This window comes from Littorina saxatilis, linkage group LG12 (assembly GCF_037325665.1).
Source record: "Littorina saxatilis isolate snail1 linkage group LG12, US_GU_Lsax_2.0, whole genome shotgun sequence".
NCBI lineage: Eukaryota > Metazoa > Mollusca > Gastropoda > Littorinimorpha > Littorinidae > Littorina > Littorina saxatilis.
In genome coordinates this window covers 83545667-83646807 of record NC_090256.1, presented here as the reverse complement: position 1 = coordinate 83646807, position 101141 = coordinate 83545667, and the positions used below count along the sequence as shown (strand labels likewise).

At 43.3% G+C, this 101141-nt stretch overlaps 6 protein-coding genes across 7 annotated transcripts; 4 read left to right on the top strand and 2 right to left on the bottom strand.

Moving 5' to 3' along the window:
• Window positions 1-5305: 5305 nt before the first annotated feature.
• On the top strand, window positions 5306-9862 carry LOC138982982 (zygote arrest protein 2.S-like). The gene is made up of 3 exons (XM_070356372.1): window positions 5306-5410; window positions 6910-7074; window positions 8810-9862. Exons 2-3 carry the CDS (start codon window positions 6985-6987, stop codon window positions 9020-9022), a joined length of 303 nt encoding a protein of 100 aa, XP_070212473.1. The 5' UTR covers window positions 5306-5410; window positions 6910-6984; the 3' UTR covers window positions 9023-9862.
• Window positions 9863-10623: 761 nt separating this feature from the next.
• Window positions 10624-21149, top strand: LOC138982981 (zygote arrest protein 2.S-like). Its single transcript, XM_070356371.1, has 3 exons — window positions 10624-10860; window positions 13462-13817; window positions 20639-21149. The coding sequence occupies exons 2-3, from the start codon at window positions 13470-13472 to the stop codon at window positions 20843-20845; spliced, it is 555 nt and encodes a 184-aa protein (XP_070212472.1). The 5' UTR covers window positions 10624-10860; window positions 13462-13469; the 3' UTR covers window positions 20846-21149.
• A 2632-nt stretch (window positions 21150-23781) lies between these two features.
• LOC138982979 (zygote arrest protein 2.S-like) lies at window positions 23782-29558 on the top strand. Of its 2 annotated transcripts, none has more exons than XM_070356369.1 (3): window positions 23782-23871; window positions 25061-25322; window positions 26578-29558. In XM_070356369.1, exons 2-3 carry the CDS (start codon window positions 25233-25235, stop codon window positions 26812-26814), a joined length of 327 nt encoding a protein of 108 aa, XP_070212470.1. In that variant the 5' UTR covers window positions 23782-23871; window positions 25061-25232; the 3' UTR covers window positions 26815-29558. The 2 variants fall into 2 exon arrangements, with proteins under 2 accessions (XP_070212470.1, XP_070212471.1); XM_070356370.1 differs by lacking the exon at window positions 23782-23871 and adding an exon at window positions 24705-24800.
• Window positions 29559-35453: 5895 nt separating this feature from the next.
• LOC138983220 (uncharacterized) lies at window positions 35454-37343 on the bottom strand. The gene is made up of 2 exons (XM_070356632.1): window positions 36135-37343; window positions 35454-35831 (listed from the first exon to the last, which is right to left on the bottom strand). Exons 1-2 carry the CDS (start codon window positions 37341-37343, stop codon window positions 35454-35456), a joined length of 1587 nt encoding a protein of 528 aa, XP_070212733.1.
• Window positions 37344-40008: 2665 nt separating this feature from the next.
• Window positions 40009-63354, bottom strand: LOC138982978 (ATP-dependent RNA helicase SUPV3L1, mitochondrial-like). The gene is made up of 15 exons (XM_070356368.1): window positions 62994-63354; window positions 61865-61942; window positions 59500-59607; window positions 58857-58971; window positions 57210-57378; window positions 56335-56446; window positions 54941-55110; window positions 54551-54602; window positions 54016-54144; window positions 52731-52824; window positions 52143-52362; window positions 51760-51840; window positions 51194-51373; window positions 44147-44295; window positions 40009-40864 (listed from the first exon to the last, which is right to left on the bottom strand). Exons 1-15 carry the CDS (start codon window positions 63253-63255, stop codon window positions 40309-40311), a joined length of 2475 nt encoding a protein of 824 aa, XP_070212469.1. The 5' UTR covers window positions 63256-63354; the 3' UTR covers window positions 40009-40308.
• A 199-nt stretch (window positions 63355-63553) lies between these two features.
• LOC138982977 (microtubule-associated protein futsch-like) lies at window positions 63554-96796 on the top strand. Its single transcript, XM_070356367.1, has 19 exons — window positions 63554-63634; window positions 64819-65089; window positions 65711-67608; window positions 68084-68652; window positions 68869-68939; window positions 69760-69853; window positions 70701-70789; window positions 71721-71887; window positions 72932-73123; window positions 73661-73906; window positions 74564-74601; window positions 74944-78258; window positions 82916-83086; window positions 84082-84239; window positions 86922-87226; window positions 88719-88893; window positions 90159-90222; window positions 92160-92259; window positions 93575-96796. Exons 1-19 carry the CDS (start codon window positions 63623-63625, stop codon window positions 93626-93628), a joined length of 7989 nt encoding a protein of 2662 aa, XP_070212468.1. The 5' UTR covers window positions 63554-63622; the 3' UTR covers window positions 93629-96796.
• The last annotated feature ends 4345 nt before the right edge of the window (window positions 96797-101141 follow it).

Below are 101141 nucleotides of genomic sequence, written 5' to 3'. Positions count from 1 at the left end.
TCAGTACGGGAGAACATTACTGCTGATAACGACTTATTCTTTATTTACAAAAGGGTTAACCAAGTCATGTTATTTTTGTTTCCAAACTGATCCACAAGCAAGTGTTGCAGATGGATACTAATGCCAAAATCAGACAACATAGGGAAGAAAACGCTCCAAGTAACAGTAGATGAGAGTTATGCGGAACCAGTCTCCTGGCAGCTGAGAGAATAAGGGGCACTGATATGAACACGAGACTTCATTCCTCAAGGGAGAGTTATTTTACGCGACTCTTATTAAACTGTTGTATATCTTAAGAGATCTTACTTCGTGTTATTATTCGATTTGTTTGTTTGTTTGTTTGCTTAACGCCCAGCCGACCACGAAGGGCCATATCGGGGCGGTGCTGCTTTGACATATAACGTGCGCCACACACAAGACAGAAGTCGCAGCACAGGCTTCATGTCTCACCCAGTCACATTATTCTGACACCGGACCAACCAGTCCTAGCACTAACCCCATAATGCCAGACGCCAGGCGGAGCAGCCACTAGATTGCCAATTAAGTTATTATTCGATCAAACATTTGCTATACTCTGTGTATAAGAAGAAACAATAACAATATGCTGGTTTCTTCATGTTTTCACGAAGGAAATACAAAATACAACAACAATTATTGCAGACCTATGTCAACAGAAAAATCATCGTGTTATTGTTCAAGCCACTGGTTATATACCTTTTTAGCAAGTCTCACAGATTTTCGACTCCAAAGATTACGGCTTTAAACATAAATTACTTGTTTTCTGCCATGAAAATACATTGAAAGATTATCATTGGCTAGAATAACATGGGTACCTGCGATGTGACGCCCCTCTGATCACAGGCCACCTCCCAAATAAAGTACACCTTCTGCAGTCCCCTTGTCTATTATTTCAAACGACAAACCTGCCATGAGAGGCCACCTCTAATGTGCGGAACGTTTGGGCTGGTCCCAAAGGTGTCCTTAAAGGCACAGTAAGCCTCCCGTAAACCATCACAGAGCTCCCCGAGCGTCTACATACAGTACAAGCATGCTTCCATTTGAACGCTCACCGAACGGGAACATCCTGGCTGCTTTCTGTCGAGCGTGAGAAATTTTCAAAGAATTTATTTTCGTGGACTTGGCCTGCTACAACAATGGCGCCTCGGTTTGGTGCTGGACGGCTGTTATGATACCGGAAATCACGCCCGGGCAGTAAGCCTCCCGTAAACCATCACATATACTGTCAGGCTTTTACACACAGTACAAACACGCTTCCATTTGAACACTCACCGAACGGGAACATCCTACGTGCCCTACGTAAAGAGCGAGCAATTTTCAAAGAAATAATTTTTCGGATTGTCTCCATCTCAATCGGACCCATCCTGAACTCAGGTCAAAAATGAGTTACTTCCCTTCAACTGGCGATAGCCGTGGAGCGATGTTTATCAGAATGATTCGGACCGTGGTGCGTTTTGGCGCTAGACCTAACTTTTAAAATCTAAATAATAAATTCTCAGCTTGTTACACAAACATTCTTAAATAATAAAAGAATTCTTTTTTCATCAAGACAAGATCAGTACAATTCGAAGTTTTGAAAGTTTGAAAAGCCCGAAAGCAGGGTCACGCAAGGTCGTGATTTTCATAGCAGACGACGGTTTATAGGCAGTCAAAAGCCATCGCTAGAGTTCTTATGAATCACATTCGTTTTTTTCGTGAAAAGTCAGAGGTACATAACGTGCTATTGCAGATAAGCTCACAGCGAGCCCCATTCAAATTACAAACTGACGACTGCATTGTGAAAAAGGGAAACTGGATCACACGGGTTCACGATGGCTCAGGGGTAAGATAAACCACGCAAAAATAAATTCTTTGAAAATTGCTCGCTCTTTACGTAGGGCATCTAGGATGTTCCCGTTTGGTGAGCGTTCAAATGGAAGGGTGTTTGTACTGTGTGTACAAGCCTGACAGTATCTGTGATGGTTTACGGGAGGCGTACTGTGCCTTTAAGTCCCAAGTACCACCGTACAAAAATTGGTGCGTTTTGCCAAAGAGTGTTAAAAAAACACAAAAACCAATTATTCCTGGTTAGTAAGTTACGCAGTATAAGTTTGTTTACAAGCACATGATCTTACTTGCAGATAATATACCTGCGCTTTGCTAGAAAAGATATTTGTTCGATTTTGATTTTCTTTCTGCAGTCTCGTCTCAATGTCGAAGCCATGCACTCTTCCATTATGTACTCCGCAGCATGACGCTATGTGCGTCTTAATGGGAAGAGCCTATTGCGCAGGCCATAGAAGCAGTGCATTGAAAGGCTGCTCATTGAAAAGTGAGTGCGTAAAAGGCACAGCTGCCCGTTTCTCAGGCAAGAAAGATTAGCGCTAAAAGACGGTAATCAGGAAGCAAAGCTAATAGATGAAGTGCTATTTTTTTTTACAATAAAACTTGTTCAAACGTTCCACTTCTTTCTCTCTCGCTCGAGTGGTATTCCAGTCTCGGCAAGCGAGACTTGCATAGACACGGCGAGCCTGGCTTGTTTGATTACCCGGTCGGTGTCATAATGGGAGGACAATCAGAAATGGATGCCACGAAAGGACAGGAGGTCATTCCGCCTTGCAACGTATATACTCATAATGTTGCGATTATCGTTGTCATTATTGCTTCCGTCATTACCGTTTGGAGGTATTTTCTACGGCTTATTACATTGAAAACATCCCCCCTGGTCTTCAAACACACGGCCATAGTTTCGCTTTGCAGGATCAAGAAAAACAAGTTCATCTTCTTGACATTGCGTGAAACTGCTCGACAAATCGATCGTCGTGGAGTTTGATGTGATGACTCAAAGACTTAATTGTTACAGACCCTCAAGCTTCCTTCATAAGGATTTTGTGGGACATGATCTGTTAATTCTGCAGAATTTGTTCCTGACATTTGGTTTGCATCATAGCTTTTCCTTGCCCGAGAAATACTGTTTTACTCTGATGCACCTAGGGATATCCTTAGTTCGAGAGTGTTCTTTTAAAGGCCGAGGCCTTGACGGAAAAAGATGAATCATACGACAACAAAACAGCTTATTTTACAACAACGCCAATGTGTTCAGCTATTATACATTGTTTATTGGCTTTAGCTTAAAGTCCACGTCAAGTCTTGGATAGACGATTTTCGAAAATAAATCCGTTGGGTTTGTATTGGTTGTGAAAGAGTGACTGCCCTTGCTTTTCCTCAGACAAATAACTTCTCGCGTGCTCCTGTCCACCCCTCACTAATGATTGGCCCCTCCAATGTTTGTCCGAGTAAAAAGCAAGGGCATTCACTCTTTCACAACACATACAAACCCGACAGAGTTATTTGTGGAATTCGTTTTTTTTTTTATTTATGTGGCACGCAATGGGACTTAAGTAGGTTAGGACACGCTGAGGTATAGGCCCTGGGGTACAGATCAAAGGCCCCAGTCAATCTATGCCGAAATGCTGTCTCTGGTGTATGACAGAACGGCAAGCAGATACTTTCAATGGACAGCTCAAAAAGTGTCTGTATCTTTGAAACTATTAGGAGTTTTCACTTGAGACTTCGTAAAATCCTCAAACACCATGAGACCTTCCTATACCAACCTCTTTTCAAATGATTATGTTGGTAAACAAACAAATAAACTATGACATAATTTGAACCACGCAGTCCGAATGATGTGGATCCATATGGAATTTAAAAAGAATTTTTTACGGTGTTTATCCCAAGTCGGACGATGTGGGTCGTGTACGATCCATACTCTGCAAAGAGACGATTACACTACATTGGGGTGTGCACGTTAAAGATCCCACGATTGACAAAAGGGTCTTTCCTGGCAAAAATGTATAGGCATAGATAAAAAATGTCCACCAAATACCCGTGTGACTTGGAATAATAGGCCGTGAAAAGTATATTTTCGCCGTAATAGCTTGAGATTTACTAGCCGATGTGAATGCGTGATATATTGTGTAAAATATTCCATCTCACACGGCAGAAATTAATATGTAAAGCGCTTAGAGAACGTCAAGCGCTATATAAATGTCCCATATAAATAAATCAATAAATCTGTAAACCTATTCGGATGGCGTGCGTCGTGAACGACCCATACTTTTCAATTTTCTTTTTACATTTAGTCAAGTTTTGACTAAATGTTTTAACGTAGAGGGGGGAATCGAGACGAGGGTCGTGGTGTATGTGCGTGCGTGTGTGTGTGTGTGTGTGTGTATGTGTGTGTCTGTCTGTCTGTCTGTGTGTGTGTGTAGAGCGATTCAGACTAAGCTACTGGACCGATCTTTATGAAATTTGACATGAGAGTTCCTGGGTATGAAATCCCCGAACATTTTTTTCATTTTTTTGATAAATGTCTTTGATGACGTCATATCCGGCTTTTCGTGAAAGTTGAGGCGGCACTGTCACGCCCTCATTTTTCAACCAAATTGGTTGAAATTTTGGTCAAGTAATCTTCGACGAAGCCCGGACTTCGGTATTGCATTTCAGCTTGGTGGCTTAAAAATTAATTAATGACTTTGGTCATTAAAAATCTGAAAATTGTAAAAAAAATTAAAAATTTATAAAACGATCCAAATTTACGTTCATCTTATTCTCCATCATTTTCTGATTCCAAAAACATATAAATATGTTATATTTGGATTAAAAACAAGCTCTGAAAATTAAATATATAAAAATTATTATCAAAATTAAATTGTCCAAATCAATTTAAAAACACTTTCATCTTATTCCTTGTCGGTTCCTGATTCCAAAAACATATACATATGATATGTTTGGATTAAAAACACGCTCAGAAAGTTAAAACAAAGAGAGGTACAGAAAAGCGTGCTATCCTTCTTAGCGCAAGTACTACCCCGCTCTTCTTGTCAATTTCACTGCCTTTGCCATGAGCGGTGGACTGACGATGCTACGAGTATACGGTCTTGCTGAAAAATGGCATTGCGTTCAGTTTCATTCTGTGAGTTCGACAGCTACTTGACTAAATGTTGTATTTTCGCCTTACGCGACTTGTTTTTTCTTTAGAAAGTATGGGTAATACACATCCAACATCAGCCGGACTGAGTAGTCCAAAGCGTGATTCGGTGAAGGTTAAAAGCTTATTACGTAAACATTTTTACTGAGAGTGCAAACAATCAGCCACACAATCATTTTATTTATGAAAGCACTTTGCTGATCAAAAAACAAGTGTTATCTTGTTGTTATGATTTGGCTTTGTTTCGCAGAAACCAACTTTCATTTTACTTTGTGGGTGGCTCCGCGAAGCTGCGTAGCACGCTGACGTCACTAATACAAGCAATCCCGTGAGTCTCTGTCCTTCAGTTGGTTTGTCATTCACTTGGTTGCCATCTACGAAGTGTACACTCTGAATTATTGGCCGTGTTTTTCTCTCGCCAAGGTGAGTAAAATACTCTTCGTCATGAAAAGGAGAAAAATGGATTCTTTCAATGTGATTTATCTAAGGCAACAGTAACAGTTTATGTTGTGAATGGGGAAAAAAACGAATTTACCTTCGTTGGATCGCCCTGCAGTAAAAACATATATGTACAAGTCAGTCTCAAAATGGAAACGATCGACTTATTGAAACTTAGCTTTGTCATCAAAGGGAGTAAAGTGGATTCTTTCAATGTTATCAACCTAAGACAACAGTAAGAGTTGTTGTTATGAATGAAGAAAAAGCTAATAAGTTTCAAAATGGCGACGATCGACTTATTGAAACATAGTGTCGTCAAGTATGAATGCACCTATTTAAACTTGATACATGCAAAAGAGTTATATTTAGCATGACTAGAATCTGGCTACTGTAAATCGAAGTGAAACTTGACGCTTCTTGAACTTCTAAAGCCTCGGCAAACAATGCCAGCTACGAACCGAAAGTTGTATCAAGCTTATGTAAATAGAAACTACCGAAAGTCGTTTGTTCCGAATAATGGAGACAAAAAAATGAAAGTAGAGGCCTGTGTTATTCAATATTTCGACTCGATGCTTGAAAAAATATTTTATGGCCTGCGTTTCCAAAGGAGTATACCTAAAATAGTCTACCCCTTGAAAAGCATTCACATTCATTTTCTGTTGTTGTTGTTGCTGTTAGTTGTTGTTGTTGTTGTTGTTGTTGTTGTTGTTGTTGTTACTTGGCTTTTGTTGTTATATGACTTTTGTTGTTATTATTGTTGTTGTTGGTGTTGCTGCTGTTGTTGCTGCAAGTGTTGCAATTGTTGTTTTTGAATCCAAGACCGACGCTGTAAACACAAGTGTATGCAAAGAGGGTGAAAACAATCTCCAGCTCATGGGCTTGAATATTAGCATCACAACTACTTGTCCAACATCTTGTTTTGTTCTGTTCTTGCTTCTATTTTGTTAAAACTTACCGAAAATAAGAACAAGTTATAATATGATAAACAAAAGAATAAAACTGTAAGCTTTAAAAAACGAATGTTTGCAAACTGGTTTCACCATGCAGTAAAACTATTAGAACGACAATTCGAGACTCAAGACGCTGAAACCAATTACTCCACATGAAATGCTGTCAAAGATGTCATTGATTACTATACCTAGTGAACATGTTTGAAGTGTTCAAAGACGGTTTCTAAATGCACATGTAAACCTAAATAGCAAAAGGATCATACAATATAATTATGTTCTGGATAAATATTTTAATTAGCCTAGTGAGCTAATGAGCGTGCTGTCATCAAATTTGCTTTACAAGTTGAACAACCTATATCTTACAAATCGAAAGGTCAAAATTAATATCTTGACATCTGATTTACAAGGGAGAGGGGCGGGTGTTTGGGGATGGGTTGGGGGAGGGATGAAAAGAGTGTGTTAGTTATAGACAATACATTTGTACACTGGGATATTTTGGTTTTTCGTTGACATAGCCTTGATATCTTACTGCAGGTACATTTCTCAGGAAACTTGCCGCACAGACAGGAACGAAGTTGGTTTCTCCCAAACGACAAAGGTTAAAAGAGAATGGATCGACGTTACGGTTACTTTCGCTGCTCTAGCTGCCGGAAGACCTGGGAGAGTTCTCATGTCTACTGTGACGAAGGAACCGACACTGTGAGTATAGAGAGAAAGTGGTAACATTCCAATTTAATTTTCGAAATGAACTTTCTCTCTCACATAACAGTCCGCATGTAGTTACGTATATGTTCCTTGAACTTGAAAATAAGTTTTACGAAATGAATCCAAATTCGTAGTTAAAATGATTGCTTTTCACCAAGATTTTGTTTTAATTTAAACACACCACCACGGTTCTTCCGGCGTCTGCAAAGTGTGGTATCTTGCAAAAAGCTTCCTTAAATCTTAGACACTTTTCTGGAACATTACCCTGAAAGTTTGCATTCAAGTGTTGGTGTTTCAACATGCGCACCACAAATGATAACTCCAAAGAACAGACTCATATTGACAATTATCATAAAAACTATGATTAGAATGTCAAATCACCGCTATTTGGCCAATATAAACTTGGCCAAAAAAAATTATTGCAACAATTTTCGCACGCTAAGAAAAGCATTAAAACGCAATTCATTTTAGGTAAACTTTATATGCCCCAAAAGGTAATTATGTCAGCTGTACATATCATTTGTCTGATTGATGGTACTTCGTATAGGCATCCCGTGAAAGCCTGTCAAACAAGGTCACCCTTAAAATCGACCTGACAAAAACCATAGCCCCATATTTTAAAATTTGCAAAATTTCAGAATATGCACAAACCAAACACTTGAGACAACCACAGGAAAGGCCATTCAATTTCCTGTTCAGAACATTTTGTTTTATGCACCTGACTTCTCTAGTCTTTATGTAGCCTTTTGTCAAAGGCGGTAGGTGTCAACCGTTTCAGAGGCCCAAAAAGGCACGTTTTGTGGCCATTTTTGAGGGGGTCCTCCACCCAAAGAGCCATATCAGATATCTGCTCAAGTTCTCAATGATTTGCTTTGGAAATTTCAGAAGTTATGACCAATAGGCTGACCTAAATCGGTGTTTACTGTCAATTGTGTTTTAATGCTTTTGTTGTTGCACTAATTTTTGGGCCAAGCTTATTTAACACAGTTGACAGTTGTGATGCAACGGCGCTGTCATAGTCTTAGAAAAAAAAGGGAAGGAAGCGCTCTCAATTAACAAAGACAACAACAGTTGGTGAGAGTTCCGCCGGGGAACAGGTCTCGTGGCACCCGAGAGAGTAAGAATTATTTAAATGAACAACAAACTTTCATCCTCATGTCATAGTTCTGATAGTTTCGATCGAACCAAAGGAGTAAACAACAAAGAAAACAGAATTACCAGAGAGAATAAAATCGACGACTTTTCATTTCGAATGTGTTGTCGTGGTAATAACAAGTGCCGTTGGTGAGTCACAACATACCGATGAGATAAGAAAAAAATGTCACAACATTTTATCACAGATACAGATACAAAAACGCTGTTCATTACGAATGTGTTGTAGTGGTAACAACAACAAAATGAGAGATAAAAAAAATTATCACGAACTTTGATCACAGACACAAGAAAAAAACACCTTCAGCACTGCGAGTCTCGTACTCATGAATAGTAACAGGGCAATCGACGAATCCATTTATCCCATCCATCCGTCCATCCATCCATCCATCCATCCGTCCATCCACCCACCCATCCGTCCATCCATCCATCCGTCCGTCCATCCATCCATCCACCCATCCGTCCATCCATCCACCCATCCATCTACCCATCCAACCCACATACCCACCCATCCAACTAACCACCCCACCCCGCCAACCAACCCATCCATAATCTCTTCCCCAATCTCTTGACGCAGGCGTTGTACGAGCAAGACTGCAAGGACTGCAAGACGCCGTGCACGCCGTACCGGGTGGAGAAGATCCAGTGTTCACAGTGCGGCAATACCGAATGCACGTGCACCAAGAAAGAGCTGGAAGACAAGAAGCGACACGTGGACCCCAGCAAGCCCCACCTGGCTCACCTCTGTCACAAGTGTCGCGCTGGTATGCCGTGTCACCAAAGCTACTGAAAGACCCCCAGTATAAAGTCCTGGCTGAAGTTAAAAGGTGTCAGAGACATAGATTGAAGTCCTATGCACAGTATGCGAGGTCAAAATAGCCCTTACTTAAAATAGTGATTGAACAAGAGACACCTAGAATCCTAGAACTGTGGCTGTCTCTTTCAGGTTCACTAAGCATGGAATGATAATATATGATCACACGCACGCATGCACGATCGCACTCACGCACGCACGCATGCATGCACATACACTACACCACATCGCACCATATGAACATCAAAGTTATACATGGATAGATTGATTTGCACTATTTCAAGATTTTCCATTAGTTTTTTTTTCTCCCTTTGTGTTGAAGTAACAATTATTGCCAACTTCAGCCAGCTTTGGACTTTCTACTACGGTCAGACATCAAAAGATCTTCCAAAATTGACAATATCAAAACCTTTGTAACCTCCAAACTTTTTTGTCAGTAACAAAAGTTTTGAAAGTAAAATCAAGATGTCAAATTTTTCTCGCATGCCTCGATAGAAAAATGATGATGAATGTTCAACTGACTCAACCATGACGCCATGTCTTTCTAAATTACAACAACAAAATCACAAAACAACAAAATACACATCTCTGTCAATGTCATATTTTGACATAGCTCTTACTTCTGTTACATGAATTGAGTCTTATTTTCCCTTATCTTACACTATTAACTAACGCACAACTCCCAATTAATGTAGTTTTCTGTTGTGTCAGTTATGCCTGCAGACCCACTGAAGTGATGCTTACAACCATTTGATGTTGTTTCTGTGATAATGTAAAGTTGTGTCTGAGTATACATTAAACCTTTTCAAGACTTGACATTTTGTTTGATTTTTGGGGTGTTGATGTGAGAATTCCTGACGAACCTTTAGTCGCAACTCTTGTAAAGAGGTCTGAATGCTTCCATCGCGTTGTTACTGCGATCAGCATAAATCTAAATTTATGTCACCGGAGTAATATTTCTTGCGCTCGAAATGTTCACACGGCAGACAGAAAAAGGTAAACATACAACAGTAATGTGTGAAAACAAAAACAAAACATACAACAGTTAATAATAAAACGAACAAATCCAAAATATACATAAACTAGTACACACACACACACACACACACACACACACACAGAGACACACACACACATTGACGGGGCCCGGTCAAATCTTCATTGCCTTTAAGGAAGAAGGGGAAAGATGAGGCCGGGTGGGGGGCGGTGAAGTTGACTGGATAGCCTAGTGTGTGGTGAGATTGGGTGTGAGGGGAGGGGAGGGGTGTGTGTGTGTGTGAATAACCAGCCTCCATGTGTATGGTCCCTAACAAAACAGCACATATGTGCAGGGCGCATGCTGTGGGTGTTACTAGAAATAAAACCTGTCGGCAGACCAGCTCAGCTGTTGCCACTATTACTTACTCACAGGACTCTTACTTCACACAGTCCCCAGTCACACACACACACACACACACACACACAAAAATACGACGCACACACACACACACACGCGCAAACACGACGCCGCGCACACACACACACACACACACACGTAAACACGACGCGCACACACACACACACACTGTCCCCGTACTACTTCACTTGTTAAGACTGTGCTTTTCCCCTGTGCTTGGTACACAGCAGTAAAGATTGTGTGTGTCATTCCTAATCAGTTTCGACAGGTGTGCCTTGAAGTAGTTTAAATGTTCGGAGTAGTCTTTACGTCATAAAGGCGGACCTATATTTCTCTTTTTGCTGCGAACATTCCTCATGTGACTTGTGAAACATACGGTTTATTAGGACACACGCTCATAAAGCTAAGCTGCTTAACGGTGAGTAGATTCTTTTCTGGTAGAATTGACATACACGCATATGCATTTGTTAACCCGTGATTTGTAAAAATGTAAAAACATTTTACAAATCACGTCGAACCTAAAACCGCGATTTGTAAAAATGTAAAAATGTAAAAATATTGCATTCCACAAAGTAATGCATGCCTTTTATTATTATTAATATTTGTTGTTTAGAGCCTCTACGCTGAGTGGTGGGGGTGGTTTTAGATCCACATCTCATTTTGGTGCAATTCCATTTTGCCGCCTTCCCATTTTTTGCCCCATCCATTTTCGCGACATTTCAGAAGCCAAGCGTCATTTTACTAATATGTCATAACAATAGCGCGACATCCCATATTGACACCATCCCATTTGGCCGCCATCCCAATTTTGCTTTATTCTTCTTGCCAAGCCTCACTATACTACTATACTACTAAACTGCGTCATTCAACTAGGGAGACATTCCGTTTACGCAAAATCCCATTTTGCCACAATCCAAAATGTCGCGAAATAGGGATGGCTGCGAAATGGGATGACGGCAAAACGGCATGGCGACAAAATGGAATGTGGCGCTAGTGGTATGACACGGTGGTAAAATGACACTAGGCCCGTGAAATGTTGTGAAAATGGGATGGGGGCGAAATGGGATAACGGCGAAACGGGATTGCGCTAAAATGGGAAGTAGAGCTAATGGAACACGACATGGTGGTAAAATTACACTTGGCCTGTGAAATATCGCAAAAATGGAATGGGGGCGAAATGGGATAACGGCGAAACGGGATTGCGCCAAAATGGGACGTGGAGCTAATGGTACATGACACGGAAGTAAAATGACGCTTGGCTTGTGAAATGTCGCGAAATGGGATGGGGGCGAAATGGGATAACGGCGAAACAGGATTAATAGATCCCTTGACTTTGGGGTAGCGCGACTCTGTTACTGCTAGCTTTGCACTGGGAGCAAGCGACCCGAATTTCCAAGCGATGGGACCAAAAAGTAATGATTTTTTTTCTTCAATAGATCCCTTCACTTTGGACAAGTTAAATATCGGGCGCATTTACGTGATTTGTAAAACATTTTTACAAATCACGGGTTAACAGCATTCTGTACCAATGTAGAACATGAGAGCTTTCCCAGCCAACTTCACTTGTGTGTGAGTGTGTGTGTGTGTGTGTGTGTGTTGAATAATTCAAAGAGATCATTTCAGACTAAAATATATTGGTCCGAATTGTTGTCATCCAAAATAACTTAATCAGTCTTTTTATGATTGCGCTTGAAATATGATACGGTATGTGCAGATCAAATTCATACTAATTATAATAATAATGCATAATATTTATAAAGCGCATGTATCCAGGGTTTAACCCTGCTCAAAGCGCTGTACAATCATTGGAAAAATACAACATAACATTATTTCAAGTGCAATCACACACATATCAGTGAACAAAACAATGCACTATAAAACATTATCACACGCGCGGACACACATACACGCACTATAAAATACACATTGCACAATAATACATGATCACAAACATACGCATTCACGCGCGCGCGCGTGCGCAAAACACATACGTGAACAACTATGTACAGTACTACGACCCATATTACCCGCATAGTGACCCAGATAACATTACATGCTGTCGTAATTGTTTGTGCGAACCTGTCGAACATACCTGGTTCTTCCTATGTTGAACCATAGACCAAATAGCCTGGACCGCCAACTCGTCACGTGACCCTTCGAGGTTACGACTCTCGACTTTCAGGGGCGCGTGACGTCCGGTTTGAAAGGCCAGCGATTCGAAGACAGTGAAAAGAAAGCACGCTCCAGTTATTTGTGACAATGGGAGGTGACAATGAACTGGATTTTCCAAAATTCCAAACTAAACTTAACAAAACTCATCGAAAAACATGTTCCATATGCACTTTTGCTGAGTTTATTTTAGCATTTTCAGAACTTACCTCGGCAACTTCGTCCATGTGTCCGGATATGACATCCCCCTGATTTCTGAAAGGCCATGTAAGCGTAGGTTCCTAAATGCGAGAGGCGCTACCTCGTAATAGAGAGAAAGAGCGGAGAGAGAGCTAGTTGGCGGTCCAGGATAAATGGTCTATGGTTGAACATATCATTGAATTATTCCTCGAACCTACAGAAGAAGACAAAATACTTATCTTTTATTTTATTTACGAGGATTTATATCGCGCACGTATCTCACCACACAAGGCGACTCAAGGCGACTCAAGACTCTGCCAAAAAGTGCAGTGTATGTATGATTTGAAAAACCAGGTTCGAGGAATAATTCAATGATAATTATGTTCAACAGATGATTTTGAACGAGCAATGCTTTTATAACCACACACACACACACACACACACACACACACTCTCTCTCTCTCTCTTTCTCTCTCCCTCTCTCTCTCTCTCTTTCTCTCTCCCTCTCTCTCTCTCTCTTTCTCGCGCTTTTGACGGAGATGGAAGAAACGACGCCTTACTGAGCAAAGTTAACTTTGTGTTCACTTATCAGTTTCTTTATGTTCACTACACACACAAACACGCACACACATCAACACACTTATACTCCCAAACGATAATCTCTTTTCAGCAACTATCATGTCAGCAAAAAACCCAGCTAAATCACCAAAGAGTGCAGACCAAAACAAATCACAAAAGATCGCGGAACATAACAAAACTCCAAAAAAAGACAACCCTGGAAGCAAAACTCCAAAGAAAGACAACCCTGAAAGCAAAACTCCAAAGAAAGACAACCCTGGAAGCAAAACTCCAAAGAAAGACAACCCTGAAAGCAAAACTCCAAAGAAAGACAACCCTGGAAGCTCTCCGAGACGGAAGAACCGAACACCACCCGAACTGGACCGTCGCTATGGCTTCTACCGTTGCAAGGGCTGTGGAAAGCAGTGGGAAAGCTCTCATGTCTACTGCATATCGGGTACTCTGAAGGTAGGTATGCAGTACATGCACATGCAGGGATGCCGTCTACAAGGGAATCATTGTTTAAATACTTACCTTCTTATACTAGGCCTGCAATAGGCGAATTTTTGTGGAAATAACTGTCGGGTGTGTATGAATTGTGAAAGAGTGGATACTCTTGCTTTTAGTGAGGCAAGCTTTCCACACGTGCTCCTTGTCCACGTGTTTTAGACACAACACCTCGCCAGTGACTGGCCTGTAATGTCACGTGAAAAAGTTTTACTCGCTCACTAAAAGCAAAAATATTCACTCTTTCACAACCTATGTTGCCTTTTCACATTTTCTGTTGACACCACATGTACCTCCATTTTAAGACTCCCTCCTTTTCACGACCTACATGACTCAGAGTTTTGATGGCCTTTAAAAGTGTGGTTCTGGTAGTCTTCCGGCTTCAATCTGAAAATACCAGAGAGAACAAATCAGCAAGAGGTAAGACCTACTGCTTGATATTTTGTTTGAAAGGTTGTCCTCTTCCCAGCCAGCAAGACATTAGCGGCCGATAATCGGCCGAACACCCTTCAAAAAGTCGGGCCGGTGACGTCAAAACATACGACGTGGGTGTTGGCCCGACTAACTTTTGCAAAGAGGCAACGAGGCGGCCGACAGGCGGCCGAACACCTGTACTATGGCGGCACGCATCCGGTCCGATGTTAATCGGCCCGATGACTTGTTGGACCTGCGGCCCGACACCTTATGCCGACATCGGGAAGATATCGATTTCAGCGGGAAGACATCAGGACGATGTCGGCCCGCAGGTCCAACAAGCCATCGGGCCGATTAACATCGGACCGGATGCGTGCCGCCATAGTACAGGTGTTCGGCCGCCTGTCGGCCGCCTCTTTGCCTCTTTGCAAAAGTTAGTCGGGCCAACACCCGCGTCGTATCTTTTGACATCACCGGCCCGACTTTTTGAAGGGTGTTCGGCCGATTATCGGCCGCTAATGTCTTGCTGGCTGGGTGCAGCTACAGCAGTATGTATCCCCCCCCCCCCCGCCCCCAAGTGTAACAGTGCAAAATTCACTTAAAGCTACAGCTACAGCAGTACAACCCCCCTCCCCCCAGTGTTACAGTGGAAAACAAACCTACAGATGCAGATAAAGCAGTATGTACAACCCCCCCCCCCCCCCCCAGTGTAACAGTGCAAAACACAACACCAGCTACAGATACAGCAGTATGTAGACCCCCCCCCCCCCCCCACCCGCCCTCACTGTAACAGTACAAAACACACCTGTAGCTACAGATACAGCCGTATGTACACCCCCCCCCCCTCGGTATTACAGTATAAGACACACCTACAGCAACAGATTCAGCAGTATGTACAACCCCCCCCCCCCCCCCCCAATGTAACAGTGCAAAACACACTTACAGCTACAGATTCAGCAGTATGTAAAACCCCCCCCTCCCCCAACCCAAGTGTAACAGTGCAAAAAACACCTACAGCTACAGCAGTATGTACCCCCCCCCCCCCCAACTGTAACAGCACAAATCGCACCTACTGCTACAGACACAGCAGTGTGTACAACCCCCCCCCCCCCCAGTGTAACAGTGCAAAACACACCTACAGCTACAGCATTAATATGTGCAACCCCCAGCCCCCCCCCCCCCGCCCCCACTGTAACAGTACAAAACTCATTTACAGCTACAGATTCAGAATTATGTACACCCCCCTCCCCCCGCTGCCACCACTGTAACAGTACAAAACATACAACACTCCACCCCCTTCCCTCGTGTAGAGTGCAAAACACAGCTAGAGCTACAGATACAGCAGTATATACAACCCCAATCCCCCCCCCCCCCCCCCCCCTGTGTGCAAAACACACCTACAGCTACAAAAACAGCAGTATGTTCAACCCCCCCCCCCCTACTGTAACAGTACATAACACACCTACAGCTACAGCTACAGTTACATCTATGCTTGGCGCTGGTGGACAATATTCACTTTTTTGGCCAAAACCGCCAGTTTTGGCCAAAAAAGACAAAGATTTGGCCAAAAAACCCACACATTTGGCCAAATAAAATAGATTTGGCTATAACTTTTTTTGGGCCAAAACTTTCTATGTAAAAGTTTTATGTTAGCTAAAACGGGAGATTTGGCCAAACTTCTGCCACAAAAAGATTTGGCCAAAAAAAGATTTGGCCAAAAAAAAAGATCTGGCCTAATCTTCACGTTTTTGGCCAAATCTTTTTTGTTTGGCCAAATCTGTTTTTGGCCAAATCTTTTGTATTTGCTGGCGCTGGTGGACAATATTCACTTTTTTGGCCAAATCTCTTTTTGGCCAAAACTTTGCTTTTTTGGCCAAAACTTTGCTTTTTTGGCCAATACCGCCAGTTTTGGCCAAAAAAGTGTGTTTTTGGCAAAATAAGTGAATATTGTCCACCAGCGCTAAGCAGCTTGGCGCTGGTGAACAATATTCACTTTTTTGGCCAAAAACGCACTTTTTTGGCCAAAACTGGCGGTTTTGGCCAAAACTGGCGTTTTTGGCCAAAACTATACTTTTTGGCCCAAACTTTGCTTTTTTGGCCAAAAATGTACGTTTTTGGCCAAAAAAGTGTGTTTTTGGCCAAAAAAGTGAATATTGTCCACCAGCGCCAAGCTGCTTGGCGCTGGTGGACAATATTCACTATTTTGGCCAAAAACACACTTTTTTGGCCAAAACTGGTGGTTTTGGCCAAAACTGGCGGTTTTGGCCAAAACTGGCGTTTTTGGCCAAAACTATACTTTTTTGGCCAAAACTTTGCATTTTTGGCCAAAACCGCCAGTTTTGGCTAAAAAAGTGTGTTTTGGGCCAAAAAAGTGAATATTGTCCACAAGCGCCAAGCAGCTTGGCGCTGGTGGACAATTTTCACTTTTTTGGCCAAAACTATAATTTTTTGGCCAAAACTGGCGGTTTTGGCCAAAACTGGCGTTTTTGGCCAAAACTGGCGTTTTTGGCCAAAACTGGCGTTTTTGGCCAAAACTATACTTTTTTTGCCAAAACTGGCGTTTTTGGCCAAAAAAATGAATATTGTCCATCAGCGCCAAGGGGTACTCAAAGTTTTGGCCAAAACTATTTTTTTGGCCAAAACTTTCAATGCAAAAGTTTTGGCCCAAAAAATATTTGGCCAAATCTAAAACATTTGGCCAAAAAAGTGAAGATTTGGCCAAATGTTTTAGATTTGGCCAAATATTTTTTTGGCCAAAACTTTGCACTTAAAAGTTTTGGCCAAAACATGTTTTTGGCCAAAAACACACTTTTTGGCCAATAATGTACGTTTTTGGCCAAAAAAAGTGTGTTTTTGGCCAAAAAAGTGAATATTGTCCACCAGCGCCAAGCATATACGTCAGTATGCACACCCCCCCTCCCCCCCCCAAGTGTAACAGTACAAAACACACCTACAGCTACAGATTCAGCAGTATGTACAACCCCCTCCCCCCCCCCCCCCCCAGGGTCACTGTGCAGAACACACATACAGCTACAGATTCAGCAGTTAGTATGTACACCCCCCCATCCCCAAGTGTGTAACAGTGCAAAACACACCACCAGCTACAGATAGATCAGTATGTACACCCCCCCCCCCCCAAGTGTTACAATGCAATACACGTCACACCTACAGCTACAGATACATCAGTATGTACACCCCCCCCCCCCCCCAAGTGTAACAGTGCAAACCACACTTACAGCTACAGATTCAGCAGTATGTACTCCACCCCCCCCCCCCCCCCCAGTGTAACAGTGCAAAAATCACTAACAGCTACAGCAGTATGTACCCCCCTCCCCCTACAGCTACAGAAGTATGTTACTACCCCCCCCCCCCTGTAACAGGACAATACACACCTACATCTACAGCAGTATGTACACACCCCCCCCCCCCCACTGTAACAAGACAAAACACACCTACATCTATATTTACAGCAGTATGTACAACACCCCCCTCCCCCACTGTAACAGGACAAAACACACCTACATCTACATATACAGAATAAGATACAGCAGTATGTACTCCCCCCCCCCCTCCCTCACTGTAACAGCAAAACTAACATTGAGAGCCAAAAAAACCGAAATCACTTACTCGCTCCATCCGTCGTTTGTCCTCGAGTTGACGTCTGAATCTGATTGTCATTGCCAAGAGCCTGACTCACTGGCTACACAACTATTCTCACCGCCACCACGTGGCACTGGGACCAGCACTCAGATTGAGATCCCGAGGCGACATTCGTCTCGGATAACATATCATCAATGTGCTGTCCAACATTCCCAAGAATGTCTCTTCTTTCGATATTAACTTGAACTAAGAAAACAAATAAAATTCGCTCACGCGGGAAAGCAGCAGCCATTTTCACACTCAATCTTGTTTACCGTAAGGAAAGCTATTTGAATATTTCAAGTAAATGATGGCGTATTTTTAAAATGTAAAACTCATGATTTGAGCTCATGCTGTATTTGATTGCAAATATGCAAATAAAACTTACAATTAATTATCCTACTCCTATGTGAAAATGTCAACAAATATGAATAATTTAGTTTCGCATTTGCATGGTCAGTCTCATAATGTCACGCCGTTGCTGGACCGACGCTTGAACAGGGGACGTAACAAATGTTAAAATAATGATCATCAATTTGTTATCTCCCGTAACTCTGCATATTTTTATCGACAGCAACATTGCGTCGGGCCGATGTCGGGGTTTATTATGTACATTTGCTGAGTTTTACACACAGTCAAAACGGTATCGGCGCGACAACGGACGACGACACACGACATATGACGACGTCACCCGACTGAAATCGTCAGTCGGCCGACGAAAGCTTGCTAGCTGGGTTGTAGAGGCTCTACGAATGTCGCGCAAATAACTGCTTGGCGTTGACTAGTTTCGTACATGGATTCGTAAATGTTAAAGGTACTTTTAGAACCCTCCCCCTCGCGCAGCCCATCAACGTTTACAACCAATCTGGCCGGGGTTTTACTTGGGATTAGCCCATCCTCCCAACGGGGCATATTCCGAAACTCTTCATCCTGGCTGTATCAATTGTTGATGAATTCCGCAGATGGGCACAAGTAGCCTTTCAGAAATTAATTCACACAAAACGACTCTGCGCAGAAAGCGCCCAGGTTGTTGATTTTTTTGGTATGTGGCAAAGTGAATAGATGGCCTTATCCCATGAATAGATGGCCTTATCCCATGAATAGATGGCCTTATCCCATGAATAGATGGCCTTATCACATGAATAGATGGCCTTATCCCATGCATGGATGGCCTTATCCCATGAATAGATGGCCTTATCCCATGAATAGATGGCCTTATCCCATGAATAGATGGCCTTATCCCATGAATAGATGGCCTTATCCCATGCATGGATGGCCTTATCCCATGAATAGATGGCCTTATCACATGAATAGATGGCCTTATCCCATGCATGGATGGCCTTATCCCATGCATGGATGGCCTTATCCCATGAATAGATGGCCTTATCCCATGAATGGATGGCCTTATCCCATGAATGGATGGCCTTATCCCTTGACTGGATGGCCTTATCCCATGAATGGATGGCCTTATCCCATGAATAGATGGCCTTATCCCATGAATGGATGGCCTTATCCCATGAATGGGTGGCCTTATCCCATGAATGGATGACCTTATCCCATGAATGGATGGCCTTATCCCATGAATGGGTGGCCTTATCCCATGAATGGATGGCCTTATCCCATAAATGGATGGCCTTATCCCATGAATGGATGGCCTTATCCCATGAATGGATGGCCTTATCCCATGAATGGATGGCCTTATCCCATGAATGGATGGCCTTATCCCATGAATGGATGGCCTTATCCCATAAATGGATGGCCTTATCCCATGAATGGATGGCCTTATCCCATAAATGGATGGGAAGAATTTACCCGATGCTCCCCAGCATGTCGTAAGAGGCGACTAACGGATTCTGTTTCTCCTTTTACACTTGTTAAGTGTTTCTTGTATGGAATATAGTCAATTTTTGTAAAGATTTTAGTCAAGCAGTGTGTAAGAAATGTTAAGTCCTTTGTACTGGAAACTTGCATTCTCCCAGTAAGGTCATATATTATACTACGTTGCAGGCCCCTGGAGCCAATTTTTGATTAGTGCTTTTGTGAACAAGAAACAATTGACAAGTGGCTCTATCCTATCTACCCCCTTTCCCCGTCGCGATATAACCTTCGTGGTTGAAAACGACGTTAAACACCAAATAAAGAAAGAAAGAAAGATAAATGGATGGCCTTATAGGCCAGCCAGTCTAAAATAGTGAGCCAAATCGTCCATACCAGAAGGAAATCCATGATACCACCACTGACATTTGGGGGGGGGGGGGGGGGGTGGAGGGTTCAGAGTGTATTTTCTTTTGAAACGTGTGAAATTGCATGGCTACCAATATCCGTACCACCGTTCTACCAATAATCCCTGACCAAATTATTGAGTCATCTGTTTCTGAAATCCAAAACCAGATGAACTGCTAACGTTCCAAAATTCAGAATAAAAAACAAAAATTGTAGGTTATTGGAACGTTTCACATTGTTTGGCCATACCCTTATTGTTTGGCCATACCCTTATTGTTTGGCCATACCCTTATTTCATTGTTTTCAGCATGAAATACCGTGAACTGGTAAGAGTTAATTCTTGACAAAACAAAACGTTAAATTTACAGTAAGCTTACGTCGACCCAGTGGCCATTTAAGCAGACAGACAGACACACACTTATGGTAACATTATTACCCAAACACTGTGTCGACGTACTGTACAGGTAACGTTTTGTTTCATCTATTTCTAATTTCTCTCGACGCAGGTGATGTACAGACAAGACTGCAAGAAGTGCGCCACGCCGTGCTTCCCGTACGAGACAGAAAAAATCGAGTGCAGCATATGCCACAAAACGGACTGCACGTGCACGGAAGATGACCTCAAGAAACGTCACGTGAACGCAAACAAGGAGCACCTGAAGGATCTGTGTCACAAGTGTCGCGCAGGGATACCATGCCAGCAATCGCGTTAACCCGTTATTTTCGGTATTTTATCGGTTGAAATCTGAAAATATAATCAAATCAAAACGTACTCCACAACCGATTTAATCGAAACGCTGGTAAGATCTGATGACTCAAGGGAAGTAAGTCTGAAATATAGTCAACGGTGAGGGAGAGTTATGCAGAACCAGTCTCCTGGCACCTGAGAGAATGATATGAATTAAAATGAACAAGCGATTTTCATGTTCATGAATCGTTTAAAGACTTGTATGATTCTATCGGCCGATGGTTTTAGGCCAAGCTTTCGCCGACAAATTACAACTTTATCATTCCATGCTTTGGTTTGTTCTGACTGTTTGTTGTGACTGACTGACTATTAGGGTTTAACGTCCTCTTAGACCAACTGGTCTATATTGGGACAGGTATTGGTAATACGTTGAAGATATGGTGTGATACTTTGATTCGAACAAGCCCGCTGTGGCTGTCTTCTTCGACACACCAGCATTGGGTTTGTCTCGTCAAAGTATCGAAATACGATCATGATAATTGGAGACGAGAGATGATGCATGCGTATCTTCGTGTTTTCCAAGCCCTGAGACTTTCGCTGTGAACGTGGGATCTTTTTCGTGCGCATGTGTGCACACGGGGGTGTTCGGACACCGAAGAGAGTCTGCACAAAGTTGACTCCGAGAAATAAATCTCTCGCCGAACGTGGGGATCGAACCCACGCTGATAGCGACCAACTGGCTACAAAGCCAGCGCGCTACCAACTGAGCTACGTACCCGCCCCTGTTTGTTGTGATGAGATGAGAGCAAATACTGGGTTGGAAACGTGTTTGCGCGATCATCCAAGTAACACGCATTATGATACATAATGAACGTTAAAATGGTATAAGCCAATCAGAAATAGAACGCACAAGTCATACATGCATAGACAACAGACGATAAATGATTCCCCTACATTAAGCCATGCAAATACAAAGATCACCACTGTAAGGCAATAGTTTATTGTTGATTCTTAAATCACACACACACACACACACAGACACACGCACACACACACACACGCACACACACACAGACACACACACACACACACACACACACACACACGCACGCACACACACACACACGCACGCACGCACACACGCACGCCTCCGAGTCTGCACTGCTACACTTGATAAATATTTATCAGTCTTTCTCTGTGATGTGCACGTATGCCACATTACACGACATAATGGCATAGCTTTCATTACCCAATTTATTTGTGCACATTTTCCTTTTGAATTCCTGGAAGATCAGAGATGTCAGTTTCGAGTATAGCTTGAACGTAAACCAGATGGTCTCGTGTTTTCCGTTTGGTCGCTCATATTCAGTGACACCATTAACAGCACACAATCATTCAATCAATTGTCCTTGATCAATAATCTATTCATTTCAAGTAGGCTACACGTGTATAAACTCGGCCGGGTTCAACTAATAACCACAAGCTGCCATAATCAGGGGTGGGACTCTCTTGTGATGAAAAACGAGAAAATCCCTTTTTTCCAGGGGGGTTCGGGGGCATGCTCCCCCGAAAATTGTTTAAATGGTACAATAAAATCTGTGCAATCTGGTGCATTCTGAGACTAAAATTCAACTCGTTTGGATCAGGTAAAAACGACATTCTCCTCACTCCCCCCACCCCCCCACCCCAAAAAAAAAAATCAAAAAACAAACCAAACAAACAAACAAGTCGCGTAAGGCGAAAATACAATATTTAGTCAAGTAGCTGCCCTTTTTCAGCAAGACCGTATACTCGTAGCATCGTCAGTCCACCGCTCATGGCAAAGGCAGTGAAATTGACAAGAAGAGCGGGGTAGTAGTTGCGCTAAGAAGGATAGCACGCTTTTCTATACCTCTCTTTGTTTTAACTTTCTGAGCGTGTTTTTAATCCAAACATATCATATCTATATGTTTTTGGAATCAGGAACCGACAAGGAATAAGATGAAAGTGTTTTTAAATTGATTTCGAAAAAAAAATTTTGAGAATAATTTTTATATATTTAATTTTCAGAGCTTGTTTTTAATCCGAATATAACATATTTATATGTTTTTGGAATCAGCAAATGATGGAGAATAAGATAAACGTAAATTTGGATCGTTTTATAAATTTTTATTTTTTTTTACAATTTTCCGATTTTTAATGACCAAAGTCATAAATTAATTTTTAAGCCACCAAGCTGAAATGCAATACCGAACCCCGGGCTTCGTCGAAGATTACTTGACCAAAATTTCAACCAATTTGGTTGAAAAATGAGGGCGTGACAGTGCCGCCTCAACTTTCACGAAAAGCCGGATATGACGTCATCAAAGACATTTATCAAAAAAATGAAAAAAACGTTCGGGGATTTCATACCCAGGAACTCTCATGTCAAATTTCATAAAGATCGGTCCAGTAGTTTAGTCTGAATCGCTCTACACACACACACAGACACACACACAGACACACACACAGACACACGCACATACACCATACCCTCGTTTCGATTCCCCCTCGATGTTAAAATATTTAGTCAAAACTTGACTAAATATAAAAACACACTTTCACACAACAATGGTAACATTGTAATGGTGCATATTTACGTAATGACCATATGTATTCATAATCCAATACTGGCAATAGTATGATCCAAGTGACGCCCCAATGCATTGAAGCTCAAAATGACTATTAGTTATCAGGAGTTTTCAGTCAGCACAATTTAACTATCAAGCCTCCAGTGTTCTGTTCCATCTTCACTTCTCTCCATATCATTCAGTCAACAAGTTATAGATACTGTGATGAAATGGGACGCGGAAAAATAGATTACCCCAGCGGAATTTGTAAGTTGTGTCCTCGGAAATCCGCGGATTCGCGGAAAAGTCCCACCCCTGATAGTGTGAATGATGTGTGCATATTTTTAGCAACCAAAACATAGGCCTACTTACGTCATCCAATCAGTCCCAGAATTCTCCGCTCGGTGGTGATTCCCCTCATGTTCAGTCTTCTGGATACATTTCTTTTCAGCGGAACATCACGGTGAGTACATTTAAAAAACATTCTAACAAAAAGCATTCACACTACATGTTATTCAGAACTTTAGCACAACAGTTAAGTTTATGAGCTTTAAGAGGGATTTGTTAGAGTGTCGGCACGATCCTCATTTGTGCCTTTCGTGCTGGATTGGTGTCGGTTGTCGTCGGCAGATAAAACACACGCAGGAAAGAGGGCGGACATTAAACACAAACAAACAGAAATACAGCACTTAGTTGCAGTATACGGATACATACGTACAGTACAAATGTCTGAGCAGATGATAAACCAGTAGAACGAATACCGATACAATTGCACTTGACGATAAAGAATAGAGCAAAAACAAAGGGAAGAAAATAAATATGTATAAAGAAATCAGGATGGCTTGCCGTGAAATCTTGTTGAAATAAACGTTCCAATACCATGCTTTTTGTGTGTTTTGATTGTGAAATCTTGTTTACAAAGTCAGTGCACGTTCACGCGCACACCAATCAGTCAAATGATAAAACTGGCATTCCTTCGCCAAGTTCTGTTTTGAATGACGACAACGACGACGAAGAAGTGGATGATAGAAACGAAGGGTCGCGATGATTATTCATATCGCGCTATACAATGAAACTCCAAAGACAGTTCACACTAGACTTTACAAGTCACCAAACTCTTGTCAAAAACGAAACTAGCTTTCTATATATAGACATCTGAGAAATTCAGTCAGCTCAGACTTTTTACACATACGCTGTCGAAAACAAAAGTAGCTTTCAAAGAAACTCGGTCAGCATAGGATTTAAATATACTGTATATATATATACACATAAATGTGGTCCCACCTACCTAACCTGCTACTACAGATTTGCATTGGTTTCTGGTGTATAACACCAACCACTGAGTTTCAAAGATCCAAATCATGTTTCGTTCGTCATTGTTTCAGGAGCTAGGTAAGGTAACTTCACTAAATGTGTTAACACATTTCAGGTCGTGTGTGTGTGTGTGTGTGTGTGTGTGTGTGTGTGTGTGTGTGTGTGTGTGTGTGTGTGTGTGTGTGTGTGTGTGTGTGTGTGTGTGTGTGTGTGTGTGTGTGTGTGTGTGTGTGTGTGTGTGTGTGTGTGTGTGTGTGTGCGTAACGCTTTTTAAGAAAATCCAACAGGTCCTTTTTTCGGTCTTCACTTTTGTTTGTATATACCTCTTTTTGTTTCAGTCTAACCGGCTTAGAACTTTGATTTCTGGATTCCCAAAACACAGAATACTTGTACACAGCGAAGGAAGACCAAAGATCTGAACCAGAATACCACACAAAGAGCGCAGCAGGATCAAAACTTCCTGGGCCGTGAAAAAAACAACCAACAAACGTACAACAAAAATCTTCCAGCATGGAGCGACGTTACGGGTATTTTCGCTGCAAGGATTGCAAGAAATCGTGGGAGAGTTCCCAAGTCTACTGTAAAAGGGGCACCTTAGTCGTAAGTACGAGTACATGTACATATCATACTTCTGATAACTATGAGGCTTTCTTTTTGGACATGTTTACATTGCTACATGATCATTCACACCTCACTGGGTTTTTTTTTGTTTTTTTTTGGTCGACTATTTCACGTCCGGAGCTGGGGGAACTCCGGATAGGAAAAAGTCGACAAAAAAGTCGAAACTTAAACTGTTCACAAGGCGAAAACTTCCTAGCGATTTTGTACTGACAAAAATCGTTCAAGAGTCTGCCGAATCATGTGTCGTTTGTAAATCGGCTATGTGAACAGCACTTTGCCGATTACGTATATAAATATACTCGTAAAGTGTGTTTTCTTAGTGTTGTTAGTTTTATTGTTTCTTTCTGTATTATTGTTGTTGTTGCTTTGATCGAATTTAAGACTGGTTTATTTTCGCTGGATGAACCAGAACATTTCAATAGAAATAAAACATATTTTTGGTAATGTTCAAGAATAGCGTCCAAAAGTCAGGAACTGAAGCCGTTGCAATGTACCAAACGTTGCAAAGGGAGAGAACCGTGACAGTGTTTTAAAAAAGAGGTAAAATCGTGACAAAAAGGGGAAATTGAAAAGAAAAATCAATTATTTACGCGGTAAACCTAATTTCATGTTCAAGGGACATAACTATAAAATCGGAATATTGACGGAGAGTTCAACATTGTTTTTGAATAATAGCCCCATTTTACATTCTACAACATAATTAATACACCGTGCTACTAACTGACCAGTAACCGTTCTGTCAGGGTAGTTACCTCGGACAAGATTTGTAACTTTTTAAAAGAGTTTAAGATTTAAAAAAAAAATCAAAGTATGGACTGTAAAAGAATCTGAGTTTTTCTAACTTGTACTGTTATACACGGCCTTATATTATGTGAATAGGATTTTAAAGAGTAGGAAAAGAAACAAAACAGGAAATAAGATCGATGCTGAATCGGTCATGCACGACCACCTGGTTTTTCGAGACAAATCAACAAAACAAAACGACAACAACAAAAAACACACAAAAAAGAGATCTAAGTGCGGACAAACAAAGACACAAACAGACAAACAGACAAACAGACAGACAGACAGACAGACATACAGAGAGACAGACAGACAGACAGACAGACAGACAGACAGACAGACAGACAGACAGAGAGACAGACAGACAGACAGACAGACAGACAGACAGACAGACAGACGGACAGAGTGAAACCTGACCCCAAATAAAAACAAAACAACCGTTGTCACACAGGTGCGATACCAGCAAGACTGCAAGGACTGCAAGACGCCGTGCTTCCCGTACAAGACTGAAAAGATGCGGTGCTCGGTGTGCGGCAACACGGACTGCACGTGCACGAAGGATGACCTAGATGAAAAGCGGCGTCACGTGGACCCCAACAAGCCGCACCGGGCCGACCTCTGTCACAAGTGTCGCGACGGCAAACCCTGCAAGAAGACCGTCTGCGAACCGTGCGATCAGACCTACTGATTTCATTACATAGCAGAATGATTGACTGTTTCATTATTGAAATTCATTACTTGATAACAGAATGATTGACTGATTCATTATTGAAATTCATTACTTGATAACAGAATGATTGACTGATTCATTATTGAAATTCATTACTAAATAACAGAATGATCGATTCATTATTGACATTCTTTACTAAATAACAGAATGATTTACTGAATCGTTGTTGACATTCATTTTACTTAATAACAGAATGATTGACTAATTCGTTATTGAAATTCATTACTAAATAACAGAATGATTGACTGATTCAGCATTGAAGATCAAAACAACACAAGAAAGATTAAATTATTTTAACGTTTAATTCAGGACAAACCCAAACATTCACAAGTACTTTGACCTATCGGCCTTTAGAGTGGTCAACGAAGAGACACAAAAAGACACAAATAAATTATGCACACTCTATAGTCTTAGAATGTGACTAGATGATTCCAAGCCGGATGGTCAAAGCAGTAGCTTCTTCGTGTCAACCCAGTCACATCGAATCAGGGAAAATGTGAGGATATTCACGAAATAAGATGAGTAAGCATACGAAAATAGACAACGCTGTTTCCATACGAAAATAGACAACGCTGTTTCAAACGAAAACCCATGGAGACCGTCTTGCTTACCTGTACTTCAGTGGAGTATCTTCTGTTGTGCTGCACCACCACTCTGGAACTCTCTTCCTTTCTCTGTCAGACACTGCACCTCTCTCAGCTCTTTCAAACAACAGTTGAAAACTTTCTTTTTCACACAATATTACACCAACCCGGCCTAATGTCTGTTCTATTCCATTCTATTCTACACGTACTCCTCTCCCTTAAAGTTGGTATGATTGTTGAAAGTGTTCGCTGGGTATGTGTGTATATATATAGTGTGTATAACATATATGAATATTGGGTGAACAGTACATGTGGTGATTTTCGTCAGTATGGTTAATTGTTTTTTGTAGGTTGTACATTTAATTGTTCTATTCTGTGTTCTTTTGTAAAGGGCCTAGAGCCATAGGTTAGGCACTTAATAATGTCCAGTTATTATTATTATTATTATTATTATTATTATTATTATTATTATTATTATTATTATTATTATTACATTCGTAATATTACAGGGAGAGATTATAGGCAACAAAGTGCAGTAGCGGATTTTGTGACATGTTCCTTTTTGCTTTCACAACTAGCTCACTGCAAGTGAATAATGCCCAGCCCTACCATGTTCCCCATCTCACCAGGATGACCCTCCCCCCCTTCCCTCCCCCCACTAACTCTGTCACCTTACACTTGCCATGCAGGCTGGAACCCATCTTTCCACACAATTGCAGCTCATTCAGAAGAAATAAATGGCTCCTAATCGAAGGACCCAATAACAATTTATTTCTGCAAACTATCCTGCGTGGACACCTCACCAGAGACGGTAGAGACCTCACTACGCAATATCAAGCACGACACGGGCCCTTGCTACTTGGTCCAAATAACAAAATAACAATAATGTCGCCGCCAACTCGGGGGCAATTAATTGTGGTTCTCCTGCAAGAAATGGAACAGGCTGCACACAAACCCTGAACCCTGCAATAGGCCGGCCACACTCCTTCTCGTGGAAATAGTTCAGCTCACAATCTCCGATCTGGCCAGACTTGTCCATGGGATAAGACCATTCCTCCACTTGGTCAACTACCAACAATCAACAGGATGGAAGCTCTCTGTGCATAGTTGGATGTTTTAAATAAATTCAGTGGCTTTTTAAGAAATTAATTCATTTTAAGAAATGCAACTCACAACAACCGCAAGTAGTCAGGGTGTTGACTGATCAGAATGTTTTGGTATGTGAATAATTGGAGGATGGTCTTTTCTCATGTTGTTTGTTCGTTCATGGGCTCAAACTCCCACGGCTTTTACGTGTATAACCGTTTTTACCCCGCCATTTAGGCAGCCATACGCCGCTTTCGGAGGAAGCATGCTGGGTATGTTCGTGTTTCTATAACCCACCGAACTCTGACATGTATTACAGGATCTTTTTCGTGCGCACTTGGTCTTGTGCTTGCGTGAACACACGGGGGTGTTCGGGCACCGAGGAGAGTCTGCACATAAAGTTGACTCTGAGAAATAAATCTCTCGCCGAACGTGGGGACGAACTCACGCTGACAGCGGCCAACTGGATACAAATCCAGCGCGCTACCGACTGAGCTACATCCCCGCCCTCTTTTCTCAAGTAAAAAAACACTGGCCAGATCTGAGATGGTGAGCCGACCTGTATTCAGATAACTGTTTTCACGAAGCCTTGCACATTATATTTGTTTGTCAGGGCAGCAGACGGAGTGGGGTAGGGGGTTTTGCTACAGTGACTCTTTGAAATTGTGTGAAATATATTTCAATGTTGCTATTTCATATGTTACGTGGATTTCCATTGGTCAATTGGGCAAAATTGAGCTCAGTGCAAAAGTGATATCGACGACAAAAAGAAATAATAATCAGAGGGAGGGATATGGAACAGCCAAAACTGAGACAAATACTTTTGTAATTTCTTTACAGTAAATACAAAATGTCCAGAGAATTAGCAATATATCTAACATTGACTGACTGTGTGATGATATCTTCTGCTATTGGTTTGTTTCGACAGTGATATCAAAATCGAGACCGGAATATCACTGTCTCAACAGACCATAGCAGAAGATATCATCACACAGTCCGTCAATATTGGGTAATAAAATCACTGGATATTGAGTTTTGAATTTTTAATCATGTTAAAGATTACATCTTAAATAATTAAAGCCCGGATCGAAACACGCTGAAAATCCTGAACTTCATCCCAAGTGCAACGATGTGTGTGTGTGTGGTGTGTTTGTAGGCCTTGGGATGTGCTTTTCAGACAATGTTCGTATTGCTGTGCGTTCGCGCGTCTTGTTATGATCAATCCACAAGTTATAAGCTTAATAGAGAACTTCTCATTGGACTGTTTGTGTAAATCTTTGCCTTGTCGGCTGTACAATATTGCCTTTTTTTTAAGATACATAAATAAAAACAATGAAATGAATAAAAAAAAGTGCCCTTTTGTTTGTTTTATTCACCTTCGGTAGACCGAAAGGCTGTCGGATTGCCATGCCACGCTTTCCCTCATGTCGGATTGCACTTGCAAAATCATTCTAATTTTAAAAACTTGACTAAATGTAAAAAGACTTCCTTCAATCTCAGTTCCTTTCAGTCAGTCTAATAAAACAAAAATTAAACAACTTGAGAGAGAGAGAGAGAGAGAGAGAGAGAGAGAGAGAGAGAGAGAGAGAGAGAGGGGGGGGGAATGCAAATCGAACCAATACCAAGAAGTCAGCAAGCATGTCACCAAAATGACATTCCGACCTTCCCGCATCCCGGGCAAGCAATCCCAATTTCTTTCAGCCATTTCGCGCTGCTGCGAGCATGCGCGTCAAGCGCCACGCGCCCGAAAGCAGACATTTCTTGTTTCCGGTCGGCGGCGCCTGGCTCCTTTGTGAGGTTAATTAGCGAAAACGACATTATTAGATTATCAATCAGCGGGTATTAGACGGCGAAGCGGGGAAATATTGCTTTACTTGCCGCCTCACTTACAAACAGCTTGGCACCGCCCGCCCTAAAATGCGAATCAGACACAGGCGTTTGGGATTGAAATCCGCTGCATTGATAAAAATCATTAATCAAGTGTATCGATTGAACACTGAATGTCCCTTCTTTGAGCCATATGACGTCAGAGGCCGACAAAACTTCATATCTAGGCGGCCAGCCGAGACTAAAAAATAGTGCATGTTTGTGTGCGTTCAATCATCATAATACTAATAGGGATTCTAACCAGAATCAGTCGATCGATACACACATATTTGTATTTTTGACCAAACTATGACGTTTTACAAATATCTATCTCGATCTGTGTAACTTGAAATGTCATATTTTGGTCAAAAATACAAATAACGTATAATAACTTCATGGAGAGTATAATTATAGTAGGCCTATATCATTTATCAAACAAAACAACAGCAATGAAAAGAATGTCGACAAAATTACTATGCAATCCACCAAATAGCATAGACAAGTGATGAGATAAGTATGCATTTTGCTTTGGTCTACAAAATTGTTTTTTTTATGCTCTACAGCGGGATGCAAAAAAAGTAATAGACAAGCGATAGAGAAATGCCTTTTATCTTTTGACGTCATAACATGACTTTTTGTCTCGGGTGGGATGCCAGTTCAGGGGCGGATCAGTTGCTTTGTAAGGGGGGGGGGGGCACTTTGAATCGAAAGTGAATGTGATGGGCGCGAAGCGCCCGAATTTGCTAGGGGGGTCCGGGGGCATGCCCCCCCGGAAAATTTTTTTGCCCAAAGAAGCAAAATGGTGCCATCTGGTGCCATTTGAACTTAGAAATGGTCATAGAATCAGCATAGAAAAATCTTTTTTTTTTCTTCTTCTTTTTTTTTCTTCTTCTTTTTTTTTCTTTTTTTTTCGGGGGGGGGGGGGGGCACGTGCCCCCTGTGCCCCCCCCCCCTCGTCCGCCCCTGCAGTTGAACCGCTGAACCTATGAAACTAAACCCATCTTTCAAAAATGTAAAGACACATTACTTTTAAAGATGTCATCTGCAGTCCTTACGATACAGTCATGGCTGTTCTCCCCTTTCACCACTCATTATCTGCCGCTGGAAACCTAATTCTGCATTTTCCTTCCTGCCTGCAGAGCTTTCTACGTATTTCTTTTTATAAAGTTTAAGTTCCGTGTTCCTGTGGTTTCACAGCCTCGAAGAGGATGGAATAATTTGCTGCCCTGTCCAGGCTGTTTGGCGATGCCGGTCGCTCTCTGGGAAATGCGGTGGAAGGGTGGGAAAGAGATTAACCTAACCTAGCATGAATAATGGTGTAGGGAGTTTAATTCGCTGAACACAACTTGTCCCTTTTATTTCTCTCCTGTCCTGCTCCTCGCCAATAAACCAACAACACTTCACAGGAAAATTCACTCTTTTTATTAGCTCTCTTTCAGACTGGTGCACGAAATTTGGTCTTTTGCTCAATATGGACGGAGGCATGAACTGGTTGTGGATTAAATAAACATGGTTCATGTGTGTCTTGGGTATGAATTGGTGAATGCGAGGATCGTTGGGACCATTCTCTTCTCATACACTAATATAGGACTGGGTGGCCGAGTGGTAACGCGCTTGCGCTCAGAAGCGAGAGGTTGCGAGTTCGACCCTGGGTCAGGGCGTTTGCAATTTTCTCCCCCCTTTCCTAACCTAGGAGGTGGATTCAAGTGCTAGTCTTTCGGATGAGACGAAAAACCGAGGTCCCTTCGTGAACACTACATTGGGGTGTGCACGTTAAAGATCCCACGATTGACAAAAGGGTCTTTCCTGGCAAAATTGTATAGGCATAGATACAAAATGTCCACCAAAATACCCGTGTGACTTGGAATAATAGGCCGTGAAAAGTAGGATATGCGCCGAAATGGCTGCGATCTGCTGGTCGATGTGAATGCGTGATGTATTGTGTAAAAAATTCCATCTCACACGGCATAAATAGATCCCTGCGCCTTGAGTCCGAGTCTGGAGATACGCGCGCGATATTAGACTTCATATAACAATAAAGTTGGTTATTATTGTTTATCGTCTCTGCTGGAGTTAATGCTATTCCAGACCGATGCAATCATACACAAATAAAGTGGAATCCCTCTCACAAGAAACAAAACCAGGTCTTAAAAGGGAGGGGGTTCTCTTAGATTAAGAGTTAAATTTACAGACCATTTACAGACGTTGTGAACAGAAAATCTGAAAACGAAAGGTCTTCCACTGTTTTAATCTTTCTTTATTTGGTGTTTAACGTCGTTTTCAACCGTTCAAGGTTATATCGCGACGGGGAGGGGGGGGGGGGGGAGGGGGGGGGGAGGGGGGGGGGGGATGGGATAGACCCACTTGTTTCTTGTTCACAAAAGCACTAATAAAAAAATTTCTCCAGGGGCTTGCAACGTAGTACAATATATTACCTCACTGGGTTAAAAAGGGATTCCACTGCTTTGATATCAAGCCATCATCACATTCACACGCACACAGTCTTGCCTTGATTCAGATCAACACTGTCGTTTACAAATTATCAGTATTTAAATCAACGTTTACACATACCAAATACAACTAGCATTCACGTTCTCAAGATTGATTCAGTCAAAAATGATATCCCCATAAATCATAAATGAATTCTGGAAATAACTCTGTCAGGTTTGTGTGGGTTGTGAAAGAGTTGTTTCTCTTGGAAACATTGAGGCAAGCTTTTCCGTGTGACAATCCCCGTCCACGAGTGGAGAAATTAATGATGCTGGCTAGTGATTGGCCTAAAATGTCACGAGGGAAAGCTTGCCTCAATGTTTCCAGGAGAAACAACTCTTTCACAGCACATACAAAACCGACATTGTTATTTCCGAACATCGTCTATTTTATTTTTTCCATAGGATTTCCTCAATCTGCTTTTCTACAAGTGCATGTAGATCAGACTCCTTTCTACAATAATTTCACATTTTCAAACCTCTGTTTCCGATTGCCTTCGATATAAAAATAGCACAGTGCACATATTTACTAGATCTTTCTGCACTGGGACTCTTCTAGATCACCCAAGGTATTTATTAGAAAGAATAGTTTATTCGGTTTAGATCACAAACAGTTGATCACTCTGATCGTTACACGATGAAAGATTACATGAAAAAAAGACTGATTAAAATAAATATCACAGGTGAAAACCATCTTTGTCAAAGGCTACCACTGTTGAGACAAACATGACACCGATATAGTTAATGCAGTTTTTGAATTCTAAATAAATCATACAATGTCTTGCCAATGCTTTCTCTCCCACTAAAAGGTCTGAAGATTACACAACTGTGACAAATCAATGTACACCAAAATGAAGACCATTTCTGAACTCTTTCATGGTCAAACTTAGTACAGGTATTTTTCATTCACTCTGTGACAGTCAAAATGCCCTTCGTTTTCAAACTAAAACTCTTTCATGCTGCTTGTAATAGTTGTTTCATGTGGAGTTCAGTGAAAAATACACCTTCTTTATTGATATACAATTCTATGCAGAAAGTCTTTAAAAAAAAAATGTGACGTTCAAATTACTGGTAAAGACAAACAAATATAAAATTTTATTGTAAATTTTGATTTAATAAATATACCTACCCGAATCACATGTAGCATTGACGCAGTCTAAAGTGCTAAGGTCTGAAAAGGCTACCCGTCTTAAAGGGGAGCAACCCCAACTAAAAAAGTGTAAACGTAGCCATAGTAATGACCACGCACCCAGGGAGTTACCTCCCATCCTGCGTGCCACGTCACTACTGCTACTGACCACGTGACCCCTATCATTCGACTCTCAGAATAAATTCTCAAAATCATAAGCGGGGTAGGCGGGAGGGACTACAATATGTGATTCGGGTAGGTATATTTATTAAATCAAAATTTACAATAAAATTTTATATTAAATTACATATTCCTACTCCGAATCACATGTAGCAGATTAACACAACAAGGCGGTGGGCAAGAAAGATCCAACTCACCCTCAAACCCTTGCCAAGAGCTGACCACCTGCCACCATGGCAGGCAAAGCTCTAGAACCATCCTGGCGAACCGCTGAGATGTCCCGCAGATAAAAATTCAAGAAGACATCCTCAGAACGCCAGTATGCGGTGTGCAACACCTCCTCCAATCTTCTTGATCGTAACACGGCCAAGGAGGAAGCCCAGGCTCGCGTTTCATGAGCCCGAGCTGATTCCATAGGAAGGACAGGCTGTGTCCCCCCTTCATTGCGGCGGCTCCACTCGTAAGCGTGTTTAATGAGCGCCGACACCCACCGGGCCAAAGTCGTCTTAGTTATATCCTTATGTCTCTCCGTATTGAGAGAAATAAACAAAAGCTTCTGTGCTGTGGATCTAAGTGACTGTGAACGGGCAAGGTAGATGTGAAGAGCTCTAACTGGGCAATTTACTAAGTCTGGGTCATTTGGAGCCAGAATAGTGGACAACGGCCTGACATGAACCACAGGTGACGCTCGCTCAGGAGCCTGGTTTTTCGCAAGAAAATCCGGCCGAAACCGTAAAGTAACGGACCCATCTGATTCAAAGGAAATGTCATCTGAATTACCGGAAAGAGCGTGAATCTCACTGCCCCTACGAGCTGATGCAAGAAGCAAAAGGAAAAGGGCCTTACGGGTAAGATTCGCAAAACTGGCATCTCTTAGGGGTTCAAAGTCTGCCGAACGCAGAAACTCCATGACCAATAAGAGATCCCACTTAGGAACAGGCGTACGAGATTTGACGTCAGAAAGGGAAGCGCCCTTGATGACCCCAGAAATCACGCCACTGACATCTAAAGAGCGACCCAACTGCCGTAGGGTCGCCGAGATGGCTGATCTTCTTACTTTCAACGAGGCAGCTGAAGCTCCCTGAGAAGACATGAAAGCAAGATGGTTAGCCACGTGCATCGTACGGGGCGCCGAAGCGTCCAGCCGATGTTCGTGACACCAGGAAGCCCAGGCCCTCCAATGAGACTCATATACGGACGAGGTAGATGCTCTGTGTGAGCGTCCTACCAAGTCCATGGTCAGATCTGATGCTCCAGCACGCTTCAGAGAAGACCGAACAACCTCCACGCGTGAAGATTTAGCAACTGAGGCTCTGCGTGGAGGCTGCCGGTGTGAGGCTGTATCAGTTCTCCTCGCGTGAGCGCGAGAGGAATGGGAGGGCCCTGGGCGAGTCTCAGAAGGTCCGGAAACCACGGCTGAGACGGCCAAAGAGGAGCGATCAGCAGGAGGGACGGGCCCTCCTGTTCCGCCTTTCTGATTACTCGAGTGAGTAACTGGAAGGGCGGGAACGCGTAAGCCTCCAGGCCTGACCAGGAAATGTCCATCGCGTTCGTCTCCCATGCCTCGGGATCCGGGAATGGTGAGACGAACACTGGTAGTCTCTTCGAGAACCTGGTGGCAAAAAGGTCCACCTGAGGTTTCTGCACAAGAGACCAGAGACGATCCAGCGCTCCGTGAGTGATGGTCCACTCTGTTTGAAGCACTCTGTCGGAGCGGCTGAGCGCGTCCGCCAGAGTGTTCAAGCTCCCGGGCAGGTACCTGGCCGAGAGGCTGATTCGGTGTTGTGAGCACCAAATCAGGATCTCGCAGGCCCTGGTCGAGAGCGACGGAGACCGCGACCCTCCCTGCTTGTTGATGTAAGCTGCCACTGTCGTGTTGTCTGTAAACAGACGAACATGCTTGGCCTGAAGGGAGGGCCGGAACTTGTCCAGAGCTAGAGCCACGGCTTCTAGCTCCAGCAAGTTGATGTGCTGCATCCTCTGATCTGCCGACCACAGACCTGACGCAGTCAGCCGATCTGTGTGAGCCCCCCACCCCACCAAGGACGCGTCCGTGAACAGGTCCAAGTCTGGGGCAGGAAGGGCTATCGGCACACCCCTGCACACCCACTCCGTGTCCAGCCACGGAAGGGTAGTGGATTGGAACCATCCCTGGAGAGGAATGAGAGCGTTCCAATCCACCGTAGGGGAGTCCACAAACGGCTTCAGCGCTAGCTGAAAAGGACGCTTGTGGACCCTCCCAAGGGGGACCAGGAGAGCCATGGACTCCATCTGCCCTAAGATGGAGGCCAAAGTCCGCAGGGAAGCCCGTTGGAGAAGCAAAGTGGAGCGTATGAGTGCTTGGAGCTTGTCCACCCGCTTCTGAGAGGGATGGACAGTCCAAGCCACCGTGTCGAAAGACATTCCCAAGTAGGTGAATGTCTGACACGGTGTGAGCTCCGACTTCACTCGGTTGATCGAGAAGCCAAGCCTGTTGGCCTCCCGAAGAACCGCTTGAGTATCCTGCTCGCACCCCGCCTGGCTCTGATTGGTGATAAGCCAATCGTCCAGGTAGGCACGTAGCCGGACACCCCGCGACCTGACCAACGCGCAGAACTGTCTCACGACCATGGTGAAGACCCAAGGGGCGAGAGACAGTCCAAAGGGAAGGGCGCGAAACTGGTAAACCTGACTTGCCCACCGGAAACGAAGCCATTTCCGGTCGGCTGGATGCACAAGAACGTGAAAATATGCATCCGTCAGGTCGATGGAGGTCGCCCAGTCTCCCGGGCGGAGCGAGTCTCTGACCGACGCTGGCGTCTCCATCTTGAACCCTATCTCCCTCAAGAAAGTATTGAGGAAAGACAGGTCCAAAACGGGACGCCATGCTCCCGAGGCCTTGGGGACAGCAAAAAGCCTCCCGTAAAACCCGGGGGAGCTGTGGTTCAGGACCTCCTCCACCGCCCCCTTCTGAACCAGGGAGGCTATTTCCGCCCGAAGGACGGAAATGGCTTCCTGAGAGGAGGGAGGTTTGAACGCCGGCGGACGCCTGGCCAGAGGTGCCTTGCCATCTTTCCAGAGAAGACGGAAGCCCGACCCCACGACTCCCACAATCCATTGGCTTTGTATGGAAACCTGCCAATGCGAAAGTGCCCGCGAGGGGCCCCCCGCCATCACCACAGTGGAGGGCGGGGGGGGGGGGGGGGGTGAGATCGGGAGCACATCATTGGGGGTGAGGCTTGCTTCCTGAGCCGCCTCTCCCCCTGCCGGAAGCCGTTCGTCTTTTCGAGCCACGAGAAGACGAGCGGCCCTGGCCCTTGTCTGCCGATTTGGGAGGGCCAGCGATCTTAGCCTGCTTCGGCTGAGAAGGCTGAGACTGCTTGGACTGCTTAAGACCCTGCAGGGAGAAGTCAGAAAACTGCCGATCCCTGTTGGCCTGAATTTCCTGCCTCCGGGCATCGAAAAGAAGATGCCCGAAGAGGGAACCCTCCAAGACCGGTGAGGCACGCAAAGTGTCCTTGGTTGCCTGATCCGTAAACTGCGAGTGTGCCAGGAAGAGATCCCGGCGACACATGACGGAGTGAGCATAGTGCACCGAGGAGAGTCTCATTTGTTCTTCGTTGACCCTCGCAAGAGCGGCCAGCAAAGTGGAGACGTCATCCGGATCCTGATCCTCGCTGAGAGTAAAAGGAGTCAGCGAATCAGTGAGAGAGCGGGAGAGAGCCCGAATAAGGGTCTCGGCAATGGAGGCAAGCTCCAACTGCTGACGACCTGCCTCTTCCGAAGCGATAAGAGTGTTCTCCGAAAAGAGCACGCCATCATCCTTCTTGATAGGCTTGGCCAACAAGGCGAGCATCTCCTGCGGAACCGGCAAAGAGGCCTGCGGGAGAGCGAAAGAGGCCAACAAATTTCGGGTAGACTTCTGCAGAACCAAGTGCTTGTGGGAAGACAGCGCGAACACAGAAGCCTGAGCGGGAGAAGCCATCCACTGCTGAGCCAGCTCCGGAACTGAGCCATGAGGCACCAGTAACGGAACCGGAAGTGAAGGAATTCCGCTTCCCGAAGGCGAAGGTTTGGCCAACACCTGAGACAGCTGAAACGCTACGGATGGAGACTCCATGAACCGGAAGTATGAGTCATCATCCTTCCCAGAGCGGAAGTCAGCCATCGCGGACGGGGCCGCCGAAGCGGCAGCCGAAGAGACCGAAGCCCCTTCCGCAAAATATCTGGACGTGACCTCAGCGGCAGCCTCAAGGGCCGCTTTGAGTCTCTCCGGATAACCAGCACGTACAGAATCACTGATGACGGACTGAACGTCCGAAACATCCGGCGAAGGACCGAAGTCCACGTTGCTGGTAGAGGGGCGGTGAACGACGTAACCGGAAACCGGAAACCCATCCAATCCAACACCATCCGAACTCATGCCCTGTCCAGGGTAAGAGAAAGAGGACGGCACGCCCGCAGCCGCCGGAACCGGAACTGCAGCCGAAGCGACAACCGAAGGAGGAAGTGCTGACTGCGGCGGCCAGGGCTGAGACAATGCCTGCCCGAAGGGCTGGCGATGCTCACTGGCAACCGCCATCCGGGAGGAAGCGGAAGCCGAAGGAGCATTAAATCCGGGCGGAGCCGGAAAGGCATCAGACGCAACCGCGAAGAGCGGAAGAGCAGACGCCGAGGACGGAGGCCGGAAGGCCGAATGCCCGGAGGGCAACGTCCGGTCAACCCCGGAAACCACCACAGTGGGTGCGTACATTGGGGGACCTATGCTTCCGGCGAGTGCCGGAAGCGCAGCAGCCGGAAACGGCTGCCGCCATTGCTCAGCAACACAGTGGTCTTCAACGAAGCCAAGGTGAGACTGAACAGAGCTTTGCGGGTCGTGAACCCGCCGAAAAGGGCTGTGTCCCAGCAGGGAGCGTCCGACGGCCTCACGAGGACCTGTGGACCAGCCCGACTTACTTGAGTCGCCAACCACGGCGGTAGAAGACGACGCAACCAACACATCCGTCCTAGGCAAAGTCACGGCCGGAAGTGGAAAGGAAGCCAACGACGGAACAACGGAAGTCGCAGGCTTGGCACGTAACATCTCCTCTCGCACCAACGTACGAAGCTCCGGAACCAGCGAAGAAAGTAACGAAGAAACCAGAGACGCCGAATCTGCAAGAGGCAGAGAAGGCGAGCGAGACGAAACAGTACGTGCAGGTTGATTTGACTGCCCCACAACCGAATGGTCATTCGGGGCAGAGATAGGAACCGACAAAACCGCATTATTAGCCGCGTCGGAAACAACAACCAAAATAGGCTTAGTAGAGGAAGATTTAGGTTTAACTTTACCCTTCACATCGCCCTTGCCGCGCTCTTTATCCCTGTCAGACATGCTGACAAAACCAAAATGGCGACAGTAAACAAAATGGCTACAAAAAATACGTGACCAACACGTGGCCGAAAATTTCCAGTAGCAACAGCAAAATACGTTCAACAAGTAAAATAGGAACGAGCTCACCAACTATCAGTGCAGCAGGCGAGCAGACGGGTAAGTGGGTGCCGGTGGGTGTCTAAGCAAACACCAAACAGCGCAAATCCACGAGAGCCAAAAATCAACAACCTGCTCCTTAGAAAGCTGAAGTGTCGAATGATAGGGGTCACGTGGTCAGTAGCAGTAGTGACGTGGCACGCAGGATGGGAGGTAACTCCCTGGGTGCGTGGTCATTACTATGGCTACGTTTACACTTTTTTAGTTGGGGTTGCTCCCCTTTAAGACGGGTAGCCTTTTCAGACCTTAGCACTTTAGACTGCGTCAATGCTACATGTGATTCGGAGTAGGAATATGTAATTTAATCGCCATTTTCCAAACATCCTCCTGCGTCCCGCATGTTACAGACACCACTTTCACACAGACACCGGTAGCAATTCTATTCAGATACAACATTTTGTTTGCACACTTTGTTTTAATTCCGGTCAACTTTTCACACCCTTTCCAAATAAATGTTTTTGCATAAAGTAATACAATACAACAGAACATTTTCCTTATTTTCACCTGGCAGTGGTACTCCCATAACGTTAACCGCTTCACTACTGGCCAGTATCACACAGACATTTCTACATCTAGACTACCAACACAGAACACACACAAACATCTTCCTCATCTTCTCCTCCCTCTCCTGTTCAAAGGTCGGCGAGGTTGGCTATTATCATCATCACTGCCATCTTGGCTCATGTCCTCTGACCTGCCCTTGCCGTTCTCTGCCGATGTCTGCCATTCCGACTGTAACTTCTTCAGCACTTCCGGAGTTATCAGTCCTTTTTTGATAAGCTGGGTCGCTAGACGACCTTGGCCTACATTGACCTCGTTGGCACCCATCTGACCTTTCCGTGCAGCATTCTTGGCTTCCAGGAAAGAGGAAGAGAGGCGGGGAGACTCGGAACGGACACCGCCTTTACCGTTTCTCCCTGGAGATCTTTTCACAGGAATGTCATCCTCACCATCAACTATCTCTGAAGCGAATCCTGTGGTCTTCTGGCGGCGATGCTTGATCTCAAAGTCGTCTTCGTCATCAATGACGGCACCGGGAGTCCTGGCCTCGGCATTGCGAACAAGGCGCGTGATGTTGACCACTCCCAGCTGAATGACCTGGTCAAGCTCTCGCTGCATGTCGCGCACGTGGTCCGAGTCAGGAAACATGTCCGGGAAACGATACCTGCCCAAAGTGAAAGACGGTCTTGGTGGCAGTGCTTCGATCACAAGGAAAGCATCATCCTTACTATAACATCTCTCACTGAAGTGCACAAAACGGAAAGTTCAGTACAGTGGAACCCCTCTTTTAAAACTTCAAAAAAAATCTGAGAAAACCGGGTCTTAAAAAGGAGGTAGTCTTAAAATGGGGGTAACTTTACAGAGGTTATGAACAGAAAATCTCAACCTTATTGCGATTAGTTGATGATGTTTTAGAACATGCAGATTTACATAATAAGCCTGGATTGATGGTGTCAATTGACTTTTTTCATGCATTTGATTGCATTTCCAAAGAGTTTATGTTGAAGATGTTTGAAAAATTTGGTTTTGGAACTGATTTTGTGAAATGGGTTGATGTTTTGATGAAAAACACAAGAAGTTGTGTAAATTATTGTGGTTGGTTATCTGAATTTTTTAATATTGATTCCGGAATAAGGCAAGGTTGTCCTTTTTCCGCACTAGCCTTCGTATTAGCAGTTGAATTGTTAGCAATCAAAATTCGAGAGGCCAAAAATATAAAGGGTATGTCATTATGGAACAACGGAGATATGGATAAAGTTTTGAAAGTATTGTTGTACGCTGATGATGTTACATTGTTTTTGCAAGATGAACATGACATGTTCCAAGCCCTGGCTTTGATTGATAAATTTTCGGAAATATCAGGTTTGAACATAAATCACCAAAAATCCAAGCGAATGTGGTTTGGGTCATGGAAGAACTGTAGGAATGAGTGTTGCGGTTTTGCATGTACAGACAAAATGAAAATTCTGGGTGTATATTTCTGTAATTACATGCGTGCGTCAAAAGTGAGAGAGAATTGGGAAGAGAGAGTGAATGTTGCGAAAAGACTCATCTGCGTGTGGGAGAAAAGGAATTTGAGCATTATGGGTAAAGTCTGTGTATTTAAAACGTTTATTCTGCCACATTTTGTCTATATAATGCAGGCGCTGATTGTACCAGACGATGTTCTAACTGAAATTAATAGGTTAATGTTTCGCTTCGTGTGGCGCAAAAAAGACTGCAACAGGAAGGCATTTGAAAAGGTGAAAAGAACTGTTTTATGTAACGAAGTTAAGCAAGGTGGATTGAATATGATTGATTTGCGACAGATGCAGTGTTCCTTTTTGTTAAGCTGGGTTGTGAACCTAACTCTGTCTAATGAAGACCAGAAATGGTCATGGCTCCCAAAAGCACTGTTTTTCCGTTTTGGGAGTCGCTTTGAATGTTTTTTTGCGAACATTAATAGCAAACCATTTAAAGGATTGGACAGTATTAAATCGGAATTTTGGTCCGCTGTGTTGAAGACATGGCTTGATAATAATCAAGTCGATAATGGTAATTCTGTATCGGGTTTGTTGTGGAACAACAAAGATATAATTTGTCAAGGTAACCCACTCTTTTTTGCGGATTGGATTAAAAGTGGTATAATGTATGTGAGCGATGTGTGTGAGAATGGACGTTTTGCTACCTATGAAGAAGTGTGTGAAAGAACTGGCTACACTGCAAATAGATTGCTTGAGTACAATGTTGTTCGTACAGCTGTACATCTCCTTTTAAGAAATGTAGCTATAGACGATGTAAATTGTTCAGTCTGTGACATTCCGACCTTTTGTGGAAAAAAAGTGAGATCAGTAAAAGAAATTCGAAAGATTCTCGTAGGAAAAAAATACAGCCCACCCTGTTCAGAAGGATTTTGGAGAAGAAAGTTAGGATTTGAAATTGACGAAAAGAATTGGAACTTAGCAGCCACTGTCACTAGTGAAGTTCGATTACGTGTACTGCATTGGAAAATATTGCAAAACATTTATCCAACTAATATTTTATTGTATAAAATGAAAGTGAAGGCTGATAAAAACTGTACATATTGTGAGGATAAACTTGATGTATTGGAGCATTTTTTCTTTGAATGCCCAACCGTGCTCAGGTTTTGGAAATATATTGAAATGTACATATTAGTAAACATTGGCGAAAGAATTAGGTTGAATGTTACAGATGTGCTTTTTGGTATTAAAAGTAACAGCAAAAATATGAAGAAGATTAATTATATTATTTTAATCGCAAAGATGTGCGGAAGCATTTTTAAAAAAACCGATTCACGATCAACACTGGAAATTATTTTTGGAAATCATGTTGTTTTGAGATTTCGTTAGTCTGACGTTTTATTAATTAGAAACAAATTGTTGATTGTCTCTGATTTAAGATAAAGCATGTAAATGAGAAATTATGTGTACAAACAGAAAACATACAGTTACCATGTTTGTTATCACGTGTTTATTGATTGATTAAAATTTTGAAAAAAAAAAAATTAAAAAAAAAAAAAAAAACCAGAAAATCTGAGAAAACATGGTCTTAAAAAGGAGGTAGTCTTAACATGGGGGTAACTTTACAGAGGTTATGAACAGAAAATCTGAGAAAACATGGTCTTAAAAAGGAGGGAGTCTTAAAATGGGGGTAACTTTACAGAGGTTATGAACAGAAAATCTGAGAAAACATGGTCTTAAAAAGGAGGGAGTCTTAAATTGGGGGTCTTAAAAAAAGGTGGGTTCCACTGAACCTCTAAGTCTTTTAATTGCCTCTACATACGAGCTTTTCTTCAAACACCTACATGAGGCATCTGCTTTGCCTTCAAACACCTACATGAGGCATCTGCTTTGCCTTCAAACACCTACATCAGGCATCTGCTTTGCCTTCAAACACCTACATCAGGCATCTGCTTTGCCTTCAAACACCTACATCAGGCATCTGCTTTGCCTTCAAACACCTACATCAAGCATCTGCTTTGCCTTCAAACACCTACATCAGGCATCTGCTTTGCCTTCAAACACCTACATCAGGCATCTGCTTTGCCTTCAAACACCTACAGGAGGCATCTGCTTTGCCTTCAAACACCTACATCAGGCATCTGCTTTGCCTTCAAACACCTACATCAGGCATCTGCTTTGCCTTCAAACACCTACATCAGGCATCTGCTTTGCCTTCAAACAACCACTTGCAACAAGAGGAGTGCACTTAAACATACATGATGTGACAAACAAAAAGAAGACAAGAGTTCAAGTGTGCTTAGCTTCACAACTTTTACATGCATTAAAACAGATCTAAACATGGCTCAAGCAACTGTTTCTCATTCATATTAAAATAAAGCTATAGCCCTTTAACAGAGTGAACAATATCAATCTTCATGCAACCTTAACCAAACTTATAGATTCAAAGTTGCCAGTGAACAAACAAAAGTATGATGATGCCTTACCCTAGCCAGAGATAAAGGTCAAGGACATCAAAGACGCCCTCTAGATGCACAAGGTCAGCGATGACAGAAGGCGTGGTGAAGGGCCAGCCGATCTGACGGCACAACCAGTCCAGTGTGAGTGGTTCATTGCGACTGAACTGACGTGCAAACTGCACAACAAGAAAACAGAGGAATTCATGTGTGTAATTCAGGAACCGCACATCATGTTTGGGTGTGCGATAAAAATCAAGGTAAATATGGCTATATCTCGGTAAGTGTATCCATATCCAACTTCAATCAAATGTCATGAGAAAAAGGGCAGAGCAATAAAGTCTGCCAAACTCTTACTCGCACACACAAAACATGCTGTAGCTTGGAACATTATCTGCTCTCTTTATTCTAGCTTTGACCCTTGGTAGAAAAAAGCTGTACCTTTGTCATGAATTATTATTATGAGGCGCGAACCTGTCAAGAATAGAATAGGCAACCGAGACTACTCGCGCATTACACGACGTAGCCAAGTGACGTATTCATATGACGTATCCAAGTGTACTGACGTAAACTAAAATCGTTTCACGAGAGGGTCGTTTTCCGCAAGTCCATGGAGCGAAGAACGCTTGGAGGAAAAGCCGTTCCCCTGTCTTTGAAGGTAAGTGACTGTGATTATTACATCGACAATCGTTCCACGGGATCTGGGCGGAGATGAGTGTATCGTGTCAGTCATTTACATTGTGTTGTTGTCAAGTTGTGTACGTTTTGAATGTGCGCTGTTGCCAAATCCCCATTTTTCGAAACGCAGTAATAGAATGAGAACGATAATAAAACATGAACAAACCAAGTCTTTTAGACAGGCTGTGTAGGTAACACATATGGCCCTTTGATCTGTTTCAGGAACCCACGGTCCAATGATTCATTCATCTTCCTCTTCCTCATGTTGCCGTAATTGTGGAGAGAGATGTAACCAGACTACTACTGCTATTAACTTGATGATGGTGTCTTGAGAAGAAGAGTGATGACCAAAACCAGGAACGCGGTCTTCAAGACCAGTCAAGTGCTACACGTCATCTCGAGTACCTTTTCAATGACATCGAGCTAAGTCAAAACTTCATAAACATTATGTGTATTCCTTTTGTTTTGATGTCCTTCAAGGGAACCTTCTGAAGAACGTTTGCAGCGGCGGAGTCACGTTAGATTACCGCGACAGAATTGAAATCCAGCAGCAATAGACATTTGATCAGAGTGTGCTGTGATGCAAGTAACATGACCTAGCTTGAACAGTGTGTGATACATTTAGTACGATACTGATATTTAGCAAAAATATAGACTAACCTGATTAATGTGTGCTGCATTGCAAGAATTTTATTAACACTATCCATGTATTAAATTATATAAACCTGTGTTGATCTTTCTCTGCTACTTCGAGAGCATGGGAAAGAGTGAAAGAAAGTAAAGTCCAGGCAGTACCTGTTTCTTTAGCTAATACGAAAAGGCGGCGTGTTTTCCTTCCATAAACTTCCTTTGGAAGGCGCAGGCAGAAAGAAACAGGCTGACGAAAACTGACTTGTGACATATGGGGGCTCGTCCGGGATTTTGTAACTCGTAATTTCAATTTGGCTTCCCCAAACAAATTTTCTTCAAACAAATTCCCTATTCGTTTTTCGTTTGTGTGTTAGTCCGTTCATGTTTATCATCGTATAAATCAACTTTTGTATTTATTCATGTTTATAGTTAGTTCATCATTTAACGATAACAGAGTCTGACGTGTGTGCTTCAGCACACGGGAATAATCCAAATGAAGAGTGACGCAAGGCTTTGACGTCACTATAATAATTCACGTAAAGCACTAATGTTATAGTAGTTTAGTTCCCCCTATTTGGCTGTGCTAAACAAAAGGCTATAACAGAAGACAGTGGACTAACACCCTGTCAGGCCATCCTGTGTCCCTTAGTCGACAAAATTATAATATTGTTGGTCGCCGTGGGAGGTTGGTGGGCGAATTGGGTTATATACGAGGGATAGCACTCATCTTCGTCCAGAAGGACCGTGGAAGTGAAGTTGATTCTGCAGACAGTCACACTTCACAACGCCAAGAGTAAGGGTTAGGAAAATTAGATTATTGTCTATACAGCAGTAGATAATTGAAGAATCTTATTTCGACTTACTGTGCGATAGAATCGAGTTGATATTAATATAGGCGAAAGGTCCACGTTGATGGAGCGCCGATGAGATATTAAAATGAAGTTCACTCGATAGAACGGTATATTGTTTGACATATACCAGAAGAACCATAAATTCTAGTGTTAGGTATCCGTGGTTGTAAAAGGATATTAGAATGGTTCAGAGAAATCGTGTCATTGGGACACGTAACGTTTACTGAGGTAACGTTGAACGTTCATGAATTCAAGTAGCAAAGTGAGCTTCACTAAAGTAACACTTCATTCTATAGTGGGGGAGTTTTCTCTCTCTAGTAAATAGTGTGTGAAAAGCAGTTTAGTCAAATCGGTTTTTCAACCGAGCATCACGTATTTGCAGTTTGATTCAGTGAATATCTGTGTGTGAGTTAACGTAAAGGATATGCAAACATCCAAACACCCGAGTACTAGGGCGCATATAGCAAGAATGAACGCTGACCCGCAGAACCAGAATACGGCCGAGGCCGTAGTTTCAGATGTTGAAGGGGGTGACACATATGTCAACACCCAAGGAGAATCGAGCGATAATGATTCTCAGACGTTAGGCGCGCGTGTAACGACTTATGTATCCGCTGCAAGTAATGAACGTGCAGGTCCGATCCACCCTGTGAAATCCGGATTGGAGTGGACTCGCGAACTTTTGGCGATAGGACGAGAGTTAGGACTCGAAGGCAAAGACTTGCGGGAGTTTGTAGCTGAAGAACGCGCACGAGAGGAACGTGAACGTGAACGTGAAGTTCTCGAACGTGAACGTGAACGTGAACGTGAAGTTCTCGAACGTGAACGTGAACGTGAAGTTCTCGAACGTGAACGTGAACGTGAAGTTCTCGAACGCGCACGTGAACGAGAAGCCGATCGCGCGTTTCAGCTAGAACAGTTGAGGATACAAACGGAAGCACACCGAGACAACGCCAACAATAACGCGTCGAGGCGTCGTGGGGATGACGACTTTATCCCAAAAATCCCTTTTCTTGACGACAAAGACGACATCGAGAGTTGGTTTGCACAATTTGAACATTATGCAACCGACTGTCATCTCGATGACGAACGCAAAGCTACAAGAATGGTGTATTTCCTGAAAGGAAAGGCGAGAACCATTTATGCAAAACTCAGTTTCGAAGACGCGCGCAACTACAACACTTTGAAGAATGCGTTGTATGATGGATTTCAACTGACAGCAGATCAATATCGGAAGAAATTCCGTCAGCTGAAGCGAAACCCATCTGACACGTACAAAGAACATGTCACCAAACTTGAGCGCATCCTCGATAAATGGATCGAGTTAGCCAAGTGCGATGAACATGTGGCAGATCTGAAGGATCTAGTTCTCAGAGAACAATTAGAGAACACCTTCCCTACCGAAGTGATGTTGCACGTACTTGATCGGAAACCGAAGTCTGCGAAAGAAATGGGCGAAATTGCCACGGAGTACGAACAATCACGTTCGAACATCAAGCCACGGCAATCTCACCAAAACCATTCTAGCAGCAGCGCGTTTTCGAACACGAAAGGTTCGAACGTCGTCGAAAGTGACGCGAAAGAGAAATCGTCACAGAAAGAACATAAATACGTGAGCGATGATGAAAAACAAAGACTGAAAGCCACAGGCTGTTGTTTTTTTTGCAAGGGCAAAGGGCACCTGTCGCGATTTTGTCCCAATAAGGGAGAAAGCGTTCACGCAGTTCATGTTCGAAATGAATTTGATGGACAAGAAATCCCCGTACATCTTGACAAGCTGTGCAAGTCGTGCAAAAAGAAGGATTTCAAAGAGGAAGTGTTCATCAAATTAGACGGCCGAATCGTAAAAGCATTACGCGATTCCGGGTGCTCAGGTATTATGGTCAGGGCCGACCTTATACCTGAAGAAAGGTACTTGGCAAAGAAAAAAGAAACTACTCTCGCAGAGAAGAAAACACGGAAATTGTGTCCCACGGCTGTGGCCCACATTGACTGTCCGTATTTTGATGCCAAAACCGAAGTGGTCATACTCGAAGATCCCATTTATCCTGTCCTCATAGGAAAATGGTATGGTGTAAGCCAGAACAAGAGGAAGACCCCTTTGTTTCCGGTACGTGACCCGAGTTGGTATCAAGGTGAGACCAACGCGGCGGTCAGTACACGGAAGCAAGAGAAGAGAAAAAAAAAACGGAATGAGAAACCTGTGCCGGGAACTAGTCATGATGACAGAAATACACACAAGATGTATTCCCCGCAAGATCTCAAGAAGGCTCAGAATGATGATGAAACACTGGCAAAAGTACGCCAAATGGCTGTTTCAGGAGAATCATTCCACGGTGTGAAATATGTATACAAGAAAGAAATCTTGTACAGGACAACCCTCGACAAAACGGGGAGTGAATCTAGTAAAGTCGTTGTTCCCAAAGAAATGAGAAGCAAAGTGCTTTCTTTTGGGCACGACCACCCGATGACAGGTCATCTCGGGCAGAAGAAAACCACTGATAGAATCAGGTGTGAGTTCTGGTGGCCAGGTTTGGTCGGAGACATAAAACGTTACTGTCTCTCGTGTGACACATGCCAAAGAACAGCGCCAAAAGGCAGAACCAAGAAAGCACCTCAAGACAGTATTGGGTTCTCACCCTTTGAAATGCGGTATGGTAATAATAATAATTCATGACAGCCCCTTTCTTGAGAATGAATTTCCCAAATTTAGTCACAATATGAAGCGCGACTTAAATAATCTGCTCCATGGTTGTCACAACCCGGTATTTCTTACCTCCTTTCTTCTTCACAAAAACGATTGGAGCATTGTACGGTGAGTTTGCCGGTTCAATGACCCCGAGCTTCAACATCTCGTCGATCTCGTCTTCGACCGTTTTCACCATCGCAAGAAAGTGCTACTTCTGCTTCCCGTGAAACACAACAAACTAGAGTTGACTTGGCGCGGCCCATACGTAGTGACTGAGAAAGTCAACCAGTTTGACTACAGAGTCAAAGTCGGGACGAAACAAAAGGTGTTCCACATCAACCTGATGAAAGAATATCAGGAACGTGACATCGTCACGCGTGATGTTGCTGTCGTTACACCTGAAGAAGAAAAAAAAGAAGAAGCAGAAGAACACATCGCCGTAGTCATCGAGGAAGATGATACGATGAACGATGATATCTTCCGAATAGACACTCAGAAGATGATTCCTCTGCTGGAAACTACTCGTACAGAAGATGTCACAAGCGTGAACTTCTGTAAAGAATTGAGTAGAGAAAGAACAAAAGAGGCGAAAGCGATCTGTAGTGCATTCTCCAAGAATCTGACTGATGTACCGATTACTACCAACTTGGAGAAGTGCAGAATCGAACTTACAGAGAAGAAACCTGTGTTTGTTCGACCGAGACTCGTACCTCATGCGATGGTGAAAACGGTCGAAGACGAGATCGACGAGATGTTGAAGCTCGGGGTCATTGAACCGGCAAACTCACCGTACAATGCTCCAATCGTTTTTGTGAAGAAGAAAGGAGGTAAGAAATACCGGGTTGTGACAACCATGGATCAGATTATTTAAGTCGCGCTTCATATAGTGACTAAATTTGGGAAATTCATTCTCAAGAAAGGGGCTGTCATGAATTATTATTATGAGGCGCGAACCTGTCAAGAATAGAATAGGCAACCGAGACTACTCGCGCATTACACGACGTAGCCAAGTGACGTATTCATATGACGTATCCAAGTGTACTGACGTAAACTAAAATCGTTTCACGAGAGGGTCGTTTTCCGCAAGTCCATGGAGCGAAGAACGCTTGGAGGAAAAGCCGTTCCCCTGTCTTTGAAGGTAAGTGACTGTGATTATTACATCGACAATCGTTCCACGGGATCTGGGCGGAGATGAGTGTATCGTGTCAGTCATTTACATTGTGTTGTTGTCAAGTTGTGTACGTTTTGAATGTGCGCTGTTGCCAAATCCCCATTTTTCGAAACGCAGTAATAGAATGAGAACGATAATAAAACATGAACAAACCAAGTCTTTTAGACAGGCTGTGTAGGTAACACATATGGCCCTTTGATCTGTTTCAGGAACCCACGGTCCAATGATTCATTCATCTTCCTCTTCCTCATGTTGCCGTAATTGTGGAGAGAGATGTAACCAGACTACTACTGCTATTAACTTGATGATGGTGTCTTGAGAAGAAGAGTGATGACCAAAACCAGGAACGCGGTCTTCAAGACCAGTCAAGTGCTACACGTCATCTCGAGTACCTTTTCAATGACATCGAGCTAAGTCAAAACTTCATAAACATTATGTGTATTCCTTTTGTTTTGATGTCCTTCAAGGGAACCTTCTGAAGAACGTTTGCAGCGGCGGAGTCACGTTAGATTACCGCGACAGAATTGAAATCCAGCAGCAATAGACATTTGATCAGAGTGTGCTGTGATGCAAGTAACATGACCTAGCTTGAACAGTGTGTGATACATTTAGTACGATACTGATATTTAGCAAAAATATAGACTAACCTGATTAATGTGTGCTGCATTGCAAGAATTTTATTAACACTATCCATGTATTAAATTATATAAACCTGTGTTGATCTTTCTCTGCTACTTCGAGAGCATGGGAAAGAGTGAAAGAAAGTAAAGTCCAGGCAGTACCTGTTTCTTTAGCTAATACGAAAAGGCGGCGTGTTTTCCTTCCATAAACTTCCTTTGGAAGGCGCACGCAGAAAGAAACAGGCTGACGAAAACTGACTTGTGACAACCTTGGACTGTAAAATGATACAAAAAGATAATGAGATTTTCGCTTGAACAGAGATTTTTGTCATGCCAAAGTTTTGAAAGCCTCTGAAGACTTCATTATCTTATTCACAATTCTGAACTGCTTCTGCTCTATCATAACTAACATAGGTAAAAGGGACCCAAATAACAAACCTTGAGGAACAATGTGCAGACAAAGGGCTGTTTCTTGGGAATGGGGGCACAACAGAAGACGTAGCGAACACGCAGGTTGAGCGGGACATGTTCAATCATGTCGGCCAGGAACTTGAAGTCGTCCACATTGCACATGAAGTACTTGTCACTGTCCAGCTGGGATAGGGTCACAAAAATGTCCTGCAAGAGAAAGAAGCATCTTGGTATTTGAAAGTCCATTTTTATGAAACAATAATTAGCAGAAACAAAAGAGTGAACCGATAAATTACACACTTGTACGTTACACATTACATGCCCTATAATGTTCACACATGCAAGACAAAAGTTCTGCTCTGTTCATTTTGGCAAAATTCTAACAAACGTGCTAAGATTTGAGGCTCAAAATGTTTATCGTTAAGAAAATCAAAATCCAGTACTTATACATACTTGAAAAGATAAAAAAATTATATGAACATCATTATGCTTAACTGAAGGCAAAGACAGACAGGCAGGAAGACAAACAGATGGATATACACATACATCGATACAGGAACACTATACAAATGCAGACTGATGCTGTAACTTACTATGAGGTTGGACAGCGTCGCATGAGGGAGGTGGTAAGCAAACAGCTCTATCTGTTCCGCAGTTGGGTGTAAACCTGCTTGCTGCAACAGACATCAACACAATCTGAATCATTTATCAAGTTGAACACTTAAAAACTTCAACTACTTCAAAAACAATTGGATACAAAACAAGTATTTCACATAATATCCAGACTAAAGTTCCTGCACTTTCCACATTTATGAAGATCTATGGGCCATTTGTAGCATTTGTCTGTGTAAATAATGGTGTAAATATTTTTTAGCATTTGTCTGTTTGGTTTACCCACTTGACCCAAACACACGGAGAGGCACGCATGCGCACATACACACACACAGCCGCTGACACACAAAACACACGACCTCACCTCAATAGGTTCAATGGTACGACTGACAACGTCTTTTAGAAGGTTGAGGTCATCACTCCTGAAGGTCGTGACCTCCCCATTTTCATAGATTGTGTTGTATCGGCCAGCGCGACCTCCAATCTGCAGAGCCTGAGACGTGCTGATCACATCCATCTCCTTCTCTCCGTTCTCATTCAGGTGAGGCTTCATCAGGGAGTAGAAGATGATGCGTTTGATGGCTCTGTGTGTCGAGGGGAAAAAGGACACATCTGTTATTTGCAAGACTGAAAAATGACTATTGTAACCAGCATTCAGGCCATTATACAGCTATTTCCATTCTCACAGCACCACCCCCCCCCCCCCCCTCAAAAAAAAAGAAGAAGAAGAAGAAATAGGCAAACGAAGAAGGATGCACACAGTGAAGAGTATACGTTTAGCAGAGCATACAACTTACAAATGCCTGAATAAATTTAATAATTATACCATTCACGCCTTCATCTAAATTGTAGAGAGTGTAATTTTATTCTGTTGGTTCTATTAAAAAAGTAAACAACAACAAAATTTACAAAATGACTGCTTAAAACTAAATTAATAAAATGACCAACTTACAGGTTGAGCCCCATCCCAATAGCATCAGTGGCCACCATGATTTTGCAAGGGTCATTGGGATCGTTGAACTTTGCTGCTTGGGCTAGTTTTGTACCTGCACAAACAAATCAAAATTAATGTTAATTCTTTAAGTGTGGCCTTTTGTTAAAACCAGTAATCCTGAATCTTCAAAGCAAAACATTTTACATGTAATAATTTGAATCTAAACACCTTCTGAAACAAGTCAAGCTGTCAGATATTAAAAGATACAACATATTCACATACACAGGAAAAATAACCCAGACATGGACAAAAAAACTTACACAGAACAATTCAAACACACACAGACAGACAGGCACTTAAAAATGGACACACATGGACTGAGGAAATGATCTTGCTAAAAAAGTACAGAAACACAAGCGCACACCCTGACTCCTGCTCCCTGTGGACTGGGAAGTGTCCTACTTTCCATCCGTAGCCCTGATGCATCCTGTTTTTAAATTCAGTTAGGGGTAGGATTTAGGGGGTTGGGGGATCTGCGTGTGGGGGAAGGCTGGGGGTGTCAGTCAGATGCTTCCTGTTCTTCAACCGCCCCCCAAACCCCACCAACTGACCTCCTTAGAAATAGGATAGGCTAGGATCCAATAATTCCTATCATTAACATTTTTTTAATTTTGGGGTTGCGCTCTCTCGTTTCTGTTGCGATGATAACCTAAACAGGTTCCTGCAATGTATCGATCCTGATCCTGATCCTGATAGTCTGTCCTGTTCTGAGCATGATCCTTTCAAGTCGTACTCATCACCTTTTTCAGAACTTTCATCATATCATCCTGAAGACCGGCACGGTTGCCCTAGTGGTAAGGCGTCCGCCCCGTGATCGGGAGGTCGTGGGTTCGAACCCCGGCCGGGTCATACCTAAGACTTTAAAATTGGCAATCTAGTGGCTGCTCCGCCTGGCGTCTGGCATTATGGGGTTAGTGCTAGGACTGGTTGGTCCGGTGTCAGAATAATGTGACTGGGTGAGACATGAAGCCTGTGCTGCGACTTCTGTCTTGTGTGTGGCGCACGTTATATGTCAAAGCAGCACCGCCCTGATATGGCCCTTCGTGAAGAAGGCAGTTTGTCACTGCCGAAATATTGATAAAGAAAGTACTTATCTGGTAACTGCTGTGTCCTCTTTCTGTTTAACCTGTTCAACTCATTTCTAAATCTCTGTCAAACTGAACATATGAAACACAGAACAAGGTCATGCCATGCCTATTACATAAACCTGACATGTTTACACAAATGTCTGCGTGTCACTTACCAGGCGGCAATCCACCATAGATGACAGCACACTCTTTCTTCATGCTCTCTAGCTGCCTACTGATGTAGTAAATGTCGTTCTTGCTGAAGCATACGATGCAGTCACCAGGACGAACATTCTCAAACCTCTCTGCAAAGCAACCAAAATAATAGTGTATACTTCTTCTTCTGCGTTCGACGGTTGTGTCTAGGGTAATAGTGTATACAAACACAAGCAGGCACATCACTCTAATTATTCTCTGAAACTGAAAGTAATAATCTTTCACATTTTTTCTCATCTCATCACCTTTTAAAGAACATTCTCAAATCTTTCTACAAACCAAACAAAAAAAGGATGATCTATACAAATGAAACTGGGAAAACAACAAACATTATTGTCTAAAAATAATACATGTATTCTTTAACATTTTCTGTATCTCAATGCAAGAGACAAAGCAAAGTCCTCTGCCTCATGAGAAACTCACAACGTCCATAAGAATGGAAGAAAGGATATAATGTACCGGAGAACAAGATAAGGGAGATAATGCTGAACTCACCTACTGCTCTGTCAAGGTATTGCAGCTGAGTCAACCTTTTGTACCGCCGGACCTTTAAGAAGACAAACAAAGCTGCAGGATAGCTTGACTAACCCGTTTCTAATGCAACAAATTTGTTTGTGAAAGCCAAGTGTAGAAAGTATATTTGTTACACTGCTGGTGGTGAATAATTCATATCTTATGCACAAGATAAGAGATCAAACACACACAGCACATGTTATGTACACACAAAGCACAGGCATAAGCACACACGCACGCACGACTCCCACCCCCATCAAGAACGAACACACACATCCGCACAAATCATCAAGAATACACACACAAACCATCAAGAACACACACACACACACCCCCCTCTCCGCAACCACCCTCTTCCACCTTTATACCCACCTCCACTTCATCCCCAGTACCCATCATGAGTTCCTGGACCAAGTCGATGGTGGAGGGTTCCCCACACAGATGGACCTCGTGTGCACACATCCCTAGCAAGGCCCGAGTCCAGGCCCATCCTCTCTGTGGGTCTCGGATCATCTGAATCTCATCTATGACGGCCACTTCATCTGTAAGAAATAGCAGATAAATCTTCTTTGTCTTCTTTTCTGCGTTCATGGGCTGAAACTCCCATGTACATTCTTTTTTTTTTTGCACTAGTGGGTTTTTACGTGTATGACCATTTTTGTCCCACCATTTAGGCAGCCATATGCTGCTTTAGGGGGATAACAGATAAATGACATCACATTTAGTGATTTACGTGCTTTAGACCTGAGTGATGTTCACGGTCTCACTGAGCGAGTCTCAAAACAGTTGCTCTTCTTTCAGTATGTGACAGGGTAAATCCAGGACTATGCCAACAACATACATTTTACTCATGGGCAACCACCACACATGTCAAAGCAGAACTAACCCTAATTTAGCTTTAATTTAAAAATTACTCACATCCTTTAACTTGCTCTGCTCTGGTACAGTAGCAGAACAATAAGTTGCCTCATGAGATCACCCCTCACCCTTCAGTGTTGAAAAGTTTATTAAATTTATTTCCTTTAGTAAATATTGCCTTTCTCGGATGCTGATTGCATTTCAGCCATTTGTTTGTTTGTTTGTTTGTTTGCTTAACGCCCAGCCGACCACGAAGGGCCATATCAGGGCGGTGCTGCTTTGACATATAACGTGCGCCACACACAAGACAGAAGTCGCAGCACAGGCTTCATGTCTCACCCAGTCACATTATTCTGACACCGGACCAACCAGTCCTAGCACTAACCCCATAATGCCAGACGCCAGGCGGAGCAGCCACTAGATTGCCAATTTTAAAGTCTTAGGTATGACCCGGCCGGGGTTCGAACCCACGACCTCCCGATCACGGGGCGGACGCCTTACCACTAGGCCAACCGTGCCGGTCATTTCAGCCATATCGCTGCACGAAAAAGGTCTTGCTTGGTGCAATAGCAGAATAATAAGTTTTGTCATTAGATCACACCTCAACCTTTAGTGTTAAAACACATGCCTGAAAAATTGTAAAGCCTTTTTCGGATGCTGTTTGTATTCTAGCGATATCGCTGCACACAAAAGGTCTTGATTTGCGTCGAAAGCAAATTACTCAAAGGCAGCAGGACCTCTTGCCATAACACAGGCTACGTGTTCAGCAGCCATGCTGCCTTCACTGGCGTATCATCTCTCATCTGGTCACAGAGCAAGAGACAGACATACATGCAGGCAGAAAGACAGACAGACAGAGGAAAGACAGACAGACAGAGGGAAGAGAGACAAACAGAGGATAAGCTCACAAGGTGTAGTAGAACTGGCCATCTCCACAGTACAGGCCACATGGTCAGAGGCAGTGTTGTCTTCCCTCGCATACCGCCTCTCCTCTCCAGTCACCAGATCACAAAACGTTCCCTTAGAAAATACAAGAAAGATGACCAAATAAGAGTCTTTTCAATATTGCCGAAGTGAAAGATGCTCTACCATTAGGCAAAAAAAAAAAAAAAAAAAATAGGTGTGGTTATGGTAACATAGCCCCAAAAAATAGGATAGGAAAGTAGGCAATCACTTTTTTTTTTAAAACTTTTTTTTCTAATGTGTACAAATTAAACTTACTTGACAGGGAAATAAGTGTGCGACTCGGGCGCTTTCGCTTTCATTGCGTTTTCTGCACTCGTTTTCTTGTGTGTGTTTTTTGTTTTTTTGACAAATGTAATAAAAAGTTATAGGGTCGGCCCCTAAAAATAGGGTAGGTCGGGTTACTGTAACCACACCTATTTTTTTTGTAGGCCTTATTAAAATGCAACTGAGGCTGAATTATTTTCTCAAAATGTTTACATCTAGAGCATTTCAAGACAAAAGTCCCCTTTCCTAGTTCGTGATGAGAAATTTCTGAACATATAACTGTTGGAGTATAAATTAGCCCGATTGTATAAAGTGAAGTGTCTAAGTTGTGTGTGAAGGTATGCATGGGGGCCGTAATAGAGAACACAACAAACAACTCAAAATGAACACTGACAAAAATGAAGTCAATGAACAAAAGATTTGTTGATTTGTGTATTTTTGCCAAAAATGTATATAGGTTAAACTTCACATACTGATAGTAAGCGTAGCATGGTCCAACAAGGACGGAAGTACAAAGCAAACTAAAGATCAAAACCAAAAGCTGTCAACTCACAGCATCATTGCTCTTTTGAAAGACTTCGGAGGCAAGCAGTTTCAGCGGTCCACAGTACACGCCAGTCTTTGCCGACAGAAATCGTTCTAACGCATGATGTGTCTTGCCACTGTTGGTTGGCCCAGCATGGAATATGATCTTTCTCTGTATGGCTCGCGCCTCGGGATACCTAAGAAAAAAGCACAAAATGAAAAATCAAACAAATTTAAATCTGCAACAAAAAGAGCAGAAAGGACAGTACATTATATATATATCTATATTTATATGCACATCAACAAAACCAACACCCCAAAACGTATTACAACATTCTTTTCAACTCCCCACAACTCTAACCATTTCTTGTACTTTGGTAAAAACTATTAAATTTCCATCTATTTCTAGGTGAGAGAAACAAAGGGAAGTAAGCGCTCTAAATGCATACCAGTTTATTACGACACGTGCAATAGAGTCAGTGAGAGTTATGTGGAACCAAGCTCCTGGCACCTGAGAGAATAACAAGCATTTGAATGAACAAGCGACTCTCATCACAAAAAATGTTATTTCTAGGTGAACAGCAGTTAAAAAGATGAACCCTGGTAATGGTACTTCTATTAAAGGCTGCCATATTCGTAGCGTTCATTAATTAATTCATATTGTTTACATGTGCCAATAATGTTATAAAACTGTACCTAAGGGGATATAATAACAATTGGCTGTAGCTTTCGAACACAGAAAAAATTATTTCAGTATTGCAAAGTGGTTTTGATAGTGTCGAATGTAAACAGAACAGTCTCAAACGCCATCTTTGGTTTACGAAACGTCACGAAATGACGTCAACGGTCTAAAAATAGCCCAAGTCCTGGAGAACTGTTGCTAAACAATGCAATAAAGAATTAATTATTTCTCGTAATTGGTAAGGACTTCAAAGCTAAAACTTTGCAGGAAGCTTAATTTATACATCCCCGCAACGATGGGAAAAGCCCTGGAAGTAATTAAACTAATTAAATAGGACTATGTCAGCCTTTAAGAGGCACACACAGGCCTTTGACTTTAGTTCATAACTAAATTCAAGTAACTTCTCCATCTTAACTTTTCCCAGCTGTTGGCTTCCATCAAAATTCTGTTACAGGGGTCAAAGCTAGCAATTCCATGACCATGCTGACAAAGTGACACAGAGAATAACTGAACTTTTCAACAGGATGAAGGTTTTGTGTTCCGTTAAAACTAAATTGATTGCAATAAGCAAACACAAACAACTGGAAAGCTTCTAATGCCGTATCCTGAGAAACAAGCAACACATTGCACACCATTTCCTTTCTTTCATTTTCATTACTTTATTGTCCCATCGCTGGGAAATTCGGGTCGCTTCCTCCCAGTGGAAAGCTAGCAGCAACGGAGTCGCGCTACCCAGGTGTCTGCGTGTTTAGGTGTATTCAGCCACCTGCACTTATGGCAGAATGACCAAGGTCTTTTACGTGCCATTGTGATGACACGGGGGTGGGACATGGCTTCCGTCTCTGGGTCTGCACATAAAGTTGACCCGTGTCCGCCCCGGCCCGAATTCGATCCTGCGACCTTCCATATGGCTCACCGATAAAAACGGAACATTTAAAAGTAATCAAACTAGTAAAACTGCTGAAATACAATGAAACAAGCCAAAAGTCTGACCAGTTAGCAGGCAGTCGCAGGTCACTGATTTTTCTCAGGTCCTCCATGCAGTCCAGGTGAGGGAAGATCTCTCTAGCATGACGCAGAAAGTATGGGAACAGATCGTCCACATGACCTGCATAAAAATGAACACCAAATGAAGTCAAAACAAAACGTGCATTTGGCAGGTGCCAAACAGGTAAGTTACACTAAGCAAGCTAACATGCAATGAGTTTGGAAAGTAGTCAAACATGCAACGTTTCGTACATATCATGTTTAGGCTATAACTATTAGTATAATGGAAACATAGAGGGTGGCATGTAAATTGTAATATGTACAACAGAAAAAGTTGGTGCCACACAACAAGCTATGCTTATATTAAGTGTGGTTATGTATTATGCATTCAGCTTTCTTTTCAGAATAGACATATCATCATGATTATCACAGCCAAGTGAGGCAGGGAATTATAATGACAACCTCTAAGAAACAAAGGGAAGTTGTTTTTCCTTGCAGTGTTTATTCTCTCAGGTTATAGGAGTTAGGACACTGGTTCTCTACAACTTTCAGTCTCACTTACTGTTGTTATATCCTTACAGCTCTTATCCCCCTTTGTTTCTTAGAGCTCATCACAACATCATCATCATCATTATCAAGATAAGCATACCTGCGCCCTGCAGAATATCACTGAGAACAACGTGAAGGTCTACGTGGAGTTGCTCAGATTCCACAACAAACTTGCGAAAACTCATGTAGGACTGGTGGAACAAGCGCTCTGCACACAGATAGTACAATCATAACATAAAAGTATGTATTCGGACTATTCCTAATATGTTGTTTAGAAGTTTAATAAAAATTTAACATATTAACTTATTATTAAATCCAACATACAAGACATACACTAAATTTGCAGTATTGTCAGTAGAAGATCAATGGCAAATGAGAAACATTGTCACTGTCACGATTAGGTGACATGGATCAAGTAAGTGTCACTCGGTGGGGTGCCTTCTCTTGGTCAATTGCGATAGAAAGCGCCTGTGCTTTCTGACAATGGGTGGGTTTTGCTGACAGCGCAGAACAAACACGGATATTGTGTCGCACGGATTTCACGGGGGTGATTTCTGCTGTCGAGGCAGGATTGTCGATAACTGAACTGGGGTATGTGACAGGGTGAGTCACGTGATTTTGTCAAGGTTGTCTGTCTGAGACATGTTAACTGGACACTCGAACACTCAGCGCTGGGGAGGACGGTCGTGTCTTATATTTCCTGCGAGCTTTGATGGATTTCATCGCTTTGATTTCAACGCGCCGTTCTGCATGTACAGGAGGGGCTCCAGGAAACTTCAGTTGAGACCACCTTCTCTCTTTTTACATGCGGTCTGACGGACGGGTCGTCAATTTCTCTTCGCCGTGCGGGGATGGTTCTTCACCGCATAAAGTATTCGGCAAGAGGTTGAATGGTGTGTCGCTGTTGACGAACAGAGGCCATTCAAAGGAGGAAGCGGTTTTTGCTTCCATGAGAGTGCTACATTCATAGGCTTTTTGAGGTAATAAATCATTATTTAACGCTGTTGACGAGTCTGTGTTTGTGGAATGAAATACTCTCTGTTGTTCTTTCCAGGTTAGCGCATAATTTGCTCTTTGTGACGCTAAAATACTAATCTGTATATGGTTTTTGCAGATATGGAGAGAAGGACGGAAAATGGCTGATTTGTTGTTGTAAAAGTCCGTTTGTGCAGGCCCACGTGCTCGATGAAATATGTCAGGGTGACATGTTTAAAGGTGGAGGTTGTTGGGTAGCTTGACATGTTTAGTGCACCGAGGCTTTTTGTTGCAGCCTTTCTTCATCTTCTACCGTTGCTGGCTGTTTTGCTGCCTATCTGCGGGACACTGTTAACTGCAGACGCTGTAACCGGGATCATCTGATATAACCAGCTAACCGGCTAACCAGCGACTGGGTGAGGCGCCTGATGTCTCCACTTTTCCCTGCTTCGTAACAACGCCAGCCGGCACTACATTCTACGGAGCAGTTGTGGAGACTATGAACAAATTACAGGCCGTCCACCCAGTGGCAAAACAAAGCTAAGTGCACCATGTCTTTGCACCCTGTTTACCACCGTTGTCATCTTTTATATTTGTGATTATATGCGAGTGGTGACAACGTGGGGTGTGTGACACCTGCATTAACCAGCACTTTAGGCAGATCAGTCATATTTCTTAGCTATACACGGGATCAGCGTGTTACTATAATTTTCTATATTCTAACTGGCATTTTGTCAGTGACCACTGATTTTACGTTTTGAACGTAAAAGAACATATTTTGAGTGAAGTCTCGAGGGAGGTGGCGAGTTATTACATAAACAGGCGTCTGAAACTTATACTTTTGTTGTTTCTATTTAATTGTATGACTGCGAGAGTGGATCGTGGTGTGGTTAGTTAGTTAGAAGTAACTAACCGTTTCATAATCACCTTATGTGATATAGTGAAACGTGACAGTCACTAATGCCTCTATGTGATGATAATGGTGACTGGCTAAAAAATCACCTAATTAACCCATTTTTTGTTTGAGACTATGTCTGCTCCTAACAAGACAAATCTTTAAATTGGTTATTTAGATTGTCGTGCTTATTGACTTAATTTTCAAAACAAGAGAGTTTTGATTCGTTTTTATCTGTTTAAGAGGCAATATATCCCAATTAAGCCTCAGGTGTCAGGTTTCCACGTCTCACTGAGTGAATCTCAAACGGTCGCCCATCTTTCAGTATGGGGTTATTTCAGCATGTGACGTACATCTTCTTCTTCTTCAGCGTTCCAGAAATTCTGGTGACGTGTGAGCTCGTTTGCCCATTTGGGTTCCCCACACTATACTCTGAGAACATCACCAGGCGGCAGCGACCGGGATTCGAACTCACGACCTCCCGATTAGGAGGCCGACGTCTTGCCACCACGCCACTGCGCCCGTCGTGACGTACATCACTTCCATGGGGTTAAGTCGGGGCTATGCCACAGTAGACTGAAGTTGAAGTTCTTACTGTCAAGTCCATGTTCTGCCGCGAGTGTCTTCACAACAGGTCTCCGGTAGAATTCATTCAGAAGTCTCAGCATATCCTCTGCAATGGAAGAACAAATGAGTGTATTCTATTTCTATATATATTATATATGAGGTTGTGTGCGAGTGAGCGACACGAGTATATGCGAGTAATTGGTTGTGTGCACTGTTCAGTATTTGCCACATTAAGGAGAGGGGTCGCTTGCCATCGTAGCGCGCTGTGGGCCGGCTGGGGGCGGGTTGCTTGCGAGGGCTGTATTTTGTACATTGATTATTTGATACATGTATAATTATTAAATGCGTCTCCAGGAATATGTTTAGTTTAAATCTTGTGTCGATACTATTTAATTCTGCCTCGCTATTAGCCATTGAGTAAAACTGTTTTATCACCATTGCTTTATTGTTGTTAATTCGTCTCCAGAAATATGTTTTGTTTTAATCTTGTGTCGATACTATTTAACTCTGCCTCGTTATTAGCCATTGAGTATAACTGTTTTATCACCATTGTTTTATTGTTGTTCTTTGGCCATTTACGTTGAATGACTTGTTATACATTGACATTGATAGTTTTATTCTTCTTCTTCTTCGTCGTTCGCTAGATAGTTTTATTATAAGAACCTTTTTTTTTAATTCCTATTAACTCGATGTTCTTTAACTATGTTTGTAAATTGTTAGAGGATCTTTTAGTAGAAGTGTTTAACTGTCGAAGCTGCTTTTACCTAAGAGACCGACTGTATATTGTGCTGTTGTACTTGTCAGACTTGATTGTACCAAGTCCTTCACATGTTGTAATGCGCTTAGAGCCAAATATTTTTGTTTTTTGTAAGGGATAGGCGCAATATAAATACACTTTATTATTATTATTATTATATAATTTATAAACCGTTGTTAAATTTAGAGGAATATAAATCTTGTTTTCAAGCACATATTCACACGCGCGCGCATGCTCACACACACACAAATGGAGAGAGAGAGAGAGAGAGAGAGAGAGAGAGAGAGAGAGAGAGAGAGAGAGAGAGAGAGAGAGAGAGAGAAGAGAGAGAGACAACTAGAGAGAGAGAGAAAAGAGAGAGACAACTAGAGAGAGAGAGAGGGAGAGATCGAGAGAGCACCTTTTTTCAAGTGTCCCGCGAGTTCAGCACCAACATTGATATCATCCGAAGAATGTTTTGGTTTGACAGTGACAGGCCGTATCAAACTACTGAAATCTTTGTCCTTGTTAGAAGATTTTAGGCGAATAGCTGATGTAACTGGGCTCAAGCACTTTAGCTGATAACTTTGTTTGGCTGTCAAAACTTGTCCCCTGAGACTGGTAATGCGTCGATACATCCTGGAAGCCATTTTACTGTCATGTGTAGCTTTATCGTTGACCATACAATGTGTGGCTTCCTCAAATGCGTGTAGACATCTAAATACCACTCAAGGGCAAGTTTCGGTTTCCCGTGCATGTTTCCAGGGCGCAGCCATGTTGGTTCAAACTGCGATGAAAATATTTTCGCATCATACACGTAGTCGTCAATTTGATATTAAATTGCTTCGGGATATGATATAACTTTAACTTTACGAACAAATCGAGATAAAAAAAAAGACAATCTTTGGATATTTAATCTATGGTCACGAATGACGAAACTAACGGAAGCATAGCAGCATGGCTTTGTAGCAAAGGCGGCAACATTTGTGTTTACAAAATGTCTGCAGTTGGAAGACAGATTGCTCGTTGAAAAGGCGTTTATCAGCAATCATGGGGTCTAAGGTACAGGCTTTCACTGGCAGAACCGTATGCAGTCATTAAAGATTAGATACGATTTAACTCTTAATGGGTAGGGTCAGATTTTACTCGCCACAAGCTAGATCTTGGCACGGTTTCCATCCTTTCTTTTCTGCAAGTTCAGACAAGCTCAGGCTTGTTTTAATGACTACTTACCAACTCAGGATTGTTTTCTCCCCTTGCTGTAAGTCCTATTGTATTCTTCTTGCCGCGGGCGAATTTGTTTACACTTAGGACACCGAAGGTATGTCTTGTCGAGTCTTAAGCCTAATGATGCATGAAATTGTGTTTATTGTTCAGGTGGCTTTGGGTATAAGTTATAACTTTGAATGCTCGGTCAGTTAACCATTCGTTCCGGGTACCATTACCAAGTACTGAAGTAGGGTGGGGAAAACGTGTTGCTCTCAGACAGTCGTGTTCAGTTTCAGTGACAAATGTGGATATGTGTACAAAAGCCAAAGATTACTATGTAAATGATAAGGGAGCTTTAAATCTGCAAGCTCTGTTTTGTGGTTTGCACAATTACTGCAAGTATGTCTGCCCAGTGCACAATTGTTTTCATTACAAACTATCATTCCATTGGTTAAGACTTCAAGGAGAAGTAAATGTTTGCAGGATGAGAACATACAGAAGTCATGATGATCGAAGCGCGCTTCATACAGCTTACACGACACAACTGACAGTGTCACAAGTCTCCAAAAATGACTGAATTGTCTCTTTTTGCAGAGTTTATTTCAGTATAAATGCACTAACTTACTAAGAGAAGATTAATCTCATTAGCCATTGCCATTTTGCTACACTTCTCCAGTGCAATTTTGAATAAGTAATTTTTGTGTACAACACTTAAGAAGTTAAGTTAAAAGGAGTTTTGATCAGTTTTGTACTTGTTATGTATGGTATCTATTCCAAACAATGTACTTCGAGTTGAATGATATTTATGTTGATTACTGACACATGCCTCTTATTACTGACAAACAACTGTTGTTTAGACTTTTGTACTGGTTATGTATCATTGTATCATGTATGGTTGCTAGCTTTCAAACATTGCACTTTAAGTTGAATGATACATGTTGATTACTGACACATGCCTCATATAAATTATAACAGACAAACAACTGCCTGTATACTTGTGATCCATTCTAACTTATGGAAAAACTGTTCTGATACAGACCCTAGACTTCACGTCGTGGTATGAGCTGCAGGCAGACACAGACTCTGATGAGGAGAGTGTGAGCTCCCACCTTGCCCTGCCCTTAGGCCACGGCACATACAGTCCTTATTCTACTGGCGGCACCAGGCACCAGGATCTGCAGCCGTCATCAGATGAAACTGCTACTCGTCACACTGGACGTGCTTCGTTGATTCAACAGCTGCTGGACGAGATGGACGATGCAAACCAGAAAATTGACCAGTTCTATGATGGCAAGAAGCCTCATGGAGGTAAGCTAAAAGATTGTGTTTGCACCTGTGAGATTAATATATTTATATAAACTAATGTGTGTGTGAGCTGTGCTTTGTATAAATTGCAAGCTGGTCAAAAGTTTTGAAACATGACCAAGTTTGTTTGTTTGTTTGCTTAACGCCCAGTCCACCACGAAGGGTGATCTCAGGGCGGTGCTGCTTTGACATTTAACGTGCGCCACACACAAGACAGAAGTCGCAGCACAGGCTTCATGTCTCACCCAGTCACATTATTCTGACACCGGACCAACCAGTCCTAGCACTAACCCCATAATGCCAGACACCAGGCGGAGCAGCCACTAGATTGCCAATTTTAAAGTCTTAGGTATGACCCGGCCGGGGTTCGAACCCACGACCTCCGACTCACTGGGCGGATGCCTTACCACTAGGCCACCGTGTTGCGGTCATGACCAAGTGAAGAGTGAATTTAACAATGACAGAAGTATGAATTCTTTGTTTTGGTAAGAGTAAGTCCAGCGATGAATCATGTAACTGTGAAAATGAAAGAAAAAGTTGGCTTGGAGTTGGAGCATTGGAGGATTCTTGAGGTTGTTATAAATCTAATATGCCTACCATGGTTTTAACATTTTCGTTCTGCAGGAACGAGTCTGGAAGAGTTTCCCTTCGGCCACAGGACAGCAGAAACAGATGAGAGCGGATGTGATGAAGTTGTTTCCTCGGCAATAGCAGAAGTCTCCAAAAACTTCATCACCGGCAACCTGTCGGCCGGCCCTCTGGCATCAGCAGAAAGTGATGAATCCCACATCTCCTCTGACAATGACTTCAGGCACCGCAGGGGTGCAGCCTACGCCAAGTACCCAGAAACCGCTGCAGGACTGTCCGACAATGACTGGAACCCATACGTCACTGAGTCGGACACCAACAACTCTCCCCGGCTGACAGGGGACCTAAGACCAGTGTCTATTCTCGCCAGCGGAGGTGACTCGAACTCGAAGATCAACTCCTTGGTGACGTCGTTCAACCCGCCCTTCTGCAGCACCAAGACAGGATCTGCCAGCAGGATTTCCAAGAGCAGCTTGCAGCTGATAGATTCCAGACCAGCTACAGACAGCTCTCTGCTACCCAGCGACATCAAGGAGACCTCTGCACTGAGCTCACGTAGCATTGCATCTTTCGCGCCTGACTCCTCCATCAGCCCACCCCAGCTGACCAGCTCCAAACTGTCTGAGTACAGTTTTGGGAGGGGTTCCTCTGAGGCTCAGCACTTTCCCAGCACCAGCGTGTCCCAGTACAGGGATTTGGCCGCTCGGAATCTACGGAAATGCTTCGAACGAACATCCTGGCCCCCCGAGTCAGTGTCATCAGGAAGAGCTTCCCAAGGTTCTGACGAAGGAACGGGAAGGGAGTTTGGCCAATCTCAATTTAAAACTGACAGTGGCATCGACTACACACGTGTAGAGGAGAGTTTTAAGCAGCTTAGCAGGTTTGTGGATGATGCAGATAAAAGCTCCTGGGAGATCAAGAGCAGCCTGCCTGGCCGAGAATACTTCTCAGATGCAGTGCATAACGCTCTGTCTACTGATGATCCGTCTGATGGAAAGCCTGCAGCTGAATGGGAGAGAGGAGGGAGAACCACCACAACATCTGGAGTTAACCCAACAAGCTATGGATCATATTTGACCAAGGATTTCTCTGTGGAGAGGTTTAGTGCAGACTCCAGAAGACAAAAAGGTGGAAAGGCTACAGAGAGGCCAGGGCTGACCAGAATCAGCAGAGACTCGGACGCACGAACCTCAGCCACCAATTCCAGCACAGAAACGGTCATTCCAGTATCAATGGTCAGCAATAAGGATCCGTCTCTGAAACACACCGACTACTTGACCGTCCAGGTGGACAAACTGCTGCAACAAACCGCCTACCTCACCAGCAGTTCCCGTGCCAAAGAGCGAGAGGAGGAGAAGGAAAAGAAAGGGACAGATACGGCAACCACTAGCCTGGACTACGATCGCTTGCACCGCGACCTGCAGGAAATCCAGGAAAGCCTTCACACCATGGGCCAGCCGGCGGTTGAGAGCCCACACCCTGCCACAACCTCAACCGCCAGCACTTTGCAGCCTCCCACCAACACAGCCAGCGCCAAGTCTGACAGCGATGATGCTGATATTGTCCCCAGCACCACCACCACTCCTGAACGCGGTCGACGACTGATGTGGGACTATGGAGGTGATCTGGGTTATGGCCAAGAAGGCATGATGAGTGACGTCACGGCAGAATCTTCTCCCCTGGACCCCCTGCACCCCAACAACAACAACAACAAGAACCAGTACACGTCGGATGGAGAAGAGACTCGAACCTCCAGCCTGGACCATGGAGGGGAAGAGGAGGAGCACCACGAGGACACGACCATGACCTTTGCTAACCAGGTGGGACAGGCTGCAGCCACTGCTAGGAATGGCCTTGACTTTGACGACCTTGTCTCCACTTTCAGGAACGAGTCGCGTGCCCTGGATACCAGATACCAGGCGGTGCTATCACAGGTGTGTCACTTTGTACATTTTTGTAGGTGTACTAACTGCTATGTCAGAATGTGTTTATCATTTCTTCCATGTCAAATATCAGTGCATAGGTCTGTGTTTCTTTTGTAGTTTAGAAATGTATATATCCAAATGAAAAGAAGTATTGACAAGACTTTAGCATTCTGAATGTCTCTCTGTGTTGTAACTTGTATTCTTCATTCGAATTTTTGTTTCTGTATTTATTTTCATCCTGGTTTACTTCAAGTTCAACTTTTTTTGAGGGTATTTTAGTTTGTATTTATTCCGGATGATTTCTTTTCATTTTTTTAGTTTTTAGTTTTTAGATTTGTACAAAGGTGTTGAATTACTGATGTTAGTTAACTTCTCAACATTTTTCTTGCTTTGATTCTGTTTTCACTTCTTTTTTTCTTTGCCCTTTTTGTTTTGCATGATCGTTGCGTGCTGACTTGTGTTGTTTGTGTTGGTGGCTGACCAGGGCATGGCGGACAAGGTCATCAACATTCTGACCAGCACAAACCCTGATCAACAGGCCCAGGGGATCCTGTCACAGGTCAGTGCTGAGGAACGAGAAAGGAGGCACCGGATCTCGTCACAGGCTCAGGGCGATCGCTTGGATGGGAGCTACGCATCTTCCCTCAGCAGCACCCTCCTAGCCTCCAAGAGTGACGATCCTGTGAGGAAAAGACTGGACTTGTCATCACTGAGCGACTCCGCAGAGAACAGCCAACTTCTGCAGTCCTTCTTCGAGTCACAGCCCAAGTTGGAAGCAGCTTTTTCGGCCACAACTTTCGCTCAGACGCTGATCTCAGAACAGATGAAGAAGATGGCTGACAGGACGTTCAACCACAGCCTTGAACTTCGCACGCCTGTACATCAAGAGCTGCAGTGTTACCCTGTCTACAGCACTCAGCGCGACCAGCCACAGTATCAGCAACTTCAGGCACAGCTGCATCAACAACTCCAGCAACAACAACAGCAGAGAGGAGAACAAGCGGCAGCCAAGGCAGCATCAGAGAAGGAGAGAGGGGCAGGAGCTGCAAAGAGGTGAGTACAATATCTTAGTTTTGGGTTGCGGTTCAATGTAAATTAATGTAATACAGGCATGTAATTTCTCAGATTGAGATTATAAAGTTAATTTGATTTGATGTAGTAAAGGATTGTATCTTATAGACTGACAAGTTTCATATTAACAGGTGTGATGTTTTGCTCTTTTATGAATCGCATCTAATTGTAAAATGTTTTGCGTTTTCCCCCTCCTAGTCCAAGAGGAGAGTCAGCAGAGAAACAGTTGGAGTCACTGAATTTGGAGGAAAAGGCAAAGGTCTCAGGAGGTAAGTCTAGTGCTTGTCAGTGTGTTTTTCTAACTTTTGTTTTCTAATTCGGAATGATGATGAAAAGTGAAAGTATTATTCTAATTGTCAGTCTAGAATATTTTTGTTCTAACAATGTGTTTAACCGGCACGGTTGGCCTAGTGGTAAGGCGTCCGCCCCGTGATCGGGAGGTCGTGGGTTCGAACCCCGGCCGGGTCATACCTAAGACTTTAAAATTGGCAATCTAGTGGCTGCTCCGCCTGGTGTCTGGCATTATGGGGTTAGTGCTAGGACTGGTTGGTCCGGTGTCAGAATAATGTGACTGGGTGAGACATGAAGCCTGTGCTGCGACTTCTGTCTTGTGTGTGGCGCACGTTATGTCAAAGCAGCACCGCCCTGATATGGCCCTTCGTGGTCGGCTGGGCGTTAAGCAAAGAAACAAACAAACCAATGTGTTTTGTCCAACCAAACTTTATGCTTAGAGGCATTACAAATAAAGCTTTTTATATTGATTGAACGATGGATTTCCTTTCTTTGAGCCATGTGAGGTTAGAGACCGCCGAAAGGCCATATTTAGATGGCTGGCCAAGACTACAAAATGTGCCTGTTTGTGTGCTTTCAATTGTAAAAAATAAAAGGAATTCTAACAGAAATAGATCAATACATAATGTTGTAAATAATTTTGACCAAACTATGATATTTGGCACAGATCTTGACAGTCATTGTTTTCCTTGACTGCTAGCGCAGAACAATGACTGTCTCAGTCTGTGTAAAATATATCTTGGTCAAAAATGAAATAAATAATATTTGAATGATTAAAATCGTTGTTTTCTTTATCAGGGTCTGGGGATGAGAGTCCTGGTGGTGGCACTTCACCTGCTGATTCTGACAAGAGCTCTGAACTTCGCAGCAGAGGGAAATATCGCCCTTACAGGTATGACTGATTTTCTGTGACATGGGAAAAAAATAATGACAAGACTCGGAGATGCAAAAGCTTTTTTTTCTTCTCCATATGCGCTCTTCCGTGTCTGGATTTTAAAGCATCATTGACATTGACAAATGATAGGTATTGATTCAATTGAAATCAAATGCATGAATGTTTTGCAAGGGTATGATCTGTGAATACAATGAATACAGTGGAACCCCTTTTTAAGACCCTCCTTTCTAAGACCCTCCTTTCTAAGACCCTCCTTTCTGAGACCTTCCTTTCTAAGACCCTCCTTTCTAAGACCCTCCTTTCTAAGACCCTCCTTTCTAAGACCTTCCTTTCTAAGACCCTCCTTTCTAAGACCCTCCTTTTTAAGACCCTCCTTTCTAAGACCCTCCTTTCTAAGACCCTCCTTTCTAAGACCCTCCTTTCTGAGACCCTCCTTTCTAAGACCCTCCTTTCTAAGACCCTCCTTTCTAAGTTGTTTTGTTCATAACCTCTGTAAATGTACCTTCAATTTAAGATTCCCTCCCTCTTAAGACCCCATTTTTCTGGGAAAAGGTTGGTTCCACTGTACCACAGTCATTTTCACTGCAGTGATTTCTATGGAAAGGGGAGGGGAGAAAGGAAGTGCTCTCCAGATTGCTGAGGTTAGTTTGTTCCACATTCGCTTCTTCAGACGTTCACTTCTGTTGTGCATACAAATGCCGCCATATTCTTCGGGGCTGCCAGGTCGCCAAACAGCTTCTCCTGCAGGGGGGTCTCATCCGGCCATGAGTTTGTTGCGAAAACCTTTACTTCCGTGTTGCTTTTATTTGGGTGACTTTTACATTGATATTTGTTTGTCTCTCAGGCCTGCTGGCAGCCAGGATGTGTACTACACAGAGAGCGACACAGCGTCAGTGGCAGAGAGTATCACCACAGTGGAAAGCACACACACAGGTGAGCCCATTGCATGATACATTCCTGAGTAAGTTATGCTGCCATCACAGGTGATTGTAATGTCTAGGACTGAAAGACTATTTAAACAGCTTCCAGTAAACTGGGGAGATTATTTGTATGCGTTGCCTATGTATGCGTTATTGTCACCATGTCTTAACTATGAATGTTTTTATGGTTGTAAAACAAGTTGAACTTGAAGCCTGTCTTTTGATAGTTTATTTTCTTTTTGAGAAAAAACAGCAAAAACGTTTCTTTGATGTAATTAGGTCAGTAGAATTTTGGAGACTGGAAATAGATCCAGTGCTTTTAGCTCTGAAATTGACATTTGTTTGTGTATGTAGCAAAGTATTACTAGTGTTTTGATGGAATACTTGTAAAGTTGTATGGAAAAGTATCATAATATTAAGGGGAAAAAAACCCTCTGTTCTTCATGATCAATCTATTTGTTTCATTTTAATTACTTCAAAAACATTCTTCAGCCAGGCAGCACATAATCATGGATACTAAACCAACCATATGTGACCCTCCACCACGAAATGAGTCGCATGTCACCTTTGCATGATTTTCATATTTTTACATTTTCCTATTGAGTTTTTTATGCTCTATCCAGTGGTGAAAACCGTTTTAGAAAAGAGCGAAAACTGTTTGAGTTACAAGCCTGTGACTATGGTGACCCTCACACTGTTACTAGACACTCCCCGGACTTATGTTAAGCCTAGCGCAGAACCGCGCGAGGTGACATGCGACTCATTTCGTGGTGGAGGGTCACATATTGTTTACAAGGATGAATGTCGAATGTTCACATTTTAATTATTCTCTCAGGTGCCAGGAGACTGGTTGCACATAACTCTCACTTACTCTTGTTGCATATGCAGCTATATTTAGAGAGCTTATGTCCCTTTGTTTATTGGATCATATTTTTTACACTCAGGTTCTGATGATGCCATGGGACCGTACTTCCCGAGCAGTGTTCTTGGCAGTCGCCAGGATCCTGCAGGAGACGACAAAGGGTTGTACAGCAAGCGCGGCAAGCCTGCAGGACCAGCAGGCTCTAGTGTTGACCTGCCCTTGCCTACCATACAGGAGAGGGCCACACCCGTAAGTTCTGTTAAAATGGCAGGAGAAGTATTGTAGTGTTGCAGTTGCTGACTATTTTTGATGGTGTGAATGTTGCCAAGACATTTGATGGAGATGATATAAATGCCATGAAGAGGAGGACGGCTTTGGTAACTTTTGACTGTGTCGACATCGGTGTGTGTGTGTCCCCGCGGGTTAGGGGGAGTCCCATATTGGTTGGGACGAGAAAGAATTTACCTGATGCTCCCCAGCATGTCGTAAGAGGCGACTAACGGATTCTGTTTCTCCTTTTACCCTTGTTAAGTGTTTCTTGTATAGAATATAGTCAATTTTTGTAAAGATTTTAGTCAAGCAGTATGTAAGAAATGTTAAGTCCTTTGTACTGGAAACTTGCATTCTCCCAGTAAGGTAATATATTGTACTACGTTGCAAGCCCCTGGAGCAAATTTTTGATTAGTGCTTTTGTGAACAAGAAACAATTAACAAGTGGCTCTATCCCATCTCCCCCCTTCCCCCGTTGCGATATAACCTTCGTGGTGGAAAACGACGTAAAACACCAAATAAAGAAAGAAAGTGTGTGTGTGTGTGTGTGTGTGTGTGTGTGTGTGTGTGTGTGTGTGTGTGTGTGTGTGTGTGTGTGTGTGTGTCCAGCAACACAGGCTCAAGCATCCACATCAGTATGTTTGTTTGTGTGTTAAGCAACATAGATAGGAATTCACACATTTTATAGACATTTCTGTGATTCACTGATTGTGTTTTTCCTCCGAAAACGGCGTATGGCTGCCTAAATGGCGGGGTAAAAAACGGTCATACACGTAAAATTCCACTCGTGCAAAAAAAAAAACCACGAGTGTACGTGGGAGTTTCAGCTCACGAACGCAGAAGAAGAAGAAGACTGATTGTGTTTTATTTCAAAAGTTGTCTGTGGTGCTTGGTTGCAAAATGACAATCCACTGGATACTGTTCAGTAATTGAACACTGCGGAATGTATTTCCAACACTTTCGTCATTGTCATATTTTTAAAAGCGTCAAACTGTCAGTGTCATCCTTTCCACTGTGTCACAGGACCCAAGAGAACGCTCGTCCTCAGACAGTAGCAGCAGGACAGTCACGGGGCAAGCTGAAGGGGGCAGAATGAATCCTGCATCTGCAAGTGGCACGTCAGTGCCTGGCGCCAACCCCTCTGTCAGTGAAGTCATGGCCAGGCGTCAGGCCAGGGTGGATGACATTCTGCGTGAAAAAGACTCTGCTAGAAAGGTATGGGACTGTGCAGGGAAACGTGTATGGCCTGTGGATGTATTGAGCCATTGTCTGTGTGGTGGTGCCTTCCTCTGTTTTCACTGCTGTTAATAGAGTCTTGGAGCAATTTTCTGTGCCATGAGCAAGCAACAAAGATGGTACTACTTATCGTCTACTTTAAGTAAATATAGTGGTCGCTTGGGCAAATCAGCACTGAATTTGGGCTGAATTTTGATAGATGTTTGTTTTGGGGGGAGGGGGGGGTGGTACAAACATTCTGGAAAGTTTTCATCATGTGAACGGTTTACCACAGCAAGATGATTTTCAACTGACTTCTTCCTTCGGGTTGGGAAGCAAAGCAAAGAAAACCAATTGTACAGTTTATGCAAACTAAATGTAGCGTTCAGCCAGTGATGCAGGTGATAAATCTTTTTGCTTAGTTTGTTTACAAAAGTCAGCTATTCAGGTCAGGCACAAGATCCCGTCAGTTACAGACTGGCAGTTGCACAGGAGTCAGGTATAACATTATGGACTTTCTTTACAATTCCAACACAGGTGCCAGCATCAGAATCAGCGGATAAGGACCCTCTGGAGAAGACCAAAGGCGAGGAGATGCTGGAAGCCTACAGGGCGCAGAAAACAGATCCGCTGCGGGCTCGAACCCCATCCCCTCAACCCTCAAAGATCCCTGTGCGCGGGCCACCGCTGGACTACAGTGCAGCATTGCGCAGCAAACAGGAGGATGAGCTGAGGCTGAAGGCCGGACTGGATAGTGCGGATGGAGACATATGTGGACATGATGTGAGTTGTTTGATATAGTGGAAGCCGCTTTATAAGCCCCCCCGCCTCCCCACCTAATTTAGGACTTCCTCCCGTATAAGACCTTGACCTTGTTTCTTCACATTTCACCTCTGCAATTTTACCCCCATTAAAATTAGACTTACTACATTTTAACACTTTCTACCCCACCTATGTTGACCAAGTTTTTTTTAGCCAAGACCAGCTGTGCTGCAGCAGGTCACTCAGAATTGTAGTAACTGTGCAGTAACTGTGTATCAACACGCTGGAATGCAGGCGTTAGATCGACGTTACAGGAAGTGACTGAAGCTAACAGTCTGAGCGGATATATCTGTACCTGGACAGATAGAGCCATACGAGCGGGTACGGATATATCCGTACCTGGGAGACAATGAGTTAAGACTTGATTTTCTTAGATTTTTGGAGGTCCTAAAAGGGGGGTTGCATTGTACACTATTGTTTCACAGCTGTGAAGACTACTGCCCTCTTCAAACAAAGTTCATGTGTTGGGTTACTGGCTTTGTTGATGTCCCTTCAAATTTGGTCTGTTTTGACAGTCTGGTATATATATATATATATATATGAGAGTATGTGGGTGTATGTTTGTGATAGTAATAAGCTTTGACATTTTAATTGAAGGATTTTTGTTTTCATTTGCAGGTTAACGCACCCTCCTCATTGACTGACAGACCAACGAGGTATGTTACATCCTCTTATAAAAGTCTGTTCAAATAATGTTTTTATTTTTTTCCCCATTTTCTTTCTCCAACCCTTCTTACTCAATTCAGCCCTCCTCCTTTCCTGCTATTTTATTGGTCCTGTGTCCTCCCACACCATTTTGAAATTCTGCTTGAAATCCCCCCCCCCCCCTCCCACCCCCTTTCCATAACCTATCCATTCTTTCTTCCTCTTAACTTTTTCCTTAGATCCGCATTCACTTTATTTTGAATTTCCCTTCTCATCCACCTTTTTTCCCCCTACCATTTCTCTTCCTGGTTTACACAGCAAGTCTTCACACGATATACTCTTGTTGTTTTCAGACTGAACGCTGACAAGCGTGATTCAGACCCGGACGACAGTACCGAGATACACCTGCTGAAAGCCATTGACGCTGAGCTGGAAACTGAAATCCTGGAGAGGCACCATACAGAATCCTCGTCCGATCAGAATGACAACGCCTCAGGAAACCGTCACCAGGAGAGTTCAGACCCCAAAGACACCAGAGCCTCAGACAGACCGACAGCAAGCAGAAGCGAGGAAACAGCCTATTCAAGACCAGGGAACCCTTCACGAGGGGAGAGTTCAAGGTCACAGAGAGCCTCGGACAGACCGACAACAAGCAGAACAGAGGAAACAGCATATTCAAGACAAGAGAACCCTTCACGAGGGGAGAGTTCAAGGTCACAGAGAGCCTCGGACAGACCGACAACAAGCAGAACAGAGGAAACAGCATATTCAAGACAAGAGAACCCTTCACGAGGGGAGAGTTCAAGGTCACAGAGAGCCACAGCCAGACCGACATCAAGCAGAACCCAGGAAACAGCATATTCAATACAAGGGAACCCTTCACGAGGGGAGAGTTCAAGGTCACACGACACGGAACGAGAACGCCGGTGGCGGGAGGCAGAGGCAGTGGTCCAGAAGGAGCAGGGGAGACTGGAGATCGACAAAGGTCAGGCTGACAAGCGTCACGAAAAAACGGCCCTTCTGCAGCAGAAGCGACAAGAGGCGGGCAGGGAAGCAGCCAAAATGTTCTCCCAGCGAGCTCAGGGTAGGCAGGAGGTGGACCAGGCACGTGCAAACAAGCGCAGAGAAGAGGAGAAGATGGATCGACGGAGACTGAAAGAGCTGCAGGATACCATCGCCCACAGTCCCAGAAGCGCTGCGAGGATTGCTGCTGGGGAGAGGGACGTGGACCAAGGTGTCGCTGCCAAACGCAGAGAAGAATCGGAGCTGGAGAGGCGCTCTCTGGAAGTACAGATCACCCGTGAAAGGGAGACCATGCAGGCGGCCCGGCTGGTCAGGGAACAGGAGCTGCGGGAAACGGTGGTGCGCAGAGAACTGACGGTAAGGGAGGCGGAAGCAAGGAGGCAAGCGAGTATGCAGCGAGAGGTGGAACTCCGACGCGAGCGAGAGTTAATTGCCTCAAGGAGAGGGGCTGAGCTGAGAGCTGTAAGGGAGGCAGATGCTCGTCAAGAGCCTGACACCCGAGGAGCTGAACAGCAAAACGAGGAGACACTCAATAGAGATGCAGAGTTGCGCAGAGCGATCATTCAGCAGAGAGAAGCGGAGCTACAGGAGAACGCAGAGAGAGAAGCAGGTCTGCACAGGATAGCTGACGTGCGACTGGCAGCGGAGATAGAGGAAGAGGCAGAGCAGAGAAGGCAGCTTGATGCTGCAGCTGTGACAGAAGATGCCCTGAGTAGGGAGGTCAGACGAGCCAGGGAACTAGCCCGTCAACGCCAAGACCCGCTACGGGAAGCAGAGCGACAGAGAGAAGCGGAAGAGGCCATTGCCAGAGCTGGTGGAGGTCAGGAACCCATGACAGACGCTCAGAAAGAAGCTGACAAGGAGATGCAGCAGAGGGGACACGAGCTGCCACGACAGCGGGAAACGCAAGAAGCTATCGACCGCAAGCCCTTGAGTCACCGCGCCCAGCTCCTGCGTGAAGCTCTCGAGAAAGAAGCTGCCTATCAGGGTCGACCTGACCTTCACTTCATGTGGGAGCGTTTCCTGGCTGGCTCGAACGTCGGCCAAGAACCTGACTCCTCCCTGAGCTCGGAGAAGCTGACGGAGCTGGCGGACCTGATGCGAGATCCCACTCATCACCTGGTTCACTCCTTCCTCTCCCAGCGCCAGATGCAGCACCAGCAGGACATGCTGCGGGCGGAAGCTCAGCGAGAAGCCGTGCGGCGGAGAGAGGAGGACAGTCAACTCTTGGATGAGGAGAGTGCGGCATTGGAGAGAGAACTCAGACGCCAGGATGCCAGACAGCAGCAGCACCGACAGTCCAGCGAGGAAGAGAGCAACGGCAGTTATGGAGAGATCATCCAGCAGCGAGAGAGGGATCGCCTGAGGCGTCGTGAGATTCGCACCCAGCGCAAGAAGCAAGGCAAGCCCCTGTCCCCATCAAAATCCCTGCCGTCCATGCATCAACCCCCGAGTCCTGACAGGGGCGGGGATACCATGGAAACGCTGTATTCCATCCCCGAGGACACAGGCATGACACCTCAAAAGTCAAGGTCACCCCACAGGTCACAGTCTCAGAACCACAACCACAACCACCCGCATCGGAGATCACACGTCATTGACCCTAACATGGTTAAACTGCGGGAGCGCATCACCCAGCAGCGACAGAAGATCGGCCATGAGCGTGTGAAGGAGATCAAACGCCTACAGAAGCTGGAGAGGCTGAAAGCCTTGCTGCTCGCCAAGCGCACAGGGTTGTTGGACGACTCGACCGTTGCCGCACACCTTGCCACCATTTCTTCAACCTCCGCTTCGTCTGAGGGCTCTGTCGCAGCCCTTAGCCAGGTGTCCTTGGTAGCGTCGGAGTTGTCGGACAACACCACCACTGCTAAAGACAGCAGCACAGAAATGCGAAAAATCAGGTTTGGTCACAGTCCTGTGGAGAGACGGAGAACTGAGGTCAGTTACCATGACAACGACTCCGTGGACACGGATGAGTTCATACAGCTGCTGGAGGACTCCTGCTCTCAGACGGAGAGCGAACACAGCATCAGGATTAACAGGCGTGGCCATGGCGTCCGAGACAGTCACAGCCAGTCCCACAAGCGCCTTAGCCCCAGCACCCAGCCTTCCAAACAAGGTGGGAAGTGCCTGAAGCTTCACCAGATGTACTCGCCCTACAAACGTGGAGAGGTCTTCAAGCCCACTAAGAAGTCAAGACGATCTGAGGTTCAGTTCGAAGGAGTAGACAGCAAGACCAGGGATTTCGGAGCCATGTACCCATCACCCAAACAACCACAAAAGAATCACAACGTAAGAGTCAGAGTGAGCTCCAGACAGGTCTCACAGGGTGTCCAGACATCTCCCAAGAGAACACATTCCACCTCGTCGCCGTACCAAGACCGCCCTGCTGTCCCGGCGCCAACAATGAATCAAGGTCGAGGAATGCAGACCAGAGGAAGACAAGCTTCAACTCCTCAAGGGAGACAATCCTCTTCTTCACAGAGAACAGCTGCAGCAGCACATGGAGAGATTCAGGGCGGCAAAATGCCGAGGCAGTCTCGCAGTGTCAGTCCAGAGTTTGACAGCAGGCAGGTGGCGGCCTGTTTGTCTCCTGACAGGGATCGGCCACGCAGCGCATCATCTTCCAGATCGGACCTGCACAGGTGAGAGATTATTTTATTTTATTGTCTTGCATTTATTTACAATGTCACAAAGGAAATCATATATTTGTACAATGTCTCACACTTTTGAGGCAGCTACAAGTGAGAGATGGTTTAACTGTCTTGCATTTAATTACATATTCTTACCCAACTCACATAGATAGCAATAACTTCATGTTGTTGCTAAGGTATTGAAGCACTCATCCGTGGTAACACGGGAGGTAACTCTTAAAAACGAAACTCTACACCATATAAGGCAAGGTCCATGGTAGTTACCTCCCCTACCGATGTCCTGCGCATGCGCCGGACATACACCGGTGACACTCATTCCTTTTCCTTCAACCCACGTTGCATGACGTGTTTGAGGTGCTCAGGCTTTTTCTTAAGCCTATCTTTCAGGGAAGGCCATCGAATCTTGGTAACATATCAACGTCCTTCTTCACTTCTTCAGGAATCGGTGAGAGCGTTCCTTTTTTGTATAACGAGAAGATTTCTTAGCGTTTTTGAAAGTTTTGCCACTTGTCTTTTGTAACAGTGGTCCGCCAGAAATCCCATAGGGGTTCAACGTCTTCGATTTACACGTCACATTGGCTGGCTTGGACCAAATGGCATAATGTTAACGGAAAGAACTCCACTTCTTCTCGTTCAATGCAGGTGGCGAACCACCTATCCTGGCTTTCCGGCCAGGGAATTTTCCCCTACTTCTTTGAAGTAAGACGATACGCGATATCGGTTACACTGAAACAGCTAGGTCGCACTATTTCACTTGGGGGCGTTATCGCCAGTGTGATTAAGGGATCCTCCCTTCGGTTTGCTGAAAACAAATCTCCCGTCCCAACTTGGGATTTGCTCCTAGTTTTGGAGTGATTGAGATCGGATTCTTTGAGCAGTTACAAAAGCTAGCCTTGCTAATCTAACACGGAAAGCGGTCATGCTTACTCTACTAGCTTCTTCTAGAAGTGGGAGTAAGTGCATTGTCTGTCTGGTTTTGCTATAGACATCTCTTTGGAGAAAGACGGATCTATGGCGCTGCACGGCTGTTTCCCGCAACAGTGGGGATGAATAGTTAGTTTCCAGTTGAGCCGTGTCTGTATGCTGCGCTGTGTGCCAGTCTTTACGCGGCTGGAGGCACGCACTGTGATGAGTCACGCTGGGTTAATGCTACAGGCAATCTCCCGCTGTCTTTGTGAATAAACTGATTGGCCTTGTTTTTCACTTGTGTTGCTCTATGCGTTTATTAATCAGTACTAAAACATTCATAATCTTAAAGTACACCTTTTGCCCTACACGCTCATATAAAATGTATAAGAATTGACCATGGTTGTGTGCATAAGCTTGCATTTGAATAAAGGTAAATGTTTGCGACCGTGTTGTGTTGTCTTCGTTTTCTGAAAATATCATCAACTTCCATCGTCCGTGGACATTGCATCGCAAAAAACACTATTAAAATGTGTACACCCCCGCAAAGCATAGCATGTGTAGAACAAGCACAGCCTCATTATTTTCCCAAGCGGTGAAAGGGTGTTGATGGCGAGGTGCGATAAAAGGTCAGCGTGGCGCCACACCTCGGCTAATGTTTATAGTCTTGTCAGCTCGCTTGTCTCTGCAGGGGCCAGAGTTTATCTCTGAAATGTAAATTGTTTTTAAGTAAAAAGCGGCGCATCCGGCCCGCTAACGATATATATCACTTCCATCGTGGACGTTGTTCACCGGGCATGTATTCTGAATAAAAGTAAAACCAGAATATGTGATATGCTTCATATAGTGTTTCTTATTGACTCAAAAGTGACTCGGTGTTTGATTTGACCTCCGCTAAGCCAGCAGTGTTAATCCGATGCTAGTGTCAGTATCTCAGGTGGCACACATGATTTTGATTGCGTATGTTTTATTTCTTTTCTCATTCTCTATGTGTCTCATGAAGACTACTATCAGCGTGTAGTGAAATGTTACGCGGTTTAGTGAAGTGAGTACCACCCGTGTAATGGCAAATAAAGCGGACCAAGTGCATACAGAACAGTTACATGAACAGAGACTACATTCTCTACAGCCTCGGATATAATGTATTATGTTATCGCAAAACCGATCTGAGAATTCAATGCTTTGCATCGGATACTTGAAATGTGACTGCAAACTTTCTGTGTTTTTGAAACAATTTGTGCTCCATAATAACAGTATGTTATAATTAACACTAACGCGGCCACGTCTAAGTGTGAGGTGTATCAGTATGTACCCAAACAGTGATTGATTCACTTTATATCTTTGTTTTGACAAGGACTATTTTGTAGCCAGCAAATCATACAGATCGCACTTGTGTCAGTGACAAAATGGGTGAGGTGGAGTATCAGCAGCAAGATTACTGGTTCTCGTGACATACTGTGTAGGTCTGTCCGAACTGTGTTGTGTCTTTCTCCCTGCGCTGTTTACTGCCCGCACGGCGCGCGCAGCCAAAACGGTGTAGTTTCAATGGAGTACAAGCCGCGACGCATCAGCTTTACTGGCTGCATTCCCCACCCTCCTGCTGTCACCCCCTTCACCGCTTGAGCAATGTGGTAAGCTGAACTTGTTTTAGGCATGTTGAACTTAAAGTGTGTGTTATTTTCTTGATGTACGTACTGCGATGCGCTGTCGAGGAGTGATGGAACTTGACCGAATTTTCATAAACAATGAAAAACGCAATGCTTGGTTCGGTGCGTATCTTTATTCACATGCATCTTGACAAACACATATACAGTCAATGCTATGTAGGCCAGAGTGTGTACTTTCCAGTTATGTGTATTTTACTACGATGTGATGAACGCGCCGAGCACAAATAGTGAAACACAAAACTTATCATTCTTTATGGGTTTTGAGTGGGAGCGTATCCACCGCTGTCCACAGCTGTGTTATTTATAGAGGCAACTGGCTCTGCGGAAAAAGCTCTCTGCACTGGCGCGCTCAGCGCTGGCAGGCACAGAAACTCTGTGTCAGCTGCGAAACAGCCGTGGCTTAGGTTTCGTTCAAATTTTCTCGCAAATGAGCAGAAACCGGATAAACCAGCTTCGATAATACAATTCAAACCGCTGAGCAATATTTCGGCTCCATTAGAGCCATAATTAACCAATGGGCCATTTCGAGTTTTGAAAGCTTTTCTGACTCGCACTGATCCGTTTAGATCACCAAAACATAGGCTCTTGTTCATATCCATCAACAATGGTAGAGGCAATGACTTAGTGAAGTCACCCTTAGCTAGATGGACTGCCTCATTGATTAGGCATGCCTACAAGTGATGGCAAGAAAAGGGGGGGGGGGGGGGGCAGTCAGTCCTCCCTCTTCAGGCAGCACGGACTCTAGAAGTCAGAGTGTGGGCCTCTTCTTTAGCTGTACTCAAGTATGGAAGACTTGCAGAAGTTATGTATGCAGCTTATTGGACGTCCAAGTACGTATTCATGAATTTCTATCTGCGGGATATATCAAGTACCCGCCATTATAGTACACATGGTCTGCCGGCTATAGTTGCTGCCGGGCAAGTACTTACAAGATATTGACTGTGATTATTTCCCCACCACCTAAATTAACAATCTGCTATCTATGTGAGTTGGGTAAGAATATGTAATTTAATATAAAGTTTCAAAAGTAAACTTTGATTTAATTAATATACTTACCAACTCACATACTGAATTCCCTCCCAACCTGCCCCGCATATTGTGTTTAAAGGGGTATGTGTTTCAGAACGGAATGAGTGTCACCGGTGTATGTCCGGCGCATGCGCAGGACATCGGTAGGGGAGGTTACTACCATGGACCATGCCTTATATGGTGTAGAGTTTCGTTTTTAAGAGTTACTTCCCGTGTTACCACGGATGAGTGCTTCAATACCTTAGCAACAAAATGAAGTTATTGCTATCTATGTGAGTTGGTAAGTATATTAAATAAATCAATATATTTATTTACTGTGTCACACGATTTCAGCGTAGCATGCTACAATTTTGCAGCAATTGCTACGCTGCTACACTAAGCCCAGAACTGCTACGCTGATACAAAAAATTACAAGCATGCAAAAAGTCCACTTATCACTTGACAATCGGCAGCAGTCAGTAAAAACTGCGCTTGTGATGGAAAGGTCTCATCCAATCAGGGGATGGTTTTGTCGTACATCCAATCGAGAACGTCGTTTCTCCTTTTCGTGTTTAGTCTAGGTTAGCGTATTCTAATTGATTGACTTGGAACACGTTCTTGGACGTGTGGGATACTGAGACACTGTCTCCCACTTGCCGCCAAGTCGACATGTCGCGATGTCTGATTGTGACACGGACAAAACAGGGGAAGAAAAAAGTCCAATGCAAACCTCGTATAATGCGGGTGTGCAATTCAAATTCAAGACATTGGTACTCTTAAAAACCAATTGCTACTCTGAAAATTCCAAAATGCAGTATTTTGCTACTCTTTGGGCTTCACAGGGGTTGGCAGCTATTATCACAAAGGAAATGCTATATTTGTACATTTTTTTCAAGCTTTTTGTTGTTGTTTATACCAAGGCAAGAGTGTGTTATAATAGTATTTATATTTGATTTGAATCATTTTGCAGTTTGCACACAAGTAAAGTACATGTAAAAAAAAAAAGTTGATGATCTCATCCAGGACTAAAACTGTGAAACAAAACTGCTATGCTGACTTGGTTATAGAATGCAGAGGCGACCAGCTGCGGCAGGACATAGAGAGATTCAGGGCGGCAAAATGCCGAGGCAGTCTCGCAGTGTCAGTCCAGAGTTTGACAGCAGGCAGGTGGCGGCCTGTTTGTCACCTGACAGGGATCGGCCACGCAGCGCTTCACCTTCCAGATCGGACCTGCACAGGTGAGAGATTATTATATTGTCTTGCATTTATTTACAATGTCACAAAGGAAATCATATATTTGTACAATGTCTCACACTTTTGAGGCAGCTACAAGTGAGAGATGGTTTAACTGTCTTGCATATTTACTGTGTCACAAAGGAAATGATATATTTGTACATTTTTGTCAAGTTTTTTGTTTGTTTGTTTATACCAAGGCAAGAGTGTGTTATAATATTTATATTTGATGTGAAACATTTTGCAGTTTGCACACAAGTAAAGTACATGTAAAAAAAAAAAAGAAGGATGATTGATCCCGTCCAGGAATTAAACTGTGAAACAAAACTGCTATGCTGACTTGGTTCTAGAATGCTGATTTTTCTATCACTTGACCCCATCAGGATAAGGATCACAACGTTATCACATGTACACAATTAGAGTGAAGGTACAGACTGAAGGTTCTCATGTTTTGCTAATCTAAGAGGAGAGATCACTGTCTTAATACATGTAATGGTAAGGCCAAAAAAAAAAATAGGTCTGTTTACGGTAACCCGACCGACCCTAGTTTTTTCGCGCGACCCTAGACTTTTTTTTGGCATTTGGGGGGAAAAAAAAGAAAAAAAAAATCTTGTTTTTTTGGCAAAATAACGTAAAAATATGGTTTTTTGGAAAAAAAAAATAAAAATAAAAATTCCCGACCTACCGACCCTATTTTTTGGGCCTATGTTACCGTAAACAGACCTATTTTTTGGGGGGGCCTAATGTTGTTGGGTGTTCCTACACTGAGCACCCACGGGGCCACTTGCTACAGACTTTGTCATTCAAATAGGATTTCATGTGTTTACCTGTACCATCATCCCACCGTATTGACAGCCATTCTCCATCCATCTGGAAAAAAACCACCACCAGAGTTTTGTGTCCAGAGATTTTTTTTAACATGAATACTCAGCAGCAGAGAATTTGGTTGGTCTAGACTCCTCTTGGGCTGTAAACTAACCTTTGATTGACAACTTTGCAGGAGACGCAGTCCCTCTCCAATCCGGCACAGAAGTCCCTCCACTGTGGAAGTGCGAGTGAAGGCTTGGACGGAGCAAGAGTCAAGGGTACCCCTTAGGAACCCCGGCTTAAGCGGAATGGCAGCCCCGTGCTGTAGACATGGAAAACATTTATCCCCGAGTACGCAGTACTAGGGTCCAACAGACTTTAATTGTCTGTCTGTCTGTCTGTCTGTCTGTCTCGACTTAACAGCTTATTGCTGGGAAACTACTGGGCGCAGTTCGTTCAAAAGTTGATACACTAACTTGATAATAGGTCCGATTGATCGTATTAAAACTTCATAATGTTACCTGGGACCTAAATGCGAAATAATCCACAAAAACGACTCTTGACGGTGGGCGCAATTCGCGGTGGGATAGAACTGCTGTTCGGCTAATAGAACAGCGTCACTGGGCCTGAGCACACATACGCTGCGTGTGCCACTGAGTTCGCGTGCTGCGCGACCTAATTTTATGAACGAGCGAAGGGAAGCCAGCCGGCTTCATACCTCTTGTAGTCTTTTTTCTCTCGCGCGGTGTGTGTGTGTGTTCAAGATTTTGTGCACATGTGTTAGTGTTACTGTTTGTGTGTGTGTGTATGTGTGTGTGTTTGTGTGTGTGTGTGTGTGTGTGTGTGTGTGTGTGTGTGTGTGTGTGCGTGTGCATGAGTCTGTACTCGTGTGTGTGTGTGTGTGTCTGTGTGTGTGTAAGGAAGAGAGAAAGTGAGGGAGAGAGGGAGAGAGAGTGTGTGTGTGTGTGTGTGAATGTGTGTGTGCATGAGTTTGTGTGTGTATGAGTGTGTATATGTGTTTGTTTGTAAAGCACAGCCTCGGCTCGCATGCAATGTATTTATATAGCAAAGGGAATGCCTGTAATTCACAGAGCAATCACTTGGTCTTAAACGTGCACAAGACAAAAACTTTCATACTGGGGGAGCGAACCAGTCTGAAGAGTACTCGGGTCCAGCGCGAGCGTTTTTTATCACCTAACGGAAGGGTCACCAGATTCGACAACATCGATAGTGAGAATCGCCCACCAGCCCGGCATCAACAGAGAAAGAAAGCTCCTGGTGAGACAATTTGGAAATGTATGACTCTGCCGAGCTGCCGTGAATCTTTCTTTAATGCTGTCCTTGATTGAGCCTGAAGTTGACTCCGAGAAGACTTCACAAAGTCTGTTTACCAAAAGTTCAGCTTTTGTGCAGTGAGCGTCGTGACAAAGACTTTGCCGAATTAATTTCAGGCTTTATTTAAGACTTTCCATTGGGTAAAAGCTCTGTCACAGAGGCTGGCGTTCCTGCTTGTGATTGCCATAGTCAGATTTTGTAAGGTCTTTCTTCAAAAAGTACCAGTGCCAGAAAGAAAAGTTAGGAGCTTGTTATTCGTGGGGTATGCAATGAAAGTAAGGCAATCTAGTGGCTGCTCCGCCTGGCGTCTGGCATTATGGGGTTAGTGCTAGGACTGGTTGGTCCGGTGTCAGAATAATGTGACTGGGTGAGACATGAAGCCTGTGCTGCGACTTCTGTCTTGTGTGTGGCGCACGTTATATGTCAAAGCAGCACCGCCCTGATATGGCCCTTCGTGGTCGGCTGGGCGTTAAGCAAAAAAAAAAAAAAAAAAAAAAAAAAAAAAAAGAACTGGAGAGAGAATTGGCACTGGGAGACAGTGCTGGTCAGGTATGCAGACCTGCCAACTGCTACGATTTCAGCGTAGCATGCTAACATTTTACAGCAATTGCTGAGCTGCTACGCTAAGCCCAAAACAGCTACGCTCAAACAAAAAATTACAAGCATGCAAAATGTCCACTTATCACTCGACAATCGGCAGCAGTCAGTAAAAACTGCGCTTGTGATGGAAAGGTCTGATCCAGTCAGGGGACAGTTTTTTCGTACATGCAATCGAGAACGTCGTTTCTCCTTTTTGTGTTGTAGTCATGGTTAGCGTATTCTGTTTGATTGACTTTGTTGGAGGTGTGGGTTACCGAGGCACTGTGTCCCACTTACCGCCATGCCGTTGACACGGACTACGAGAGGGGAAAAAAAAAATCCAAGGCAAACCTCACATAATGCAGGTGTGCGATTCAAATTCAAGACAATGCTACTCTTAACAATTTCTACTCTGAAAATTTCAAAATGCAGCATTATGCTACTATTTTTGCTTCACAGGGGTTGGCAGCTATGGGTATGCTTGTCAGAAAGAAGAATACCCATACACAAATCTTCATGCTTTTGTACCTTGGTTGTGGTTGTTGTAGGTTGAAATGACAAATTTAGAAACACAAAATGTATCTGGTCGGTAGCAGGTTTAAGCTCTTAGACTTTACTGTCTCTTTGACGTTTCTTACATGTACACAAAGTCTGTAGTGCAGTACTAGTATTTTTAAGTACAGTCAAACCTACCCACCTCTCCCATTACGAACTCCACAAAGAATCCCAAATGATTTTTGTTATTGTATATATCATTCACCTTTCCATAGTGACCTTCTGTCTATAAAGACAACTTTTAGCTGGTCCCTTAAGTGATTGTTATCTAGACAAGTTCAACTGTGCAATAGTGAAGAATGAGCTTGCACCATCTGATCTCTCAAAAAGTTCCTTAAAAGATGTTTTCACTGCTGCTTGTCACCAGTCATATGTTTCTCAATGCCGCAGCAACGGGATGATGAAGTAATCACTAAATGAAATTAATATCATCAGGTTTTGTTGTCATTTTTTTTGTTCATTTTTGTTTGTTTAACTTAAGCCAGTGTAAGTCGCTTCGAGTTGTAGAGAAGCACTATATAAATGTTTTATTAATATTGTAATTCTCCACAAATGTTGCAACAGCACCACCACCAGCCGTGTCCTGGTTCATTCCCATGACTGACGACAAAGCCTGGCAGAGCTGCATCAAAGAGCCACAGGCCACCGCAGCGTTCCGTCACGACTGTCGCCCCATGGGCCTGTCCCAGAACCAGTGGCGCGAGCTGGCACGAGTCGATTTGGAGGAAGCGGAGGGGGGTCTGAGAGGGAGTGTGGAGGGGGAGGCCACCAGAATGTACCTTCACAGAACCACTAAAGAGGCGGAGAGAGAACTAAGGCTGCAATACGACCAGTTCGAGGAGAAACCATTGTGTCGCATGTCTCTGCAGGTAAGAGAACAACAGAAACTGGTACAGTGGAACCCCCCTCTAAAGACCTACAAAACATTGAGAAAATCAAGTCTTAGAATTAAAGTAAAAAGTCGTAAAATTGGGTTAAGTTTACAGAGGTCATGAACTGAAAATCTGAGAGAACAGGGTCGTAAAAGGGAGGAAGTCTTAAATTGGGGGGTCTCCAAAGGGGGTCTCCAAAGGGGGTCTCCAAAGGGGGTTCCACTGTATTGTTTATAGCATATCGGGTAGGAGTAAGGAATCGGGGTATAAGGCGATCGGGGGAGGCAACCAGGATGTTGCTACACAGAGCCACCACAGTGGTGGAGAATGGACTATGGCAGCAGCATGACAAGTTCGAGGAAAAACTGCTGTGCATATCTTTGCAGGTTAGAGAAAAACGAAGAAAAAGTTGCAATCAACCCATAGTATTGATGGCTTTGTCAAATTTTTAGGCGGAATTTTCACACCCCGTACTCTCCTGTGTAAGGGGTGTTAAGACATGGAGCTCTATTCATGAGACAAAATGAACTTTTCGAAAGCGTATAGGAAGAATCATGTGGGGGAAAGAGTTTTGTCCTTTTACAAGTCAGGCGGCTGCTTTGTTGTTTTTACATTTAGTCAAGTTTTGACTAAATGTTTTAACATAGAGGGGGAATCGAGACGAGGGTCGTGGTGTATGTGTGTGTGTGCGTGTGTGTGTGTGTGTGTGTGTGTGTGTGTGTGTAGAGCGATTCAGACTAAACTACTGGACCGATCTTTATGAAATTTGACATGAGAGTTCCTGGGAATGATATCCCCGGACGTTTTTTTTCTTTTTTTCGATAAATGTCTTTGATGACGTCATATCCGGCTTTTTGTAAAAGTTGAGGCGGCACTGTCACACCCTCATTTTTCAATCAAATTGATTGAAATTTTGGCCAAGCAATCTTCGACGAAGGCCGGACTTCGGTATTGCATTTCAGTTTGGTGGCTTAAAAATTAATTAATGACTTTGGTCATTAAAAATCTGAAAATTGGAGAAATTTTTTTTATTTTTATAAAACGATCCAAATTTACGTTCATCTTATTCTTCATCATTTTCTGATTCCAAAAACATATAAATATGTTATATTTGGATTAAAAACAAGCTCTGAAAATTAAAAATATAAAAATTATGATTAAATTATAAAATTAAATTTCCGAAATCGTTTCTAAAACTATTTCATCTTATTCCTTGTCGGTTCCTGATTCCAAAAACATATAGATATGATATGTTTGGATTAAAAACACGCTCAGAAAGTTAAAACGAAGAGAGGTACAGTAAAGCGTGCTATGAAGCACAGCGCAACCGCTGCCGCGCCAAACAGGCTCGTCACTTTCACTGCCTTTTGCACTAGCGGCGGACTACGTTCAGTTTCATTCTGTGAATTCCACAGCTTGACTAAATGTAGTAATTTCGCCTTACGCGACTTGCCTTTCTACTACTGTGTTCTATGTCACATCATTACAGGAGGCCTTGGTGAGACGACGACCGGACTTTATCTCTGGGATGAGGCAGAGACAGAAACTCCTGAAGTTGTCTGGGGAGGAGCGACAATTCCAAGCGCTGGTCAGAGCGGAGCGTGAACTTCTCTTCCATGATCAGCGTATAACTTGCGCCAATCCTGATGCTCATCCCTACAGCCGTGAGTGTACATTACATAAACTCTGTACTGTCACAGGTATATGATCTACAAGTTACTATCCCCCTTCATTGGTGCTGTCGACGCCCGTTTTTAACCACTTGCTTCCCTTTGCATTATCAACTGAGCATCGTCGTCCCAAACTAAATCTTCAAAATCTGGGTCAGGCAATCCTTGCATGCAATAACGACAGCTCCTTCTGGCCATTGGTCAGTTCATTTCGGAGCCAGACTACAATATGATTTTGGTCACACTTGAAATTACTGCTACTTGAGTTTGCTTTCCAAACAGATAGCAAGTGAACGGGAGCAAAGGGTCAGTTATCCACTTAACTTACCTTGAACAGTGAGATCAACAGGATGTACAGTACACAAAGAAGAGCGGAGAAACTCAGAAAGCGACAAGTCGACACACTCACATGTTATATTCGAAGTTAAAATTTCAGTTTTTACCCCAGAGCACTGTGCTCAATCGGTAGAGACCACCAATCCTGATCTGTCGGTCACTGGTTCAAATCTCTGAACTGGGCAGAATATGTTTTTTAATTTAATGTTGGTTTTTTTAATAATTTTTTTGAACTTGTAATTCTTGTATTTTATTTATTTGATTTATTCCAAAGATTTTGAGTGATGCATTGGAAATCAAATTTATCAAAGGGTTACATAATTATTGAGTACTTCCCAGAACTACCCATTCTATTATTAGTAACATTGGCTTCTGGAAAAAGCCCAATAGCCGATTGTATCACCGCTGCATGTAATGGTCATAGACCACTTCTAATTATAATGTACTGGTACTGTTTATAAACAAATTCTTGCACTCGTTGAACAAGGGGGATGGGGGTTCTGTCTGGGTGTCTACACTTTTTCAGAATTCCTCAATTTAAAACCACTTAGTATTTTTGGTGTGGAACTTGGTATGATTATATACATCACAGACTGTGTGTTACACTGTGATCTGTCACACTTTTGTTTCACAGAAAGTAAATCCAAAAACAAAGAGACTGCCAACGTTCCAAAATTCAGAATCATAAAACAAGAACGGTAGGTTGTTGGAACGTTTGTTATTGACAAAACAATATATTCACAGATATAATATATAATTATATTAGATAAGTTTTGTGTGAATATTTGTTTGTCTGTTCACTTAAAAGACCGTTGGGTCGAAATATCTGTGAATGTATTGTTTTGTCAATAACAAACGTTCCAACAATCTACCTTTCTTGTTTTTTGATTCACAGAATGTAAGAATTTGCTGTTCTTTTGCAGTCCGCCTGCACATGCCAACGAGGAGAGTCTTCTCAAAACAAGAAATGAAGGAAATAACTGAAAAGTGAGTTCAAATGGTCTTCTCTTCTTCTTCTTCTTCGTTCATGGGCTTAGACTCCCACGTTCACTCATGTTTTTAGCACGAGTGGATTTTTACGTGTACGACCGTTTTTACCCCGCCATTCAGGCAGCCATACGCCGATTTCGGGGGAGGCATGCTGGGTATTTTTGTGTTTTTATAACCCACTGAACTCTGACATGGATTACAGGATCTTTTCCGTGCGCACTTGGTCTCGTGCTTGCGTGTACACACGAAGGGGGTTAAGTCACTAGCAGGTCTGCACATAAGTTGACCTGGGAGATCGGAAAAATCTCCACTCTTAACACACCAGGCGGCAGCGACCGGGAGTTCAAATGGTCAATATTTCTTTGTGTGTCAGATCTACCGTGTGAATGAAACTCAGTCATTTGAGGGTATTTCAAATGAACTCATACTGTACTTCTGTGCACCCAAGATTAATTGGTTATTGCCCTTAATTGTGTTTGTTTGTTTGTCTTAGAAATTATCTTTGCTTGGACGTTTCCATGTGGCTTATCTTAAACATTGTCTTTGCTGAAACATTTGTATCTACATTGTATGAAGTTTTGCATGCATAGATCTATATTCCTGTCTCTTCATGCTTAAATGCCTCACATATTTGGCAAGTTCAAAACTGAGAATCATAACCAGATGAGGCCAAAGAGGTGATAACAGAATCAAATAACAAAGAATTGTAAATAAATGTAGGAACAACTTTCACCCTTGTAACATATTTGGCGAGTTCATAACTGAGAATCGTTACCAGATGAGGCCAAAGAGGTGATAACAGTACCTGCTATTCCGTCTTGGTCATGTGACAGACGTTTTCTTCCACACGAGATTACATTGATTGTCTAACGAGGCCGTCAGGCTGAGTTAGACATCAGCTAATCGAGTGTGGAAGAAAACTCTGTCACACGACCAAGTCGGAATAGCATTTATGTCTCACAGCTTCAACAGAGGAGAGAACAAACACGTTTTGCGTACTCAAGCTTGACAAACCTAAACACAGGAGCAGCCATTGTCGAGAGATCTACTTTTTGACGGAAGTGACCGAACAACTATGAATGATGTCTCGGTATATGTGAATGACGTCACAGTCATCGTCACAGTCTGTATCTTTTGAAGCATCGCATTCTTCATGACGTCTTTCTGTGTCTGCATCCGCGAAATGTTTGTTCATTCCAGGATCTTTGTCATCTATGTTCAGAACTCTGTCCTTATAGTTTCAGACTAACAGGCCTCCTGAGCTAGCCACTTTCCAAGGGCAGCTAAATTCGCGTATGGAAACAGTACTGTCGTCTGGGATGCCGTTTTCAGTATTCTGAGCGTTGAAGAATGTGTAAAGAGAAGAAATGATAACAGCAGGAGAAATAAAAGTCGTGTGTTAATTTTTTGGCTTTTGGAGGGACGATTTTGAGTTTGAATCCGTTCTTGCCATGCTCCTAAAGCGTGTAACATACAATCTTGCACACGTTTGCTTTAGTAGTGGCAAAGAAGGAAAGCGTGTGACATAATCAAATAACAAATGAATGTTAATGAATGTAGGAAGGACTGTCACCCTTGCAACTTTTAACAACACCAAAAAATCTGTTAAAACCTGTCATATTTTGGGTTGAGGAATGCTCCAAGATGACAGTATGTGTGTTCAGAACCACAATCACAATCCTTTGTAGTTTCTGGAAAATGAGTGTTATCAAATGCAGTAGCCCCCTCCCCCCCTTTAAGACTACCTGTCTTTTATTGTTAAGACCCTAGTTTTCCAGATTTTTTGTTAATGATTTACATTCCTCCATTTTTAAACTCCCTCTAGTTTTAGACCTGATTTTCTAAGATTTGTTGAGGTTCTGCAGGGGGGGTGTTGTCGTTTCAACTGAAAATGCAGTTTGGTAATGTGGTTGTTTCTTGCCGTGTGTGTGCAGGAACTACAACAGTCTACCAGAAGTGAAGGCCAAGGTTGTGGAGCAGCAGCGGAGCGAGGAATACAAACTGAACCGACTGAGGGCCAAGGTTTTCAATAGGGTGAGAAGCACGTTGTTTGGGCTCTGTATGACATGAGTACTAATGAGGCGTTTCTCATGGGATCTATTTGGGTATGGTTTATCTGTGGAAAGCAGCTATAGTACAATTCAATTCACACAGTTAGATCCACTTAATACCCAATGTTTGATTTTGGCTAATTCAAGTTTTTGTTTAATGCAAGCTTGTACTGAATTAAGTTCCCAGCAGATTTTCTTTTCTTTTTGCTGAAACTCCCGATTTACACAAAGTGCCTTATTCAAAGTTTTAAGCTAAGCAAGGAGAATGTTCCGTTTGAAACCCTGAATTTTACTTTACCAGCCCTATGTGACGATGGACGTTTAATGACATGCACAGGAACAGTACACAAATCAGCAATCATGGTCCTCAAAAAGATAAATGTGAACGTTAGTGTTTTACTACAGGTAACTGATGCCATTTTAACATGTTATGGAACAGAACTGACACTTTGAACAGTAAGACCGACTTCTGTGACATATATTCACAAAGTAAGGTCCAAAGACAGACATTTTGCTGATTGTTCAATGTTGCTTTAGATTGATTTACTTACTGCCCTCTGCCCCTTCTACATGCATGTGTCTGAATGTTGTGTGTGTGTGTGTGTGTGTGTGTGTGTGTATGTGTGTTGTGTGTGTGTGTGTGTGAGTGTGTGTGTGTGTATGTGTGTGTGTGTATGCGTGTGTGTGTGAGTGTGTGTGTGTGTGTGTGTGTGTGTGTGCGAGTGTGTGTGTGTGCGAGTGTGTGTGTGTGTGTGTGTGTGTGTGCGAGTGTGTGTGTGTGCGTGTGTTTGTGTGTGGGTGTGCATGTGCGAGTGTGTGTGTGTGTGTGCGAGTGTGTGTGTGTGTGTGTGTGTATGCATGAGTGTATCTCTCTCTCTGCTTTACTGATTTTTGATAGTGGCAAAATCCTCCTTCTTCTTCAGCGTTCCAGAATTTTCTGGTGACGTGTGAGCTCGTTTGCCCATTTCAGCTTCACTCCGCTTTCGTTGAGTAGGCATGCTGGGTATTTCCGTGTTTCCATAACCCACCGAACTCCAACATGGATTACAGGATCTTTTCCGTGCCCACTTGGTCTTGTGCTTGCGTGTACACACGAAGGGGGTTAAGACACTAGCAGGTCTGCACATAAGTTGACCTGGGAGATCGGAAAAATCTCCACTTTTAACCCACCAGACGGCAGCGACCGGGATTCGAACTCACGACCTCCCGATTAGGAGGCCGACGTCTTACCACCACGCCACTGCGCCCGTCATGGCAAAATCCAACGGTCCTGACTAATTATTTTCCTCTGTGTGCAGAGAGTACAGAGAACAGTGCTGGCCCGGCAAGGTGCCGTCAGGTGCAGTTGTTGATTCTACCATCTTCGACTGTTATTTTAGTTCATCTACCTCCGCTTGCTGTACTTGCATCCTGCAACCATACAGCAAATGCTAAGACTATATTTGTAAGTTATCAACTTAGTTAGAACAAATCTTTATACTGTATACAGTGATACCTGTTAGAACAAATCTTTATACTGTATACAGTGATACCTGTTAGAACAAATCTTTATACTGTATACAGTGGTACCTGCGATGAAGGGACACCCTTGGGACCAGGTACAAGTGTCCCTACATTACAGGTGGTCTGTCATGACAGGTTTATTTTGGTCAAGATAATAGACAAAGGGACCTCAGAATGTGTCTTTTTAAGGGAGGTGTCCTCTCATCAGAGGGGCCACACATCGCAGGTACCACGTACTGTATGAAGCATCTGTGTATATTCCATACAAGTTGGTAGGACTATATACCCTTTTGTATTTGTTGCACAACTTTTGAAATAAATGAGATCTTAAAAATCATGTGTATTTCTCAGTGTGTATAGTAGCACTCAGTTGATGACGTGTGTTTCTAAAAGATGTGAAATTAGAGACCTCACTTGTATATATACCGAGCAACAAAAGAAACGCGAATTTTCTCCAGAAAAACGTTTAATCACAATTTTAAAATGTCATTTCTCATAAACGTAACATCGAAACGAATCAAAATCACGGTGGTATATTCCTTGCACACTGTTCATGGCTATGGCATAGTCTTTTGCTGCCACGGGCAAAGGGAGCCTCTGCAGATGGTCAGTGCGGTGTGACCCCCATGGATCTTGATGACGGCCTGGCAGCGGCGCCTCATGGAGTGGATGAGTCGGTTCTCATCGTTGAACAGAATGTTTCGCCATTGTCTCCAGTTCCAGTTGATGTGATCCTGGGCCCACTGCTGGCGCGCCATGCGATGTCTCTGAGTGAGGACTGGTCCTCCAGTGGGACGGCAGTTTTGGAGGTCTCACTCAGCAAGTCTTCGGCGTATTGTCTGGCCACTGATAGGTCTCTGGTGGTTACCAAAGGTGTTCCTGGCTGTTTCATTGGCTGTATGGAATCGGTTTCTCAAATGATGACGCAGGATCTGGCGATCTTGTCTCTGTGTGGTAACGCGAGGTCTTCCACTTCGTTGTGTATCAGCAGTGCTTCCAGTGTTGACAAAACGTTGCTGAAGGCGATATACTGTTGATAGATGCACATTGAAAGCGACTGCTACCGCTTCTGGGTCATCACCAGCCGATAATCGACCCACTGCCCTCTCGCCTTGTTCTGGTGTCAATCTTGGCATCTTGACTGTCAAAAGTTAGACTGGCCGTAAGTGTGCTATGGTCTCTTTTTATTACTAATGCATCAGTGAACACATCTCACACATGAGGCTTCCCCTACTCCGCTTGCACGTGCTGTAAGCGCGCATCATATGTTTCACGTGGAAACTGCTTGAGACAGCAGCAATGGGAAAATATTCACACAACAGCTTTCTTACACATGACTGCATAGTTCATCTATATCCCGAAAATGGTCACTCTCAGATTAACTGCGTTTTTTAAAATCAAAATATCGAAAAATAATTCGCGTTTCTTTTGTTGCTCGGTATATTATATACAAACATTCAGAGTATGTTTCATGGGTGTTTAAAACAGGTAAATGTCATGAAATTTGTCGTGGCATTCTTATTTTGCATAACTAAATAGCACCCCCACCCTCACACATCAACACAGAGTTGTGTTAATAAATCATTATGTGTCACTGATTCCACAACATGCCCTTGAAGCTGCTACATGGGTTTTTTTAGTGGATGGTTTTGCAACATTATGGTAGTGTTAACCCTTTCACTGCCAGATGTAATAACACAAAATCGGGTCACCAGTTATATTTAGTCATGAGAATGAGGTATCCTACTAAGCCATTGGCTAGTATTTGTGTGTCAGCAGTGACGCAGCATTTCTGGAAAATTCCTGAACGGAGAAGACGGTTTTACCCGACCTAAGGCGCTGCGGATGCACAGGCACAGGACGGGTATACCCGTCTTAAGGCAGTCAAGGGATGGTTTTGTAACATTATGGTAGTGATCGAGCACAAACAGACTTGTCCTGATTTTGTTATATCTTTCTTCCAGATATGTACTGAGTAAAAATTCATTGCTTGCATCTATTGTAGCTCATTTCACTGGTGCCTTATTTTTATTTTATTTTCCATTTTCTTTACTTTATTGTCCCATCGCTTGGAAATTTGGGTTGCTTCCTCTCAGTGGAAAGCTAGTAGCAACAGAGTTGCGCTACCCTGGTGTGTGCAAGTTTAGGTGTAATCAGCCACCTGAACTTCTGGCAGAATGACCGAGGTCTTTTACGTGCCACAGTGGCGACATGGGGGTGGAACATGGATACCATCTCTGGGTCTGCACATAAAGTTGACCCGTGTCCGTCCTGGCCGGATTCGAACCTGTGACCCTCGGATCGTAAGTCCAGCGCTCTACCAACTGAGCTATCGGGCCCCTAATGCTCTAAAAGGATATTTATGTTTGTAAGATTAATTTTATTTCCGTTTTTATCTAAGACACGTCCACTCTGTGGAAAAGAAGAGGTACCACTTCCTCCTTCTGTGCTGATTGGTGTTTTTTTCCCCAATGTTTTCCTACTGGACTCACTTGCCGAGTACTCTACATGACTGTGATAAATATTTATTCGTTGCTATATGAACATTTGTGCGAGTGGCATTGTTGCAGAGTTTGACTTAAGTTTTCAGTTTAATAAATAAATGTATTTAATCAAAGTTTTCAGTTGAATTAGTCAGTGTATATACACTTATTTAATCTAATTCCTTTGCTCATCTCAACAGGGTGCGTGAATGTATCATTGCAGATTATGTCAGCATGTGTGCATTCAATTGAACATGTTGGTTTCTCTAGGAAGTGTAATTTTTCTGACCATACATTAGAAAAGTAGACGTTTAGACTGACTTAGGACACTTTAACCTGTACAAGACTGAATTCTTATGTTGCATATACTCCAAGGAAGCCTATTATGTTTGTACTGAATATGATCATGTGTATTGTTTAATGTGTAGAATAGCAACCAGTAGGTCTTCCAGTGTGTTTCCAAAGGATCTGAAATTAGAGACCTTAGTTGTATATGAGGTTTAAGTTTCTTATTAAAGATTCATGGTTTTTGAAGACTGGTCTTTGGTGTGATTTGAGAGCAGTGAAAACAGTTGTTGAAAACCCATAGCAGGATGCCAACCTCAATAAGAAATTGGTCTGTAACTTGTTTCTGCACACATGTATCCTGCACCTCACACTCAGCAGGCATTAAAACACGCACGCCCCCACCCACACAGCTGGCATAATTCACACCTTAAAACAATGTTTGTTTGTCATAGGTACACTTTTATCTTGTTATTAATCATTTATCATTCCGTGCAGGAAAGCACTCTTATTTACAACAGTTCATCATGCCAAGAAGGGCAGACAGTTCCTCACAAGACATGCAAGTCTTCAACAAATCAAGTGCTAACACAGACCTGTTTACCCCTAAAACATTGCATGTGTATTTTCTGGGAGCAAAATGAGGCAAATGTGTAGTTTTGTAATTGAATGTGTAGAATTTCTCGTCGACCTATCACAACAACAAGAACAATGATTGCTACTTTTTACCACATGTATTGATTGACTGACGGAAAAATGGGAATTGCAGACAGTGCAATGAGCATGACGTTTTCCTTTCCGCGAAGACAAGGCACGGGTAGTCCTGATGATATTTTGGCAGAAAGACTTGGTTCGGCGCATTGCTCATCTTTTTCTTTTTGGCCGGTGGCCTTTCGGAGTCATTTTCTTCACAGTTCTCATCTTCACTTTCGTGTGCTCTGCGTTCAGCCATTGTGTCGAAACGCCCGCATGGTTTGGCAGTAACGCTTTCAGTTGTGCCCGGCATTTGCTTGGAGAAGCCTATTCGGCATTAAACAAGCTACAACGTAACGCCCGTGGGCGCTTTACGCGCTGCACGCAGCAAACGACTGCTGGCCGAAAACATGGATTGGAAAATGGATCGGTCAAGGGAGATGAAGAAAATTACGGATTGTGATATGCGTAGCCGAAATAATACCGTTTGCGTGCAGGGACGGGGCGGTGTGAGAGCACAACGGGACAAGGAACAGGTGTAAAGACGGAAAAAAAAAGAATTTTTTTTTTTTTTTTTTTTTTTTTTTTTAAATACCGTTTGCGTAGAAAATGACAGACTTGCGTAGTTGCGTAGTATATTATTCAAATTCGTAGTTTACTACGCTCAATGTGTAGTGTAAACAGGTCTGGCTAACATGATCATACACAAGGTCTGTTCATAGCACAAACAATTCCAAACTTGCACAAAAAGTGACCAACCATTCTCCAGACCAAAAATACTACACGAGGGAGCTAAGCAACGGCTACAGAACGTCAAAGAAAAAAAAAACTTTGCAAAAACAAATGATAGCAAGTAGAAATGTGCACATCGTCAACAAGTAAAACAAACAGAACAAGAGGCGAAGCCTTCAAGGCTCACGTAAGAAATCGACAAACAGTAACACAAACTCAATCACTCCGTCACACATACACACACACACACACAGAAAGAGCATAGGTGAAACTGTGCAAGAAAGCGAGACACTAGATCTAGATCCGTCTGTCTGCATGTAGCCTACTTACAGGGACACGACTGCCAACTAGTCTCGGCGCGCTCAAAATAATAATGACCGAGACTTTCAGTAATTCCTTCGCGTGACGTCTAACCCTCTTATGTCATAATGTGACGTCAATGTAATGTGACGTCTTCAAATGTTAGAGTTTCTACCACAGACATACACACGCACATACGCACGCATGCACGCACGCACGCACAGACAGACAAAGTTACGATCGCATAGGCTACACTTACTTGAGCCAACAATGTGATGGAGAGTTTCACAATAAAGCAACACGGAATGACTGCAGTATGTGTAATTCAAACAATGTGTAATTTGCAAGCTCAATCCAAGAACGATATAAATTCTAGGTTATTTGGAAACAAAACTGAATATGCTGCAAAAGGGATGGCAGGATTTAAACTATAAAGCAGAAATTAAAGTACATGTACAACATTCTTCTTTTCTAAATTATCACTGCTTCCTTGTTTTGCATTGTTTCATTTGTTTCTACAGTTAGCCGTACGCATGCAATGCTAACAAATGTAAACATTTTGAAACTGCACGTATCTAACATGAATCTAATAGAAATTACCAATTAAGCTGCCATTCATAAATTCATTAATTTCAACATCCAATGCTTTCATCATGTCCTCAATACATTTATACATCAATGATTTTTTAATTCTGTGACTCTCCCTTCATTCTGAATACAACTTTTTTCAAAGCCTTAAGTAATGAATGCCTTGTGTGTTCCAATGAATGTTTTATTTGGCGAGCAAAACAAAAACAACCAAATAAACCCAGATCGCAAGAGTCAAGGAATTCTCATCAATCCCAATACTGCAGTATGTTTGCCTCAGAGATACAGAGGTACCTGTGATGAAAGGACACCCTTGGGACCAGCTAAGTGTCCCCACATTGCAGGTGGCCTGTCATGACAGGTATATTTTGGTAGAGATAATAGACAAAGTGACCCCAGGATGTGTCCTTTAAAGGGAGGTGTCCTCTCATCAGAGGGGCCACACATCGCAGGTACCACTGTAAATGCAGGAAGAGAACTAGTATTGGTATAACCTATACGTACATCTGTCACTTATCTTTCACTCAACAACAACAAAATCACTTAATTTTCTTTTCTAATGCAACGCAATTTTACATATAATGCCTTCACGATGTAATATCCCTTTGAAATACTGCACCAAGTAATGGATTTTCAGTGTCTGCAATGTTAGATATGTACAATCTGTTGCTTACAACCATAAAAATCTCAATTTCATTCATGCAACAGTCATATTTCCAGGCCAGCATACTAGCAGTCTGGAATAATATAATACAGTGTATGTATGTATTATAAAATGTTAAAAATGCTAAGCTTGTATGCTTGTCCTGTTAAGCTCCATATTGTTCACATAAACAAACAAATAAAGAAATAAACAAAGAAACAAATAAAGAAATAAACAAACCCATACACTTACATAAAATGAAATAAAATAAAAATTATTCACTCAAAAGTTGTTGCAAAAGATCTGTACTTCATCAGTTATGTCAAGTTTACCTTTGGAATAAAAACATAAAATTAAATGACCGAATGACGGGCGCTGTGGCGGGGTGGTAAGACGTCGGCCTCCTAATCTGGAGTTCGAATACCGGTCGCTGCTGCCTGGTGGGTTAAGAGTGGAGATTTTTCCAATCTCCCAGGTCAACTTATGTGCAGACCTGCTAGTGACTTAACCCCCTTCGTGTGTACACGCAAGCACAAGACCAAGTGCGCACGGAAAAGATCCTGTAATCCATGTCAGAGTACGGTGGGTTATAGAAACACGAAAATACCCAGCATGCCTCCCCCGCAATCGGCGTATGCTGCCTGAATGGCGGGGTAAAAACGATCATACACGTAAAAATCCACTCGTGCTAAAAACATGAGTGAACGTGGGAGTCTTAAGCCCATGAACGAAGAAGAAGAAGAAGAAGAAATGTCCGAATTAATACAGAAAAAGCTAACAAACAATAAAACAAAGTTTTAAGGAAAGACGCAGTCACTTAGTCTCACATAAATCAACCCGTGATCAACATATCTGGACAATAGTTGCAACACAAAGACAATGTCTAAATTTGACTAACCTGATACTAATTAAGAGGTGGGTCAAAGAGCTTTCTTTCTTTCTTTATTTGGTGTTTAACGTCGTTTTCAACCACGAAGGTTATATCGCGACGGGGAAAGGGGGGAGATGGGATAGAGCCACTTGTCAATTGTTTCTTGTTCACAAAAGCACTAATCAAAAATTTGCTCCAGGGGCTTGCAACGTAGTACAATATATTACCTTACTGGGAGAATGCAAGTTTCCAGTACAAAGGACTTAACATTTCTTACATACTGCTCGACTATCTTTCTTTCTTTATTTGGTGTTTAACGTCGTTTTCAACCGTTCAAGGTTATATCGCGACGGGGAAACGGGGGAGATGGGATAGAGCCACTTGTTAATTGTTTCTTGTTCACAAAAGCACTAATCAAAAAATTGCTTCAGGGGCTTGCAACGTAGTACAATATATGACCTTACTGGGAGAATGCAAGTTTCCAGTACAAAGGACTTAACATTTCTTACATACTGCTTGACTAAAATCTTTACAAACATTGACTATATTCTATACAAGAAACACTTAACAAGGGTAAAAGGAGAAACAGAATCCGTTAGTCGCCTCTTACGACATGCTGGGAAGCATCGGGTATATTCTTCCCCCTAACCCGCAAGGGGGGGGGGGGGGGGGGGGGCAAAGAGCAAGGGTTTCATTATGGTCATTCTCCACTTCGGTAACTTCGTCAGTTCATTATTGCTGTGTCATGTCTACAAAATCACAAACCA

Coding starts and splice junctions, on each gene's coding strand:
- LOC138982982 (XM_070356372.1), top strand. CDS start 6,985: ATGGATCGACGTTACGGTTACTTTCGCTGCTCTAGCTGCCGGAAGACC. Junction 7,075..8,809: donor GTGACGAAGGAACCGACACT/GTGAGTATAGAG, acceptor CTCTTGACGCAG/GCGTTGTACGAGCAAGACTG.
- LOC138982981 (XM_070356371.1), top strand. CDS start 13,470: ATGTCAGCAAAAAACCCAGCTAAATCACCAAAGAGTGCAGACCAAAAC. Junction 13,818..20,638: donor GCATATCGGGTACTCTGAAG/GTAGGTATGCAG, acceptor CTCTCGACGCAG/GTGATGTACAGACAAGACTG.
- LOC138982979 (XM_070356369.1), top strand. CDS start 25,233: ATGGAGCGACGTTACGGGTATTTTCGCTGCAAGGATTGCAAGAAATCG. Junction 25,323..26,577: donor GTAAAAGGGGCACCTTAGTC/GTAAGTACGAGT, acceptor GTTGTCACACAG/GTGCGATACCAGCAAGACTG.
- LOC138983220 (XM_070356632.1), bottom strand. CDS start 37,343: ATGGCGGGGGGCCCCTCGCGGGCACTTTCGCATTGGCAGGTTTCCATA. Junction 35,832..36,134: donor ACTTGCTGGAGCTAGAAGCC/GTGGCTCTAGCT, acceptor TCTCTTGTGCAG/AAACCTCAGGTGGACCTTTT.
- LOC138982978 (XM_070356368.1), bottom strand. CDS start 63,255: ATGGTCAACGATAAAGCTACACATGACAGTAAAATGGCTTCCAGGATG. Junction 54,603..54,940: donor GTACTGGGGATGAAGTGGAG/GTGGGTATAAAG, acceptor GTCTTCTTAAAG/GTCCGGCGGTACAAAAGGTT. Junction 54,145..54,550: donor ATACCTTGACAGAGCAGTAG/GTGAGTTCAGCA, acceptor GTTGCTTTGCAG/AGAGGTTTGAGAATGTTCGT.
- LOC138982977 (XM_070356367.1), top strand. Junction 68,653..68,868: donor GGGGCAGGAGCTGCAAAGAG/GTGAGTACAATA, acceptor TCCCCCTCCTAG/TCCAAGAGGAGAGTCAGCAG. Junction 78,259..82,915: donor TCCAGATCGGACCTGCACAG/GTGAGAGATTAT, acceptor ACTTGGTTATAG/AATGCAGAGGCGACCAGCTG.